General features: G+C 40.0%; 4 protein-coding genes and 1 long non-coding RNA gene across 11 annotated transcripts in view; 1 reads left to right on the plus strand and 4 right to left on the minus strand.

Annotated features, from left to right (window-relative positions):
* Nucleotides 1-1,812: 1,812 nt before the first annotated feature.
* Nucleotides 1,813-52,902, minus strand: MGAT4D (MGAT4 family member D). The gene is made up of 12 exons (XM_005895836.1): nt 52,809-52,902; nt 42,052-42,210; nt 38,253-38,390; nt 31,724-31,857; nt 29,066-29,112; nt 20,190-20,303; nt 18,319-18,394; nt 16,896-17,010; nt 13,987-14,117; nt 11,750-11,857; nt 3,749-3,817; nt 1,813-1,908 (listed from the first exon to the last, which is right to left on the minus strand). Exons 1-12 carry the CDS (start codon nt 52,900-52,902, stop codon nt 1,813-1,815), a joined length of 1,281 nt encoding a protein of 426 aa, XP_005895898.1.
* Nucleotides 52,903-56,161: 3,259 nt separating this feature from the next.
* LOC138991499 (uncharacterized) lies at nt 56,162-63,882 on the minus strand. Its single transcript, XR_011467471.1, has 3 exons — nt 63,774-63,882; nt 61,255-61,457; nt 56,162-56,401 (listed from the first exon to the last, which is right to left on the minus strand). It is a non-coding gene; the product is annotated as an uncharacterized lncRNA (long non-coding RNA).
* Nucleotides 63,883-64,020: 138 nt separating this feature from the next.
* On the plus strand, nt 64,021-93,397 carry ELMOD2 (ELMO domain containing 2). Of its 2 annotated transcripts, none has more exons than XM_005895815.2 (9): nt 64,021-64,153; nt 65,275-65,425; nt 66,702-66,730; nt 72,995-73,092; nt 74,921-75,050; nt 77,457-77,590; nt 79,681-79,749; nt 80,586-80,719; nt 89,839-93,397. In XM_005895815.2, the coding sequence occupies exons 2-9, from the start codon at nt 65,284-65,286 to the stop codon at nt 89,982-89,984; spliced, it is 882 nt and encodes a 293-aa protein (XP_005895877.1). In that variant the 5' UTR covers nt 64,021-64,153; nt 65,275-65,283; the 3' UTR covers nt 89,985-93,397. The 2 variants fall into 2 exon arrangements, with proteins under 2 accessions (XP_005895877.1, XP_070242668.1); XM_070386567.1 differs by lacking the exon at nt 64,021-64,153 and adding an exon at nt 64,165-64,805.
* Nucleotides 93,398-96,772: 3,375 nt separating this feature from the next.
* Nucleotides 96,773-103,321, minus strand: UCP1 (uncoupling protein 1). Of its 5 annotated transcripts, XM_005895814.3 has the most exons (7): nt 103,004-103,321; nt 102,085-102,260; nt 101,690-101,715; nt 99,932-100,126; nt 99,730-99,831; nt 98,624-98,804; nt 96,773-97,275 (listed from the first exon to the last, which is right to left on the minus strand). In XM_005895814.3, exons 1-7 carry the CDS (start codon nt 103,127-103,129, stop codon nt 97,161-97,163), a joined length of 921 nt encoding a protein of 306 aa, XP_005895876.3. In that variant the 5' UTR covers nt 103,130-103,321; the 3' UTR covers nt 96,773-97,160. The 5 variants fall into 5 exon arrangements, with proteins under 5 accessions (XP_005895876.3, XP_005895875.2, XP_005895874.2 ...); XM_005895813.3 differs by lacking the exon at nt 101,690-101,715 and having other exon boundaries at nt 102,062-102,260; XM_005895812.3 differs by lacking the exon at nt 101,690-101,715 and having other exon boundaries at nt 102,062-102,260; nt 102,992-103,321.
* A 22,683-nt stretch (nt 103,322-126,004) lies between these two features.
* Nucleotides 126,005-144,179, minus strand: part of TBC1D9 (TBC1 domain family member 9) — a 129,599-nt gene continuing 111,424 nt past the window's right edge. The window contains exons 16-21 of one of the 2 annotated variants that reach the window (XM_070386568.1): nt 140,365-140,605; nt 132,688-132,753; nt 131,868-131,954; nt 130,348-130,422; nt 130,150-130,253; nt 126,005-128,110 (exon numbers count right to left, since the gene is read on the minus strand). In XM_070386568.1, coding sequence (XP_070242669.1) covers nt 127,385-128,110; nt 130,150-130,253; nt 130,348-130,422; nt 131,868-131,954; nt 132,688-132,753; nt 140,365-140,605 — 1,299 coding nt within the window. In that variant the 3' untranslated portion in view covers nt 126,005-127,384. The remainder of the gene's footprint in view (nt 128,111-130,149; nt 130,254-130,347; nt 130,423-131,867; nt 131,955-132,687; nt 132,754-140,364; nt 140,606-144,179) is intronic. The other variant, XM_070386569.1, reaches the window with a different exon arrangement.

Consider the following 144,179-nt stretch of genomic DNA (forward strand, 5'->3'; position numbering starts at 1 on the left):
AGGGAGAGGGTGGCAAGATTTGGGAGAATGGCATTGAAACATGTGAAATGTCATGTATGAAACGAGATGCCAGTCCAGGTTCAATGCACGATGTTGGACGCTTGGGACTGGTGCACTGGGACGACCCAGAGGGATGGTATGGGGAGGGAGGAGGGAGGAGGGTTCAGGATGGATTATTTTTTTTTTAATTTAGAAAAAAAAAAAAAAAAAAAAAAAAAAAAAGAAAAAGGAAAAAAAAGAAAAAAAAAATACTGTTCCAGTTTATTGTATCAACCCTTCAGGTATTTTGTGCCAATCTTGGATGGTGAACTGAGAAGTCCTAGTGGGTACCTTTACAAGGAATTGTGCCTTCTTTTTGAGAAATGCTCTACCTGGAATTAGTTGTAATTTTTCATATTAACCTGGAATATGATCTGGTAGATTTAATTTTAAAAGCTCAAAACTGAAGTCAAATTTTAAAAATGCATGTCTTTTATTCTTATTTTTCTTCCCAACTTTATTGAGATAATAGTTGACATATAGCTCCTTTCTTTAAAAAAGAAAGTGAAATGGTGCATATGAACAGTTCATCATTCATATTCACTTTGGTATGTGACACGGTTCATATTGATGTAAATGTGTGAAGTTTTTTAGTCAAGGATAATACAGCAGTTTGAATTAAGATTTTCACATTTTATGAAGCATAAGAAAGAAGTAATATCTCATTATTTCTCAAAATAAAGTAAAACTCAATAGAATAACAAGAGGAAAAATAGATTTTAATAGATTCCTATAAGAAACTGATGAATTAATAAAGATTTAAAAGCATTTAACAAATAAATTAAAAAGCCTGATATAAGAGAAACCAGCACCCATTGAATAGGAATATTTAAAGAAGACATTTATAAAGCACAAAACTAACATTTATAAAAACAAATGAAAAAAGGAAATCAACTATACCTCAATAAAAATGCAAATGAGTAATGCATATTTTAAAGGGAGTATGTAAAGACTATACATTCTTCCGTAATTCATATGAAATATAAGAATTCATAACTCTCAAAGTTTATCACACAAAGTTCTCTAACAACAAGGTAATTAAATTTATAAATCAACAATAAGAGATGGCAAAACCAAGATATTAAAAAAACACTCCCAAATAACCCAAGAGTTAAGAATGCAATAAGAAGAGAAAATATGAAATCTTTAGAAACTGAATGACTGTCAGAATACATATACATCAAGATGTTTGTTAGTCAGCTCAAATGGCACTTGGAAGTTTTAGTTTTAAACGCATGTGTTAAAAAGACAGGAAGATACTGTGGCGCCGCCAGCCTCAGAGTTGCTCGGCCTTGTGCTTTCTATTTTTGGTGTCTTAACACAATAGATAACAGCATGTACTGGTTCACACAGGACCTGTCCCGGATGATAGCAAGTTTCTGAAATGTTAGCTACTTAGCTAAAATGTTTAGCTACTTAGATAGCTACTTAACTATCTAATTCAACAAAAGATATTTCTTTATTTTTAAAAACTTCCCTGTCTTATTTTTATAAAAATTTGTAATAAATAGCAAGGATACAAGTTTCATAAACAAATATGCAAATTTTTCTTGACATAGAGGCAGTTAAATATTTCCAAATCTACTAGCTTGTTCATTATTCCTTCCTCTTGTATATAATCATTTGTTTTGAATATTACAATTTCTGAAAGATGCCATTAGAAATCATGGTGATCGAAGATTAAAGTATTACAGAGCTGCTTCTTGTTGGGCTTCATTTTTCATATTTCCTGTAATAAAAATAAGAAATCTGTTAACATCTAGAAATAGTATATTATTCATTCATAAGGATGTAATTATTTTCATGACAGTTTCTTGACAGTACTCTTTCCTTATTCTGTTCTTTTGCTACCACCTCCGTCTGCTCTATCTTTACATAAAAGAGACACATAAAACTTTACATAACAATTTTGAAGAAAATACAAACATGCTGCATGTCATTATTCAACAGTTAATGTATTTTGATGGGAACTATTCTTCTATGCCTTCTTCCATCACCTCCAACCAGGACTAACACAAAACAAATGGGTCATACACACACAAAAAGCCATTGTTTAACTGACATTCAAAGTTATTTGGGCATCCTGTATTTAATCTGGCAACCCTGCCTGCAACACATGGAAACACTCTGCCCTGAGCCCAGTGCACTGCAGTAAAAGGAAGATGACCTTTCGTGTAGGACGAAGCACTAGCAAATTATCAAACACGCTGTTCTCTGGCTTATCAAATAACAGAGACTCGAAGTACTTTGAGTTTTCAGAAGTTATTAGTACTGAGACATTTTGGTTGAAATTCTTTATGTTTATTATAGATGTAGAACATGAAATGACAAAGGACATTTAAATTGAAGACATAGGTAAAATTTTAAAATTTGTCAAACTAAAATTCATCACGAAGGTGAATTTTTATCTTACTAATTATTTTTGAACTATAAGCTAGATGAATAGAGATAACCTAAATTATTTTTCTGCTTAATAAACTATATATAATTTATCTTATAAAAACAATTATATGAGAAGTACAACAAATAACTGGTTAAGGAAAAAATTTTACAATAAGGTTTTTAAAGGATGTAAAAGGAGTAAATATTAAGGAAAACACAGCAATGAAAGTGTTGCTATGGTGGTCTTGATTAAAGAAAAGACAGAGACTTTTACTTCTCTGCGGACACGTATGTAAATCTTATTTTACTTAACAAAACCAAAAGTTGAAAAAAATTGAAATGAAATATCCCACGTCTCTGTTTAAGGTATGGAGAGCTAGACTCCCCTGGAATGAGCGAGCATAAATGAACAGAAAAGGCATTCATACACTCTACAACATTGTTTGCAAACCAACAGATTCTTCCAAATGTACCAAAAACTTCCAGGAAGCCTCATCCTTTTCAGTTTTATAAAGGAATATGAAGATAAATGCAGGGTCAGCCTGAGGGTGAGGGAAAGGAAATAAAATTTATCTATATTGCCACCAGGCAACCAAGAATCACCAAATACTTGAGAAAGTGTGCAACAAGACAGAAAAAGATCAAAATAAACAGGCAGATAGTTTGATTTTATTATAGAAAAAAACCCAGCTCATTCAGAATGCAGAAGAGAACTTCAAAATTGTTTACTGAAAAGATCTAATACTCAGAAATTTGAGGAAAACTGTATCCTCAAAACAAGAAGATGCTAGGAAAAAACAGAAGAACATTTTTAAAAACTTCAATAGAAAAGTTAGTCAAGGAACCCCCCAAGTACATAGGAAAACAAGTACAGGAAATAGTAGATAAAAGCTATGACATATAGAGGATTGGCTAACTAAGTTTAATGTCTGATTATTAAGACTTTCAGAAATGAAAATTAGGAAAAAAAGAGGCAAAATAATCAAAGTAATAATATGCCTTGGACTAAATATCTGTGTCATCCTTTCTTAAATTCGTATGTTTGAAGTGTAAATCCCCAGTGTATTTGAAAGTGAGCTCTTTGGGAGATAATTAGGTCATGAGGGTGGAATACTCATGAATGAAATCAGTGCCTTTATAGTAATAGTGAAGTTGCTCAGTCGTGTCTGACGCTTTGCGACCCCATGGACTGTAGCCTATCAGACTTCTCCGTCCATGGGATTTTTCAGGCAAGAGTACTGGAGTGGGTTGCCCTTTCCTTCTCCAGGGGATCTTCCCAACCCAGGGATAGAACCCAGGTCTCCTGCATTGTAGGCAGATGCTTTACCCTCTGAGCCAGGAAATCAGAGCTTTCTCTGCTCTTGGCCATGTGATGATATAACCAGAAGACAGCTATCTGCAAACCAGAAAGAGGACCCTGACCATAACGTGCCATGTTGCCACCCTGGTCCTGGACTTACCAGCCTCCAAAACTGTCAGAAATAAATTGCTGCTATTTAAGCCACTCCATCAGTGGTACTTTTGGGCATAGCAGCCCAAACTAAGGTGTAATAAAAATGAATAAGAATCTGAGTTAATATTAATCTATCCTGCAGGAAAAATAATTGTGTGGAAAAATAAAAATTAGCAGCACAGGTATATTATTTAGCTGTAGAAAGATAACTACGAGGATTCAAAGTAGTAATGATTAAATGTTGCCTCTGGAAGGCAATGGCACCCCACTCCAGTATTCTTGCCTGGAGAATCCCATGGATGGAGGAGCCTGGTAGGCTACAGTCCATGGGGTCGCTAAGAGTCGGACACGACTGAGCGTCTTCACTTTCACTTTTCACTTTCATGCATTGGAGAAGGAAATGGCAACCCACTCCAGTGTTCTTGCCTGGAGAATCCCAGGGACGGCGGAGCCTGGTGAGCTGCCGTCTATGTGGTCGCACAGAGCTGGACACGACTGAAGTGACTTAGCAGCAGCAGCAGCTGGTGAGTCAGATAGAGCAGGGGAAGTGGAGAGAGGGGACTGATGCCTTTTATTATGTTCTTGTTATTAACTTTTAACTATATGTGTGTATATTACTTGATAAATAGAAACAAAGCTATGAATCTTAAATATAATTGAATTTTATTCCATTTTGAAATGCCGTGTTTGGAAAATGGAAGGGATAATCCATTCTGCAACCTTTCTTCAGTTTGGAAACATCTATTCTTAGGTATTTAAACGTCCTAGGAAATTAACAGTCCATCATTTCCCTGAAGTTGATTTAAAGGATGCTGAAAGCACTTCAGATTCCTAAACTGGGAGGGAAAAAGGAGTGGTGGTGGTCTGCTTGTTGTTCTTGTATGAAAGAAGGGAAACATTCAGAAAGGAGCTGTGAAAGGAGACAGACCTTGACTGATGTGATAATGGATAAAGGTGCCCGGGAAATTCAATACCTGAGCTATTGATACTTTATTTCCACAAAGCAGCTGGGGATCTACCATATTTAGAGCCATAGTATGTTTGGGTATCTTTGAACATTACAATGTTGAAAACTCCACATATGCTTTACCATATCTCATCTTTGCTTCAAGCTTTTCCTGATCTCAGTCCCACTTAAAAGTGAAAAAAAAAAAAAACACCTTTCATCATGATGCAAGTCTAACTGAAAGTCATCAGTGCAGAGTTATACTCATGGAAATGTACCCACATTAAAGTGGTGGTCTGTAGATAAATAAAGCATACTTTTGGTTGTATAATATATAAAGCAAGGAACAGAAAGCCACTTTGAGGAGCTCTGGAAGTGCACGAGTCACGAGGAAGCCATGGAGGATGATCAGAGCAGTAGCAGGCCACGTGGGGAGGAACCCTGGAGGCCAAAGGCCCCAGTGATCTCACTGCCTGGCACCAAGCATGACCTCAATTCCTGATCCTCCACAGGTGACCGCCACCTTCTCAGCTGTCTTCCTTGTCTATGGGAGTATCTCTGCTCTCAGAATCTAACGTGGAACTTTCTGGATGAAGACCTTCTGTGAGCTGTACTTCTCGGTTTTTCCCGAGAACAGAAGAGAATGGAGAGAGGGTGGTGATGATGCAGGATTAATGACAGATGTGAAGTAAAGGAAGCAGGTGAAATAATGAATTACATTTATACTAAGGTACTAATTTGAAGTGTAATTAATTTTCTCGGAGAGATAGGATACTTGTATACATAAAAAGGGAAGCCTGGTGTGCTGCAGTTCACGGCGTTGCCGAGTCTGACACAACTGAGCGACTGAACAACAAACAACAATACATAAAAAGAATGAACTGGAAGTCCTGGAAATTAAAATTTAGTTTTCTGAAGCTTAAAAACAAATGAAGAGACAGAAAAGTAAAAGCTGCAAGAATGAACTAGGAGTCTGCCTAATAAAATGGTGAATCAGACACAGGTACTTTCATTCTTTCTTGAACTCACACTTAAAACGACATTGAAGGCCATTTAGAAAATGCATGATCTTACAGAATGAGAGAGAAGACAAAGGTAACAAAATGAACGATGTCTAAGAAAGCTGTATCTCAAACCTCTGGCAGGAAATGGACAAGCATTCTGCAGGGCAGAACCCGCCATGTACTGCTAGAATAGGAGGTGAAAGTGGGGCAAAACCATGGGGGTGGCTGGCAAGTCTGTCTGAGAGGTGGTTAAAGCTCTAGAGACCATCTCTGGCCACTTGATTTCAGATGACTATCTTTTCTCCACTCTTGAAGGATAATTCTCTAAAAAGGAAAACAGGGTACCTAGACTCAAACCAGCGTAGGGGCAATAATGAAAAACAGGGTAAATAAATGAATTCTGACAAAGTGAACACTGAAAACTCCATCTGTCTTTGCCCACATGGCTCTCATATTCTCTAGCAATTTAAGCAAGACCTAAAGATACTAACATAGGGAGACTTCCCAAAAGAAGGACCTATCCACTCCTTTCAAAGTGAAAGGGACAAATCCAGCCATGTGCTACATCCTCCAATCAGCGCTCTCTGCATTTGAACACACAACCTACCTACTATCACTGGATATATGAGAAAACCCTTTAACGTGAAAACAGGGACTTACTTTAAAAAAAACTGGAGGAAAGAGAAACTATACAGGAAGTACAAAAAAGATTTTATACAAAAAAAAAGATATTATAAAAATTTTTTTAAAAGAAATCTTTTTAAAACTATTAAAATTCTCAGATAGTTGATAGTCACTCAGTGGGGTCCAACTCTTTGTGGCCCATGGACCTTTCCAGGAAAAAATACTAGAGTGGGTTGCCATTCCCTTCTCCACGGGATCTTTATGACCCAGGGATCAAACCTGGGTCTTCTGCATTGCAGGAAGGTTCTTTACTGTCTGAACCACCAGGGAAGCCTCAAGGCTGCCAGGCTCCTCTGTCTGTGGAATTCTTCAGGCAAGAATACTGGAGTTAGTTGCCATTCCCTTCTCCAGGTGGATCTTTCGGACACAGGGATTGAATCCCAGTCTCCTGCATTGCAGGCAGATTCTTTACCACCTGGGTCACCAGGGAAGCCCTCAGAGGATTAGGTTGAACTACTAAAATTTCAATCACAAAATAACAACCAAATGTTATAAAAAGAGGCAGTGACATTAGGAGAATAAAAGGGGTTCTTAGAGATTAAAAGTGTATTAGCAAAACAAACAAAAAAACCAACCAAATCAACCAGCCAATTAAAACTGCCCTCCCCTGCAAAAAAATAAAAGACGCTCTAATACAAAGAATGAAAAATAAAATTTAGAAACATTCCCAGAAATAAATGCAAATAGAGAGAAAATAGGAAACACGTTCCTTAAAAAGATCATGGAAAGGGGAAAATTCATAAACAGAGTAATCTGTGAATATTTTCCAAGAATCAAAGCCTGAGTTTTCAGATTAAAAAGCCCAACCAGATTTAAATACAAGAACATTTTTAAAGGTTTAGAGATGGGGAAATTGACCTTATATAAAGAAACAGAAATTAAAATGGCTTTAATCACTTTTCAATAGCTATACCCTTGAACACCTTCAAAAATGGGGGGAATCATTTCCAACTCAGAATTTGTTTGCCCAGCTAATTTAACATCTAAGTTTAACAGACTGAAGTCATTTAAAGATATTTTATTTCTCCAAGACTTTACATCTCACACAATCTTTTTCAAGAAATTACTGGTGGGTATGCTTCAATGGCACCCCACTCCAGTACTGTTGCCTGGAAAATCCCATGGATGGAGAAGCCTGGTGGGCTGCAGTCCATGGAGTCTCTAAGAGTCAGATACGACTGAGCGACTTCCCTTTCACTTTTCACTTTCATGCACTGGAGAAGGAAATGGCAACCCACTCCAGTGTTCTTGCCTGGAGAATCCCAGGGACGGGGGAGCCTGATGGGCTGCGGTCTGTGGGGTCACACAGAGTCAGACACGACTGAAGCCGCTTAGCAGCAGCCACAGCATGCTTCACAAAAGCAAATAAGTAAATGAAGAATGATGTAGATCAGAATCCAGAAAATAGGGGAATCAACTCAAGAGACAAAGAGGAGGATCCTGAGATAACTTCCAGAGCCGGTCAGAAGGCCCCAGGAGAGAAAATCTGTCAAGTGAAAGTGACATAAATGCAGAAAAGCATTTGGCAATATTCAACACTCATTCATGATTTTTTGAAATGTTCAAATATATCAAGAAAAGATTTAGATAATTCACAGAGAATCTGAGGTTTATAAGTACACTGAAATAAAGCAAACTTAAAACCCCAAAGAAAAAAAGTTGTGTATAAAGGATGAGTAGAAAGATTACACAATGTAGTTTTAGTGTAAATAACATACATATCTTCATAATTATAAAATCATTGAATACTGAGCTAACGAATGATACAACTATACTGAGAGAGTAAAGGTTTGAATGGAGAGAATTCTATCAAAATTAAAATTATTCCTTGAGAGCTACTGTATACATGGAGCACAGGGAACTCAATGTTGTGTCCAGCCTGGATGGGAGAGGAGTCAGGGGGAGAGTGGATACATGTATACTTATGGCTGTGTCCCTTCACTGTTCACCTGAAACTATCACATCACTGTGAACTGGCTATACCATAATATAAATAAAGAGTTAACAAAAATTGTTCCTTGAAATTTTGTTCACTGAAAGACGCTGTTAAGAAAATGAGAGAACAAAGCAAAGCTGAGACTTGTGGTCAGACTATAAAGAGAATTATTACAATTCACAACTAGAAAGACAAACAACCAAATTTTTTAAATGGGCAAATATTTGAATAGATTTTTTATAAAATACATATAATGAAATATACTTAGGATATATCCTAAGTATATTTCATTATACATAATTATATGTATCTAAATATATACAATTACATAAAGCACATGAAAAGATGCTCAACATCACTGGTCATTAAAGATATATAAATTAAAATCATAATGAGATAGCTGGGTTTGCTTGCTTTAGAATTTTATATAAATAGAATCCTACAATATGTAGTCTTCTGCACCTGGCTTTTTTCAGTTAGTATAGTATTTTAGTGATTTATCCATATTGGTGCATCTACTGAAAAGAATGTGGTTTCAAACTCAGATCTATTTTCTCAAAATTCATTGTACATCCACAGTACATGATAAAAAGGGAAGAGGAAATTCCTCTTTTACAGTACATGATATTATATTCCCTTTTACAGTACATGATAAAAAGGGAAAGGAAATTGATCCTTCTGAAACAAAGTATTAGTGAATGTTAGAAAATTACATGCATAAAATTTAAAAACATTCCAAACATAAGGATATAAAATAACACATTGATGACTGACAATTTTCTATATATTTATATCAATTTTTATACTTACCCTTATTATTGATGGTTTAACTTTCTGTAATATGATGTAATCTCTTACCCACTATGAAGAAAGTTGAGAAATAGTCTAATCCTTGTTATGCCATTTTTTCCAAACAATGATTCTGATCATTTTTAAAGAAGGTGTTAAATTTTGAAATTCCTAATAATAGATATCCTGTTGGAAATTTTTTAAATAATTTAATACAATCGTATTTTACACATCATTAAATTGCTATTTCTTTCTGTTTTATGCAGTATGAAGAATAAAAAAAAAGCTAAGATTATAACATCAAACTATGAGTGATTAGATGTACATTCTCCTTAATCTGTCACGAATTTATAAAGATAGGGTAAAATATCTTATCTTGTAAAATAGATATACAAAGGAAAAAAAGAATCCCTTTATAATAGCATCAACAAGTAAAAAGGCATAGACTAATTTCTGTCTGCATCACCTGTGACTATGTTTTATGTATTTTGATGATATTACTTTCTGTATAAAGATTCATAAAAGTTTTCACTATTCCAGACACTTGTTTACCAAACCCTTTAAATCTTGAATTCCACCTTGCCTGATGGCTAACAGCTAATGTATACTGAGTTCACACTCTAAGGTACTGTTTCAAAGGGTACAGTACAATAAATACACGGACCACAGCCTTGTCTAACTCAGTGAAACTAAGCCACGCTGTGTGGGGCCACCCAAGACAGACGGGTCATGGTGGAGAGGTCTGACGGAATGTGGTCCACTGGAGAAGGGAATGGCAAACCACTTCAGTATTCCTGCCTTGAGAACCCCATGAACAGTATGAACAGGCAAAATGATAGAAAAGGTGGAAAGAGGGCAGACGAATAATGAATGAAATGATGAGAGGGTGTACATGTGCATTTGTCTCATTTCAACTGAGAGTATTAAAGCAATCATTAGCTTTGTTGTGTGAGGAAGCTAAGAAGGATAGCAATGTCAACAGCATTGCAGAGGTGAAAGAAATCTTAAGGCTCATTCATGTCAACCTCATTCTCTAGACAAAGAAAGCTCAGAAGAGTGGTAGGGCTTGCCCAGTCTCAGGTACACAGGTCAGTTAAGTTCAGTTCAGTCGCTCAGTCGTGTCCGACTCTTTGAGACCCCATGAATCGCAGCACGCCAGGCCTCCCTGTCCATCACCAACTCCTGGAGTTCACTCAGACTCACGTCCATCGAGTCAGTGATGCCATCCAGCCATCTCATCCTCTGTCATCCCCTTCTCCTCCTGCCCCCAATCCCTCCCAGCATCAGAGTCTTTTCCAATGAGTCAACTCTTCGCATGAGGTGGCCAAAGTACTGGAGTTTCAGCTTTAGCATCATTCCTTCCAAAGAAATCCCAGGGCTGGTCTCCTTCAGAATGGACTGGTTGGATCTCCTTGCAGTCCAAGGGACTCTCAAGAGTCTTCTCCAACACCACAGTTCAAAAGCATCAATTCTTCAGCGCTCAGCCTTCTTCACAGTCCAACTCTCACATCCATACATGACCACAGGAAAAACCATAGCCTTGACTAGACGGACCTTTGTTGGCAAAGTAATGTCTCTGCTTTTGAATATGCTATCTAGGTTGGTCATAACTTTCCTTCCAAGGAGTAAGCGTCTTTTAATTTCATGGCTGCAGTCACCATCTGCAGTGATTTTGGAGCCCAGAAAAATAAAGTCTGACACTGTTTCCACTGTTTCCCCATCTATTTCCCATGAAGTGATGGGACTAGATGCCATGATCTTCGTTTTCTGAATGTTGAGCTTTAAGCCAACTTTTTCACTCTCGACTTTCACTTTCATCAAGAGGCTTTTTAGATCCTCTTCACTTTCTGCCATAAGGGTGATGTCATCTGCACATCTGAGGTTATTGATATTTCTCCCAGCAATCTTGATTCCAGCTTGTGCTTCTTCCAGTCCAGCGTTTCTCATGATGTACTCTGCATATAAGTTAAGTCATCACAACTAAAAATTGATTGTTTTGACTCTGAAGTCTTTGCTCTTTCTACCCCACCAAGATGCGAAGTCAATTATAAATAACATTGTTTTTGAAAATGATGAAAAACTTAGGAATGATTAAAAATCAAATGATGCTAAAGATTTGTTCATTTGGTAAACAGTGATCTGAAAAAGAATGCTGCTACATTTAAATTCAATAATAGAGGCATTTTATTTTTGAAATATTCTTTTATAATTCTGAATATTAAACTAAAATACTGAATTTTACTATAATTTTCAAAACACCTTTTTAAGTTTCATTATTTAAATTATACAGCTGAGCAGAGTAAGGCATAGGAGTTTACATAGGCTGGATTTTTCTAACCATGATAGATAACCTGGATCTTGTAAAGTTGATTGCTGTTCATAACAAATACTTCTGTCATAAGATGAATTGTGTTTAGACAATTTTGATAGCCTCTCATGTTCTCATCATTCCTTTTCTAAATAATATAAGCTCATGAAGCCTTGTGTATTACACAACTACATTTCAAAACACTTACTTTGGAATATTGTTCTCTTCCAGGGTATGATGACTGTATACCCACATGCTGGAAAAGAGAAGGTTTATATCGAATACGAATATGCTTATTTCGTTCTATACATTTTTCCTGTAAGAGAAACAACAATCTTGTGTAAAAATCCAAATACTCATTTTTATTGCATTTACTGGTGGCAGAACCTTTTATTAGTTTTTGCCTGGATTCTATATTACTATTTTAAAATTTAAACAAAACATTTAAATTCTTAGCTTTTTCTTTGTAAGAATAATGGAACAAAGAAATCGAGATACAAAAGCATGTATTTTCTTTCATGAACTCTATTAGTTCACTAGAAAATCAGGCTTGCTTGCTCATTCTTGTCCAACTCTTTGTGATCCCGCAGACTATAGCCTGCCAGGCTCCTCTGTCCATGAAATTTTCCAGGCAAGAATAGTGGAGTGGATTGCCATTTCCTACTCCAGGGGATCTCCCCAACCCAGGAATGGAACCAAAGTCTCCTGTGCGTCGCCTACGTTATAGGCAGATTCTTTACCACTGAGTCATCTGGAAAGCTCAGAAAATCAGGGTTCTATTGTGCGAACTATAATTTTCCTCTCCTCTCTATTCCAGTAATATAAACTTTCCAATATTTTCCCATTTATCCATTTCTCTTGGTCTACATTATTCTCTCCCCGTTTTTTAATTTCAAAACTAAATTACTCCCTTTTCAATTTCTCCTTAAAATGTATATGATTAAAAAAAACAGTATTACACTTCATGGAAAAAGATTTGGATAATCTTCTCAAAAATAAAAATAAGAAAGATGGCCTGTGACATTATCACCCCTATTAAAAACAAGCATTTGAGAAGATGTGGTACACATATACAATGGAATATGACTCAGGCATAAAAAATGAAATAAAGCCATTTGCAACAACATGGATGGACCTAGAGATTATCACACCAAGGAAGAAAGTCAGACAGAGAAAGAAGAACGTCATATGCGATTACTTATATCTGGAATCTAAAATATGCCACAAATGAACGTATCTACAAACAGAAACAAACTCAGTAGACATGGATAACAGACCTGTGGTTGCCAAGAGGGAGACGGGGTGGGGAAGGGATGCGCTGGGAGTTTGGGGTTAGCAGATGCAAACTATTATATATTTAATGGATAAGCAACAAGGTCCCACTGTATATAGTACATGGAACTATATTCAACATCCTTTAAGAAACCATAATGAAAAAAGAATATGAAAAAGAATGTATATATATATATATGTATAACTGAATCATTCTGCTGTACAGTAGAAATTAACACAGCATTGTAAATCAACTATACATCAATAAAATAGTTTAAAAATTATTATGATTGCTATCATTATTTATGTAATGTATACATATAAAATTCATTAAAATACATCTCAAATTTATGTGCATAATAATGTTAAACAGCAGGCTTAAATTCATTTCTACTGATGTTAACATGTAGGAAAATACTGTATTAAAATTGTTTTTAAAACTGTAAAGTCATTAAATAATGTACAGTTAATTTGAAACTAAAGTTCAGATAAAGTTAGTTGAGGGCTTAAAATATAGGAAATATAGTAATACCTTTAATCTATTAATAAAAGTTTCAGTAGGATGGTATTATCAAATTCTTGCTTGCCCAAAATAACCACTCAAATAACTTGTTGATGAAGCAAAGCTGAGTTCATTGCTTACTGCAGTAAGGGAGAAAATACCTTGATAAGAGTCCGTTCAAGTCTTGTGCCTATTTTTCAACTGGATTATTTTCCTGTTGTTGAGTTTTGAAAATTCTCTATATAGTCTGAATACAAGTCTTTGTTAGATATGGAATTTACAAATATCTTTTCCTATCCTGTGGTGCCTTCTCTTAACAGTAAATTTTGCAACACAAAAGGTTTTAATTTTAACGAAGTCCAATTTATCAACTTTTAAAAATGGATCAAGCATTCTATGTCATGTCTAAGAATTCTTCACCTAATCCTGGGTCCTAAAGATTTTTTTCCCATGTTTTCTTCTAAAAATTTTGTAGTCTTATCTTTTATACTTAGGTGATATACTTTGACATAATATTTGTAACAGGTATATGTTTACGTCAATTCTTTTTTAAAATATATATAAATATCCAGTTAAAAAAAATCGATGCACTAAAATTTGTAAACAAAATTTAGGTAATTACATCAGGGAGATAGTATTTTCCTAAAAATACAAAGTAAAGAAATACTCACAAGAGCTTCTCCTGGGGTACACATCTTTACCAGAAAAATGTCCCCCAAGAGCAAATCTATGGGTTTATCTTTGTAGAACATTAAAAAAAAACGTACAAAGTCAGTTAAATCTTCAGATTTAAATAGCTTTCCTATGGAGAAAAAATAAACAAAGCCCAATAACTCTTCAGTGTTTATACCACATATCAAAACATAACCCTTATATATAGTTATTCATTCCATTAACATGGGAAAGAGTACAAAAATATTAAAAATTAAATACATCTATTCCTTGCAAAGCTTAAAGCATTAATGAAGTTGGAGGATGATGAAGCAAAATCATACATCTGCTTCAGTATTAAGAATTACCACTTTTGGTGGGACAAGTAAGAAGCAAGTTTAGAATCGTGAATACTCTCAGGAAATTAACTTTGATAACTAAGGAGGCTCAACTGTTTAAACCACTTGCAAGATATATAAATAAAATGGAAAGTTTAGGACCTGTAACATTTCACTTAGTTTTTCAGATATATAGAACTTTATCAACATACTACATTTTTTACTTTTGGTGCTTAATTTTGAATAAAATAGAGTATTATTTCAATATTTGAACATTATTTTATAAGACTGTTATTTTTTTTTGTATTTATGATTTTTAAAGATTTACTGTATTTTAAAGTATGATTTCACTACATCTAATTATATATTTCTAACATATTGCATCTTTAACTTGAAAATAAAGCTGAAGGTATAAGATTCAGGTAAATTTTGACCTTAAACAGTATAAAACACATCTAGCCACCTAATAAATATGATAGTAGGATGTAGGCATTTCACTTTTCACTAGGACTTGAGTCTATATGGGTCATTTGATCAAGTATATGGTTGTATTTGAATTTTAGGCACCTATGTATATAGTAATCAAAACAAGTGATTTAATGATAGAAATAGTTGATTTAATATGTTTTCTTTATCTGCTGCCAGATTCTGAAAATTCTATTTAGCAAGCTCATATTTTTAGAAAATACTGAAAAACAGAATTGTTATTATGATAAAGAAAATGAAGCCTTTATAGATTTAAGCTTAAATAAGAATTCAGTACCATATATACAGTGTTTCTTGCTCAATGTGTTCTTGTGAATACTCTCTATCCTTCTACTACCTGACTTTTCTGAGAAAAGCAAAAAGAATTTAAAATCCTCAAAGTAATAACCAACAAAATTCTCTCTTCAAGCTTTCAGTGGGTATTACTGTCACCTACAATTTTTCTTTTTATTGTAACCAAAGCTGAGGAAAAAAACAAACTTTCAGAGTTTTAAAACTGGATTCCACACCACTTTACAGAAAGTTTGGGTCAGTATATGAAGTGGTATATAAGGAAGGATAGATGGATTTTACTAGCAATCAGAGAAATGCTTTATTCTCCTCCCGATGGCAAACACAAATTTTGATGGATAAAATCAAATGTTATCAAGTATATGGGGAAGCAGGAACTCAGATGCACTGCATATGAGAGTATATTCTACACAGTCAACCTGCAGAGCAATCTGGCAGTACTTGTGAGACCTGGCTATGTTTACCCCAGTGATCCCATCCCAGGGTGCATATGTATCACTCCATTTCTTTGTGGCAGCAGACAGCTGGGGCAGTCAAGGTCCACCACTCTGGGAATGGACAAGTCAAATAGATTATTATGCAACAGTAAAGAAAATGAACATAAAGCAACATACTGCTGCTGCTGCTGCTAAGTCGCTTCAGTCGTGTCCGACTTTGTGCGACCCCATAGACGGCAGCCCACCAGGCTCCCTCGTCCCTGGGATTCTCCAGGCAAGAACACTGGAGTGGGTTGCCATTTCCTTCTCCAATGCATGAAAGTGAAACGTGAAAGTGAAGTCGCTCAGTCGTGTCCAACTCTTAGCAACCCCATGGACTGCAGCCCACCAGGCTCCTCCATCCATGGGATTTTCCAGGCAAGAGTACTGGAGTGGGGTGCCATTGAAGCATACCCACCAGTAATTGCCTTCTCCAAAAGCAACATATAGACAGCTATAAAATCTAGTTTTGTCGACAAAAACATAAGGAACAGAAATATGTTTATCAAATCACCATTTATGTAAATTTTAAACAAGTACGAACACAATGAACACCAAATCTTGCATGGTATCTGGTATTTATATGCATAATCTGACTGAAATATATTGAGTGCAAACCTATCATGAGAGTGGGTAGAAGTAGGGGGGTGGGTTTTAAACAAAAGAATAAAAAAGGGCTCCTGCTTGTAAACAAAGATGATATGCAATATGAAGCAAGTTAGGTAACTTGGCCTTCTGCAGTGAAGGTTAAATAAAAGAAAACAGGATAGAAGGATGGAAGGAAAAAATGGAAGGAAGCAAAAGGAAGGTCTATAAAAGAATTATAAAAACGATACATCATGGGCACAATTTTAGGAACTTTTCTGTGCTAGGTATAATTCATATGTTTTTACATTTTTTAAGCATGTTAGCTTCAGCATACTAGAAATTGAAAGGACTTCAGAGTACAATAGTCCTGTTAAAATTCCTTCCTCTATAACTTTAATTTTTTGAGTTTCAATATTTTTCTATGTAAAACAGAAGTACATCTTAGTCACTGTGCTAATATGTGTCAGACTCAGAGCTAGCATTAATAAGTAGTAGCTGCCTTATGTTTTTATAACATGTGAATATATGTCAATCTGCTTATTTATACTGTTTATCTAGAAAAAATTTGGCTTAAAAACACATTTTCTGAAATTCGGATCTTTGATCTAATTTTTCTGCTAAACTAATAGTATCTTTACAGAAATTATTCCATTCCTTTTCATTGAGTAACAATCTCTTTGATAAGTTCTTAAAAACTTTTAAGATTATTATGTACTAAATTGACCCCACAAAAATAGATCCACTGCTTACCTATAAATCCAAGAACTGAAAACTCAATATAAAGCCAATTATTTGAAGTGATGTTATGTACAAAATCTGTGATTTTTGTAAGGTACATCTTGTTAGCTAAGATATCATCTTCCAGCTTAAAAAAAAAAACAGGCGTTAGTAACCTTTGATGCTTCCCTGGAACAAATTAGCTTGAAAATTGAAAATACAATAGAATACACTGAAAAAAAATTTTTTATGATGTAGTAGATTGATTTTTAGCTCAATTCATGTTGAGGTTATTTCCTGTTAGTCAATTTTCATTTTCTAATTCTGAGACCAGAGATAATCAGTTTCTTTCCTAAATACTAGTAAGTAACATTCGATCTAAATCCTCTTCAGAAGAGGCTATTCATCTGGGTTCATTTTCACTCTCACAACTAATTAGTTTCTTGGTTAAGACTAACTGGTTTTATGCTTAGTTGATAAGTGCCCTGTTCTAGTGCCAAATACTGTGTTTGGCAAAGCAGTGACAAAAGGGAGGGGGCACTCTTGGCCCCACTAGCTGGTTAGAAGTATGGTGCCAATAAGCATAGATCTCCATGAGGGGGTGGGGCGGAAAGGAACTTAGAATTTCCTTTTTAAGTTTAATGTGTATTATGTGGAATCTATAGATGAAGAGGGGTTCCTAAATGATTTGGGAAGATGCGCAAGTCCTCAGGCACAACACCAGGACACACAATAGAATCGTGCTCTTCCAAAAGGGGATGAGTACATTGGCTGCATCTCATGTCTCTATTACATTGCCTCTAACTAGGAATCGAAAGGGATTTTGGTTTTTTACAGTAAAAAGAGAAGATCTGGCTTCAGGCCTTTTTCAAATTCCCTCTCCATTCTCCAGTGATAGTCTGCAAACTCCTGTCGCAACTGTGCACCCTCTCATGTGTGGTATATGCTTACTGTTGGGAAATGTGATATTATTATTTAACACCATGCAGGAATTTAGGAGGTACAGATTATATATAGTTGATTTATTTCACAAACACATAAGGCACTGTAGAGCTGTGTTACTCATAAAATGGGGCAACAAAGAATAGCAATGATAAGTGTGTGTATATATATATATATATATAATGTCTAACATAAGTGCCCAAAATATGTGTGCTTAATCTTATATACTTGTGAGTAGAAAAAATGTAAGTCATATAATTTATTTTTTTGCTAATTTGAGATTTTTTTCAGTTTGTTTCATGTAATTATAATTTCCTCTGTTAACAGTGACCCAGAAAGAAGACTGACACAGAATCAATGTTAAGCTTCCTTCTGGCATTTTAATATAATGGATATTTTCCACTTTTAAAGTACAGAGTCAAGTGGAAGGCTACAATGAGGAAGGAAGTAACTGAAGGAGAGAAGCAGGATATAATACTTCCACTTTCAATTATGTATCTAAATAAGGTCTTACCTGTAAATAATACATAGCTTTGGGCTGGGCATACAGCATCAAAAAACAAAAATCTAATACTTGTTTGATTCTCCAACTAGAGATAAATAATAAAATTTGTTAACATTTTTCAATTTAATTTTTATTTATAAGCATATCTCAGTAATTAAAAACAAACTTTTTTTTACACTTTACTCACAGAAAATACTATCTACGTTAAGTAAAACTGAATATCTTGTACTAAAGTTATACTAAAAGGTTTCCCAACTTTATTCAGGGGACAGTGTCTGCCATTGCTAAGCCAGGATAAGCATAATCTACTTATTTTATGTTTTGGTTAGTCAAATTACCATCTCTATAATAAAGTTAATATTCTTCCTGATCTTAGGTCTTGTTTAAATAGAAGTATGAAGAACCATTATACTAATTTAATACTAAACCACATACTAGCTGGGCTTCCCTAGTCGCTCAGCAGTAAAGAATCTGCCTGCGAGTGCAGGAGATGCAGGTTCAATCCTTGGGCTGAGAAGATCCCCTTGGAGGAGGAAATGACAAAACACTCTGATATTCCTGCCAGAAAAATCCCAGGAACAGAGGACCCTCATGGGCTACAGTCCATGGGGTCGCAGAGTCGGACATGACTTAGCGACTAAACAACAGATACTAGGCCAGGTCCTGAAGCTCCGGAGAGCAATACACAGCGTGGTTCTTGCCCTTCTGGGTCTCATAATCTAGCATGAAAGATAGAAAAATCATAAACCGAGAGCCATTAGACAAGTACTACATAAAGATATTGACAATGATGACTTATAATAAGATGGGTGGGCAGAGCAGCAGGAAGTAGAACATTCACTGTGGAGGAGCAGTCCTGCAAAGGCATGGATTGTGAAGGAGCATGCCGCCTCCGAGAACACTGTGAGCTGATGGAAAGGAAGTGGAGGATAGTGAGATCAGCGAGGACCTGCTCATGAAGGGTCTTTCATGACATGCAGGAAACTTTATATATCTTGTATGAAAAAGGATTCTTCTGGCTACAATATGGAGAATGAACTGGAGGCAAGGCTAGGCTAGGATTAGTGAAGTGAAGTTGCTCAGTCGTGTCCGACTTTTTGCCACCCAATGGACTGTAGCCTAACAGGCTCCTCTGTCCATGGGATTTTCCAGGCTAGGATTAAGGGAAGCCAATAGATCTCCAGTGGTCTGAACTAAGCCCAAGGCAGAGGACTGGGGATGAGAGGGATAATGTAGAGAGAGAATCTAAAAATGAAATGATGATGGAGTCACAAAGGGCAGAAGGAAAACAAGGATCTAGAATGTCTCCCAGTTTTAAGACTCTAAGAACTGAGTAAAATGTGGGTCATTAAAAGCAAAACAAAATCCTTAAAAGATACCTAGATTTGGACATACCATTTATTACTTAAAAAAAGAACCCAGTGACAATAAGCTTCCTGGATAAGACCTTTTTCTGAATCTTAATGTCTTTTGCTCTACTGAGTTTTGAGGAACCAAATTATTATACTTCTTGTAAAACATACCACATTTATAATTGAACAGTAGCAAACCTTTGTATGTGTATAGAGCTTTTTATTTTTTTAGAATTCTTTCATAAACACGACTATTTTATTTTCACAATGACTTTCCCATATACATAATGTGGATTTTATTATACATACTAGAAAGTTGAGGAAGTTAAGGAAAAAAGGCTAAATTACCTGCCTTGGATAATCAGCAAATAGAAAAGCTGGGGGTATTAATAGAATCTAGGTGCCAGCCAACAGAAGCTGGCTCCAGCATACCGCTGGAGCATCAAATACTAACTACTATATGCTAAGTCTAACATTTTATCAGATGAAGCCAGTTATTTAAGGATACTACTTTTCAATATATCATACCTCTCTAATTTTTCTGAGTCGTCAGTTGATCGGGCAGCATGTGATATGTTTGGATAAAAATAAGCAGGTATTGAAATGACTTCTAAGGATCCAGATGTCACCTGCCTTTTGAATCTATAAACAGAAGTGGAGGAGTATAATTGAATTTGATTTACCAAAATCACACAATTAAAAATAAGTTCCTTATGTATATCCATATAGTATTTTGATCTTAATTACTTCATGATATACCTTATAGTGACATCATAAAATGAATACTTTTTTAAGCCAAAATATTTCTTTTCTAAGTCAATGACACATGTAAAAAATTACAATGTACAATGTAAAATTAATTTCCTCTTATAAAAATTATAAGTATGTTGAATTTTTCAAGTTTTCAATCAGATATGCACTCTAACAGATGCAAGTTAATTGACTAGTTAGCACAGTATAGTAACTGAAAAATAGCAAAAACGTTAGAAGATTTAAATTCATAATTTTAGTTTAATAAGGGTCCTACCAAATAGCAATGTGGCTCCTGAAATCAGACTGTCATAGAAAGGATTCAGTGTGACTCTTGTCCACAATTCTTTGGAGGAGTATTTTTTAGACTCTTTATTTTTAAAAGTTAATATTTATAGACCAACAAGGACATCATTAAAATGCATAAAATACTGCTCCAAAAGCTGTACTATAAATCTTGTACCATCAAGGTAAATAATGAGAGACCAGGTAGAGCATTTTAAATGGTTTTCCATAAGAGAAAAATTATGTGACTTTAAATGAGATTTAAATCTAGGCATGACATTATTTATTAAAATGGAAGCAGGACAGAGTTTATATGCATGATTTGAATTCAGTGCAAAATAGGCAGTCCTTGCTTTGAATTTCAGTTACTACATTTTAATTAAATAATGTACATTTTCCCCAACACTTTTCAAATGTGAGTCTTCATGGAATATTAGCTGAATATAGTATAAAGTAGAAACTTCACTTCCCGACTCCTCAGTTCATAAATCACTACATAAATAAGAGATGCACGTCATCTCGTCACTTCTTTCCAAGTCTGCCGGTGACTGGTCACCATGCATCTGTTTTTCAGGTCACTGATAGCCAGCAAAACATGCGATTGTGTTGCTTCCTTGTCTCCCAGTAATAAACAAACCCAGGGGACACTGAAGAAAATAACCAAAAGAGGGGACTGGCTAATAGATGAAAGTGCAGACAGTGATAACGCTGGAACTTTCTCTGGATGCAACTAAAAGACCACAGACACTGGGAATGTTGACACCTTCGCTCTCCAGAGACACCTGGGATGTGTTCCCACAACTGCTTAGTGAAGGTGAACTTGCCTGACATAAATAAGGAAAATGCTTGTAGCAGAAAGGATATCCTGTAGGATATGATGCTGGCAAAAAACTTCACATTAAAGGAACCCTCAGAGATGGTTCATGACATTGAAAATGTAAGTGATAAAATGTAGGTGCCTGATCCAAACTCAGAAGTATGACAATTTGTCAGGGCATAAAAAAATGTTCACTCTGAATTTTAAGTTATAGGACAGGAAAAAGGCAAACAATGCTTAAACTACTTTTAATAAATTTTCTAAATGAAATACTTTATTCTCAATGATTGCCATGTTTTATTTATTTTTTAATTGAAGTACAGTTGGTTTACAATATTATATTAGTTTCTGGTGTACAACACAGTGATTCAACATTTTTATAGATTATAGTCCATTTAAAATTATTACAAAATAATGGCTATATTTCCCTGTGCTGTACAGCATTTCCTTGTTGCTTATTTATTTTATACACAGCTGTTTGTGGCTCCATCTCCCTCCTCCCCTGTCTTTCCCCCAGTGTATCTGTGCATCTGTTTTGTTATGTGTGTGTTTATTTTTTAGATTCCACATGTAAGTGGTGGTAACAGGATATTGTCTTTCTCTGACTTATTTCATTAAGTGTAATACTCTCTAATCCATCCATATTGTTGCAAATGGCAGAATTTCATTCTTTTTTATGGCTGAGTAATATTCCATTTGTTGTGTTGTGTGCTCAGCCTTGTCCAACTCTTTGTGACCCCACGGACTGTAGCTCAACCAGCCTCCTCTGTCTATGGGATTTTCCAGGCAAGAATACTGGAGTGGGTTGCCATTTCCCACTCCAGAGAGATCTTCTCGACCCAGGGATCAAACCTGCATCTCCTGCATTGGCAGGCAGATTCTTTATCCCTGAGCCACCTGGGAAGCCCGGTATTCCATTATATACATGTATCTCCCATCTTCTTCATCCATTCATCTCTTGATGGGCACATAGGCTGCTTTCATATCTTGGCTTTTACAAACAAAGCTATGAACACTGGGATGCATGTTTCTCTTCGAATTAGTGTTACCATTTTCTTCAGATATATACCCAGCAGTGGAACTGCTGGATCATACAGCAGTTCTATTTTTAGTTTTGGGGGGACTTTCCATAGTTAGTGGCTGCATGAATTTACATTCCCACCAACAGTGCACAAGCATTCCCTTTTCTCTACATCCTTCAAAAATATTATCTGTAGACTTTTTGATGATAGCCATTTTGACAGTCATGAGGTGATATTTCATTGTGATTTTGATTTGCATTTCTCTGATATTAGTGATGTTTAGCATTTTTCATGTCTCCACGTTTTAAATTACAGTGTACTAGATGAATATTAGCTTTACTATATTTTTCATTTTTCTATACATTTATAGCTATCAGAAAGTATTAAACATTTTGACCAATGTTTAAAGGTCATGAAACAATTGCTTGCGACTATGTAGTCATATCCACAGGAAATGTTTGTAAACCTGTGTATTCTTTCTAGCTGATTCTGTTAAGAATCGCTTATGAGGATATCAAACTAGCATGGATTAACGTCATTTTAGGATAACGTGTTTTCTCCGAACAGTGGTTTATTATTCAGAATAAAGCAACTGAGAGGATAGCATGGGATATGAGGACATTTTACGGATTTGAGTATAACTCAACATTCTCCTGGGAAATCTTCTTTGGGGAAAACTAGACATCCATGGTGTTTTATTTAATCTTGCTCAACTCTGTCTCCTTTTACACACATCAGCTCTTTCAAGCCTTCCATACTGTTCTCAAGTTTATATGCTGCCAGTTAACTCCTCATTCTCAACGTATGATCTTTACCTCTCTCATAGAGAAATGACAGACCTACCTTTAAGGAGGGGACTGTTTCACTTCACCTTCCCTGTCCAAACTAGTTTTGTCTTACTCTTTCACCCATTCTGACCTTTTTTTACTTAGTCCTGCCTATATCTCCATGTGTGCCTTGCACGAATCCCCTGCAGTGCTTGCTCTATCAGCTTCCTCCCTCTTCACCTGAGCACACAGAAAAACACTCAAGTTGCTCCCGTCTCAAAACTCCCCAAACATGTCTCCCTCGAGCTAGTTTTAACTTTTCTCCCCATCAGTTAAGCTCATTTAGAAGAAACTAATTTTTGACAATTTTATTATGAAAATTACCCAAAACATGCAAATCCCAAATCACCTAATTTCAACAACCATTAATTTTTTAACTTGTTCATCTATGCAGTCCACATTCTTTGCTTAAGAATTTTAAAACAAATCATAGATATCATATTTTACCCTTAAATTCTTCAGTGTAAAATTGTAAAAGGACATTTATTTATTTATTTTTTTAAGCGTAAGTCTTTCTATTTTAATCAAATACCTTTATAGTGCAAATATAATATATTCACATGCATTTGTAGTTTTACATACTCGTAACAAGATAATGACATAGACTAAAGCTGCACCAGTTTTTCAAGTGAATCTTTAGTTTAACCAAACATACAAAGCGTTTATTGAAATTAACATTTCTAGCAAAGCCACAGGCTTGAATCAAGCAGCGTCAATGCTGTAGTATAAAAAATAAAAAGGAAATTAAAAAAAAGGACATTTATTTATGTAATGACATGACAGTATCACATCTCACAAAACTAAGAGTAATTACTTAACATCACATAATACTCGGTGGATATTCACAAATCCCTAGCAGTTTAAGTACAGGGTCTAAAGGTGGGGGGTGGGGATGAGATCCTCTCATTATAATTGGTTATCTGATTATATTCTTTGCAGCCAAAGATGGAGAAGCTCTATACAGTCAACAAAAACAAGACCAGGAGCTGACTGTGGCTCAGATCATGAACTCCTCATTGCCAAATTCAGACTTAAATTGAAGAAAGTAGGGAAAACCACTAGACCATTCAGGTATGACCTAAATCAAATCCCTTACGATTATACAGTGGAAGTGACAAATAGATTTAAGGGCCTAGATCTGATAGATAGAGTGCCTGATGAACTATGGAATGAGGTTGGTCACATTGTACAGGAGACAGGGATCAAGACCATCCCCATGGAAAAGAAATTCAAAAAAGCAAAACGGCTGTCTGGGGAGGCCTTACAAATAGCTGTGAAAAGAAGAGAAGTGAAAACCAAAGGAGAAAAGGAAAGATATAAGCATCTGAATGCAGAGTTCCAAAGAATAGCAAGAAGAGATAAGAAAGCCTTCGTCAGCGATCAATGCAAAGAAATAGAGGAAAACAACAGAGTGGGAAAGACTAGAGATCTCTTCAAGAAAATTAGAGATACCAAAGCAACATTTCATGCAAAGATGGGCTCGATAAAGGACAGAAATGGTATGGACCTAACAGAAGCAGAAGATATTAAGAAGAGGTGGCAAGAATACACAGAAGAACTGTACAAAAAAGAGCTTCACGACCCAGATAATCATGATGGTGTGATCACTCACCTAGAGCCAGACATCCTGGAATGTGAAGTCAAGTGGGCCTTAGAAAGCATCACTATGAAGAAAGCTAGTGGAGATGATGGAATTCCAGTTGAGCTATTTCAAATCCTGAAAGACGATACTGTGAAAGTGCTGCACACAGTATGCCAGCAAATTTGGAAAACTCAGCAGTGGCCACAGAACTGGAAAAGGTCCATTTTCATTCCAATCCCAAAGAAAGGCAATGCCAAAGAATGCTCAAACTACCACACAATTGCACTCATCTCACACACTAGTAAAGTAATGCTCAAAATTCTCCAAGCCAGGCTTCAGCAATATGTGAACCGTGAACTTCCTGATGTTCAAGCTGGTTTCAGAAAAGGCAGAGGAACCAGAGATCAAATTGCCAACATCCGCTGGATCATGGAAAAAGCAAGAGAGTTCCAGAAAAACATCTATTTCTGCTTTATTGACTATGCCAAAGCCTTTGACTGTGTGGCTCACAATAAACTGTGGAAAATTCTGAAAGAGATGGGAATACCAGACCACCTGACCTGCCTCGTGAGAAATTTGTATGCAGGTCAAGAAGCAACAGTTAGAACTGGACATGGAACAATAGACTGGTTCCAAATAGGAAAAGGAGCATGTCAAGGCTGTATATTGTCACCCTGCTTATTTAACTTATATTCAGAGTACATCATGAGAAACACTGGGCTGGAAGAAACACAAGCTGGAGTCAAGGTTGCTGGGAGAAATATCAATCACCTCAGATATGCAGATGACACCACGCTTATGGCAGAAAGTGAAGAGGAACTAAAAAGCCTCTTGATGAAAGTGAAAGTGGAGAGTGAAAAAGTTGGCTTAAAGCTCAACATTCAGAAATGAAGATCATGGTATCTGGTCCCACCACTTCATGGGAAATAGATGGGGAAACAGTGGAAACAGTGTCACACTTTATTTTTTTGGGCTCCAAAATCACTGCAGATGGTGACTGCAGCCATGAAATTAAAAGATGCTTACTCCTTGGAAGGAAAGTTATGACCAACCTAGATAGCATATTCAAAAGCAGAGACATTACTTTGCCAACAAAGGTCCGTCTAGTCAAGGCTATGGTTTTTCCTGTGGTCGTGTATGGATGTTAGAGTTGAACTGTGAAGAAGGCTGAGCGCTGAAGAATTGATGCTTTTGAACTGTGGTGTTGGAGAAGCTCTTGAGAGTCCCTTGGACTGCAAGGAGATCCAACCAGTCCATTCTGAAGGAGATCAGCCCTGGGATTTCTTTGGAAGGAATGATGTTGAAGCTGAAACTCCAGTACTTTGGCCACCTCATGCGAAGAGTTGACTCATTGGAAAAGACTCTGATGCTGGGAGGATTGGGGGCAGGAGGAGAAGGGGATGACAGAGGATGATATGGCTGGATGGCATCACCGACTCAATGGACATGAGTTTGAGTTGGTGATGGACAGGGAGGCCTGGCATGCTGCGATTCATGGGGTCGCAAAGAGTCGGACACGAATGAGCAACTGAACTGAACTGAACTATTTCTTTTTTAAGCTTATTACCTAGACCAGTCACTTTAGTTTTTCTTTCTTTCTTTTCCCCCAGGCAACTGTCATTTTGAAGGAAATGGGTCAGCTGTCCTAAAGAAGGTCCCACATCCTGAGGGTTTGCTCCAGATTACTTTCACCTCTCACTGTGTATACTCTAAACTGGAGCTTAGCTCCATAGGCTTGATTAAATTTGATGAGATAAAATTTATATTTTAAGGCAGGACAAGAAAATTTAAGCATAAAATTCTTTGTCCCAACCCTCTCCCCGAGTGCACCACGTGCCTCTGCATTCCGTACACATTAACCAGACTGCCTCAAAGATGGGAGTGCCAGCTAATCCATAAAGATCCATTTTTCCTCCCTTTCTTCTGGCGTAAATTTCTTAGAAGATTAGTATCCTTTCTCAACTCTGTAAGGGTTTGTAGTGACTTACTGCTCACTTTGTATGTGCTTACCTGGACTACGTATCTTTGGGGAACTTTAGGTAGATCATCACTCTGTCATTTTGATGTATGATCCTCTGTCTCAAAAATGTAACTGACTGTGCTTTTGACTTCTACCAGGGGGAAGAAACAGTCCTCAGAGCTTCTGAGAGTCTGTCTCCAGGGTTTTAATCCTAATTTGGCTCTACTAAAATTATCTTTTTCCTTAACTTGTTAATTGAATTTTCATTGACAGATTCAAGGTCATTTTGTTTTGTTTTGAGGTTGGTGACCAAGTACACCCTACAGTTATTTCTTGGCGCATTTCCTTTGCATCATAACAGAAGGCAAAATTGTCTGACTCTGTATCTTGCAGTGACACTGCCGCCAATTAGAGGGTCAGGGAGGGGAACTTGAGCCCTTCCTGCTATTGATAATTATTCCTCTGTTCTCAGCCCCCATTTCCCCACTCCCACTGTGCCAGATATTGTAGGGTGGGGGTCTGCAAGCCACCATTCCAACACCCCTTGCCTGCTCTTTCCAGGTAGTCCTACGGGAGGCAGTAAGGAAAGAGATTCTCCATATGACTGGTTTCTGGAGAAGTCTCCAGCAGCAGCCTGGAGCGCAGGGCCATGGCAGCGCTGGCAGGAGCAACAGAGCTGCGTCCCAGCGTTGAGCACAGCACAGCAGCCCGCGCACACAACTGCAGACCTCGGGGTGCAACCCCATCTTCCTTTACGTTTCTCCTGCCTCCTTCCTTCTTCTTTTTCTTCTCTCAGCTCTTGTAAACCTTTTTGGCTAATTTTATGATTTTATTTTTTATATTTATTAATTTGGCTGCACTGGGTCTTAGTCCCATCAGGGCATGTAGGATCTATTAACAGTTCCCTGAACAGGGATTGAACCTGGACCCCCTGCATTGGGAGCAAGGAGTCTTAGCCACTGGACCACCAGGGGAGTCCCTTGGCCAATTTTTTTGTATTAAATTGTCTCTATTTCCTCTCTCTGAACCACCAAGAGTTTCCCATTTGGCTGCTGACTGATACATCTTCCTTGAAAGCTTCCCCTCCACCTGTCACTTCATGATATGCCTGAATTGCTTACGTTTCAAAATGGTGAGCTGCTAATTCTATTCATTCCCCAGTCACTGGCTGGAATTCTTTTAACTAGAATAAGTTGGCTTCATCCGCTAGAGCTATTTGGTGAGGGAAAAACAAAACAGAGCAAAGCGCTGCTGGCTGAAACAAACATGTCTGTTAGCCAGATTCAGCCTGAAGGCAACCCTAGCTTGTCACGCAAACAGCACACAGCCATAGCACCGATCATAAGGCTTTTCATGATCTCATTACGACCTGCCTCATCTCCATCAATCTTTCCTCCTTAATTCCAAACATCTACTACATTCAGGAGATATCGGTACTTACAGTCCTTCCCCCACATGTATCATGCTCCCTCTTTGGCCCTTCTGCCTTCCCAAGCAATTCTATTTGCCAGGCATTCTCTTCTCCTTCTGTCTGCCCAAAACATGTCTGATTACACTTGGACTCAGTCCAGTTATTAAGTTCTCCAGGAAGTCCTTCTTGGTACCTGAACTTAGAGTTAAATCCTTCCTACCTGGTGTGCTCTCACATTGCCCTTCCCATTCCACTAGCTTCCTTGCTGGGACTTGCTTTTTTTTTTCCTCACCAGTTGTACGGCCCACTTAAGCATAAGGATTTGGAAGGCTGGGTCCATTCCACAGCACCTTGCTTGATAACAAATTTCATATTGGTTCATAGCATGTGCTTGCATCTCCTGGGGTGCACGCAGCAGGAGATTCTAAGCAGAAGCTGTGAAAGTAACCTCATACAGTAAGGAACACAAGAACGCTTTAAAAATAATCCAGCAGGCTTCTCTCAGAGGCCATGGATTTCATGACGAATAGATACTATAAAAATAATATCATGACAAATATGGACTTTAATGGGTAGATGATGTACAGAATTGGGGGGAAATTATAAGCTACATTTCATCACAGCATTGATAGAACTACACGTTTTTTCTGCACAGTTACACTCACTGAATAGAATAAGACACTAATAAAAACATGTAATTGGACAGAAAAATGAAAGAAGTTATTTTTAAATTTATCACATAGTACTTACTTTTTTGTAATCATGTCAACCACAGATTTTACATAATTTTCGTTACTCTAAAAATGAGAGAAATATTTTACTGAAATGAAGAAGCATGCCTCATAGTTCTACTAATGCATGTAAATCTAGTTTATGTGTGGAATGTTACTATGTCTTAATATTTCTAGTGTTTTTACTTTCTATGAAAGAATTAAAATATTCATGCATCTAAAAGATCGGACTGGAATACTGAAGACACTTTATTCTCCCTTTGTCATAATATGAAATATCACTATACACCAATCACAATTAGAAATTAGTACACAAAAACTTATGTATCTAAAACAGCTTTGTCCTAAAAATGGGATGGCTTATTTCAAAGAACTGCCTTTTTTTGAAAGTGTCTTCATTTTATCAGTATTGCACTACAAGAAGCTTACTTCAAAATCACACCACATTTTTCTAGATGGTATTTGTTGGCTTGATTCCCAAATTTTCTTCCATCAGCAAACTGTATCTACTCTGCTATGTTAGGTGACAGATTCATTTGTAAGTAGCTTTTGATGGCTTATACTTTCAGGTAATTTTTTTAAACATAACCTATGGCATTTATAAGATGTAGCCTCAGGGCCCACAAGCATTCCCAACACAAAATTGTGAGAATATTTGAATACTTATAGTTCTACTACTGTCAAATCTGAGTAGTCTGAAAGGCAACTTTGTATACAGTTAAACTGCTTGTTTAAAAATATCAGCCGTGATACAGACCACTCTATTATAGTACTTCGGTTTCTTAAGATAGCCAAAAATATAATCACCAGCTATTTCTTACCCACTGAAACATATGTTAAATGTACTACTAAAGTTATACCTCTTAAGCATTCTATAGTCCATTTTAAAATTTGTTCCCTGATATTTTATTATTGGTCTAAACATTTTAGGCAGATGTGCCAACAGTAAAGAAATAAAGATTGTAATATGTAACACATGGTAATGTGATAAAACATTTTGAAGATTATATAAATGCTTCCAATATTAAAAAATTAAACTTGGACAGAATGGTTATTTAATCTTTTATTTCTATGTTCCTATTAATTCTTCTGCTTGTTTTGCGTTTTTCTGCACCACAATGAGAGAGTAGCCCCTATCTCTGAAACTAGAGAAAAGCCCGAGCAGCAATGACTAAGACATGTTTTTCATAGAAAATTCAAACAACAGAAAAAAAAACTTAAAGGACAGCAGAGATCCTTTTAACTCCCAATATCCAGAGATAACCATTATTAATATTTTGAAGATCATCATTCCGAGGTTTGTTCATTGTCTTTTTTTATGTATTCTATCATTTTATGTATTCTATCTATTTTTCCTTTCTTTCCTTGATTCCTCTATCACAGTTTCCATAGATAATATAATGTTAAACGCGATACTTTACAACTTTTTTCAGTCAACAATATGATATGGACATCTTCTATATCACTGAATATGGATATTCATTCTTTCAATGGTTACAAATTATTGCAATGTAGACAAAAGTACTTACCCTCTCACTGATACCTATTTTGGCTGTATCTAATATGCTATCATAAAACAACAGTGCACTGAAAATCTTTGAAATTGCCACTTACTGAACACTTGCTACGTGACATACATCACTGTAAGTACTCCCCATATATTAGCTAATTTAATGGCCAAAACATCCATATACTACAGGCAATATCATCACTGTTTCACAAAGAAAGAAAGTGAAGCATGGAGAAGTTAAGTAACTTGTTCAAGTTCACGAGGCAGGAAGTGGAGGAGCTGGCATTGGAACCTTGGCAATCTAGATCCAGAGTCTGTTCTCAATCACATTGGCACATTTTGCACTATATTATGTACTACAAACATATCATCACTGTCTACTGTCACATTTTGATTATTTTGAAATTCTTGCTTGATTATCTCTTTAGGATAACTCCAAAGACTTGAGATTTCTGATTCAAAGGATAGACACATTTAAAATCTGATATCTTCTGCCAAATTCTTCTCTGAAACACCTTTTATGGTGTTAATATTTATACCACACTTTACAATTTTACATGGCATCAGAGGCAAGACAGAAAACTTTGGGCTGCTAGACAGATGCAGATTTGAATCTGCTCTATTAAGTGCTGGGAAAACTATTTACTTTCTTTAAGACCCAGGTTTTTCATCTGGATACCTACTTTACAGGGTTATATGCAGGTTATAAATAATGTATATAAAAATTGTCCACAATCCTTCAGACATAGAAAGGAGTCCCTCAATTAATAATAGTTACTGTGACTTAATATAAATTATCTCTTGATTCATATACTAACCTTTTCTTGGTCTGGGCAGGTTTTGTTACTATAGCATCCATTTACATGTCCTGTTTTTAAATATAATTTCTGTACCATATAGTATACAGGGTTCCTGATAGCATATTTAACAATATAATCATATTTCTCCACACAGAACTGTTTCATTTCCCTTAAACTGATGGTGGCATCAAACAAGTATTAAATACATTGTTATTCAAAAAAGGCATCTAGGAGATGCTTTTTAAAATTTAAGATAAAATTCAAAATGATGCAGTGATAACCACAGAGGAAATTACCACTGTGATTACCACAGTGTTTAGAGACTACGGGTCAGGAGTGAGGCGACCTGTTTATTTTTCATACATACATCTGCGATAGAGACGATCACCACAGAGTCCTTCTCTTCTGGAAGAGTCATCCTGGAGAGGATAGAGGTCAGTGTTTGCTTCAGGTAACTATAATTTCCTCTGTTGACAGTGGAAATACCCAGTGCAAAGGTAACTGCAGGCACAGGAATATGGTATCATTTCAAAGCACAGAGAAAAACGTAATTTAGCACGAATATGTATGCTCATTACTATGTTTGGGTTAGTTGTGTCGTCATCAAAAAAGTATTTGCAACTCTATTGCAAAAATAATCCAAACTGCTGTTAAGTTTTATCACATATTTTCTTTTTGAGGAAATTCCGATTTGCAGGGAATTGTTAGCAAACGCATTAAATAGACTCTATGATGCTCTCATGTGAAGAGTTTCAATGTACTGAAAAATAAAACTAGCCATTCTCCATTTATTACAGCTGTCATCTAACTGGGTACAAAACATCATACACTGGCTGATTTTCTATTCTTCTTCCCAAGGAGATGCTGGAACCTAAAATAGGAAAAATACTTTGAAATATTTTCACCTGTGAAAAAATTGTATGAAGTAATTTCTAAATGACTGATGGAATCTATCAGGCATGGATCCATGACTTTAAGTGACTTTTATTGCATGTTAATGACTGAAGCACTAGGAGAAGAGACCCCATTTCCAATAGATGTTAAGATACTATCAGCGAAGTCTACCCAAACTCAATCTTTGCTGTACCAGTGCTCAGCTATTTGAGTTGGGTCAAGATATACAGTCAGTCAGTTCAGTCGCTCAGTTATGTCTGACTCTTTGTGACCCCATGGACTGCAGCATGCCAGGCCTCCCTGTCCATCACCAACTTCCGGAGCCTATTCAAACTCATGTCCATCGTGTTGGTGATGCCATCCAATCACCTCATCCTCTGTTGTCCCCTTCTCCTCCCACCTTCAATCTTTCCCAGCATCAGGGTCTTTCCCAATGAGTCAGTTCTTTGCATCAGGTGGCCAAAGCACTGGAGTTTCAGCTTCAGCATCAATCCTTCCAATGAATATTCAGGACTGATTTCCTTTAGGATGGACTTGTTGAATTTCCTTGCAGTACACCACAGTTAAAAAGCATCAATTCATCCACGCTTAGCTTTCTTTATAGTCCAACTCTCACACCCATACATGACTACTGGAAAAACCATAGCTTTGACTAGATGAACCTTTGTTGGCAAGGTAATGTCTCTGCTTTTTAATATGCTGTCTAGGTTGGTTATAGCTTTTCTTCCAAGGAGAAAGTGTCTTCTAATTTCATGGCTGCGGTTACCATCTGTAGTGATTTTGGAGTCCAAAAAAATAAAGTCAGCCACTGTTGCCCCATCTATTTGACATGAAGTGATGGGACCGGATGCCATGATCTTAGTTTTCTGAATGTTGAGTTTTAAGCCAACTTTTCCATTCTCCTCTTTCACTTTCATCAAGAGGCTCTTTAGTTCTTCTTTACTTTCTGCCATAAGCGTGGTGTCACCTGCATATCTGAGGTTATTGATATTTCTCCCGGCAATCTTGATTCCAGCTTGTGCTTCAGCCAGCCCACCGTTTCTCATGATGTACTCTGCATATAAGTTAAATAAGCAGGGTGACAATATACAGCTTTGACATACTCCTTTCCCAATTTGGAACCAGTCTGTTGTTCCATGTCCAGTTCTAACTGTTGCTTCTTGACCTGCATACAGATTTCTCAGGAAGCAGGTCAGGTGGTTTGGTATTCCCATCTCTTGAAGAATTTTCCACAGTTTATTGTGATCCACACAGTCAAAGGCTTTGGCATAGTCAATAAAGCAAAAGTAGATGTTTTTCTGTCCTGTCCTGCCTTAATTTCCACACCTTTATAATGGAGATAAGTACTTCGAGAATGGCTCAGTGAGGAACTCAGAAAAATCCTCTCCCTAAAAAGCAATAATCAAGCTGTAAAACAAAGTTGTCAAAACCATCAGAGCCCTGGTATACAAAACACTGAGAGGTGTTTACTTAAGAAAAATTATTGAACTTCAGTGACAGCAGTAAGAATCAGTATTTCCCTGATTACTATTGTGTTTGAGCATATTTTCATATGTTTGTTGACCTTTGGATATTCTTTTGTGAAGTCCCTGTTCAAGATTTGTCCATTTCTCTATTAAGCTGTCTGTATTTTCCTTACTGATTTACTGATGCTCTTCATAGATTCTGAATATGAACCCTTTGTCAGTTATGTGTATTATAAATATCATCTTCCATCACGGGTTTCCTTTTCAATGTTTTACCTCTTAAAATTAAGAAAAGATGCTCTTAACTTTAGCACTGTGCAATTTATCAATCATTTCCTTTATGGCCAGTGCTTTGTGATTCCTGCTGAGAAATGTTTGCTTATCTTCAAGTCCATAAAGATGTTTTCCAGATCATCTTCTAGCTGATTTATTATCTGCCTGTTATATTTAGATCTACAATCCACCTGGAATTGATTTTTATGAATGGTGTGAAGCAGGAGTCAAGTTTCAAATTTTGGGATCTACTCTCGAAAGGAATTTCTTGAACAGCTTCCCATGTCTTAGGATATGGAATACATTTACAAAAATCTGCAAGACCCTTAGTGACCCAGTCCCAACCTACATCTTCTGTTTCAAATACCCTCTCTCAAAACCAGTCTTCCTTGGTGTCTTTCAGCTTCCCAGACTGATCATTCAGTCCTTGTTCCTCTCCAGGCATCTGCATGCACCATTCCTTGGTGCCCAGAACACTCTTTTTCGGGCGCCTGTGCTAGTTCTACTCACTCTTTCTAAATGGATTCTGACCTCGTCTCTCATACAACTTGTCCTTTTTGTTGCTACCCATTTGTCTTCCTACCTAGACTGCACACTGAGTGAGGGTTGACTCTGCTTCTCTTGTTCACTGTTATTATGAATCCAGCATTAACATAATGACTGCCACATAACAATGTCCAAAAATCTGGGATGGATAAACACATGGCCAAACTCCTCTATTATTTGGCCTCTGCCTCATATTTTACTGCCGACAGACACCAGCCCCAGTTGTGCACACAAACCACATCTTTTTTTCCAAGTCCTCTTGCTGTTAGACCTTTCACATTCTTTCTTCTCCTTTTCTGCTATCCACCATCTGTCTTTTCTCTACTTGCATGCATGCATGTGTGCTGAATTGTTTCAGTTGTGTCCAACTCTTTGCGACTCTATGGACTATAGCCCACCAGGCTCCTCTGTCCATGGGATTCTCCAGGCAAGAATATTAGAGTGGGTTGCCATGCCCTCCTCCAGGGGTTCTTCCTACCCCATGAATCAAACCCATGCAGGAGAACCTGCATCTCCTGCATTGGCAGGCAGGTTCTTTATCACTAGCACCACCTGGGAAGCCCTTTTCCTTACTCATCCCATTGCAATTCTTTTTATTCTTTATGTCTCACTTTAGATGTCACCTCCTCCAGGAAGCCTTCCCTAATTCCCCAAGTACAGATTCAGTTCAGTTCAGTTCAGTCGCTCAATCATGTGGGACTCTTTGCGACCCCATGAATCGCAGCACGCCAGGCCTCCCTGTCCATCACCAACTCCCGGAGTTCACCCAAACTCATGTGCATCGAGTCGGTGATGCCATCCAGCCATCTCATCCTCTGTCATCCCCTTCTCCTCCTGTCCCTAATCCCTCCCAGCATCAGGGTGTTTTCAAATGAGTCAGCTCTTCCCATGAGGTGGCCAAAGTACTGGAGTTTCAGCTTTAGCATCAGTCCTTCCAATGAACACCCAGGACTGGTCTCCTTTAGGATGGACTGGTTGGATCTCCTTTCAGTCCAAGGGACTCTCAAGAGTCTTCTCCAACACCACAGTTCAAAAGCATCAATTCTTCGGCGCTCAGATTTCTTCATAGTCCAACTCTCACATCCATACATGACCACTGGAAAAACCATAGCCTTGACTAGATGGACCTTTGTTGGCAAAGTAATGTCTCTGCTTTTTAATATGCTATCTGGGTTGGTCACAAAGATTGGCCTTCCCTAAATCCCCAAGTAGATTTGGCTCTACCCTTGCATATCCTTGTCAGAGCACTGATTAATTTCTATTGTAATTGTTTCCTCATTTGTCTCTAAGAGGATAAGTTCCGAGTCTGTTCATCACTATCTCACTAGAGCCTAGTAAGTGTTTGGTGCTGGGCAGAAGCTTGTTAAAGCAGGAAACGTGGAAGACTTCACAAAGAAGTTGTCAGTTAAGCTGAAAAGTCATATTGGATAAGAGATATGACAAGTTAGTTGTGTGTTGACAGGAGGTGATATGTTCCTTATAGGCAATTATCAACTGATAATTATCAACTTGTAGGAAATGTCTAGGGTTGCTGCAAAAAAAGGAAGTGGCAGAAAATGAGATTTGAAAGATATAGCCTTTAAAAGACTTTGAAAGATACAGACTACTGTGCACATACCCAGGACTTCCCTTGTGGCTCAGACGGTAAAGTGTCTGCCTACAATGCAGGAGACCCGGGTTCGATCCCTGGGTCAGGAAGATCCTCTGAAGAAGGAAATGGCAACCCACTCCAGTACTCTTGCCTGGAAAATCCCATGGATGGAGGAGCATGGTAGGCTACAGTCCATGGGGTCGCAAAGAGTTGGACACGACTGAGCGACTTCACTTGGTCTTGGTGCATATACCATATCAGGGAGTTAATGTCATTCTATACGCACTGAGCATCTACTGAAGGATTTTAAGGAACAGTTGTGCATGATGAGTTATGCACTTAAGTATGTCTCTCTGAGGAAAGTATTAGGAATGAATTGACTTTGACAATACTAAAGCCAAGAGAAAAATGACAAGTCTATTTCAACAGACCAGGCAAGAAAAGAAGGCTGAATGAAAAATAGTTACAGAGGGGCTATAGAGAGTAGAAATTATCTGAGATATATCAGAATAGAGAGGATACAAGCCTGATGACAGGTTCCCCAGGAGGCCATGCTACAGACTTCAGTACTCTTGCAAATGTTTTATGTCATCTTTAAGGTAGCTAAAATCTCCCTTTAAATTACTTCTGAGGATGAAGGTTTATATGCAAGCCTCTCCTTCCAAGGAAGGAGGAAATCCACAAAAGGAGTCTCAAAAGAAGGATGAATATATTCAGCAATGGTTGTAAAGAAGGAAACAGTTGGGGGATTAGACAATTATTCAGGATTTAATGCAGCACTGATAACCGGTTTATTTCAACACCCCGAGCTCCCACGCAAGGAATTCCATTGCTCTTCCCAGTTACCAACCTCTCTCTCTCTCCTTCCTTTCACTCTATATCATGGGCTTTAGTTTATCTTTTCTGATGCTTATCAAGGCTGGGCTTCTCCTTGGTATCCAGTATCTTAGAGTTACTGGGTACTGATTTTACCTTCGCTGTGTCTTTCAACTCCTCCTCTTTCTGTAAGATGTAGTTTTGTCTGGTGTGTACTCTCTCATACATTCACGCATGTGTATGTGCATATTTATAGGCCACGATTAAAATACTTCTAGGAAGGAATATGATGCAAGTGAAGACCTTTACAAGTGTGATCTCAGACAGTTCCATCATCTCTCTAGGCCTCAGGTAAGAAATAAAGATAATCACAGGCCCTCCTGCATTGGATTGTGAGAATGAAATGAGATAATGAAAGAAAACATCTAACTTGGTATATGGGACACAGAATTCGGGAGATGGAAAACAATGTCACCTGGCTCCTCCATCCCAACACAACAGGTTTCTTAGAGGCATGTGACACAGACCAACGCTGTTTATTCCCAAGGAACTGCCAAGAGCAGAGGTCAGCTCACTTTTTCTATTGAAGGGCCAGACAGTACAATTTTCAGCTCTTGGGCCATATCATCTCTGCTGACGCTACTTATCTCTGCTGCTGAAGCACAAAAGCAGTCGTAGACAATAAGTGAACAACGAGCATGACTATGGTCCAATAAAGCTTCTTAAAGACAGGCAAATCTGGCCTGCAGGCGCTGGTTTGCTGACCTCTGACCTGGAATGACTCGCTCATTGGAATGAACAAGGTTGGTGGCAATGGCAGGTGTTCTGAGATTTAACCTAATATCCTTGCTTCCAATGCAAATACTTTTTCTCTTCTCCTATACGTGGTGAAATTGAACTTATTCTTCAAGGCTTAACTCAAGCATTATCTCTTCTGTAAGGCTTTTATTGACTTTGCTCCCCAGAAAGATGAGGAAATAGGAAGACAACCAGATAAGAAATAGATTTATCAAAACCAAAGGAGAAAAGAGTTGCCAAGCATGTAACAGATGCTTAATGATGTCTGGCTTATATTGACTTATTTTCAAAGCATGTTCATTAAACTTGGATTTAAATTCAAGTCTCCAAATATTTATTGAACAATTTTTTTCTGAAAGACAATACACTGATTTCCAGTAATACAAATGAATGCCAGATAGGCTTGGGGTCTGTCTGAATATCATATGAGTTGATTACATTTTAAAATTTAAAAGGATGTTTCCAAACATCAAAATGTCTGTATTTGATCTTCCAATGCTAAGTTTTCTTACCGCCTGTTTTCTCTCTGCCCATGATTACATCAGGGTAAAGTCTATCTACTTTCCTTAGATGAGGGAAAAAGAACTTTAAGACTTCAAATGCATCAGATACTGTTTCATTTGTATCCGAGGCATTCACTTTCTTCTCAACTGAAAAAGAGAAAAGATAGGGTTTTTGAGTTCACAACTATAGGGATTCTTCTCTTTCCAGTACAATTTTTTAACATAGTAGTTAATAAGTTAATTCACGATTAATTAAGTATTCAATATATAGGATACACACTATTAACTGTGAATTAACAACATCGTAAGGCTATAAAATACAGCTCAAAGATTATTGATTCATGTTTATTTTAAAGTGAAAGTGTTAGTCACTCAGTCATGTCTGACTCTTTGTGACCCCATGGACTGTAGCTCACCAGGCTCCTCTATCCATGGAATTCTCCAGGCAAGAATACTGGAGTGGGTTGCCATCCCCTTCTCCAGGGGATCTTCCCAACCCAGAAATCAAACCCAGTCTCCTGCATTACAGGAGGATTCTTTACCATCTGAGCCACCAGGGAAGCCCATTTATTTTCAAGGTATTTAATGAAAATCTAACACTATGAGTGACACAACCAGAGGCTAACAGAACAGACGGTTCCAAACGAAGGAAGTAGAACTGAAACATGCTCTAACTGGCCTGCTCTACCACTTTAACATCACATCATCAAAGCCTGTATTTTTATAACTTTATTTTCAAGCCTCTCAACATTTAATGACTCCACTCATTCAAATTTGCCCCATCATTCTGAAAAAGAAGAACAAAGTTGAAGGACGTACAGTACCCAATTTAATTCATAATACATACTACAGTAATCAAGGCAGTGGAGTACTACAGAACAAACAGATACACAGACCTATGGAACAACAGAGATACAGACATAGATCCACACAAATATGGCCAACTGATTTTTGAAGAAGATGTACAGGTAATTGCAGAAAGAAAAACCTTTTTGATATATGATTCTAAAACACTTAGACATTCACATGAAAAAGACTGAACCTTGCATTTCTCTAATAATTAGTGATGTTGAGCATCTTTTCATGTGCTTCTTGGACATGTACATCTCCTTTGGAGAGATGTCTATTTGGTCTTCCACTCATGTGTAAAATAGATACCTAGGGGGAGGCTGCGGTATAGCACAGGAAGCTCAGCTCGGTGCTCCGTGATGACCTCAGTGGGTGGGAGGAGGGGAGGGAGAGAGGTCCAAGGGGAAGGGGATACATGTATACATATAGCTGATACATTTCATTATACAACTGAAACGAACACAACTTTGTAAAGCAATTATACTCTAATAATAAAAACTGTGGTGTTTGAATGTGGTGTTGGAGAAGACTCTTAAGAGTCCCTTGGGCTGCAAGGAGATCCAACCAGTCTATCTGAAAAGAAATCAGTCCTGAATATTTATTGGAAGGACTGCCGTTGAAGCTGGAACTCCAATACTTTGGCCACCTGATGCGAAGAGCTGACTCATTTGAAAAGACCCTGATGCTGGGAAAGATTGAAGGCAGGAGGAGAAGGGGACAACAGAGGATGAGATGGTTGGATGGCATCACCAACTCAAGGGACATGAATTTGAATAAACTCCAGGAGTTGGTGATGGACAGGGAGGCCTGGTGTGTTGCATTCCGTGGAGTCGCAAAGAGTCGGAAACGACTGAGCGAATGAACTGAACTGACTAAAAACTGAAACTTTACCTATACTTCATGCCATTTATAGAAATAAACTCAAAACTTTCATAGACCTAAATGTAAAATCTAAAATGATAAATTAAAAAAAAAAGAAAATCTTTATGACCCTGAGTTAGATAAAGAGTTCTTAGATACAACATCAAAGGCATAATACATAAAAAGGAAAACTCAACTTTATCAAAATTAAAAATGTTTGCTTTCTGAAGGACACCACAAAGAAAATAAGACAAATCACAGCCTGGGAGAAAATATTTCCAAATCACACATTCATGAGATATGTATCCAGGATATCTACAACTCTCAGAACTCAACAGTTCAGTTCAGTCACTCAGTTGTATCCTATTCTTTGTGACCCCATGAACTGCAGCACGCCAGGCTTCCCTGTCCATCACCAACTCCCAGAGCTTGCTCAAACTCATGTTCATCAAGTGGGTGATGCCATCCAACCACCTCATTCTCTGTCATCCCCTTCTCCTCCTGACTTCAATCTCTCCCAGCATCAGGGTCTTTTCCAACGAGTCAGTTCTTTGCATCAGGTGGCCAAAGTTTCGGAGCTTCAGCTTCAACATCAGTCCTTACAATGAATATTCAGGACTGATTTCCTCTAGGATTGACTGTTTTGATCTTCTTGCTGTCCAAGGGACTCTCAAGAGTCTTCTCCAACACCACACAGTTCAAAATATCAACTTTCTTGATGCTTTCTTTGTAGTCCAACTCTCACATCCATACATAACTACTGGAAAAACCATAGCTTTGACTATATGGACCTTTATTGGCAAAGTAACGTTTCTGCTTTTTAATATGCTTTTTAATATTCAAAACTCAACAACAAGAAAAAACTACTCAATTAGAAATGTGTAAAAATCTGAATAGGAATCTCATCAAAGAAGATACATGGAGGGCCAAGGAGCACATAAAAAAGTTCAACATCATTAGTCACCAGAGAAATACACCTTAAAACTATGAGAGGCCATGACACCAGAAAGGCTATAATTAACTGGAGTGACTGTGACTCTCATACATTGATCCAAAATGACACAACCACTCTGATAAACATCTTGGCAGTTTCTTATAATGTTAAACATCCACCTATCATATGCCCATCAATCCTAGATATTTATCTTAAAGAAAGGAAAATTATCTTCATACAAAAAAATCTGTACACGAATGCTTATGACAACAGGTAGTTGCAATCACCAAAAAACAAAGAAACGTGAAAAACAATCCAAATGTCTCTTAATTGGTGAAACAAACTCTCCACTGCACATCCATACAGTGGAATATTACTAAGTAACTAAAAGGCAACAAACAATCGGTCGCATAACAACTTGGATGAATCTATGCTAAGTCAAAGAGTCCATAAAGGTTATACACTGTGTGATTCCATTTGTATGGCATTCTGGAAAATGGAAAACTATGAAGAATTGATCAGCGGCTGCCAGGGGCTGAGTTCAGGGGAGGTACTGGATTACAGAAGGGGAAGCAGGAGGCAGAACTTTTCATCCTGAAGAAATGGAGAGCCAAGGAAAGTTGATTTGCAGGACAGTGTAGCCTTCACTTTGGCTAACGTGAGCATAAACAGGTGGGGACAAGAATGGAGAGAGAAAAGGGGAAAAAAGATGTTAGCAGTCATTCAGATGAAGCATGAAAGGAGCCTGATTCGGGTAGTAGAGATGGTGACAGAAAAATGTGGATAGATTTGTGAGATATACAGGATTATGAATCAATAGGACTGCTCACTGACAGTCATGGGAGAAGTATGCTAGAGGAAGAGGAAGGATTCAGAGAGGATGTGCAGGTTTCTGGCTGCTTCTGTCAGATGGATCACGGATGGCGGCACCGTTCACAGAGACAGAAACTAGAAGAGGACCATTTTCGAGGTACAGGTGAGAGGAAATTTATCAGTGAGGTCTCTCACCGTACTTTTGCATATTTCATAGTAAAAGAATGAGTACTGATTTAGTTATATCTACTGGAAACAAATGCCCTAAAATCAGAAAGCATAAAATCTAAATTTCCAAACACAAAACATTACACAACAAACCACCATACACAAAACAAAAACAATGCAAACCTGCGTTTTGTGCATCATGTTCTTTCTCTGAAATGTCAAGTTTCATTTCCTTGAAGGCATTAAGCAACTCTTGGCGATTTCTTTCTGTTTTGTTTTTTAAGCGTAGTATACTTTCCTTAAACTCCGAAATATGGTTTCTACAATTAGTTAATTGATTACCTACAAAGAAAACATGTAGATATTTATACATGTAGCAATATCATATAATTTTCTATAATATATGGGCTTCCTAGGAGGTGCCAGTGGTAAAGAACCCACCTGCCAACGCAGGAGACATAAGAGACGCAGTTTCGATCCTAGGCAATATCATACAATTTTCTATAACAAAATGTAAAGTATATACTTCAATACAGTTATATATAACACTACATTTATATGTATGTGTATATGTATATAGTCCCTGGAGAAAGAAATGACAACCCACCCCAGTGTTCTTGTCTGGAGAACTCATGGACAGAGGAGCCTGGCAGGCTTCATGGAATCACAAAAGAGCCAAACACGACTTAACTACTGAACAGTAACAACATATATAGTGCTGTGCTGTGCTTAGTCGCTCAATCGTGTCTGACTCTTGTGACCCCATGAACTGTAGCCCGCCAGGCTCCTCTGTCCATGGGGTTCTCCAGACAAGAATACTAGAGTGGCTTGCCATGCCCTCCTGCAGGGGATCTTCCCAACCCAGGGATCAAACCCAGGTCTCCTGCAATGCAGGCGGATTCTTTACCAGCTGAGTTACCAGAGAAGCTCATATAGTGCTATATACATATAATATGTATGTACATGTATACATAAAAAGAATGAAGTGTTAAAAATGGTAATATCTAGAAGGGGAGATTATCAATAGTTTTTGCTTTATTATTTTGTGCTTTTCTGTATTTTCCAAATTTTCCATTTTGTGCATGTATTAGATTTGAACTTAGAGGGAAAAGCAAGTAAAGGCAAAAAATTCACTTCTAGGAATTTTTCTGAAGAAAATGACCAGAAATATGTACACAGATTTGGCTCTAAGGATATTCAACATAAGCAGCATTATTTATCACCGTGAGAAAACTGAAAACAACCATAATGCCCAGGGATGGAAGTATCCTAAATAAATTACAGAATACCTTTTAAGAGTTCTGGTGGCTCTCATGGCCCAATATTTGTGTGACACTGGGCAAGCTACTTAATTTCTGTTAGCCTTTGTTCCTTCAGGTGCAAATGATTATTTCCGTTTAGCAAAGAAAGTACATTAATATAGTAAAAAAAAGTGTACAAGTTTATATTTTGTTAATATACAACCTTTGGTTTGTTGAATCACTTTTTATTTCTTATTTTCACAAAATTTTTTGTTCCTAAAATCATTTTCATTATGTCTATAATCACACAAAAAAATTAAGAAATAAAAAATTAAACACCTTTTATTTGTCAAGTACTCCTTGTCCATGGAAATATAAAATAGAGATGGTCAGTTCTGGCTTTCAGGAAGTTTATAGGCTGATTGATAGAACTAAATTAGTGACTGAAATTTCTGATATTATAGACTCTCTTCTCCTTAGGTTTTAACTAACTAAGCACACACGTTGATAATATCAGTTCCAAACAGGGACTGTGAGCTTTATTCGCGGCTCTGACAATGGGATACTGCACAATGCGCTGGGATGTCCTATTTGCCCACCCAAGTTACCCCTGCTCTCGCCTCACTCCTGAAACAGGAGGTGGACAACAGTCAGGCCACATCCACAGAGCGGATGACTTGCCACGTGTGCCTACTACTCAGGAGCAAAGAGTAGACAGGAAGCCCATTCCTTCTTTCAGACAGTTACTATAAGAGGACAAGCCAGAGATGGCCCAAGTTGGCTTTTTAAGGAAGCAATTCTGCCACGTTGTTAATCTGGCCCACTGATGCTAGGTCTGAACAATCTCACTATTCAGGAGAATCCTCAGTATTCTGAGAAATGTAATGAGCTGCTGGGTGAAGTTCCAAGGGTTCCCTTTCAAATGCCCTCTCTAGGAGGGTGAAATGAAAGATACCCCCTTAAGGAAATATGGGCGGAGAACAAGTCCAACCCCTGGCATGCAATGCCAATAGTATGCACAGAGAGCAGTGAGACGGTTAGGGATGGGAGGGGAGAGCAGGCTGGGGAAGGATTCTGAAGGATGAGATCGCTCACTGACTCTTGAAGGAGCTCGAGTTATTAGACAGTCAAGGAAACAGGGAAAGGTACTCTGTTGGAAAGCAGTGTGAAAAGGCAACGAGGCATTCAAAAATACAGTCTCTACAAACCCAGAAGCTGTTCATTATTTCAGGACAAGACAGGGAAAATTCATAGTGAAGGTAAAAAAGGATCTCATTATACTGGTCTTTTTGACAAGCTATGATAAGGAGCTTGAACTTTTTCATATGAACCAGTGTTTCTCAAACCTTTCTTCTATAAAACCTCTAGAGGACTTCCCTGGTGGTCCAGTGGTTAAGACTCCAAACTTCTAATACAAGGGGCATGGGTTTGATCCCCAGTAGAGAACTAAGATCCCACATGCCATGCAACTTAGCCAAAAAATATATATTAAAAAAAAATAAAACACCTCTAATGGCAGTGAATTTGAAGAAAAGGGACACAGGGGGTTGTATAACTTGAAATGCCCACAACATTCATGGAATTTCTGTAACATTTCTTTAAAATGTGGGCAAATTTTGTAGCCCATTCCACAGCACATATTTGTTTTAATATAAAGATAATGGAATCACTCGTTTTTCTTTGGGTAACTTTATACATCTTAGAACACCACTACAGACTATCATAGGAACAACTATCTCAATTGTGAAGCATCACTGAAGACTATTAGGTAATCACTACCTAATAGTTTTAGAAAGATCATTCTGATGACCCCATTGAAGATTGTTTCAGGAAAGCAAAACTAATGCCAGAGAAACTATCAGTTAGGAACCTATAGTGATATTAGTTTCAAGTGAGAGATGATAAAGAATAAACCAGGGCACAAAGGGAGAAGGCGATGGCAACCCACTCCAGTACTCTTGCCTGGAAAATCCCATGGACAGAGGAGCCTGGTAGGCTGCAGTCCATGGGGTCGCTAAGAGTCGGGCACGACTGAGCGACTTCACTTTCACTTTTCACTTTCATGCATTGGAGAAGGAAATGGCAACCCACTCCAGTGTTCTTGCCTGGAGAATCCCAGGGACGGGGGAGCTTGGTGGGCTGCCGTCTATGGGGTCGCACAGAGTCGGACACGACTGAAGTGACTTAGCAGCAGCAGCAGCAAAGCACAAAGGATTAGGAAGTAGGAGATGGATATGATAAATATCTGAGAACTTTTATTGCAAAGACTTAACTGATAGAGGGGCTTCCCTGATAGCTCAGTTGGTAAAGAATCGCCTGCAATACAGGAGACCCTGGTTCAATTTCTGGATCAGGAAGATCCATTGGAAAAGGGAAAGGCTATCCATTCCAGTATTCTTGGGCTTCCCTTGTGGCTCAGCTGGTAAAGAATCTGCCCGCAATTTGGAAGACCTGGGTTTGATCCCTGAGTTGGGAAGATCCCCTGGAGAAGGGAAAGGCTACTCACTCCAGTATTCTGGCCTAGAGAATTCCATGGACTGTACAGTCCATGGGGTTGCAATGAGTGGGACATGACTGAGCGCCTTTCACTTTCACTTTCAACTGATAGAGAAGAGAATGCTGCTGTTGCTAAGTCGCTTAAGTCGTGTCCGACTCTGTGCGACCCCACAGATGGCAGCCCACCAGGTTCCCCCATCCCTGGGATTCTCCAGGCAAGAACACTGGAGTGGGTTGCCATTTCCTTCTCCAGTGCATGAAAGTGAAAAGTGAAAGTGAAGTTGCTCAGTCGTGTCCGACTCCTAGCGACCCCATGGACTGCAGCCTACCAGGCTCCTCCATCCATGGGATTTTCCAGGCAAGAGTACTGGAGTGGGGGGCCATTGCCTGCTCCGAGAGAAGAGAACAGAATCCCTCTCAGGATTCCAACCTGACCCTAGATTTCTAACCTGGTATTCAATCTGCATTGGGAAATGGGAAAAGTAGTGGGGCAGAAGTAGTCGTGATGCTCCTGAGGCATCCAAATGTGTGGCAAACACACGGCACAGAGAGCATGAGGGCACCAAGTGGTCTCCAGTCTTGGCCACTTTGCTGAAATATGGAAACATCTTCGCAGAGGAGCAATACATAGGTTTGCATTTTAGAAAAAGGCACAGAAAAGGAAAAAATCCATTGTAATTTCACTGCTTAAAGAGAACCACCCTACGTGTTTAGCTTTACATAGCTCTAGACTTGTGCTTACTTTTTTCCCTTTGCTTCAGTATAAAATGTCAAAAACAATCACACAGGGGAAAATGCAGTAAGTTAAAGTGGCTCGTTTTACACTGAAAAAGGCTTATGTGTTCATCATAATCTATGATACAAACAAATTCTTTATGTTACATAGTCAAATATCAAAATACATAAGAAAACTATTAGAAACACAAGAATATGGGGAAATTTTATATTTTAATTAGCAAGGAAAGCGTAGAAATTGGCTGTCAGTTGAGGTGGAATAAAAGAGAATTCACCCCATGGAAGACAATAAATTCCAGAGGAATTTTTTTTTAAATTAAGGTAAAATACAAAGGTATAAAAGTAATGGTGATATATCTGGACAGAAACATTTAATATTTTTTCACTTGTCTGCCTTTTATAAACAAGAATATACATATATGTAGCCTGTGGCAAAGGTTGGGTAATGCCATTTGCCTGCTCCAAACCCGTCAGAGATTTCTCATCACACTCAGACAAAGAGCCAAATCTTCACCAGGTCGGAGCCCTGCATGTCGGCCTTGGCTCCCTCTCTGGCCTCATCCCCGTCCCTCCCACCTGATTCTGGGGAGCAGCTCCAGACACACTGGCCTCCATGCTGTTACTCATGCAAACCACTCTCCCCACCTTACACTTTGACTCCTGCAAATTTTCTCAGCTCATCTGCAGATACTGAGTGGCCAGAGCTCCCTAATTTCATTCAGTTTTCTGCTAAAATGCTGCCTCCTCTGAGCAGCTTACCCTAACATCCTTCATGAAATAGCACATCCCTTTCTCCCCTTGTCCTTTTTTTTTCCCCCTCAAATCACTTATCATTGACTTCCTACTCCTGTTTATTATTCCTATTAACTGTTATTATTCACTGTTTTTATGTCTCTCTCTAGAGCTCCATAGAATGAAAGCTTGAGAAGTGCAAGAACTTTGGATTTTTTAAGTATTAAATTCTCTATGCCTGAAACAGTGACTGCCACATAGCACTTCCACAAATACATGCTGAATGAATGAATGAACAAATTAATGTATAAATGGACTGGCCAGCATAGGAACTAATTTGAGTGACTCTAAAAGTGAATTATGCTTTGATCAAAAGAACTGCCACTATCCAGATAAATCTTGAATATTCACAGAGTGGATACTATTTGAGGATGCTTAAACTGTTTACAATGGATGTGGGTTTAACCAAGATAATCCCGTCATTGGGATTCCCAGGGTAATATACTCTTTGCAAAATGGATACTGTGTTTGGAGTCATGGATGATGCAACATATCTATACTTCCACAATGTAAGTCAGTCCTTGAGGGATTAATTTGGTAAATTAAAGAGTTTTCTCCAGAGGAAAGAGTAGTTTTAGAAACAACCATACAGAAATATTAAAGGATATAATATCTACTCTTGGATCTGCTCCTTGTATATTCTTACCTGATAATTCTTCTATTTAAAACATTTATGTTACTGCATATTCAGTTACATATTTAGAGGAAGAGCCATTACAAAATTACTTTGCAAAAGTTTGAATAATTTGATGTTTTGAGTTAACTGAGGTGAAATTGTGAAAACAAATATCACTCCCTGCGTACACTAGGCAAAAGTGACTTCACCCATAAGAAGAGTCCAGGTAAAATCCTTAGTACCACTGACTTTGCTCCTCACAGCAGAGGTACAGCAGAGGTCCAAGGCACTGCTCCCCAGGAACAGTAAGATGCAAGTCACATTTGTAATTTAAAACTTTCTAGTAGCCACATTGAAAAAAATTAAAAAGAAAAAAGTTTTATAAATAGCATAGAAAATTTAATCCAATACATCTAAAATATTTCTCAACATGTAATCAACACAAAAGTATTGACAATTAATGGAATAGTTTGCATTCTTTTGTGCTCAGTATTCTAAATCCTGTGCATATTTTATACTTTTACAATACACCTTAAAGAAAGTGAAAGAAAGTGAAGTCGCTCAGTTGTGTCCCCATGGACACCAGGCTCCTCCATCCATGGGATTTTCTAGGCAAGAGTACTAGAGTGGGTTGCCATTTCCTTCTCCAGGGAACTTCCAGACCCAGGGATCAAACCCAGGTCTCCCACATTGTAGATAGACACTTTACTGTCTGAGCCACCAGGGAAGACATTCAGATGCTAAATTTTGATAGTTACAGTAAATGCAGTCTTAACGACAAAATTTGCTTAATTGAGAAAGAATTTGCACTGTTTCTGTTACTAAATTTAAATTGTTGTTGTTCAGTCACTAAGTCATGTCTGACTCTTTGCCACCCCATGAACTGCAGCATGCCAGGCTCCTCTGCCCTCCACTGTCTCCTGAAATTTTTGCTCAAACTCATGTCCCTTGAGTCAGTGATGCTATCTAACTTTCTCATCTTCTGCTACTCCCTTCTCTTTTCACCTTCAATCTTTCCCAACATCAGAGGCTCTTCACATTAGGTGGCCAAAGTGTTGGAGCTTCAGCTTCAGCATCAGTCCTTCCAATGGATATTCAGCGTTGATTTCCTATAGGATTGACTGGTTTGATCTCGTTGCAGTCCAAGGGACTCTCAAGAGTATTCTTCAGCACAATTCAAAAGCATCAATTCTTTGGTGCTATACAGTCCAAGGAATTCTCCAGGCCAAAATACTGGAGTGGGTAGCCTTTCCATTCTCCAGGGGATTTTCTCAACCCAGGGATCAAACTGGGGTCTCCTGCATTGCAGGCAGATTCTTTATCAGCTGAGCCACCAGGGAGCCCTATCTAATATAGGAAGTCTGATACGATATAGCCACAATCTGACTTTTCCATCTTATTTCACTCACCAAACATTTCCAGTAATGAGAAGCAAGCTGATATAGTCATACTTTCTTCCATTTAATATTTACCATGTACCATTCACTGTGCTATGTGATAGGTAAATAAACACAAATAAAGCCAGGTTCCTGCCCTAAATAACTGACAATCAGGGTGCTCTGGTTGGGGAAAAGAGCATATATTTAAACAACTAATTATAAATTAATTGTTAAAATGGAATTATCATTGAGTGCTACAGGGAAAGGAAGGCAAGAATGATTCTTTTTTTTTTTTTAATGACTAATTCTTAAGGAGGACTGAAGAGTCGGGGAGGGAAGTGGAAAAAGTTTCAGAGAAGAGGGAATATTAGAAAATTTGAAGAATGTGTTTAATTTTGCATATAGCAAAGAGAGGGAAGGGTATTCTAGACTAAGAAAACAACAACATAAATACATAAGTATAAAATAGTATGAATAGTGAGGGAAAAGCAAGTGATTCAGTCAGTAAGGAAAAGAAGGAGAAACAGCATTAAGTTTAAGTATTGGTCCATTTTAAACTTATTATTCACTTATTTGTATACCCATTGTGGTTTCAAAGAAAGAATATTTGAGGTAGTTAAAATGGTGAATACATTTCAGATTACACCCCTCCATGTATGCTTTGCAATAATCAAATTATACTATGTACCATGCTCTTTAAACTCCCTATGAGTGGTTCCTCTATGCCCTAGTTTTATGGGGAAATATTTTAACATTACAAAGAGTATTGATGACCTAAAACAAATAGATCACTGGTTATTTCTCCAGAAAAAAAAAAAAATGAGTTTATTCGGTATCAGCAGAGAATTGCAATTCAGAGTCCACAACCATGGTGAGCCATATGCTAAGTCCCTGCACAGCAAAGGAAGAAGTACTCTTTAATAGAGAGGAAAAGGAAGTAGGGAGGGCCACGGTAAACAAAGAGTCTGTGGCTTTTCACTGGCTGAGTCCTTGATGTTAAAGAAGAGGAGTCTTGGGGACTTCCCTGGTGGCTCAATGGTGAAGAATCCACCTACCAGTGCAGGAGACATGGGTTCAGGCCCAAGTAAGGCAAATAAGCAATTCCAGATTCTCTTTCATGAAAGTGTTTATTGGGTGATGCAGCCTCCGCAGGGGCCCCTGGCCATCTGCTAGCTACCTCCCATGCCTGTCATCCCTGACAATACTGGATCTGCTGCTGCTGCCTGAACCCCTACACTCCAGTGAGGGCTAGTAGTTTGGCAGAGGAACCACGAAAAGCAAAGTGACTACCACCTTCGTGCACCCTCTGGCACAAATGCCTCCCACCGGCAAGATGGAATGAGAACACAGCTGGCCAGGGCATCTAACAGACTACTGGTTTTGGTCATGACAAAGAATGTAGAAGGGCCTATAAAGACTGTCAGCAGATTTGAGTTTTAGAAAGCTCAGGAACAAAGCAAACTAAACAGCATAGTATAGGGGACATGTATAAATTGATGAAAACTATATTCTAAAAAGCAAAGAAAAAATAAGCACATAATTCAGGAGAGCAGTTAACATCAATGAGATGAAAGCCCCTATACCTATTATATGCAGACATTTTTCAAGATTTTGAGGATATAGCAGTGAAGCAAAAAGGCAAAAACAGGGAAAAAATTCCTCTCCTCATGGAACGTACATATTTATTGAACAAACCAATGAATTAGTAATGCTAGGAGTTTTCAAAAAGAAACTAAAAGGTTATCTACACATAAAAATTAATTTTAAGAAGGGAAGAATAAAGCACTAGGTAGTCACTATTTTTCTAATAAGTATTCCCAAAGTTTCATTGATAAGAATTATAACCATAAATCATGGTTTAAAGACAGAGGGACCATTTTTGGTGTTCTATAAAAACCACTATTTCAAATACTAAGTGAAGTCTGTGTTTTCTTCTGTTGATGTAAGAACATCTTATTATAGTGCTACAATTGACTTCCTAATTATTTTAGAGCTAGGTTCCATAGAGACACATACTTAGAAAATGAAAAACCTGTTTCATCTGCTCTTAAGAGTAGTGCATTCTCAAGAACAATATCTCATTTTCTGAACTTGAACATACAAATGATGGGAATATTTATTAATAGACGTTTTGAGGAATCAAACTTCATTTTCCTGGACAAAACTGGAAAAAAAAAACATCCAAATGATTGTATGTATGTCAAAGTCTACCATTTCATTATAAGAATACTAACTGTATTAAAATGCTTTCTGAGGTTACTAATTTAAATTATCTTCCAAAATTACTACAAAACAAAGTTTCTATTTTGCTTTCTAATTACCAGTAACTATTTTTTTGTTATGAAAGTGCTCATTGTTAACTGTTCTAAAATAAATAAAAACACATTTGGATAATGTGTTTTACAGGCAATGAAGAAGGAAAAAATGTATAAAATGACTGAAGATCAGTATAAATCAAATTAATATACATTTCTGATTTTTCAAACAAATGGGGTAAAATGTTGATATTGCATGTACATGACAAAATTTACCGTTAGGAAACAAACAAAATTTTAACTTTAGTGAGATTACATCAACATTAATTATAGGACTAAAGCCACTTCCAAACTTGAACCAGCATCTTACTACCAAAATTACTTAGTGTGCACCCTGAGTCATACATAAATGTGTTTAATAAGAAGAATTAAAATTTAACCAAAAACAACCTTGGAAGGTGGAGTTAATATATAAGAATAATCTTGGAAGGCTGAGTTAATATATTTGCAGTTTTCCTGAGTCTTAAATTCAAAATTCATATATATATATATATATATATATATATGCTCACTATGGATTAAAGTTGAAAGAAAAAAATACTGGAAACCTAGTTAACTTTTAATTTCAGACAAATTATAATATTTTCTGTATAAATATATCCCATGCAGTTTTTGTACTTCAAATTAATGCATTCATTGTTCATCTGAGATTCAACTTTAACAGGACAACCTCCATTTTCACTTGCTAAATCGGCAACCCTACAGACAACCGTAAACTAAAAACCTTGGTGCATTTCAAAGCGGTAACACACATGGTTCATTTGAGAAAGATCAGGTGCTAAACCAGTACTCTAAATTCATAGTGTCTCTCTCCCCGTCACCTCATCCCTAAGCAAAACAAAACCAAAAACGCTTGGGAGCCCTGAAGTGTGACTCAAAACTGACATTTTGATAGAATACGAAAGAGGAAAGAGGCTGGCTGTGTAAAAGGAGTTCCTAAAGTCAGATATTCACATTAAAAAAAAAAAAAAAAAAAAAAAAAACAAAACGATGGGGAAAAGAACGACGAACTGTGTGGAATGCAGGGCACTTCGGAAGGGGCCCTTGAACCTCTGTGGGGAAAACAGCCCGCAGAGGCGAGGGGACCAGGGAACCCCGCTGACCTGCCATTAGCGCGCGCGCCCCGCAGGGGTCACGACCACCCGGTGAGCCAGGGGCGCTCTTTACAGTTTAACCGCTGGCCGTTTAAGGGCGTGGTGGTGGCGGGGTGTGGGGGTCACATCTGAAAGACCCTAATATGAGAGCGAGAGACAGCCATCATGTTCCCACATCTTCCCACTTTTCTCCAACACGGCTGCTCCAGTCATCTTGGAGCCCTGAAACCCCAGAACCGAAAAAAAGGCGGGAGAAGCCAGGCGCCGCTTACTGGTTTGAGTCATCCTGGAAATGCAGAAGCAGGAGAAGCTGAAGAGCACGACAGCGATGAGCGTGATGAGCAAGTTCACGTGCCTGGTCCTCATGGTGCTGATTCGACGGCGGCGGCCCCCCACACCTTGGCTAGAACAGCAGTGCACACAGCAACCACCCCGCCACCGGCTAAGGATGGGCACGCACTGTGCCTGCCCCCCGGGGCGCGCGCCGCTGCGCCCCTCCCCGGCGTCGCAAGGAACCTAGCTCCCCCAACCCCCACCCACCCACCACACACGCACCCAGCTCCCTTCCCCCAGCAGCAGTTTTGGCCTTCTATCCTGAACCGCTTGCCAGGGCTGCTGATTTTTAAATGAAATAAGCTATGCGAAAGCTCCCACTCCAGGTGAGTGCTTAATAACTTTATTGTCCTGTAAGATGTCGCTTTAGCCAGACTCTGGGCTAAACAGTTTGCATACATGACCTCATTAAGTCCTCACAAAATCTCAGTCTTTTTTTAAAAGTATAAAATGAAAATAACATCATCTTCCTAATATGCTGAGCAACTTGCTTCAAGTTGCACTGCTGGAAGCGGTTCCTTTTTTCTCATACAAACTTTGTACATGGACAAGAATTTCCTAAAGAAAATATGTCTTTACTTGGAATTTGCTAGCCTTAAATGGACTTTCCTGGTGACTCAGGTGGTACAGAATCTGCCTGCAATGTGGGAGGCAAGGGTTAGATCCTGGGTTGGGAAGATCACCTGCAGAAGGGCACACCAACCCCCTCCAGTATTCTTGCCTGGAGAATCCCATGGACAGAGGACTGAGCAGCTTAGCACATACACAGCACAGCCTTAAATAGTAACTGTCAAGTGCCCAAGTGACTTGGGAGGCTTAGATTTTTGTGTGGGGAGTGACCAAGACTAGACATTCAGTTTAATCCCCTTACCTTTATTTTAAAATATTTTGGTACCCCGTCCCCCCAAAGAAAGGAGCAGAGAGTCAAGTTTTGTGGGGAAAAAACAAAACAAAACAAAAAAGTTGTAAATACAATGAGCAACAGCCCAAGAGAGATTGGCTGGGCTCAGCCAAGTTTAAGGTATCAGCTTCTCAGATTTTTACCCCAAACTGGGAAACACTAGGAGAACATCAGTAGGGTTATACTCTCTGGGCAGGTTAAATGTGGTTTGTTTTTTGGGTTCTCTGCTCTGATCTCTCTTCTTATTTGGGATTCCCTGGCAGTGTCTGGTAGCAATCATTCTACTACTACTTCAAATCAGCACTGCACCACTGATTGGGCTAATTTCTGGCCCCATGACAGGAGAAAGATTAGAACACAAGCCAGCGTGAGGATGCTATTTAAGGTGCGTTTACTCATGAGTGAAAGGCTAGAAGTTGTGGCCTTCAGTTAAGCAGTGATCTACCCAGGTGCCAAAAGAGGAAGCTCAGAGGAATAAATACCTCTACTTTCTTCTCCTCCATCCCTTCAGTCTCTTGCCAGTGCTTCCTACTGGCTAAGTTCTACTGGGAACCAAAAGAAAAGGAACTTCAGCTTGATGTACTATATGCTATATTATACGACCCTTCCTCCCGACATACGAAGCAGGGTGGGAAAAGATATAGAGTAGACTGAAGTGGGAGAACCCACCTATCCAGCACAAAGGAATTTCCAAATCAGTGTTTCATTGTTCTCTTACCTGAGCTCCAGTGTCTCATTAACTGTCTTCTCAGCACTTCTTGGATGTCCCGAAAGATGATGTTCAAACTTCTTCCCCAAGCTAGCTATCTTCCCACAGTCATTTGACTTTTGTCAAGGTCACCATAGTTTTCCTGATCAATTTACTCTTTTTCATTATGCCCCATAATTTATAAATCTTTACAGTCCTCCTTTGAAATGTCTCATCTTCCAGACCTGCACTTCTGTTGCTCTAACACTACCCCAATAGCCATATTCTTACGATGATACTCAGGCTGGCCACGCTGTAGTATCTACACTCTGCAGTCCACTTTTTACTCCAGTAGATTTCCAGTTCTCTAGTGTCAATTGTCTCATTTAAGTAGCTCCATTCTTCCTTAGTGATAAAGTTCAACCCATCAGGCTGTTCTCTGCTTTCTCAAGAGTATTTCCTGATATTCCCTTACATGCCTTAAGGACCTGCCAGACTCAATTCTATCCTGAACATGTCATGTTCACGCTTCTGTTTCTGTGCCTTTTCTCTTGATATTTACCCACAGTCCAGGATGCCCAGTCTCCTCCCTGACCGTTCAACTGCTTTCCACCTCTCAAGGTCTCAAGTTTGCTGTGCTTCATGAATCAAAATGTGACTACAGCAGACCACTTCTCTGAATGCTTTTAGTGTATCAGGTATCTGCCTTTCATTTTGCTATAGGGGCAGAGATCCCCAAGATGAGCCTGAGTTATATCCACGGTTAAGGGAGAAATTTATTTAAAGCAGATTGAATAATTGATGATTTTCCTAAGAAATGTACTTCCAGACATTCATGTCAGTGGTTAAGAAGGTTAATGGTATAGAGAATACTTGTGCATGGACGTCTGGGAAAAGAGGGCTTCCTGCTTCTTTACCATACCATGTAGATGAGCTCTGGGAGAAAAAGAGCTGGCTGTGGGAAGAAGCTGGAGGCCTGTTTCCAAGGAGACCATGGGACTCACAGGAGGAAAAACTGCTTCAGAGCCTAATTTCCCCAAATAAACAATAAATATACTGAAACAACCCTGTACACATAAACCTCATGGGTAAGGGTACAATGAGAGCCCAACAAAATTTTGGTAGGCATAGTTACGTTGATAACTTACAAGGCCTTATATATAAAGAAAAACCTCACTGTAAACAGGCCTAATTGAACAAGTCCATTTGCCCAGAAAAAAGTCCTAGGATTATTTTCCATCCTGCTAAACTGAAGGAAAGCGATTTAATAGCCAAGAGTTTCTAATTGTTGAATCTTTCTAAATTTGGCTCTTAACTGCTTCTGAATGTCACTAGATTTTTGTTGGTATTGGAAGGAGCAAATCAGGATATCCAATGGAAAAAGAGCTGGTGCTTTAATTTATCCACATAGTTCATCTCTGTTGGAAAACCCAAGGAGGCCATGATGCTAGGCTCAAAAGGATGATGGATTTATTCAAAACACCCAGGCTCTGTGTGATACAATTGACGTTTGTAGAAACACTTTGTATTTGCATCAAGACTCTTAGATCCAAATGGTGAAAAGGCAAGCTTACTGCTTATTTCTGTACATTTTACTATAAATTGTATGCTATTATAATTCAAATATGTATATACAGTCTAAGTCATAAATCCAAACACATTATCTTCATATTCACTATTTATTTACTTCATAGTGATGATTTAAACATATTAACAACCAATTAAAGTACAACCAGCTCCAGGAACACATGAACTTCGAAACCTCTATGGATTAATACAGTAGACGTTTTGTTCTTGTTCAAGTAATGACCAATTGACCAGCAATTTTCTATGTGATCGCTTGGGATTCCAGGCCCTTCCATGGTGTGGCTCCCTTTTCCTCTCAGGTTTTGGAATTCTTTCCATTTCACTGGGGGATTGGGGGCAACTGTGTGGAGAAGAAACTGGGACCAGAATAAACACTTTTATTTTCATTGATACAAAGTTGATGTACAGTATTATATAACTTACAGGTAGTAACCAATGGGTGCATCACCCAGATTCGCTTACTGGTTACTGCCTATAACTCTTTTTAACATGTCCAAACATTGCCTGAGGCAAAGAACTAAGTTCTCCCTCCACCATCTTCTATGCTCTCAATTGGCCCATTGCTTGAACTTACCTTGACATCATCTGACTGTTTTTACTGTCTATAGAACAAATGGTAGCTGTTTTTTATATTCTGGTTTGTACTATGCAGGGTCTCTTATGGATAAACCAAGAAAGTTGTCTCATTTTAGTGCAAAGAGTCATGAGGTTTAGACAGTTTAGCCACAGAAGTGAACTTCGAATTAGTCCAAAAGCAGAGATGCCGCCTGCTGTGTGTTATAACTCCACAGAGACAGTTCTCAGGATAGGAATTTCATTTTATTTGAGAATTTTGTTGTGCAGCTTCTTGCTGATATCACCCATATTATATCACAGGTAGTTCAGACCTTAATATAATTCGCCACTCTTAAGTTATGGGGACTGTTTATGTGTGCTAAGCTGCTTCAGTAATGTCTAACTCTCAATCCTATGGACTATAGCCCACCAGACTCCTCTGTCCATGGGATTCTCCAGGCAAGAATACTGGAGTGGGTTGCTATGCCCTTCTCCAGGGGATCTTCTCAACACAAGGATCAAACCCATGTCTCTTCCATCTCCTGCACTGGCAAGCAGGTTCTTTACCACCAGCGCCATGGGGACTGTTTATACCAGACCACAAACAGCATGCTGGCAAACTGGCTCTCTTAGTGCCATCATCAGGAACTTTTTGAGCCCCAAATCCCAGTGGCCACCACAAGGTGGCAGTATTATATTTAATTCAAAGTTTCCAATTTGAATATATTGTAGTATCAGAAACTTATGTATGAATTATGTAAAATTATGTATGAGTGTGTTAGAACTGCGGGTTGCAGCAGCAGCCTTGGGCCAGTACCTAGTATATATTTTTCATAGTTTGTCAAATATTCCTTTAAGGCGTGGTGCCTCCTTTTTATTGATAGAGTCCTCGAGGGGGAGTAATGTATTGTTTATTTATATAACACCTCTAGAGGCCCTAAGTTACCTTTAGAAATTTCACTGATTTAGCTAAGCTCTTAATCTAAACTGGATTGATTCTGTGCATCATATGTACCAGTAACAGCTCTCATATCTCCTGAGTGTCTCCTTCCAGGGTGGGGAATGATCATGATGTAATCAGTATAATGAATTAATTTCATTTTGATAGTGATCATCTCTAAATACAGTCTCACCAAATTTTAGCAGTGAGTTGGAGTCCCTAAGGTCAGATGTCGTTGAAGAAGAACCATAAACATATTATACATTTCTTTTCCTGTACAAGGAAACTGATCTTACTCTGAGAGTGAGATCAAGAAGATACCATAGCTGTGAAGGGAACCCTCCTATACTGTTGATGGGAATGTCAGTTGGTGCACCCACTATGCAAAACAGTCTGGAGGTTCCTAAAAAGACTACCACTCCTGGGCATACATTTGGAAGAATGGAAAACAAAAAGTTACATACACACCAATGTTCATAGCAGCACTATTTATAGCAGCCAACACATGGAAGCAGCCTAATGTCCACTGACAGATGAATGGGTAAAGAAGATGTGGTACATATACACAATGGAATATTACTCAGCCATAAAAAATAACAAACTAATGTCATCCACAAAAACATGGATGGGCCTGGAGATTATCACACTATGTAAAGTGAGTCAGACAAAGACAAATATCACATGATATCACTTATATGTGGAATCTTAAAAAAAAGTACAAATCAACTCACTTGCAAAACAAAAACAGACTCAGATATAGAAAACAAATTTATGGTTACCAAAGGGAAAAGGAGAATGGTAATAAATTAGGAGTATGTGATTAATAGATACACACCACTAAATATAATAAACAACAAGGATTTACCATCTAGCACATGAAACCATATTCAGTATCTTGTAATAACCTATATGGAAAACAATCTGAAGCTGTATACCTGAAACTAACACAATATTGTAAATCAACTGTAGTCAAATAAATGTTAAAAAAAAGAAGACAGCATAGATGTCACAAAAAATATTGCAGTCAAAGTTTGTTGAACCTCTTATATAGTTTTTTAAAATACTTGGTACAACGGACACTTAATTTAAATCATGGTAACTACCTTGGTTATTTTGATTTTTTAAGATTTTTTAAATGTGGGCCATTTTTAAAGTCTTTATTGAATTTGTTAAAATATTGCTTCTGTTGTTTATGTTCTGGTTTTTTGACCCTGAAAGCTTACGGGATCTTAGCTCCTCGACCAGGAATCAAACCCACGCCCCCTGAATTGGAAAGTGAAGTCTTAACCAATGGATCATCAGGGAAGTCCCAGCTGCTGCTGCTGCTGCTGCTGCTAAGTCGCTTCAGTCGTGTCCGACTCTGTGCGACCCCATAGAGGGCAGCCTACCAGGCTCCCCCGTCCCTGGGATTCTCCAGCTCCCTTGTTTAAATCATGATCACTAACAGTTATTTCCAAGGGTCTTTTCTTATGGACCACAGAGGATTAATAAAAAGCATTGGTGGAGATTAGCACTGCTGCTTGCATTATTTTCTAACGAGAGATGAGATTTCCTATGTCTTTCCTGAACCTGACACTGCCTGGTATTAACTACAAACGGAGGTCTGAGCAGTCCTCGGGGCTTTCCTTTTGTATGTTTAATTGAAAACACATAAAAGGGCAAATTTCTGTCTCTTAAAAGACAGAAATGGCTTTAAGCTAGTAGTGACAAGGCACTTCATCACACCTACTCTAATTAGAGATTCGGGCAATGGCAAGCACTGGATAGTTCCTACTTTATTTCTCCAGCTTCAGCCTCACTGTGATTCTGGTGCTGCCTACCGTAACACTTGGGCTTCCCAGGTGGGGCTAGTGGTAAAGAACCTGCCAATGCAGAAGACATAAGAGACATGGGTTCAATCCCTGGGTCAGGAAGATCCCCTGGAGGAGGGCATGGCAACCCACTCCAGTATTCTTGCCTGGAGAATCCCATGGACAGAGGAGCCCGGCGGGCTACAGTCCATGGGGTTGCAAAGAGTCAGACACAACTGATGTGACTGAGCATGTGCGCACACACCATAACATTTTCATTTGTCCCAAATTTCGATTTCGTACCTTAATATTGTCCTTCCATTCTCCTGATGATAATACAATACATTTTGCACCACAGTTAGATGATCCCCCAAAGATTTTCCACTATCCTCTGCCACTCAACATCAACTGTATCATACAATCTTGGACCTCCTACCAGGGGTCAACTGAAGACTTCCTGACCCTCAAGTTAGTTGTGCTTTCCCCCCACAATCCTAATAGATGAAATAAAATAACCTCTGTGCTAAACACACCTTATTTCCCTCTTATCTTCAGCATCCTTAGCCCTAAACTCATCTAGGCTGGGATAACTGGAACAGACTTAGGTTAACTTAGGTGAGGTGGACACAGGAGCTAGAGTAGGTTTCCCTGCTCCCAATCATTGTTAATGTGCCACCAAACTCTCTGTAGGGTCCCTGTCAAAATTCTTGCTTCTTTACTCCCCTTCATTCTCACCCTCTGTTTGTTTGGTTTTTGTTTTGTTTTATTTTTGGGTTTTTTTGGATCAAATAAATAGTTCTACCCAATTCAGTGTTTATTTGCTTTGTTCTGGTTACTATCTTTACCCCAGCCCACTACCTTAATTCTGCATAGCTTACATTTTCTTTTCATTGGTAAAGCCCATTACTAGAAGCTGTACACATTTACCTTGTAATTCTGTGTATTGCCTTGGGCTTCCATTAAAAGAATTATATGGGGAATTCACACACAGGGGGTCCCCTAAGCACAGTGTCTAACATAGTTTCAGGGAAGTGCAACACAAATCAGCATAAAACCAATCAAGGTTGTCACTGAACATAACATTTTAAAAAAAATTTTTATTGGAGGATATGGCAACCCACTCCAGTATTCTTGCCTGGAGAATCCCATGAACGGAGGAGCCTGGTGGGCTACAGTCCATGGGGTCGCAAAGAGTCGGACACGACTGAGCGACTTCACTTTCACTTTCACTTTCAGCTGCTTTACAGTGTTGTGCTAGTTTCTGCTGTACAACATCACATATGAGTCATAACTATGTGTGTGTATATATATGTATCCCTTCCCTCTTGAGCCCCCATCCCACCCCTCTAGGTCATCACAGAGCACCAGGCTGGGCCCCTGTGTTATACAGTGCCTTCCCTCTAGCTGTCTATTTTATACATGGTAGTGTATATATGTCAATGCTACTTTCTCAGTTCGTCCCACCCTCTCCTTTCCCTGCTGTGTCCCGAGTCCATTTTTTGTGTCTGTGTCTCCATTCCTTCCCTGTAAATAGGTTCATCAGTACTGTTTTTCTAGATTCTATATATAGGCTTTAATATACAAAATTTGTTTTTCTGACTTACTTCACCCTGAATAACAGGCTCTAGGTTCATCCACCTCATTACAATTAACTCAAATTCATTCCTTTTTATGGCTGAGTAACATTCCATTGTGTATATGTACCACAACTTCTTTATCCATTCATCTGTCGATTGTCCTTAACATTTTTAATGCGTCTAAGGAAGTAATCCATTTCACTGTTAGTGGAAGGAGAATATAGTTTTCCTTCTCAGTATAAACTTGCTGCATTCCAGAGTTCACACACTTCAAAAGACTTGATGTTTTATTTGTGTCATCTATGGATCGGGGGCTTCCCTGGTGGCGCTAGTGGTAAAGAACCCACCTGCCAATGCAGGAAACATAAGAGACATGTGTTCAATCCCTGAGTCAGGAAGATTCCCTGGAGGAGGGCATGGCAACCCACTCCAGTGTTCTTGCCTGGAGAATCCCATGGACAGAGGAGGCTGGAGGGTTGCAGTCCATAGGGTTGCAAAGAGTGGGACACGACTGAAGTGACTTAGCACACACGGATGCACATGAATCAAACTGAAAACCATAACAAATTGTTGATTAACAGTCATACCAAACAACTCTTCCCATTAAGCAGCTTCTAAATCAACAGTGCCTTGGCTGTTTAGTCTGAGAATCCAAGAAAGCAGAGATTCCTCAGTACTACTCAGAAATACAACCAAACTCCATTACACTATAGCCTTTGTTTTCCATGTAGGCATATCTAGTAAGACCTGGTCGAAATTTAGAAGTTAGTTCAGAGACCTAAGTAGGTCCTATCTTTTTGAAGACAGAATTCTAATCTTAGGATTTAACCATCATTTACCAGCCACATAGAAAAAGAAAGCCAAATAGAATAGGAGAGAGAGAAAGCCAGTCTTCCTTGAGGCACAGGACTGGTTTAATGTATCTGCTGCTGCTGCTAAGTCACTTCAGTCGTGTCTGACTCTGTGCGACCCCACAGACGGCAGCCCACCAGGCTCTGCCGTCCCTGGGATTCTCCAGGCAAGAACACTGGAGTGGGTTGCTATTTCCTTCTCCAATGCATGAAAGTGAAAAGTGAAAATGAAGTCACTCAGTCGTGTCCGACTCTTCAAGACCCCATGGACTGCAGCCTACCAGGCTCCTCTGTCCATGGGATTTTCCAGGCAAGAGTACTGGAGTGGGGTGCCATTGCCTTCTCCAATGTATCTGCTGCTGCTGCTGCTGCTAAGTCACTTCAGTCGTGTCCGGCTCTGTGCGACCCCATAGACGGCAGCCCACCAGGCTCCTCCATCCATGGGATTTTCCAGGCAAGAGTACTGGAGTGGGTTGCCATTGCCTTCTTACAAGCAAATGAATTTGTGGCAGACAAGGAAATCATATGCACAAGGCTTATAATGGACAGTGATCCTACTTCCAATAAATCAGTTCAATCAACTTCCTGAGTTCTGACCAAACGGGTGAGCATTCTCCTCTCCCGGAGAAAAACCTGGATAGACATGGGCTAACAGGCAGCATGGAGACAATAAGAACAGTTCCTTTCTTGCCCCTCCCCCACTCAGTGTAGCACCTTGAAAAGGTAAAAGAATTACATAATTGTACTACAGAATTATCTCACTCTCTATTATATGAAGGTATTATGTAATACTAGACCCCTAAAATAGAGTTTGTTTCTAGATCTTAAATTTGCCAGACTAGCTGTGTAACTTTGCCTTTTGAATATTTTTTATGTACAATAAAAAAATATTCATTGAGATGATCTTTAAGTTCCTTTCAAGATCTGAGTCTATTTTTTATCATTATAGTATACGTCCAGATTTCATTGCCAAGTTGGTTGCTTCTATGGGTCAGGGATGAGGACTTACGCACCCTTCACATGTCTACTGTTTTACAATTAGCGCCTTTTTGAAAAATGTGGTTGAGGTGTGGAAGAGTGTGTACCGCTGCTTCAATCTGTGTTAACAATGAGATGGAGGGAGGGAATATTATATATACCTGTCTCTCTCTCTCTCTCTCTCTCTCTCTATATATATATGTATACACACACACACACATTTTCATAGAATACCCCTGAAAGTATAAACTGGTTGCTTTTGAGCAAGGGGTTGAGGGGCCAGGAGTTGTGCATGGGTGGGTAAAAGTCATTTTTCAATATAGGTTGTCCTTTGTACTTATATTTTACTCTCCCCCTGGTCTTTCTTCTCCAACCATACTGTCCTTTTGCTAGTCCTCCAACTTACAAAGTATGCTCCTGATTCAAGCCCTTCGCATTTGCTATTCTAGTGTCTAGAATACTCTTCCTTCAGATTCTCTCCCTGTCTTACTTCACTCAGATCACTACTCAAGTGGCACTGTAACACGGAGACTGCCCTGACTATACTGTATGTAAATACACTCCTTCCTTTCCCTAATACCCTTTTACTTTAGTACCACCTGACATACTAAATATTTGCATTTATTTGGTGTATGACTCCCTTTTGGAACACTGCCTGGTGCATAACAGCCAATCAACAGATTACTTGACTTAATGAATACATTGTCTGAGGTTGGGTTTAAAAAAAAATAATCATGTACATAAATTACTTTTTCAAGAAAAAACAAACACCAGTTACGGGATAAATGTCCTATTAATTGACGATTAGATATATATTATGAAAGGACAAGGTCTAAACTTCTTTACTCAGCATACAGGGCTCTCCTTATCTTCCTGCTAGTGGCCATGGGCAAGTCATTCAACATAAATTCCGTTTCCTCATCCATAAAGTGCTAATTACTTCACAGAGTTAAGACTAATGTAGGTGAAAGTGCTTTTGTAACCTTGGCGCTATGAAAGTCACACAAAGCACATCGCTTCTCCAGTGCGCAACTGACCTGAAGTTGAAGGAGAGCGAAATCTTCAGAGCCCCTCCGACAAAGACCTATCTTTGACGCGGGACACGCCGCGAGGTAGCCGTTGTCAGGGCAACTGTCGGGCGTCTCCAGCCTCCGAGCACGCGCGACGGGGCCCCTCGGCGCGTCATTCTTTCAGAGGTCGCGATTGGTGGATTTCGGGCCAATCGGAGAAGCCGGTGGGGCGGGGCGGGGACGAGCAGAGTCCCGGGGAAGGCGTTCCCACCGTCTCGCTCCCCGACTTCCGGGTCGCGGTGCTTGCAGGGAGCGCACGGCTAGTAGCGTCGTTTCCGTTGCCGGCAGTTTGCAGTAGGGGAAACCGAGGCAGCTCCAGCTCCTCCTAGTTCTTCCGCTCCCTTGAGGTGGCTGCTGTTTGTTTTCCTCTCGCCCGGTGCTGCTTGGGTGCGGCTTCGCTGGAGGCGCGCGAGCCCCGTGGCGCCCTGCGGAAAGTCCACTGGGCGTCCGGGCCGGCGGGGCTTTGTGCGAGCCGTTCCCTCCCACTCGCGGGAAGGGCGCGAGCTGGATTCGGCCAGACTCCGGGAGGGGGGCTCGGCGGCGCAGCGACACCCCAAGGGCTGGGGAGCTCTGGCGCCTCGAGGCTGGCGTTCCCTCTGCTTGGCAGTTCGGCTTCTTTTGTTCTGATGAGCGCGGACCAGATGGATTCTTTTTAAAGTCACAGTTCAGCCCGTCTCTGATTGCACAGATTCTGCGCTGACTTGAGGGGATTTCGAATTTGACAATCCCTCGGGAGACTATGTATCGGTGGGAATATTTAAGCCAGGACGGAGATGAGCTTTTTCTTTAGTTTTTAAGTAACTCCTCCTGACTTGCATTTCCCCCACCCCGCTCCATGTTAAGAACCGAAGATTTTTTTTCTTAGGGCATAAAGATTAAGTTTTATCGAGGGTGTAGTTTATCACTCTTTTTAGTATTTCTGCCCTTCACCTGTTGAATGGAAAATCAGCAGTTAGCCAGGGTGTGATCTACTCCGTGTTCAACTTTGTGCTTCAATTTGTAAGCTATATGTAGTGTTTTTGTTTGCTGGGATCACCTGACTGGGACACATGTAACTGGGTTATCCACGGGGTTAAGAAGAGTTGTTCCTTATACAAACAATTCTCATGTATACTGTATTTGATTTAATAGTTGCTTAGCTGGGATTCTTTCGTTCTTGGCCTGTTGATCCCTATTCTCAAAGAATAAGAAATTAAATAGTGAACCGAGAGCTTGAATCTAGGTAAATAGTTTGATTTTTACAGTTGTTTAGAAGAGGTAAATAGACCTTTTGACCAGCATCATTTAATTAATATAAATGGCGTATATTACACCTGCCATTGTTTTCTTAGATGCCTAACACTACTATAAAACAGACATGATGGATTAACAATGTAATTTGGGATTCAATGAGTTGGATAAACTAATTTTTCCCTTTAAAAAAATCCAATTTAGGGTCATTAAACCTGTCATATATTTCCTTCTGCAGGGAAAAAAAATGTTTATTGCTTTGTGGGAGTTCTTCTATGGGCACTTTTTTCGATTTTGGATGAAATGGCTGTTACGACAGATGACTGGAAAATGTGAATTGCAGCGAATTTTTGATACCTATGTAGGGGCACAAAGGACGCACAGGATAGGTAATGTTTTTCAAAAAAGAATGATTAAAAATGAACAAGATTCTGTTTTTCTCAGTACTGATTGTGACAGATGCTCTTGCATATCGTGATCAAATCACTTAATCTGTTTCATGATCTTTGAATCCTTCTCACTCTAAAACTGATTTTATGGAAAAAGAAACAATTATTTAATTCATCAGTGTATTTTAGATTATACTTGCAACCTACTTTCTAGAAAAAAAAATCTCTCTACTGCTATCACCCCTTTGAAATTTTCACTTAAGTAAAGGGGATCCATTTTTACATTCAGCATCCTTCAGTCTTAATTTCTCAATGCAGTTCATGAAAGAACAATCTGGTAATCCCTGAGAAAGATCATTAGACTGGAAATCTGCTCTGTCACACTGTGTAGCCAATAGCCACATGTGGTTGTTGAACACTTGAAATGTGATTGGTTTGAATTGAGATGTGCAGAGGTATGAAATATATGCTGGATTTCAAAGACTGTGTGAACAAAGAATGTGAAGGTGTCTCACTAATAATTGTTTATATTCATTGTATGTTGAAGTGATAATATTTTGGATCTTTGGGTTAAAATATATTAATGTTACTTTTATCAGTGTCTGTTACTCTTATATGGCTACTAGAAAATGTTAAGATGTAAATGTTAAATGTGAACATACATGGTTCACATTTGGGCTTGCATTATATTTCTTTTGAACAGTGCTGCTCTTTAACCTTCTAAAATTGATCAGCTTTCCATGCTAAATTGAAAATATTACTTTAAATTAGAACACAGATGAGTGAGAAGTGTGACTGAGGTCATTTCTCCTTGACCAGAGTAAGGCAGACCAGGGATGAACTGCACTTCATGCTCATGGTGTTAAATGGGAAAATCATGACTTAACCAAAACCTCTTTTGTGTTGAACAAGTGCGCTTCAACTAAGAAATCCACCCCTGTTAGATGTGAGCAGTGGGTGTTGGTAGCCAAGACAACAGGCAAAGAATGGCAGACGGTCAGGGAGGGAACCTCAGGGCATCTGGATAACTGAAGTTTAATTACTTCCTAAGATTTTTCACAAATTTCTGACTGACTTAAATTCTTGCTTGATCTTAAGAGTTGCCCTTTTGACTACTCTGAAGAGAGCAAAGTACCTCTTGATAAGAAAAAAATGTAAAAATTATTGTATCATCTAGAGCTATTAAAATAATTTGTTATTTTCTCAGTATTTATAATATTTGTTTATAGAGTAATTCACAAACAGTAAGTAATAATATTCTTTTGCTTCTTTTCAGAAAATTCCTTGACATACTCCAAGAATAAGGTAGGATCATATCAAGGTAATAATTCTAGAAAATTAACTTGGAGATACTTTTTCTTTAAAAGAATGTCTTAGTTTTAGAGTTAATTATTTTTAGTGTGCTACTAGAAGAGTCTTTGCTGTAAAGAGTATTGTGTGAAGTTTTCCCACTTAAGAAGTAGTATTCTATTTTTTAAAACACTTTTTTCTCTTTGTGTGTGTGAGGAGGGGGGGAGCGTACAATACTTGTCACAAAGAAGTATTTGAATAATTTGTTCTGTTTTGAGGTTTTGCTTGTTTATTTTACCTCAAAACTTGATAACTTGTGGGAAAGCAAAGTGTTTAGGGGGAAAGCCTTCTCATAGATTGTGTCCTTAGGATAGGTTTGGATAGTTATTTGGGTTTTCAATAGAAAACCTTTTGATCCAAAATAAGCCACTTTTTATTACTCATGCTATTGATTAGTCAGCTACTGCTGTATTGCTGTGGTTTAGTCTCTAAGTTGTGTCCAGCTCTTTGTGACCTCATGGACTGTAGCACACCAGGCTCCTCAGTCTTCCACTATCTCCACAGTTTGCTCAAATTCATGTCCATCAAGTCAGTGATGCTATCCAACCATCATCCTCTGCCACCCACTTCTCATTTTGTCTTCACTCTTTCCCAGCATCAGAGTATTTTCCAGTGAGTTGGCTCTTCGCATCAGGTGGCCAAAGTATTTGAACTTCAGCATCAGTCCTTCCAATGAGTATTCAGGGTTGATTTCCTTTAGGATTAACTGCCTTGATCTCCTTGCATTCCAAGGGACTCTTGTAAGAGTCTTCTGTGTAACAGACTTATAAAATCTCAGTGACATATACCAAAGTTAGTTATTTCTTATTCATATATCTGTGGGCCGACTGGACAGGCTCTTCCTCAAGCTGGTGCCAAGTTCAGGTCTGTTCCAGTTATCTCATTCTGGGATCCAGATTGAAAAAAATCCACATTGATTCATAGTAAATCATTGGAGCTCCAACCACACAAATATATTTTAAGTTTTCTTGTGTCATGTGTCATTAACATGCCTAGAATAAGTTACATGGCCAAGCCCAAGTCAAGGGATGGAGAAATACATTCTGCTCACCATAAACCCATGTTAGACATGTGGGTATATAATTCAGTTACATGGGAATGAAAAATAGGGGCCGATTATTCGGTCTAACACATGCTATACTTCCCTAGGGTAGTTCACAGTTTTTTTCCTCTGTGTATAGATTAGTTGGTGTGGCAGAGGTAGAGTGTGGGTCATCTAGATTCTTGTTTGAGTAACATCAGATCAGATCAGATCAGATCAGTTGCTCAGTCGTGTCCGACTCTTTGCAACCCCATGAATCGCAGCACGCCAGGCCTCCCTGTCCATCACCAACTCCCGGAGTTCACTGAGACTCACGTCCATCGAGTCAGTGATGCCATCCAGCCATCTCATCCTTTGTCGTCCCCTTCTCCTCCTGCCCTCAATCCCTCCCAGCATCAGAGTCTTTTCCAATGAGTCAACTCTTCGCATGCGGTGGCCAAAGTACTGGAGTTTCAGCTTCAACATCATTCCTTCCAAAGAAATCCCAGGGCTGATCTCCTTCAGAATGGACCGGTTGGATCTCCTTGCAGTCCAAGGGACTCTCAAGAGTCTTCTCCAACACCACACAGTTCAAAAGCATCAATTCTTCGGCGCTCAGCCTTCTTCACAGTCCAACTCTCACATCCATACATGACCACAGGAAGAACCATAGCCTTGACTAGACGGACCTTAGTTGGCAAAATAATGTCTCTACTTTTGAATATGCCATCTAGGTTGGTCATAACTTTCCTTCCAAGGAGTAAGCATCTTTTAATTTCATGGCTGCAGTCACCATCTGCAGTGATTTTGGAGCCCAGAAAAATAAAGTCTGACACTGTTTCCACTGTTTCCCCATCTGTTTCCCATGAAGTGGTGGGACTGGATGCCATGATCTTCGTTTTCTGAGTGTTGAGCTTTAAGCCAACTTTTTCACTCTCCACTTTCACTTTCATCAAGAGGCTTTTGAGTTCCTCCTCACTTTCTGCCATAAGGGTGGTGTCATCTGCATACCTGAGGTTATTGATATTTCTCCCAGCAATCTTGATTCCAGTTTGTGTTTCTTCCAGTCCAGCGTTTCTCATGATGTACTCTGCATATAAGTTAAATAAACAGGATGACAATATACAGCCTTGACGAACTCCTTTTCCTATTTGGAACGAGTCTGTTGTTCCATGTCCAGTTCTAACTGTTGCTTCCTGACCTGCATACAAATTTCTCAAGAGGCAGATCAGGTGGTCTGGTATTCCCATCTCTTGAAGAATTTTCCACAGTTTATTGTGATCCACACAGTCAAAGGCTTTGGCATAGTCAGTAAAGCAGAAATAGATGTTTTTCTGGAACTCTCTTGCTTTTTCCATGATCCAGCAGATGTTGGCAATTTGTAAGTGGATCACAACAAACTGTGGAAAATTCTGAAGGAGATGGGAATACGAGACCACCTGACCTGCCTCCTAAGAAATCTATATGCAGGTCAAGAAGCAACAGTTAGAACTGGACATGGAACAATAGATTGGTTCCATATCGGGAAAGGAGTATGTCAAGGCTGTATATTGTCACTCTGCTTATTTAACTTATGTGCAGAGTATATCATGCGAAATGCAGGGCTGGAGGAAGCACAAGCTGGAATCAAGATTGCCTGGAGAAATACCAATAACCTCAGATATGCAGATGATATCACCCTTATGGCTGAAAGCGAAGAAGAATTAAATAGCCTCTTGATGAAAGTGAAAGAGGAGAGTGAAAAGTTGGCTTAAAACTCAACATTCAGAAAACTAAGATCATGGCATCTGGTTCTATCACTTCATGGCAAATAGATGGGGAAACAGTGGAAACAGTGGGAGACTATTTTTTGGGGCTCCAAAATCACTGCAGATGGTGACCACAGCCATGAAATTAAAAGATGCTTGCTCCTTGGAAGAAAAGCTATGATGAACCTAGACAGCATATTAGAAAGCAGAGACATTATTTTGCCAACAAAGGTTCTAGTCAAAGCTATGGTTTTTCCAGTAGTCATGTATGGATGTTAGAGTTGGACTATAAAGAAAGCTGAGCACCGAAGAATTGATGCTTTTGAATTGTGGTGTTGGAGAAGACTCTTGAGAGTCCCTTGGACTGCAAGGAGATCCAACCAGTCAATCCTGAAGGAAATCAGTCCTGGGTGTTCATTGGAAGGACTGATACTGAAGCTGAAGCTCCAATACTTTGGCCACCTGATGTGAAGAACTGACTCATTTGAAAAGATCCTGATGCTGCGAAAGTTTGAAGGTGGGAGGACAAGAGGATGACAGAGGATGAGATGGTTGGATGCCATCACCGATTCAATGGACATGAGTTTGAGTAAGCTTCAGGAGTTGGTGATGGACAGGGAAGCCTGGTGTGTTACAGTCCATGGGGTCGCAGAGTCAGACACGACTGAGCAACTTCACTGTCACTATACGTCTCTAACTTTTTTAGATATTCATATATGTTTGTATTTGGTCGTGATGTACAGTGTGGATCTAGAGTTTAGGGTCAAACAATGTTGACTTTCTACTAGTGTCTAATGATACTGATATGAGTACCTGATTCATGCCAGAAAGAAAATGGACACTGTTGAATGTTGCAAACTTATCAGTTAAGTTCTGGAGAGTGACCTGTAAAATAGGTGCTTTACTGATATAGTCTTTTATTTATAAATGGTCAGTATAACTCATACATGAATGAATATTGTGGGGAGCAGTGCAGAGTCCTACCTTTTTGTTCAGAATCTTACAGAATCTTATTTTGTTCAGAATCTTTTTCTCTCCTTCTTTAATAAGACTGTAGGGATCTAGAGTGTTACCAAATTGCTGATTCTAAAAATTTGTTTATACCTATCTACCCATATAGTTCCTTTAATAACTTGGAACACAATTTTATGAAGTAATAACATCATAAATTGTAGATGAACATCTGGAGAGATTCTGGAACTGGGAACTCTATTTCACAGATCTGTCTCTGTAACTATTATTACTAAAATTGATTTTAACATTTTCAGTCATGGAATTTGCTAGTGGAATTTCATGTGTTGTAAAATTATGCCCGAATTAAGTGAGACTGTATATAAGATGTTACTTTTTAAGAACTCTAGAGCCTTAGTCAAGTCCTTGAGCAAAGATTTGAGTGATTGCTATATGTTCAACATTCCATCAGGGTCTTTGGGGTACGAAACAGTAAGTAAAAAACAAAATCTAATGTAATTATAAACAGGCATCTGGAGATGTAAGAGGTAAGGTGGGCTGAGGTGAAGTGTCTGGAGGCTTTAAGGTAGTAGTTGCAAGTTTAAAGAAAATAAGATGTTCATTATCTTTTATCTCCTTTACTGGCTACTAAAGTTCACTAGAGAACTACACATTAAAATTGTATTCTTATGATTTTATTATTTGAAAATTGCTAATTGTGTTTTCAAGAGCATACTAAAAAGAAATGGTCAACAAGTGGGTGCTTAAATTAAATCACAGGAGCTTTGTTTTCTTGAAGTTTTAAATCCAGCGTAACTTGTCAATAAGCTAATGGGCGAAGTCTCATCAGTTTAGACATACAATTTATGGTGTGTGTTGTATCTCATTTGTTTACTTCATTTACCCATACTTTGTAGAGTAAAATTGACTTCTGATTTTGTGATATTTCCATTAACTTGCTCTACTTTTTTATTTCTATGAAAAAAGTCTAAGTTCAGATTCTGTCACTTCCTTTGACTTTGTGCAAGTTACTCATTGTAAAAGGAAGGTATTAATATCCACATGGTTGTTTTAAGACTAGAGATGTTAATATGGAAGCAGTAATATCTAAAAATAATAATGTTTTCAAAGTCAGTGAATGTAACTTGCCACATTAACAAAGTAAATCAGAAAAATATGGTCATTTCAGTAGATATTAAAAAAACTGTTTTGACAGAACTTAATACCCATTCATGATCAAAAACAGTCAACTAACTAGGAATAAAAGGAACTTTATCGTCATATTAAAGGCTGGCATGGTATGCAACACTGAAATATTGAATGCTCTGCACGTTCAGTTGGGAAAAAATGAGGATGTTTACTCTCCTTTTATCCAGCATTTGCTGGAAGACCTAAGCAGTGCAGTAAGGCAAAGAAAATAAATCTAAGACATAATGAGTGAAAAGAAATAAACTGTCTTTATTAACAGATGGCATAGTTTATCAGTATAGAAAATCCTAAGAAATCTAAAAATTACTGGCATTATTAGTAAATGAATTTAGCAATGTCCTAGGACATAGTATGTTTCTGTATGTTAACATAAACTTCTTAGAAACAAAAAAGAGAATAATTCCACTTACAGTAGCATATACTCAGGGATAAATTTAATGAAACCTGTGTAAGACTTCCACATTACAACTCCTTTTCCTGAGAAAACTTAAAATGGAAAGATATACTGTATTCATCAATTAGAAGAGTCAATATTGTTATGATGCCAATCCCCAAACTGACCTGTGGATTCAATGCAATTCCAGTCAAAATCCCAGCAAGTTATTTTTGAAGGGAGTGACAAGCTCATTTAAAGTTGATACAGAGTTTTAAGGGACCTGGTATAGCCCAAATAGTCTTCTCAAAGAACAAAGTTAAAGGACATATACTGTCTGACTTCCAAGACTTTCTAGGCAAAGAGATAAATATAACAGGTGAGACAACAGAAATAGGCCATATGTAACTTTTAAAAAGAATACTAAAGCAATTCAGTGAGATCAGGAAAGTATTAGAAAACCAGTAAAGTGCAGGAACAACTGGAACCAAATTGGGAGGGTCAGGGGTGGGGAGGCTCCTATCACTCTCTTCTTGTGAAAATTAATTTGATATGGACTTTAGACCTATATTTAAAATATTAAGCCTTCTCAAAGAAACCATAGGAGAATATACATCTTCTACCATGGGTTAAGCAGAAGTTTCTTTTAGAGAAGACATAGCATTACCATTTAAGAAAAAAATCAAAAAATTAGACTTCATCAGAATAAAAACTACTTATCAAAAACGCCTTTAAGAAATGAATTGGCAAGCCACACAGAAAACATTTACAGCACATATATCTGATTAAGGACTTATATCCAGTAAAGAACTTTTTAGAACTCAGTAATAAAAAGCACAATTGCCCTTTTGAAAATGCTCCTTGTTTTCCCCAGCTATAAGAGATTTTTCTCATACAGCTTTCTTTCACACAAATAGGTTTTACAGAAAGCTACACTTGTTGTTCAGAGTGAAGTGGACAGATGTGTAGAAGATATAATGAAGGAAAAGAATATTAACCCTGAGAAGGATGCCAGGTGTGTGTTTTTACAGTATTCTCATTTATCGTGTGCTTACATCCTGTGAGGTTAAAGATCACACAAAGTTGTGAAACATGAGAGGTGAAAGGTTTGTGAAAATCATCCAATTCAGTCCTTACACTTCACTCAATGAGGAAGTGAGGTCGGGAGAGGTGAGTAGTAGGAGATCTGAAACCTGTATCTCTGGGTCCCAGGACTTCCCTGGTGGCTTAGACGGTAAAGTGTCTGCCTTCAATGTGGGAGACCCGGGTTCCATCTCTGGGTCGGGAAGATCTCCTGGAGGAGGAAATGGCAGCCCACTCCAGTACTCTTGCCTGGAAAATCCCATGGACGGAGGAGTCTGGTAGGCTACAGTCCATGGGGTGGCAAAGAGTCAGGCGTGACTGAGCGACGTCACTCCCTCACTCACTGGGTCCCAGTGCAGCAGTATTGTCAATTTACGTCTGCCTTCCCTGAAATAGCTTACCATCACTTTCCCAAACTGAAATGTGACTTCAGCACCTGTGTCCTTCTTTGTCTTCCAAAATTCAGTTCCTCCACCCTCCTCCAGGAAGGTCGTCTGTTACACAATTAACCCATTGTCCTATAGTAACTGATCTGCTCTTGCTCCTCCCCAAATGAATTCTGAGTTCCGTAAGAGAAGGACTTGACTTATTCCAGTTTTGTGTTCTCAGCACTAGTTTATTGAGATAGTAAATATTTAGCAATTTTTTCTTCATTTGGTATTTTCTATGTGGATATTGAGGAAGGAGTCATTTGTTTAGGCTGAAACAGGGAAAGGTACAGGAGAGAACTGTGACGATAATTCCACAGAAGAGGGAATGTTTGAGCTGTACCTCATTGAGTGGGTTGGGGAGGACATTTCATGCAGAGAAGGAGGCTACAAGGCACAGAGCCCTTGAGGATCTGGAAATGGTAGGGAGTCCTTTGCGGCCTGAGCGTTGGATAGACACAGAGCAGAGGCTGGAGAAGTGGGTGGGGTGCGAGGTCAGAGACACACGCAAGAAGGCTCACACGTCACACTGAAAAACTTGGATTTGTCCTCTGTTTTTTGTTTTTGTTTTTTTTTTTAAGCGAACAAGCTGCATGATCAGATATGTATTTTAGGAAGATGGAGGGTAAATTTGAGGGTATAGGAGGCTGGTAGAAGGGATAAAGACAAAACAAGAAACTGAGTCATTTGGACAAGAGACGATGAAGCCATAAATATACCAGGTTAAACAGATATATGATGGGGGCTTTAAAGGACATTTCAGAGCCAGAAAGGATAAGGGCTCGGGGACCTTTTGATGTGTTTTTGATGGAGAGGAGGGTCAGAACTCGGAGCATTCTAGCTTGGAGAACTAGCTTAGTGATTCCATGAACAGATTGAGAGACTGAGTTGAGAAGGAGCATGCTTCTTCAGGGAAGATAAGCTGTTGTGTTCGGGAGAACTGGGAGAACCTGTCATGGCGATGTGTGTTGTTTCATCCTTGGAAAACCAGGTCTGCTGTTAATATTGGGCAATAAAAATAGGGAAATGTGTGAGATTGCACAAAGAAAATGTGAAAAGAAGTGAACAAATGAAGGATTTGCACACTTTACGGTTTGCGGAGTTTGCTTTTCCTATGCAGCTTGCTCTCTTTCTAGGCCTTGTTCTATCTTACCGTACGTGATACTTTGTATAATGCTTTGTGTTTTCAGAGGCTCTTGATGCTTATTGTATGCAACTGAAAACTAGAAAGTGCTTTCTAAATAGACATATGAACCACAAGCTATGGGAGGTGTTACTTTATTGTGGTAGGAAGGTATGTTTTTAAAAAATGATAATTTTTATCATTTTCAGTTTTAAAATCTGCATGAAGGCATGCTTACTACAGATATCTGGTTACAAACAGCTCTATTTGGATGTAGAAAGTGTGAGAAAAAAGCCGTATGATTCTGATAACCTGCAACATGAAAAGCTGCTTATCAAGGTAAGTTTTTGGCATTTTGTATTTTGAGTGACACTGGAAAATAAATCAGGCTTAAGATAGTAAGGCCTGTGTGCAATGTCTAGAGGCTTACACAGCTATCTGATTTCTTTGCCTCTTAGAAAATGTAATCATCCTGGTGAAAGATTTTTCATTAACTATTTTTGTAATTTTCTGATAAGAATCAATAAGATATTCAAATTTAATTTTTTTTAATTCTGAAATATATAATAAACTTAAAAAGGGAGATCTTTTCAACTGAGAAGTGAGTCCACAAGCTTCAGACTTTTTTCCCCCTTAAGTTTTATAGAATTCCTTATAAAAATTAGGCATTTTTTCAGCTTCCTCTCAAACTGTGAACACGGAGGTCCCTTTTCAGATCATTATGTCAGATCTTTGGGGATTTATGAAACGTGCTGAATATTGCCACAATAGATTTCAAAATTAAGGGAGTAAAGAAATTTACTTCGAACCTTCCTATTATTTCTGGAGTAGAAGTATATAAGGCCGGTGTGGTGCCAAAATGAGAGATTAGACCTGGAGCAAGCTTTCCAAATCATCTGCTTTAGTACCTTTGTTTGAGGGATGAGTTTAATTCTGGGGCCTAGAGAAGATGAAGTCATTTGCTTCGGGAAGGTCTTAGAATGATGAGTTCTGAAACAGAAATGAGTCACCTGCCTGTCCACTTCACCTATTCTGATTGTATTTTTTAATGTTTAAAGTTAGGGAAGACAGCACAGAGCACCTGGTGTTTGGTTATAAACTAAAGTGCTGTGGAAAGAGACGTCATTCCAGTAAGCGGGTATCTAAGTAACAGTGAGAGACAAGTCTAAAAACAACAACACTTTTCCCTTGTTTTCAGAAAGAGTATAAATATGCACTTCACCGAACTTTAAAAATAAAACTTGGTTTTGGCAGAGCATAATAAAACTACTCAAAGGACTTTTGCTGCGGGTTGAGTTTCTATATTTCAGGTGTTAGCATACTTAGTGCCTGGTACTCACTGAGGCTGGACTGCTCTTTATAACCTTCTCATCATCATTATTCCCGTAACCTCAGACCCTCTCTACACTGTATCTTCTCTTTAGAGGAGTAAGACCCAAGTCCTAGCATTTTAGTCAGGGGAATATTCATCTTGGTGATTCATCATGAAACTTACCGAAAGGTGAAGAGCCAGTGGCTGGCAGTGAATCACCCGGCCTCACACAAACTCAGCAGGGTCAGGGGCTGAGGAGATCCATGCCTCTAAGTGCAATCTAAGGGCCACCTTCACTAAAGGTAACCAGTGTTTTAACGTTTGGAATCCAGAGTTCCACGTTGGCCTATGAAATCACAATCTCCAGGGGTGAAACCCAGAAATTTGATATTTACACAGAGTAAGTGTTGAGTATTAGCGGTCTTACCTTGTCTCTCACCGCATCGTTGTGGGCCTCACTCTTGGCATAATCAAATGCTTGCTGAGCTCACGGAGAGACGCTAAGGTGAGCAGATGCATGTGTTAGTGATGAGAGGAGGGACCAGAGAAAACCCAGTCTGATGACTGTATTAGCTTCAGGGCCAGAGTCCTGACCCTGTCTTACAGTAAGGTCACAAAGTCTTCACATTTCATTCTAGGTAACAGGATACTCCTTTCATTAGGAGTCCTTTACTCAACAATGCCTGAAATGATAGTGAAATGGAAAAAAAAATGCAAGTATTTCTGTTTTGCAAGTTTTCACAAACTTTCTTATCAACTTTTGTAAGTCTGTTTTGTTTGATGACTTGTGGTGTTGAATTTGGAAAATGACTGATTTTTTTTTTTTTAACTTTAGTTTGCATTGATTAGTTTGTTGCTATCCAATAGTTGATAGCTGTTCTTAAATCCTCAGTCTTGAGGAATATATTTACTTACAAACAAGTCATACTTTTTTCTTTTAAAATTATGAAAATTTGTAAAAATAATGTTATTGGTATTGTTTCTCCATGATCCCCTCCCTATCTCAGACTTGTATTCCTTCTGACTAGGGACTAATCACCCGCCATTAGAATAAAGCTTACTTAAGAATATAGTGTTTGAGGGAAGGGCCAAGTGCCTAGGACTGTGTTCTTCTCAAGGAAGCAGTTTACCAAGTCTAGTGTATATGTATTACTTAGTAAGTAAAGCCATCTTATTGTTTCAGATTTCTGTGTATTTGTTACCTTTTCAAAATCTGTCGTTCTTTATATCAGTCTTTTACATTGGAATAAATGTGCTACATTTTTTAGGATAACTGAAATGTTCTCTAAAGTCTTTGTTGAGCCTGTGATTTGTCTACAAAAGTAGTTTAATTGAAAGCATTCAGTTTACCAGTATGTCAGCTGCGAGAAGGAAAATGTCTTGGTAATTAAGAGCATCACTATTGTTTGTAATATGGAAGCATGTTTATACAGCTTTGGAATCTACTAATGCCCACGAAAAAGTTGAAGGCTAGAATCTCCAAGCAGTGGGCTGACATTGGTTTCCAGGGTGACGATCCCAAAACAGACTTCAGAGGCATGGGCATACTTGGATTAATCAATCTTGTGTAAGTGAAAATAAACTTTCTTTTCTTCTCTAAATGAAATTCCATGTAATCTCCAATCTTGTTAAGATTTAGTAAGAATTAATCTGGTTGTTTCATACTATCTCTGAATTTTAGTAGCTGCTGTGCTATTAGTATTTACTAATATGCTGGCAAAAATTTGAATATGTTGGCCATATGCTTTGTCTGTGTGTGTGTGTGTGTGTGTGTGTGTGTGTGTGTGTGTGTGTATGATTTCTTTACTTACCAACTTTTCCTCTTTCTCTTCCTACCTTTCTGATACCGTTTAAGGAATTGTATGTACTCTTTTCCTACTCTTTTTATCCTTTTGCCTCTTCCTTCTTGGCTCTCTGATTCCATTTTAGGAAATATAAGCACACAAGATGAAAATAAAGTCTCTTCACACTTACTCTTCACCATCTGTGACAAGTGATCTAAATCCCTGACCTTGCAGAGCCTATATGAATTCTCTCTTGTTTTTCTTTTTTAATATTTATGCTTGGGCATATATGTGAAATCTCAAAATATGTAACTAAAGTCAGAATTGATAACCAACTCTACTTTAGAAATTAACCTGGAAGATTAATATGTATATGAATGTGCAGATGGAGATATTTTAGTGTTTGGGCCTGTCCTTGAGTAGTGATTTATAGGCTTATAAAATGCCTAGGGTGAGAACCCTAACCATAACAAAGTTCATATAATTGTTACTGTGAAAGAATTATTCCCCAAACTGGGCTAATTTATGTTAATATTGAGAAAAAATATCTAGATCAATATGGATAAGGCTATTTGGGAGGAAAATAGAAGATATAGTAGGGCTTTGATATTTACAGGTTTTTTTCCAGTAACAAAAGTATTTAATTTTCTGTAATACCTAAATTTATGAGTAGGAAAGTTACCTATATGTCTACTTTTCAAAAATAAAGCACAAAAGTCTGAAAAATAATGATAATAATTACAAAAAATGAGATTGCCAATTTTTCACTTTGATAAACAGAAACTTGAATTTAAGTAGAATAAATGCAGTTTGTTTTCACTTGGGAAAATTCTAAAATATTTTAAAATTTATTATTGTTCAGAACATGTAGATCTTTTGTTTTTAGCCTTTAAAGTCCATCTTTTTTTCTTGGTACTTGTAAACTACACAGATAATTGGAGTTCAGTTAGATACACATTCTTCTGATGTTTCCTTTCTTAACTTTTGCTGAATAACCTTGCTTTTGGCTCATTTCCTCAGAAATCAAGATTTTCAACGCTTTTCAGAAGATAATTTAGCTTAAAACTTAAATAATTTAATAGGATTTGATTCAGTTCTGTGGTAAGGGATTCTGATAGATCTTTAAATAATTTGCAGATATTTTTACTCTATTTAGAGCTAATAGCTACTAATTTGAAAAATGACCAAGATCCAGATATATTGTTTGATGGCCATTGATGTACTAGAAATGGTTGAAAATATAAAATTAGCTCTGACTTCTCTATAAGGTTTGGTCTATAAGAACTCAAAAGAGGTTGCATTGGTACTCACCAACAGGATGTATGAGCCTTTATATATTTCTCTTCTGTATCTGCTAATACTTCTGTTTTATGGCCGGTATTTTAGTTATACCACTCATCAAGCAGGGTTTTGTTTTTGTTTGGTTTTTAAGCAAAAGGAAGGCTATTGACTTTCTTCTGATTGCATTGACAATGGCATTAAGCAGTACAGACTTAAGTCACAAGAGAAGGAATGAACTCAGGTGAAAGGAAGTGTCCCAAGAGGTAGACAGTGACTATTTTGTAAGAAATGTGGAACAGACAGAACTCTAGATTTTCCTTAAGGTAGATTTAAAAAATCTCTTGTTGGATCATTTTTTTGTCAAATACTTCAAAATCTAGCAAAGGACCCATATCCTATACTAGATAGGCCTGATGGCTCAGAATTAAGTTTTGATTGAGAAGCATCTCAGAGTCACTAAAGGATTTGAGATGGAGATTGGGGTACTTTTGGCAATAGGACTGTCATTTTGACAGTAGCTTTTAAAATTGCTTCTGGGTATCTTCAGTTTGAATGGCATGTTAATTTTGTTATTTTTCTTAAACCTTTTCAGGTATTTCAGTGAAAATTACACCAGTGAAGCTCATCAGATTCTTTCCCGTTCAAATCATCCAAAATTAGGGTAAGCTGGATATATTAAAGAAACTGTAAACTCTTGAATTCAAGTTAATTAGAAGATCTGAATTTGAAAGTATTTCAGGGTATTTTTCTAAATTATTTTAGTTAATAAGAACTTTATAAATAATACTGCATGACATTATTTTAATATATGTGATCATAAACTGATTTTGTATGTATTTCAGTTATTTTTATCACAAGATATAGTTTATCTATAAAATGAAAATAAGGACCTTTTAAAATTTTTCTGAGGAAGAATTGAAAATGGGAATGGGAAATGGCTTTGAAAAAGAAATAGGAAAATGAGAAATAACTTTGAAACTTGTGAAGTGAAATGTAAATTGACATTATTAGCTTTGTTGTTGTTCGGTTGCTAAGTTGTGTCTGATTCTTTGCAGTTATTAGCTTTATCATTATTTATTTTTATATTTCAATGATACCTATCTTTGAAAAAGCATTAGATTGATAACAGTATTACATCATAAAAATAAATACCCTGATAATGGAGAAACTGTCAGATTACCCAGTGTATTTTAGAAATCAATGAGAGTGTATGTAGTACTCTCTTCGATTTTTTAAAAAGGATTTTGGTTTTAGATATTCATGTGACCAGAGCTTTATTTTCATGTTTTAGATTAGATCCAGAAAATCAATAGGCTCTGAAGAACAAAAATGTTTAATCAATTCTGGTTTACTTTCTTAATATGTAGAACTTATTTTAAAATCAATACTGTGTTAGAAATTAATCAGAGTAACATTTTACTAATTCCTTGCATAGTTTAAAATTTACTGTATGAACTATTTGGCTAGCTGGGATAACTGGTAATGTTTCTGACATAGGTATTCTTATGCAATAGTTGGAATCAATCTTACAGAGATGGCTTACAGCTTACTGAAGAGTGAAGCTTTGAAGTTTCACCTCTACAACTTTGTTCCTGGTATACCAACAATGGAACACTTTCACCAGTTTTATTGTGAGTATTGAAATGACTTAAAAGTGGATATTTCTAAGAAAAATTTTAAATCCTTAGTAAAGTGTATATATATATACATATATGTACACACTTAGTACATAATATTAAATATGTAATATATACTACCTTGATCAAATATATAATGTGTATTTGTCATTTTACTATTTAATATCTCTGAAAAACAAGATAATGGAATATGGGTTTCTAAGAGTATTTTGTACTTCAGTTTATATATTTGCTGATGTAAAAAATTCACTGAGGCGGTTTTTTGACATGTATGCAAATTTAGTATTTATGCAGTTTCTCTGTAGACATTCATTTTCCAGTCAACTATAGATGAATTTTTCTTCTTATGTAGTGGTTAATGAATGCTGTTGCATCAAGGACAGATATCATTTGGTTACTCTTGTAAGGAAGTTTAAAGGAATGTTTCACATGCACACACTCCTTATTTCAAGACCAGGTTTTTTTTTGTGTTAGGTTGGGGCTATCTAGTAACTCTTCCTAAAGCAGTTATGTAACAGTCATGTAACAGTTGTAACTGTTCCTTTAACTTTTATTTTAATGATATTTGAATCTTGAAGGTTTAATGTGAATAAACGCATCTTCTGAAGATACTGCTCAGAAGCAAAGAATTCAGATTTAGCCTGGCTTCATACTCTCCTTTTTCTTGACCTTTTTGTATCTTTAGATAGGATATAGGTTATAGGAAACTACTTAGATACTAAGGGCTCAGATCGTAACATCTTCATCCATTCTCAAAGGAGTCATCCAGGTCTCCATTGCCGTACCCTCCCCTGCCTTTACTAATCCCTAATTTCCAGGTTTGTCTCCTTCCTGAATTTCTCTTGAATTTGTCCACCTATTTCTGTCCCATTGGAACTGTAATGTTACTTTGTTACTAGGTTACTGTCATAGCCTTTTCCCTAGTCTTTCAGTCATGACCCTCTTCTAGATGTCCACATTTGAAAATACAGTTATTTAAAATGAAAATATAGTTGTTTTCTTTCATCTTGTTACTGAAAAACTGTTTTTCCCTCCTCTAGTCTTGTTTAGTTTCTTCTCCTAAATCTCTCATTGACTTTATGCAAAGGGCTGGAACTCCTGGGACTTGGCCAGCTGTTTCCAGATTACTTGTCTTCTCTATGAATATATGCTTGTGTAATGCTGCTTGTTGAACACAAAAACAAGTAGCAAAATAAACAACCGAAAAACTACCCCCCTCAGCATTTTACCATATTTAAATAAATGTGTTAGAGTGACAAGTGGGAATGCAGTACAAAATGAACTCTGTCCAGTATTCCCCCACAGAGGGGTAACTGGAGCATCTTCAGATAGCGTTGCTTACAGTGCTTTCAGTACCAGCATCTTCTTTGGCTCCTGACTAGGAAGATCATCAAAGTAATACGTGAGGTGGCAAAGTTGTTACAGGACCTTCTCAGTTGTTTTGTTTCTATCAGTCAGATCCATAAGACCTGTGGATCATCCAGGAAGCAGAGAAGCTAATGTTTTTCAAATTTCTTGAAACATTTAAAGCAAACACACACACATAAAGACACACATATACTCATCTTTTACACAGAAGTTTCCCCCTCAGAATTAACTGTAATGTCTTAGTTAAGGTTCTGCTCTTATTCAGTTCAGTTCAGTCGCTCAGTCGTGACCCCATGAACCGCAGCACGCCAGGCTTCCCTGTTCATCACCAACTCCCGGAGTTTACTCAAACTCATGTCCATTGAGTTGGTGATGCCATCCAGCCATCTCATCCTCTGTCATCCCCTTCTCTTCCTGCCTTCAATCTGTCCCAGCATCAGGGTCTTTTCTAATGAGTCAGCTCTTCACATCAGGTGGGAAAGTATTGGAGTTTCAGCTTCAGCATCAGTCCTTCTAGTGAACTCCCAGGACTGATTTACTTTAGAATGAACTGGTTGGATCTCCTTGCAGTCCAAGGGACTCTCAAAGAGTCTTCTCCAACACCACAGTTCAAAAGCATCAGTTCTTCGGAACTCAACTTTCTTTATAGTCCAGCTCTCATCCATACATGACTACTAAAAAAACCATAGCTTTGACTAGAAGGACCTTTGTTGGCAAAGTAATGTCTCTGCTTTTTAATATGCTGTCTAGGGTGGTCATAGCTTTTCTTCCAAGGAGCAAGCATCTTCTAATTTCATGGCTGCAGTCACCATCTGCAGTGATTTTGGAGCCCAAAAATAAAAAGTCTGTCACTGTTTCCACTGTTTCCCCATCTATTTGCCATGAAGTGATGGGACCAGATGCCAGGATCTTAGTTTTCTGAATGTTGAGTTTTAAGCCAACTTTTTCACTTTCGCTTTCATCAAGAGGCTCTTTAGTTCTTCTTCACTTTCTGCCATAAGGGTGGTGTCATTTTCCTATCTGAGGTTATTGATATTTCTCCAGGAAATCTTGATTCCAGCTTGTGCTTAATCCAGTCCAGAATTTCTCATGATGTACTCTGCATATAAGTTAAATAAGCAGGGTGACAATATACAGCCTTGATGTACTCCTTTCCCGATCTGGAACGAGTCTGTTGTTCCATGTCCAGTTCTAACTATTGCTTCCTGACCTGCATACAGATTTCTCAAGAGGCAGGTCAGGTGGTCTGATATTCCCATCTCTTTAAGAATTTTCCACAGTTTGTTTTGATCCACAGAGTCAAAGGCTTTGGCATACTCAATAAAGCAGAAATAGATGTTTTTCTGGAACTCTCTTGCTTTTTCAGTGACCCGGCAGATGTTGGCAATTTGATCTCTGGCTCCTCTGCCTTTTCTAAATCCAGCCTGAACATTTGGAAGTTCACAGTTCACATACTGTTAAAGTCTGGCTTGGAGAATTTTGAGCATTACTTTGCTAGCGTGTGAGATGAGTGTAATTGTGCAGTAGTTTCAGCATTCTTTGGCATTGCCTTTCTTTGGGATTGGAATGAAAACTGACCTTGTCCATTCCTATGGGCACTGCTGAGTTTTCCACATTTGCTGGCATACTGAATGCAGCGCTTTCACAGCATCATCTTTTAGGATTTGAAATAGCTCAACTGGAATTCCATCACTTCCACTAGCTTTGTTCGTAGTGATGCTTCCTAAGGCCCACTTGACTTCACATTCCACAGTGTCTGGCTCTAGGTAAGTGATCACATGGGTTATCTGGTCATGAAGATCTTTTTTGTATAGTTCTGTGTATTCTTGCCACCTCTTCTTAATATCTTCTGCTAGGTCCATACCATTTCTGTCCTTTATTGTGCCCATCTCTGCATGAAATGTTCTCTTGATATCTCTAATTTTCTTAAGCAATCTCTAGTCTTTCCCATTCTAGTGGGAAAGATCTCTAGGCTTTGTATTTCTTTCCACTGTTCACTGAGGAAGGCTTTCTTATCTCTTCTTGCTATTCTTTGGAACTCTGCATTCAAATGGTTATATCTTTCCTTTTCTCCTTTACCTTTCTCTTCTCTTCTTTTCATAGCTATTTGTAAGGCCTCCTAACACAACCATTTTGCATTTTTGCATTTGTTTTTCTTGGGGATGGTCTTGATCCCTGCCTCCTGTACAATGTCACAAACCTCCGTCCATAGTTCTTCAGGCACTCTATCAGATCTAATCCCTTGACTCTATTTTTCACTTTCACTGTATAAGCATAAGGGATTTGATTTAGGTCATACCTGAATGGTCTAGTGGTTTTCCATACTTTCTTCAATTTAAGTATGAATTTGGCAATAAGGAGTTCATGATCTGAGCCACAGTCAGCTTCCGGTCTTGTTTTTGCCGACTGTATAGAGCTTCTCTATCTTTGGCTGCAAAGAATATAATCAGTCTGATTTCAGTACTGGCCATCTGGTGATGTCCATGTGTAGAGTCTTCTCTTGTGTTGTTGGAAGAGGGTGTTTGCTATGCCCAGTGTGTTCTCTTGGCAAAACACTGTTAGCCTTTGCTCTGCTTCATTCTGTACTCCAAGGCCAAATTTGCCTGTTACTCCAGGTATCTCTTGACATCCTACTTTTGCATTCCAGTCCCCTATAATGCAAAAGAACATCTTTTTGGGGTGTTAGTTCTAGAAGGTCTTATAGGTCTTCATAGAACCATTCAACTTCAGCTTCTTCTGCATTAGTGGTTGGTGCATAGACTTCGACTAATGTGATATTGAATGGTTTGCCTTGGAAACAAACAGAGATGATTCTGTTGTTTTTTAGATTGCATCCAAGTACTGCATTTCGGACTATGCATGGCTACTCCATTTCTTCTAAGGGATTCTTGCCCACAATAGTAGATATAATGGTCATCTGAATTAAATTCACCCATTTGAGTCCATTTTAGTTCACTGATTCCTAGAATGTCTATGTTCACTCTTGCCAACGCCTGTTTCCCACTTCCAATTTGCCTTGATTCATTCCAGCAACATGCAGTATTGCTGATTACGCATTAGACTTTACTTCCATCACCAGTCACATCCACAACTCGTGTTGTTTTTGCTTTGGCTCTGTCTCTTCATTCTTTCTGGAGTTTTTTCTCCACTGATCTCCAGTAGCATTTTGGGCACCTACCAACCTGGGGAGTTCATCTTTCAGTGTCCTATATTTTTGCCTTTTCATACTGTTCATGGGGTTAAAGGGAACATTTCATGCAAAGATGGGCACAATAAAGGACAGAGATGGTATGGACCTAAGAGAAGCAGAAGATATTAAGAAGTGGCAAGAATACACAGAAGAACTGTACAAGAAAGATCTTCACAACCTAGATATTCACGATGGTGTGATCACTCACCGAGAGGCAGATATCCTGGAATGTGAAGTCAAGTGGGCCTTAGGAAGCATCACTACGAACAAAGCTAGTGGAGGTGATGGAATTCCAGTTGAGCTATTTCAAATCCTAAAAGATGATGCTGTGGAAGCGCTACATTCAATATGTCAGCAAATTTGGAAAACTCAGCAGTGCCCACAGGACTGGACAAGGTCAGTTTTCATTCCAATCCCAAAGAAAGGCAATGCCAAAGCATGCTGAAACTACCACACAATTGCACTCATCTCACATGCTAGCAAAGTAATGCTCAAAATTCTCCAAGCCAGGCTTCAGCAATACGTGAACTGTGAACTTCCAGATGTTCAGGCTGGATTTAGAAAAGGCAGAGGAGCCAGAGATCAAATTGCCAACATCTGCTGGGTCATTAAAAAGCAAGAGAGTTCCAGAAAAACATCTATTTCTGCTTTATTGAGTATGCCAAAGCCTTTGACTCTGTGGATCAAAACAAACTGTGGAAAATTCTTAAAGAGATGGGAATATCAGACCACCTGACCTGCCTCTTGAGAAATCTGTATGCAGGTCAGGAAGCAATAGTTAGAACTGGACATGGAACAACAGACTCGTTCCAGATCGGGAAAGGAGTACATCAAGGCTGTATATTGTCACCCTGCTTATTTAACTTATATGCAGAGTACATCATGAGAAATTCTGGACTGGATTAAGCACAAGCTGGAATCAAGATTTCCTGGAGAAATATCAATAACCTCAGATAGGAAAATGACACCACCCTTATGGCAGAAAGTGAAGAAGAACTAAAGAGCCTCTTGATGAAAGTGAAACTTAAAACTCAACATTTAAAAAACTAAGATCCTGGCATCTGGTCCCATCACTTCATGGCAAATAGCTGGGGAAACAGTGGCTGACTTTATTTTTTTGGGCTCCAGAATCCCTGCAGATGGTGACTGCAGCCATGAAATTAAAAGATGCTTGGAAAGAAAGCTATGACCACCCTAGACAGCATATTAAAAAGCAGAGACATTACTTTGCCAACAAAGGTCCTTCTAGCCAAGGGTATTGTTTTTCCAGTAGTCATGTATAGATGTCAGATTTGGACTATAAAGAAAACTGAGTATCAAAGAATTGATGCTTTTGAACTGTGGTATTGGAGAAGACTCTTGAGAGTCCCTTGGACTGTAGGGAGATCCAGCCAGTCCATCCTAAAGGAGATCAGTCCTGGTGTCATTGGAAGTACTGATGCTTAAGCTGAAACTCCAATACTTTGGCCACCTGATGCGAAGAGCTGACTCATTTGAAAAGACCCTGATGCTGGGAAAGATTTAAGGCGGGAGGAGAAGGGGACGACAGAGGATGAGATGGCTGGATGGCATCACCAATTCGATGGATATGAGTTTGAGTAAACTCTGGGAGTTGGTGATGGACAGGGAGGCCTGGCGTGGTGTGGTCCATGGGGTCACAAAGAGTCAGACACGACTGAGTGACTGAACTGAACTGATGGGGTTCTCAAGGCAAGAATACTGAAGTGGTTTACCTTTCTGCTTTCCAGTGAACCACATTTTGTCAGAACTCTCCCACCATGACCCGTCTGTCTTGGGTGAACCTACAGGACATGGGTCATAGTTTCATTGAGCTAGACAAGGCTGTGGTCCATGTGATCAGTGTGGTTAGTTTTCTGTGATTGTGGTTTTCATTCTATCTGCCATCTGATGGAAAAGGATAAGAGGCTTATGGAAGCTTCCTGATGGGAGAGACTGACTGAGGGGGAAGCTGGGTCTTGTTCTGGTGGGTGGGGCCATGCTCAGTAAATCTTTAATCCAATTTTTCTGCTCTTACTAGAAGAAGCATATTCTAACTGGAAGATAGTTTGAAACCTTATCTTTTGAACATACATACTTTTCTTTGTTGGGAGATTGAGCCCAATTCATTTGCACAAGTCAGTTCCAGGGTCATAGTTTCTATCTAAAAGAAAGAACTATATAAAAAGATGAGCTTTCACATTGTTTATTTCCCTGTGATCTGTGTCTGTCTCTGCAGTCCTCCTTGTCCCTCCTCCCATTTTATTGTTATCATCTTTCATGGACAAGACTAGAAGCAGCAAGTGGTGATTAGCTTCTTAGTTCTGTTGTTGCTGTTTGTATATCTAACATGTAAGCACATAGTCACTGTCATCCTGGGAAGTCACCAACCAATGGTTTGGAGGTTCCAAAAAGTTAACTCTTAAATTTGTATAATAAAAAGGTTATGACTTTTAATGGCTGTATTGAGGTGTAATTTATATACCATAAAATTCACCTGTTTTAAGTGTACAGTTCAGTGAGTTTTAGTAAATTTACTCAGTTGTACAACTGTCCCCATAATCCAGTTTTAGAACATTTGTATCACCCCAGTGAAAGGAAAAGGAAAGTGAAGTCGCTCAGTCGTGGCCGACTCTTTGCGACCCCATGGACTGTAGCCTATCAGGCTCCTCCATCCATGGGATTTTCCAGGCAAGAGTGCTGGAGTGGATTTCCATTTTTTTCTCCAGGGGATCTTCCCGACCCAGGAATCGAACCCGGGTCTCCCGCATTGCAGGCAGACGCTTTACCGTCTGAAAGGGAAGCCTCTGTAACATCCTTCACCCCAGTAACATCCTTCGTACCAGTTAATTCCTGTTTCTGTGGTTCTATTTTTAATCCCTGTGGGAAAACCTCAAGTGCCCCTGCAGCTTTGGTTAGGGACAGTAGAAGCATACAGGGAATTTTAAGTTTAGAAATTTTGTATGGTATTTCCATCAAGTCTGGTGTTTTAAACTCCTGGAGTCAAAGGACAATAGACTGGGTATGTTGCTTTATAGAAACAACTCTTTTCTATCACTTTAAAGTCGTTTGAATAGGTAATGAAAAGCAATTTAAAGGTATGGTAAATAGCTAAAACCCAATAGCCAGAAATACTAAAACAAGCTGTGTTCTATAAAATTTAGTTGGATGCTTGACTTACAATACTACGAAGAGCATTAAATCTCCAAAGTTTCTGATTGCACATCCCCTTTATGATATTGGGGGTAGGGTGCGGGAGAACAGAGACTCAATTTATATATGGATGAGTAGATGTACTATTGTGCTCATGTATACACAGAATAAATTTTGAATGAAAGATGTAAAATATTAGTTACAAGATCACCTGTCTCAGCTTGTCTCTTGGGAACAGGAAGCAGATGGCGTCTCTCTGCTTAAAGAGGCCTTATTCTTTGGTAGTGTCACATAACCCCGGTTGACAAAGATCTGTTATTAAGGGATTAGTCTGAAATCTTTCTTCAGTTGACCTTCTTATGACATGATATTTCACTGTTGAAGTGTCGTGGTTCTTATCTGTTATTGTTTGCTTTATGACTAATGGTTTAAAGTGGAATTTACAGTCATTTCATACTATGCAATTTGTGATCGTGTAGCCACTCTTTTATGTAAAGTCACTGGCTGTATTCCCCCACCTATCTGAAATAGGTTCCTTCTTGAACAGCCTTTCAGAAGGGGGAGTGAGATGCTGGTGGAAACCAAGTCTGGTTTATAAAATACTAGAGGCCACTTGCACACTGTGGTTCGGGCGAGTCGTTTAACTTCCCTGCACCTCTGTTTCCTCTGCAGAAAAATGAGAATAGACAACACTGGCTCGTAGCATTGCTATGAGAGTGAATGAGCACATGGCCACGGCTGCAGTAGCATTTGCTAAGTAATTGAATAAATGGCATCTGGTTGAATCCAAATAGGGTTTAGGAGCAGTTTTAAATTCACATATTTTGCTGTTGTAAATATGTCTATTTACACGTTCATCTTCATTAAGTGTTTTTAACATTTTGAGTGTTAATTTGGCTATTGTAATGAGGATATTGAAAAACAAAAATATTAAGCCTATTTAGCGCTCATGTATTCTTTTCAAAAAGAGAAGGTGCTGGATAGTTCTTTGAAAAAAGCAAAAGTAACTCATTTTAAAATCTAGTAGAAAACAGCTTTTTTTGTACTTTATCCACGCCTGACATTTTCTTGTACTTTCATTTTTCTGTTTCACGGGTCTCTGGAGATAATTTCTCCCCCTATTCTCAGAGTATCTTTTGATAATTTCTAAATTTGAAGACTTTTGTTGATTTTTTTTGAGACAAAGAATAAATGTACTCTAAATATCTTGAAGTTGATATTTATTTTGAACATACAAAAATATTTCTTATAAAGTTCCTCAGGTTTCTCTTAAAGATGGTTTCTGATCATTGAATCCTAATATGGAATTTAAGGAATGGTTATACACTTTTAAAATGAGATGGTTGGGTGTGATTTCATTATTGAGCACTATATTTATGTGTGTGTTTTTTTTTTTTAACTGCAGGTTATCTCGTATATGAATTTGACAAGTTTTGGTTTGAGGAAAAGCCAGAAAGCATTATGTATTTCAACGTGTACAGAGAGAAGTTTCATGAAAAGATTAAAGGACTCTTACTGGATTGTAATGTATCACTTACTTTAAAAATATGACTCATCCGTAGTATCTTCTATTTTTACCACATTTTGCACACACGACAGAATTTATATGTTGTAACAGAAATTATCTGATCAATTACACACCTTATATATAATTTCCTACAAAAATATTTCAGAAATTCTATTTAAGAAAGCTAGTGGACAATCAGTGTATGTTTACACTTGGTAATACACTGTCCTCCAAAGGTACCTTATCTTCCAAAGATCCCCTCTGTAGAGTCGCATGAACTGCTACAGTTTGGAGCTTGGGACTTAACCCATTCAGTGTAAAAGTACAAATCAGGTACAAATCAATTTTTGTTAAATTGATTGATTAAAATGTGTAAAAGTCAGTTTTCATTTTTATGTGTTGTAACTATCAAGTTGGTATCTTTTCAAAGCTCTGTTAAGAGTTTTTGGTTTTTAGTCTGGAAATGGTCTTTTTTTCCTTTGCCTTATTTTATTTGTAGGTTAATTAACAGAATAGTTCGTCATGGTTCTCTTTGTTTGCATCTCAATCACACGTCACAATGTTGTCTCATAGGAGCAACAGGAGCGTATAGAGAGACACTCTTTGTCAGAGAAGACAGAACTATGGGCTTCTTTTTGGTGTTTCTGATTATTTCATGTAATAGGTAATGAGAAAATGAAGTATTGGTGATTAGCTCTTTTGTTTTTAAATAACACACTTTGAAATATCACAGTGTAATTCTAAAGCTTTAAAGACTTTCTCATCTTCAGTATTTGCTTTTTTATCAGCTACGGAGAAGAAATTTTAGTGCTTGATGTGAGGGCTTTTATGAGGCCTCTCTGTCAGTGTACGTTTATGAAAAGAGATGCTCTGCTAGGAAAATCTTGATTATACTCAAAGAACAGGTGCTATTTTAATAAAGCTGTCTTCAAATTTTAGCAAGAGAAAAACCAAGCTTTTTAAAGATCTCAGTTAAGCGATGTTGGTTGATTTTACTCACTGTTGAGTCTCGCTTCCCTTTGCTTCGACACCACCACGTTTCTAGATAATTGTGTGTGACCTTGTGGGTTTTCTGTAACAGTCTGGGACTCTAAAGTAGCCTGAGGATGACGGCTGTGCATTTTGTATAGCTTTATTCTCTGAAAATCTCAGGAGAGCAGCAACTGCTGTCAAGGATTATAAAGTGATGAGATTCTAACAGGAACAGTTTCTTCTTTGTGTGTTTGACATTTGTACTCATAGCAAAACTAAAAGAGTGTAAAGATAGGTCCATCTGATTACCAAATCCTCCTTAAATCCTACAGAAAGCAGCCTGTTAAAGACATAATTTAAAATGTGATGATAGTTAATACATCTTTAAAGTGGTACATATCAAGCATTTAAGGACTGGCTTTTATATGATATATCAAGACCTGAAACTTTCAAATATTTGTTTATGTCTACTGACAGACTTCTCTCTTTAAACTTGCCACAGAGAAGAGTGGTATAAAGTATTCAGCTGGAAAATAACAGGTGCAGTGTTGTAGAGCACACACATTAACAGTGCGTGCCAAAAGAAAGTACATGCGTTGAAGTTCTTCTTTTCTCAACAAGATAAAATGTTATAATTGGCTCAGTTTTACTATAATGGTGGTTTAGATTTTCCGTATTATTGGACTTTTAAAACAGGTTTCTTGTGGGAGACTTCTCAATCCTAGGAGTACCTTGACTTCATCTCTTTAAATGCTTTCCATACTTTATCATCCATCCAGAGTTCTGTGAGATAAAAATCAGGTATTAGCCATTAAAGTTCATTTTATCAGGATGTTTACCATTACATGGAAAGCGATTGTTAGTCTTTTAGTTTTTGCTTAGAAAATACTTACCTTTGTATTTAATCTTTTAACAGATGAGGTCTTGAACTGATATAAACCTTTGTCAGTATGCTTTTAAAGAATGATTGAAGTATAGAATGGGAAACTTTTCAAGTATTAAGTTTCTCCTAGGGGGAAGAAAAACCCTTTTAATAATTCTTTAATAATAATGTTTTTTAAATGTCATTTGAAATTTTGTTCAATAATATATTATTTAAGTCCACCTTTGTTTGTATAATATATTGCTCTGTTTTTAAGATGATCCATAACCATTTCAGACAATTCTGTGGTAAGTTGGTTGAAAGCCACCAGTAGATTCTAAGATTTGATAGTTTGAAAGCCAAGCTAAATATCACCATTTGTAAATTAGAATGTAACATGAGCCTTCTGATTTTTATGTGATAGTGACATACATGAAAAGAGAAATATGATAATTGTGTCTGCCATCCTGCTTTTCCTTGCTTTCAACATATGTATGTTAGAATTTTAGGTAGTCTAAAAATCCATAGTTAGAATCTTACCTGTTTCTATAGTAGTACAATACCAAAGTAGTGATAGAATTGAAGTAGAAGGAAAATTGTTTGCTTTAGCATCAAAAAAGTTAATCAGTGTTGAAATGAATTTTTGTGTGTGCCAGACTGAAGAGTGAATCAGTGACAAAAGTAGTCTAAAAATATAATTACAAGTTGCAGTTTAAATACATTCTGAAAGACAATCTTTAAAGAATTGAGAGAAATCAGGGGATATCAGTGAACTTAGACCCACCCCTCTTTATATATATAAATATGGTGATATAGTTAGATATAAAAATCAGTGTCTTACTGGTACCATTTATAATTGAGAAAGGAAAATCTTTTTCTTAAAAATGCCTGTCCTGATTTTTTTTCCTAAAATGAGCTACTTGGATTTGTATGTATTTTTCTATGTGAAATATATGTGCTCTTCACTTTTATTCCAGTGTCCGTAGTTGTTATGTGCTCTCTCTCCCCTTTGCATTCAGTGAAATAGAACTTGGTCAAAGATTTGCTAAAAGGAGAAACAGTAGAGGAATGTGAAGGAGGAGTGTTCATTGCCAGAGCAGGAAAGATTACATGTTATCTTAGCACAAAGAGAAGACATTTGGCTTGAAGGGCAATAATGTTTATTATCCTTTTGAATTAGTGATTGGGGACCAGCAGCTATTTTCTCAGGATAAATGGTCCACCCAACTTCTGGGGAGGCTTAATTTCGATTTCATATTTATGAACCTCTCCGATATTTTTAAATGAGGATTCCTGGAGTTGATAAAAATCTGAGAAAAATCATGAGTGAGCCTTTTTTCCCCTAGCTTCAGCTTTGAATAAGAAAAATGTTAAAATGTAGTGCAGGTAAGACCCAACTACTACCTTACTATTATAGGGCAAGGCTATGTTTCTGTTAAACAATGTATTCAAAAAATATTTAAGCAGTAGCTTTCCCTAGGGGAAAGAGTGCTGGTTGGCAACGTAAAGAAATAGATTTCTGTCTACTTTGGATAAAGCAATTAACTTCCTATGTAAAAGCAATAGTTGAAATGTAATGTTGTTTTGTTTGGAATGTTGTGAGCGAATAAAAACATGTTGAAATTGTCATAAGCCTCTCTATTAATATTTCTGCTCCCTTCCCATCTTCCTCATCCCTTATTTATATCATTTATGTTCATGAAATAATACTTTTTTCATTTAATCCTTTAATCGTGTTCCTGTAGGGTAAAATCAGAATATACAGAAAATTTTCTTATTTTTATGACTTTAACTCATCTACTGATTACCTATTTAAAAGGTTATTGGAAAAGAACAATTGGTTATGACGCCAGAAAAGAAACTACCATCACTCCCCGTTCTTAGAAAGGCTAGGAATAAATCATACTATCCTGCAACGTGTTTTCACAGTTGCTCACGGATCTATTTGTATGTTAATGCATAGCTTCCATACTTTTTTTAAAGCTGCAAAGCATTCCTCTGTGTGTGTGCGTGTGTGTGTGTGTGTGTGTGTGTATAGCTTATCTTGAACTAAATATGGAACTGGTTTGATACAGCAAATGCAGTCCTTATTAAAGTTAGTACTAATTATAGCTTTAAATGTATATGTTAGGGAAAAAGTGCTTTAAAGACAAAGCAATCATCTCAAGGAGTTTGATGAAGTAGTACCAAATAAACCTGAAGAAAATAGAGAAGAAAATATCAAAGACAAGAGCTTGGATGCATAGAAAAGAAAAAATGCATATAATAGGATCAACAAAGTGTTTGAGAAGACTGACAGTATTGGTAAACTTTAGTGAGACAAATTAACAATAAAAAAGCAAGTAATAAATACTGTCAAGAATGAAATATGAAAAATCACTAGAGATACTGTAGATATTAAAAATAATATATTGAGTAATATCAAAATTAGGAAAATTAGATGAAATAATTTCTAGAAAAATACATTTTTTCAAACCTATCCGAGAAGAAATAGAGAAGCAAAAAAGTCCTGGAGCTATTAAATGGATTCAGCAATTAAAAACCTTTCCACTAAAAAACCTGCAGTTTCATATGGGTTTCACCAGTGAGTTAGCACATTTAAAAATAAAATAATGTTAGTTTTCACAAAACTTTCCAAATAACTTAATGTGTACATTCTGCAATTCATAAGACTGTTATGATCTACTTTTTAAATTGGGGTATAGTTGCTCTACAATGTTTGTGAGCTTCTGCTGTACAATGAAGTGAATCAGCTCTATGTATACATATATACCTTCCCTCTTGGACTGTTGGTGGGAATATAAATTGGTACAGCCACTATAGAGAACAGTACAGAGGTTCCTTAAACAAATAAAAATAGAACTACCATATGACCCAGCAAACCTACCACTGGGCATATGATGATCTTTAATAGATACAGAAAAAGCATTCAATAAAAATTCAATATCCATTCGTGTTAAAAACTTGGCAAATGAGAAATATAAAGGGATTACCTTAATTTTACAAAATATATCTTTATAAAATGAACTATAGCAAATATACTTAATTATAAAATATTGGGATCAGAATTAAGAAAGGATGTCTTTTCTCATCTCTTGTATCAGTCAGTCATTGCCACAACACAATGTACAATAACCAACCACAAAAATATCTCAGTGACCTACAAAACAGTTTTACTCCTCACACATGGGTAGGCTAGCCAGACAGTTTGGGTAGTCTCAGCTGGATTCAGCTAGCCTTAAATTGAAGTCATGATTTCAGTTCCAGTCATCTCCATGTGACTAGTTCATCTGAGGTCAGTGGGTTACCTGAGCCATGTTCTTCATGGTGTGGCAGAAACACAAGAATAAACTCAGTTGCTCAAACACATTCAAGCCCTTGCTCACATCATGCCTACTAATGTGATCTCTTGGTCATGGCAAATCACATGGCTAAGCCCAGCATCAATAAAGTAGGGAAACGTACTCTAAGAAGGGATGAGGAGTGAATCATTCAAATTGTTACCGAAAATAAATTCAAAATTGTACTAGAGATCCCACCAACTGGAATGAAACAAGTGGATGGAAAGAAAAGTTACTGCTTACGAATGATAGGCACGTGTACACAGAACATCTGAAAGAAGTGATCAGGTATCCAGGACAAGGATGAGGAATTTGATATCAATAGTGATCATGTTGAAGGTGAGAGATTCTGGCTAAGCCAATTAAAGCAGGATTCTTGCTAAAACGGCTCTCGAGGACACCCAAAGACAGAACCAGGTGGGAAAAGGCAGCTTGGAGGAGCCTGACTAAAGTTTGGTCAAGGATGGCAACCTGTCACTACTGCCCATTGCCTGACCAGGTTCCCAGCAAACAAAGTTTTATATTTTCCTTCTTCTTGAAAGAAATATGCTACTCTGAGATGGTGGTTTGTCTTAGTTTGGAATCTCCCAGAGTCAGGCCTCAAGACAAGGATTTGGAATTCTTTCGGGAAGTGATCCCAGGAGACACCAGTAAGGGGATGGAGGATGGAGAACGGGACTTGAAGTCTTCCCATAAACAGTTTTAGAGGTAAGCAAAATACCACTGAGTGTAACTGGATTCTGATCCCCCGGAGGCATTCCACCCGACCACGAGGGACATGAGATATTCACACGCCAGCTCCCATCGGTTATGGGTCCAGGGCTGCTCACAGGGCTGTGTTATTTTTCCTGTCCTTCTAGTGTGCCATGCCCAGGTGGGCAAAGGTGTCTCTGGTGACCGGAAGAAGGCCCTAAACAGTACAGGTGCTGACATGACAAAGGGCAGTCCGGGCAGCATCACTAACGGTCAGAGCAGAGTGATCCGTGCAGGATACGAGGGCATCTGCGACAAGATGCTTTACAGTTAACAACTAAGGGAAAGAAATGGGAGGGAAGCCTCAGAGTCAACGGAGGAGAAAGGTAATAGTAAATGTAATGTGGAGCTCACAGCGCCTGGCAGCCTGGGGACTACCTGGCCATTTAGTGGCCACTCCTTGTTTTTGTCTGAACAATTCTTTTAATCTCCTGTTTATTCTTTCCCTATTCCTTCTGCACTCAGCTGGTAGATGAAAAGGTTACTACAGATGCAAATGATGAAGTTGGCTTTGCTGGAGGGATGCAATGTAGATTAATTTTCATCTCAATCTGTTCCTCTATCTAACCAAAGGTACCTTCTAGCTCTAAAATTCTGTGATTCTAGGATAGATACTATGATTCTAATAACAGCAGTGCCCCAATGAACACAGTGTCTTAGAAGTTGTTATAGATGCCATAAAATGTGGACTCTAAAAATCAAAAGCCTGTACTAATAGCATTAAAAGTAAGTTTTTGCCCATCGATTCTAAAGACCTTTCCTTGTTATTTGGGAAGTTTTGTAACCCAGTGAACCTCAACTCTTACATTAGATACAGATCCAAAAAAGGCAAACTTTAAGAGATATTAGCAATATTTTATTGAATATATTAACTGATAACAGGGTTAATAAATAAAAAGGAAACTTAGTTTTTAAGTATTGATAAAGTGTATTTCACTCAGTTTTCCTTTTCCATCAATTAATAATTGAATTAATAATTAAAACATGTTAAAGGTCTTCATATTCAATCATAAAATCCCTCCCCCCATTAAATAGTCAATTAGGTACAGTAGCTTATCTGGATATTACATTTGCCAGGGTATACACTGAATGTTTTGCTTTCCCTTCCTTAAAATACTGAGAATAAAAGTCATAGGAAATAGTAGTTTTCCCTTGGAAAAAAAATAGTCCAGAACTCTCTATCAGAATTTCCTTATCTGGGTGAAATAAAGTGAATAGTTTCGCTTGCTTTTTAAAATTATCTGGTTAGCAAAGATCCCCACTGGTCTGTTCCATCTTCTTCCCGAGGATGACTAGGTCGCACAGTCCATGGTGTGCCTCAACTTCATCAATTCTCGCTTCAGCTGTTCGAAGCACACAAACATGATGATGTTCCAGGATCCCAGTCGCAAGAAGGAAGGTACAAATCTAGAAAAGTGATGTCACCATTCTATTAGTTTGCTTAAAATTCTGATAGCTATTACAGTGTGTGCCTTCATCGACTCAATGGACATGAGTTGGAGCAAACTCCGGGAGATGGTGAAGGACAGGGAAGCCTGGCGTGCTGTAGTCCATGGGTTCCAAAGAGTTGGACACAACTGAGCGACTGAACAACAGCAAATCATAGTCTAGGCAGTGCATGCTTCTCCTGTGCCACGCATCTCCAGCGCAGGCGCTTGAGAGTGCCTACTCTCCATGTTTCCTTCCTCGGCCTCAAGTTTCATCCAGGTGCCCTACCCTGCTTCTGAACAACGAAATCCAGAGGATCACAGCTACACAACGGTCCCACCAAACTAAACCAAAGCTGGTCTCCTGCTTCTCCATCATCTTCTCCTTTTTGAGGGGATAGGAAATCTTGTTTCCCTTTGCTTTCTGAATGGAGTGTAGGAAACTTTAATCGTTTAAAAGAGGAAGTAAGTGGAGAAAGCCAAGTGATGAGTAATTAGACCATTTTCCAGGGTCAAGAAATCAGTGCTGTCTAGGTCTTGGTAATTCCGGCCCTAAGGGGGTGGTCAGAGACTAAATTGCGTTTTGTTGTTTCTGTTGCTCTTGCTCTTTTGAAGAATTCTGCCACGCTGTACACACCAGATGATTTATTTTGAAAATCCTGTCTACAGCAATGAAATATTCCCAGAGAAAATGATGTAAAACCTGTTAAATTTGCCTTGGATAGGTATGTTAGAGATCTTGCCTATAAAGATCACCCCCCAATATTTTGGGGGATCTCTTAACATATATCTTCTGACTCCTGAATGTGTGTGTGTGTGTTTTATGGTAAAATATACATAACATCAATTTATAATTTTAGCCAGCCATTTATACACATACATATGTGTATGTGTGTGTATATATATATATATATTTCATATATATATATTCAATAGTATAATTCAGTAGCATTAAATATGTTCTCATTGTGAGCAATCATTACCACTCCCCATCTCCATCCCAAGCTGAATCTCTGTACCCATTAAAAAATAACTCCCCACTCCCCTCTCCCCTCAGCCAATAGATTGAGACCAAGGGACAAGCTGCCAGTTTCGAATGAGCCACTGATCAAGCTTGAGAAGATTTTACTATCACAACTTTAAATTTCCTGACACAGTGGAATTGGTGTATTGGAGAGATTTATGGCAAAGAAAAGTAGACATTAAGTACACTGCACATTCTAAGGCTGCTCAGCTGTCAGTTGTTCAGATGAGATGCCCCCCGCCCCACACCGTAGCACACAGAATCCCTGAATACAACATTGTAGATACCGAAGAACACATCCTACCCTTTGAAAAAAGCTGACGGTCCTTCCCTAGTGAGCATCATCATTGCGCAGTTGGGCACACTTGTGTACTGTCCTGGTGAAGAATTAACAAATCGGGTTTTCACCACATCCACGGGAGAGGATAGAACCGTTGTGCAGAATCCAGCAACAACAGCGGACACGAAGTGGCAGGGCACATCGTCTGAAACGGATCGATGAGGCAGGTCAACACTGGATTCTTGGGAGGGGCTTCTAGTTTTTAGTTATCTATCAGATCTTCAAAAGCCTGTTGACAATAGGTCAACGTAGTTGTCTTATAAATAAATAACATACAGTAAGTGAGTGTTAGTCACTCAGTCGTGCCCGACTCTTTGCGACCCCATGGACTACAGCCCACCAGGCTCCTCTTTCCGGGGATTTTCCAGGCAAGGATACTGGAGTGGGTTGCCATTTCCTTCTCCAGGGGATCTTCCCGACCCAGGGATCGAACCTGGGGGTCTCCTGCACCGCAGGCAGATTCTTTACCAACTGATCTACAAGGGAAGCTTGTACATACAGTAAGGAATGTTATAATTTTAGAAAAAGTTGGCAAATGGTACATGGCATAGTGGATTATAAGTGCTTTAGGAAAATAACCAGTTACTTACCTCTGTCCTTAGGGCATGACGTAATACTCAACACATAGGCATCTATACTTTTTTTAAAAAAATTAAAGTCATTGTCCAAGGAGAATTTCAATGTTTCCAGAACCTATTAGAATAAAATTTTTAGGAACCTATCCAATGGTTCTACTTTTGGGATGAAACCACCAAGAAGCTCCTTATTTAACTAGCTCATCTGGATATAGTGCAGGATGACTCATTTCCTGAATTCTGCTTTATAAAGAATAAGAGAGATGCTAACAAAAATCTGATATATTAGTATTAAATGAGAATGATGCTGATATAAAAATACAGGTACATCTTAGTTTTGTTGCAAAAGAAAAAAACTTGCAACAGAACTTCTTTATATCTATTATTCAAGAGTATTACTTTTTTAAAAGATAAAATTATTACAATTAAGGGATTCAGTATAATAAAAGATGAAATTATAAATGTGCAGACCTGCCATGTGAGAAAGAAAGTTACCTGCTAATAGTTTGTTTTTCACAAGGGCCTCCTTCATTAGGTCATATGTTACTAGCTCTGTACAGTTGATGATGACATTCCTTGTCAGATTGGGAGTAGTCCCTGGAGGGAAAGAAAGTGTTGAATAGCTCCATCATACGATAAGATGCTAATTGGATATGTGTGTTTTAACGATTATAGAATCCATGTTGAAGACAGTCACCTTTCCAAAGCCCCGTCAAGCCTTCTGTTGTTGCTATAATTCTGTAAGCATTGTAAGTCCCAGTGTATCGAGGTTTGGGACCGTGGAGATGGCTCTGAGCTTGCAGTCTGACCTTGACCACCTCTGTGGGTTGCCCAATGAACACGGCCACGCCTCCAGTCGTTAGGCCTGCTGAGATCTTGCTTCCTAAACTAGCTGTTGTTATCCAGAGAGAAAAAAATGATGTGTCAAGCAAAAGAGAAAAAAGTCAAGACCCAGAATGCATGGATATGTCTTTTTAATTTTTAGTGGTTAATACTACTGTGTCATTCTATCTTTAGTACTTCCCTAATGCTTGTGCACGTGTTAATCATGTACTGTGCTGTGCTGTGCTTAGTCGCTGAGTTGCGTCCAACTCCTTGTCACCCCATGGACTGTACTAAGAATGTATAAGTCATAGGAGGGCTAGAAGACTTCAAAGTTGACTGAATTTTTTTTTTTAATAAAGACTTTCAAGGAGAAAGAAAAACCCAATGCTTGTTTAAACAATGGCTTAGTTCTTTCCTATATTTGGCTTAGTTCTTTCTTTATATTTGCTCTATTTTTCAGTATTTCCCAATTGGGGGGAGGCACCAGTCACCAGTGAAGCTTAGTCTTCTAACCATCAATGAGACTGTTAATTATTGGACTTAGGGATCTTAGGAAAAGTCCTAAAGGACAAACTGCCCGAGTTTGGGACGTCAAGTGGTCTCAGGCTTCAACAGGCTCCTAAAGGGACAAAAATAAGAAGAAAGAAGTGATCACATGATTTTTAATTGCAAATTTTGAAAAATTAACATGGGTTACTCAAGATGGATATCATTTAATAAAATGACAAATAGTCTTGGAGCCTCATTGTTGTTATTTAGTCGCTAAGATATGTCCTACTCTTTTGTGACCCCATGAAGCCTCATACCTATTCCCATAATTAAAGTATAGATCAATCACATTTACTCATCAAGGACTTTCTCAGTCTCTAATTCTATTTCCTGAGCTGTATAAAATGGAGGTAATAATATCTACCTCACAGAGTCACTGTGTGAGTTAATAACAACATAGCACTTAGCATAGTGTCCTGCGTATGGGAAATTCAGCAAGTCTTTTCATGACTGTGTGGTTGCTTTCCTTTCTCAATACACTTGGCCAGGAGCTGAGCACTGAATAATACCCATCTTTTAAGTGGCAAGATGCTACTTAAATAATTCCCTTCATTTTGGCCCCTATTTACAGTCTTATTTGGTTGCACTCATCCTGTGTTCCAATCCCCTTTTCATTTCCCAAGCTCCTTGGGAGCAGGGCCATATTCTTTGTCTTCCCTTCTCACGGCCCATCTTCTCCTCAGTCCTCTGCAATATAGCTGCCACTTCTACTACTCGGCTCAACATGCTTTTGCCAAGGAAACCCATGAGTTGCTGCTGTTAGGTACATTGTTCCTCTTTTCCTCACTAGATATCTCTGCTGTTTGGCCCTAATGATAATTCCTCCCATGATTGGGAAATCTATCCCAGGTGTTTCTCCTAAGTTCTTATGCAGACCAGACATTACCTATCCTCGACACATTCTATGAATGGGATAGAGTGAATGGGATATTTAACCGGAAACTTGTAAGTCATCTTAACATTCCTACCTTTTCTTTACACCTCACTTCCAACTCTCCACCAAGTTTAGTCAATTACATTTCCAAAGTCTTTACTGCCATTGCTTTAGCTTATCCTGATGATTTCTTCCTTTCTAAATTACCCTTTTCTTCCCCTTTTTCTGTATAGCTTTTACAGTGCTGCCAAAGGGACCTTCTGAAAATATAAATTATTTATGTTATTCCTTTGTTTATTATTTTTCAATGACTTCCCATCATTTTAAGGATAAAACCTGAACTCCTTAGCATGGCCTGCAAGCTCTCCTGTGATCTGATGCATTTCTGCCTTTCTGGTGTCACTTCTTCCTACTCACCAGCATGTCTTCCCTCCATGCTCTGTGTGTTCAAATATTGATGTTGGCTTGCCAGTTTGTTATGAAGACCACTACCCTGTGTGTAACTGTTTCCTGGGTCACAGCTGAGCCTAGGACATGTCTCTCTGACTTCTCCCCCTCCCAGGAACACTGCCTGCTTACCTTCTTTCCCTGTGGTGAAGAACTCCTGGACAGTATCATAGAGGCCGATCCTAAGAGAGGCGAAGCTTATTTGTCTCTGGAGACCAGCAGGCAGCCCGCTGTAGAGTTTCACTGGCCCTTCTGTTTTTGCCAGAGTGATGATTGTTCCCAGGACACCTTTATACCTAATGGCACTGGAGGTCAGGCATTCGCCCTGGATCTGGAAGTGAAAATTGAGAAAGGGAGTCCTACCTAGTGAGGAAAAAACAAAGGTTGGCATCAAGCTGTCCTCAATGGAGAAAGCTTGAGCCAAGATATTTTTTCCATTGTGTTCCTATTTTCAGTCCTTTTCGCCTTCTCAGCAACATCTCCCCTTATCTATCTATCTAAATCCCTGGGTCAGGAAGATCCCCTAGAAAAGGAAATGGCAACCCACTCCAGTATTCTTGCCTGGAGAATCCCATGGACAGAGGAGCCTGGGGGGCTGCAGTCCATAGCATCGCAAAGAGTTGCATAGGACTGAAGCGACTTAGCACACATCTAGAGCTAGATATCTAGGTATCTATCTATTGAAAGGGGGAAGGGAGAGAATTTGGCTACTAGGCATACTTTGAAGGTCCTCCCCATCTCGCACCTCACTGTCCCACCCCCAGGAACTCTCCAGAACCCTTAGGCAGTAGGATAGGAAGATGTGCCTGTCTGATCAAGTACAGGAGAGGTTGGCAACAGTCACAGTCAACCCCTCCTCCTTGACCCTCCCACTTCTTTAGTTAATTCCTCCAATGTTCCAGTTTCCCACCCTAAGGCATCCATCCAGTGACAGGCAAACTTTTTTTAACGTGGCCACCTGCTCTACCTAAGGTGAGAAAGGATGGTAAAACCGAAGCCAGAGTCAAAGGGGCGCACACAGTAGAGGTCCCCTTTCTGTCCGAGGCACCTCCCCTTGCCCACAGCGCTCCCTACCTGTAGCCGGACTTTGGCGGTGTCCAGCGGGAAGGTGATTATGTCAGCCACGCAGGCCGCCACCCCAGCCGAGAAGATCTTGACCGCCATGGTAGGGGGCACGTCTGACGCTGTGTGTCCCACCATCCTGACTCAACGCGGACTCCGGCGCAAGGGGATCAGGGCTTCAGTCCCAAAGGTGGATGTTCTGCCTGGCTTCTCACTCCTGCGCGGCCGGGCAGCAGACCCGTCCTCTCCGACTTCTGCCCAGTGGGGGCGGCAGGCAGGGGGCTGCAGCGGCCCAGGTGGCAGGTGGCGGGGTCGATGCAGCGGCGCCTGCCTGCCCTCCCTCGAGTCCGGGCTGGCCACGCCGTGCCCTCTGCCTCCGCGGATGACTTATATCGCCGGAGATCGCGATCGGGGCTGAGCCGATCCAGGTCTCTGGGGAATGGCAGGGCGTGTCCTGGGGCGCAGGTCCCTCCCACCTCCCCATCCTGGTTCGGCACCTGGGCAGCCGCCGTCTACGCTCTACCCTCGATGCGCAGGGAAGGGCGCACAGCAACGCGCATCCCGAGCCTGGCAAGCTGGGCATCTCTTCAGGCTTCTAGAGTCTTCAGCTGCGCACCCTTGGAGGGCGGGGAGGGGGAGTCTCTGAAACAAGAGCGAGCTCAGTGATCCTGGCAGAAGTCCCTGCCCAGCCGGAGAGCTCCAAGGCAAGAGTGGACTCCTCTTATTCCTCTGACTCCCCAGGAGCCTTGCAGACACCTTCTCTGCTTGGCTTCCCTTTGCTCTCTTTCTGATTTCTTATCCTCTCACCCTCCCAGCCACATGCAGCCAAATGCGATTCCAAAAACTACCAAGCCGAATCCGAGAACATTCTGAACTTTCAAAGGTTTTCATTTGAACACTTTTTGTAGGAGGGTGTCAAATGAAATGATGAACATTCTAGAAAGCACACCCAGAGTAAATTGCTAGAGCAATAAAGTGCTCCTTTTAATTTCATTCTGGGTGCAGGGGCCATGTGGTGAAAAGGACAAAGACAAGGGCAGGTCACCAGGCTCCAGATGCAGCTCTTACCTTTGCAAGTCATTTATGACCCTTGACCCTTGACCCCTTTCCTAGTCCCATTATACTCACCCCCATGTAAAGTGTGGATATTTGAGAGTCAGCAATATGAATGCAAGAAAAGAAGGTCCACACTTTACATGGGAATGAGTATAATGGGACTAGGAAAAGGGGTCAAGGGTCAAGCTATAGGGATCCTCAAAGTTATAGTCTAGGAAAAATGACCTTATCAAAGGTCAAATTAGGAAAGAAACAGTGTCCTCAGCCATAGAACTATGGCATTTGAGAATATAATTAATGAAGGGTTGGGTCTGTCAAGTAGTCATACTGTAATGTTCAGAAAAAACGTCAAGAGAATAAAAACAAAGGAAAGTATTGGATTTGGCTCTAACATAATTGATCACCTTAGGGAGTACAGCTGTGGTAGAGTTATTAGGTTGTGAGGATGATGGCTAAGCAGATTGGGAATGTTTGTTATAATGCATAAAAGGTGAACCGCTGTCAACTGGATAATCCCCAACCCACAACCCAACCCACCGACCCTATGCATTGTCTTTCACAGTGGTTCCATCTGACGTGGTTTTAAAGCATAATCGCAAATTGCTCTCATCAAAAGACAAAGGTGCATAGCTCTTCCCCTTGCATCTAGGAAGGCTGGTACATGCCTTACTAACAGAATAAGACAGCACTGCTGGTTTCTGATGCTGGACTATAACGTCCTTTCCTAAGGAAACATTAGGAACCCTGGGTTATTATGTAAGAAATCCAACCTCCCCGAGGCTGTCATGCTGGAGAGGCCCACCCTAGGTAGGCAATTCCAGCCTTGCCTATCAAGGCAGGAGACATGAGAGTGCAGCTGCCTTGGACTCTTCAGATAAACCCGCCTGCCAGCTGAAAACACCACGTGATCTCCATCGCTGGAGTAGGACAGAAGGGTCATCCAGCTGTTGTTCAGTCACTCAGTCGAGTCTGACTCTCTGCGCCCTCATGGACAGCAGCACACCTGGCTTCCCTGTCCTCCACTATCTCCCAGTGCGCAAATTCATGTCCATTGAGTTGGTAATGTTATCTAACCATCTCATCCTCTGCGTCCCCCTTCTCCTTTTGCCTTCAGTCTTTCGCAGCATCAAAGGCTCTTTGCACCAGGTAGCCAAAGTATTGGCGCTTCAACTTCAGCATCAGTCCTCCCAATGAATATTCATGGTTTATTTCCTTTAGGATTGACTAGTTTGATCTCCTTGCAGTCCAAGGGACTCTCAAAAGTCTTCTTCAGCACCACAATTCGAAAGCATGAATTCTTCAGAGCTCAGTCTTCTTTATGGTCCAGCTCTCACATCCATATATGACTACTGGAAAAACCATAGCTTTAACTGTATGGACCTTTGTTGGCAAAGTGATGTTTCTGCTTTATGATACACTGTCTAGGTTTGTCATAGCTTTCCTTCCCTTGTGGCTCAGCTGGTAAAGAATCCATCTGCAATGCAGGAGACCTGGCTTCGATCCCTGGGTTGGGAAGATCCCCTGGAGAAGGGAATGGCTACCCACTCCAGTATTCTGGCCTGGAGAATTCCACGGACTATATAGTCCATGGGGTCGCAAAGAGTCGGACTCGACTGAGCGACTTTCACTTTCACTTTTCCTTCCAAGGAGCAAGTGTCTTTTAATTTCATGGTTACAATCACTGTCCACAGTGATTTTTTAGCCCAAGAAAATAAAATCTGTCACTGTTTCCACTTTTTCCCCATCTGTCTGCCATGAAGTGATGGAACCATACCATACCATATCAGTTGAGTTCTGCCCAAATTCCTGACCCATGAAATTGTGAGACATAACGCAGTGGTTGTGGTTTTAAGCTGGAACCACCTTTTCTTTTCTGAGAAGTTAGGACTGGCATCCACTCTCTTTACACTTTCCTCCAACACTACCTTCATAATGAGTTGGATGCAGTGCATGGTGTGGAATTTTGGAATTATAATTATAAAGGGAAGTCACGGTACATTTCTGAAGAAGCAGGGTAAACGGAAAGTCATTTTGTTTCCTTTAGGCTCTTGTTTTTAAAAGGCAGGGTATGACAGGCTAGAGGAGAGGGTGAAATGAAAGCTATTAGAAAAGAAGGGAATGTGAGAAAGGGTCTGTTAGAAATGAGGAAAGGTTGTGGTCCCAACCAGCTAAGGACAGATAGGGAGAGGAGATTTGTGACCGGAGAACTGCGATTGCTCTGAGACTATGAGAGGGACAGCTCGAGCTCTGGAATGTTAATGTCTGGCTGGGTGAGTGTGGTCAGTTAAGAGACTTCTTCAGGAGGTAGATTTGGTTTATTCAGTGACGAGTGAGCATCTGAGGTGTGCTGGCCAGAAAGCCAATACTAAGGGTCCAGAAGAAGCAGAAGTCACAGCCTCCATGGCCTTCCCTGGCAGTCCAGTGGTTAAGACTCTGCAGTTCCAATGCAGGGGGTGTGGGTTCGGTCCCTGGTCAGGGAACTAAGCTCCTCTGTGCCACGTGGTATGGTTAAAAAGAGAAAAAAAGTTAAAGCCTCCTGTGGGGCACCCATCAGAGGTCACAGGAGTTCCAGATTCGGAAATGGTTCTGGATTCCAAGGACCAGGCTCCTTTACCCCTTCGGGAGGCTCTGGGAAGTAGGGGAAAGTTTGCCTCAGGTTGGAGAGAACAGTAGGGGAGAGGGCGGTATCCCCAGAGGCTCAGCCGTCTGCTCCTCTGGCACAAAGAAGTAGAGAGGTAAAGAACAGGGCAGTGTGAGCAAAGGCAGCAGAGCTTTCGTGACGTAGCTACGGGATGGTGGCGAGTTCCCACTGTGCTAAACGCCTACTTCCCTCTTAAAATTTAGAACAACACTGAGGGGGAAGGGGGCTGGGATGAATTGGGAGCTTGGGACTGACATATATACACTATCGATACTGTGAAGAAAATAGGTAACCAGTGAGAACCTACTGTGTAGCCCAGGGGACTCTCCTTGGTGCTCTGTGGGGACCTGAATGGGAAGGAAATCCAACAAGAGGGGCTATATATAAACATACAGCTAATCCACTTTGCCGTATAGCAGAAACTAGCACATTGTAAAGCAACTATATGCCAACAAAAATTAATAAAAAATAAAATTTAGAACAACAAACTGTGGTCGACCAGGAACCTCTGAACAAAATGTCTTTTTGTACTGATATTAAATAAGCATAACAATGCTGTACATTTGAAAAATGTTCTGCACTTTCCCATAATTCTCTCATTAACCACCAGTAGGAAATATCATATTGTAGTTATAGGTAATAACTATAGAGATAAATGTGCAAATGACAGAAGAGACAATTTATAAAAGAAGAAATACAACCTTTAAAATAGACTGATATATTTACCATCACTAATAAAAAAATGTACTTCACCTAATAAATTAATACAGTGTCTTTACAAAAAGCATAATTATTTTAACATTTACATGTACATTTTAAATTTACTATCATAAATATAAATTGTGAGTGGTGTAAATTATGCACATTTAAAATGTGGTAATTATCTTGTCAGCATTATATCAGTGATGGCAGTATAAATTTACATGATTCTTTTAGAAAACAGTTTGGTGGCATGTCCTGAGCCAAGAAATGTCCATATCCTTTCCTCTAACGATTCTGTTTCTGGATAGCTATCTTAAAATCATTAGCCAATATATGAAAAAGTCAATATGTAGGAAGATTATGACAGTTAAATATTTAAAGCAGCAAACTAGAGGTCGTGCCAGCCTCAGGTGAGATCTAGCTCTGCACGTCTGCGTGTGTCTGCAGGGCTGGGCATGTTCTGTCCACAGGTGTCTGCTCTGCGCACTGATGCGTGAAGAGGGACAGAGCCTGCCCTTAGGAACAGGGCAACGGTACGGAGAGGACAGGATGGGGTCCAGTCCAGCCCAAAGAGAAGGAGTGTATCGAGGTCCACATTAAGGAGAAAATATTCCATTTTCATCCCGATTAACATGGTATAGCCTAGTGATTAAGAGAACGACAAGTAGCCCATGTTCAATTCTAAGATGCTTTCAACTGGGTGAGTGTGGACAGATTACCTAACTTCTCTGAGCCTCGAATGCTTCACTTTTGTGATAGGTATGAATCACTAGGTTATTCTTACTAATCGATCACTCCTTATGCTTAGCACTGAATGAACATAATCCTTATAACCCTACGAAAGATCATCCACTTCATGCACTTAATGAAAAGTTGACAGAAGCTTCTCTAAGCACTTGACAAAATTTAACACAACTAGTCCTCATGGCTCTCTCAGAGGGAGCAGTGGTAAAGAATCCGCCTGCCAATGCAGGAGACGCAAGAGACACAGGTTCAATCCCTGAGTGGAGAGGATCCCCTGGAGGAGGCAATGGCAACCCACTCCAGTATTCTTGCCTGGGAAAAATCCCATGGACAGAGGAGCCTTGTGGGCTACAGTCAACGGAGTCACAAAGAGTTGGACACGACTAAGCACATCTCACGCTACCCATTGCTGCCCCCTGAGGTATGGATTGACGTACTACCATTACCCACTTCACGGGAGGCGGAAACGCGGAGGTTCAGAGGAGTTAAGTAACATCTAGGTCACATAACCACTTCATGGTACACTTGGAATCTGTCTGACCCCCAGACTCTCAATCTCTAAATGATGCCCAAAATGCTTTCCCAATGTATTTATTTATTGTTTTAAAATTTTTATTGAAATATAGTTGATGTAATGTTGTGTTAGTTTCAGGTGTGCAGTATATATATTCTAAATGTATATATAGAATATATATTCTTTTTAGTTTCTTTTACATTATAGGTTATTATAAGATATTGAATATAGTTCCCTGTGCTGTACAGTAGGTCCTTGTTGGTTATATTATATATAGTAGTGTGTATATTTTAATCCCAAATGTATTTGTGACACGATACTTTGCTAAGTTTTGAAGGTGTGTAATGGCTAGATATATCATATTTTTTCTATAAGTCACATCAAATATTACCCCCAAATCACATGAAACAAACATTCTTTTACTCAGTTTATATACATTATTGAAAGTTTTACAAATACAGAAATAAACAACACTTTTGCTTTAAAAATCACTTGATTTCATGTCATTTTCAGTTGAACCTGGTGGAAGAGTTGGGAAGGTAATATATGAGATTTAGAAAAATTAGATTTATAGGGTGTGAGGCCTAGTAAAGGGAGCAGGGATTTCCCTGGTGGCTCAGATGATAAAGAATCTGCTTGCAATTCAGGAGACCTGGGTTCAATTCTTGGGTCTGGAAGACGCCCCGGGAGAAGGAAATGGCTACCCATTCCAGTATTCTTGCCTGGGAAATCCTATGGACAGAGGAGCCAAGCTACAGTCCGTGGAGTTTCAGAGTCGGAGGGAGCAGAGAACACGGAGGTGACTCAGAGAGCAGGACCTTCTTGTCCTCAGATACTTGAAGGCAGTGGACAGGTAGAGTTGTTCTGTATATGATTAAGGAAGAGAATTAATGCTGAGGAGTGGAAAGTACAGGTAGTCAGATTTGGGGTTAAATGTAAAAAATGTTCTACTTGGGGCGATCAGAGATGGACTGTGATATTATTTTGGGTAATAAGTTCTCTGTCACTACACGTATTAAATTTCAGGTAATTTGGTATAAGATTAATTCAGAGCATCACATTTATTCTCAGAAGGACCTGGATTTGAATCTACCATTTGCAATCCGTGTGACCTCAGGCATCTTTTTTCTTAATTTACTTTTTATTTTTTGGCTGCACTGGGTCTTCATTACTGCTCACAGGCTTTCTCAAGTTGGGGTGCTCAGGCTTCTCATCACGGAGGCTTCTCTCTTTGCAGAACGCAGGCTCTAGGCATGCAGACTTCATTGCTTGTGGTGCACAGGTTTAGCTGCTCCATGGCACGTGGGATCTTCCCAGACCAGAGATCAAACCTGTGACCCCTGCATTGGCAGGTGTATTCTCAACCACTGGACCACCAGGGAAGTCCCATATGCATCGTATTTAATCTCTTCATACTTCTGTTTTCCTGTCTATAAAATGGGGACCGTAATCATAATTATAGTGATATTGAGAGGTCACAAGTAAATAATGCCACAAGTAATGATCTTAGTAACTGCAACGTGGCACCTCGAAAGGGCATAAGAAGTGATCAGAACAATTACATTTTTTATGAATGCAGTTTGATGCCCGCTGTGCAGGTCGTCAGGAGCCAAAGCATTGAACTAAAGGTTTTAGTGAAGGATGTGAAAGGTGGCTTCACACTCTGAGTTCCTGAGTCCATGACTCTGTCACCCACCCTAGGATGCAGTTATTACCGAGGAGAAGCAGAGCTGGATCCCAGATCTCTATACTGAGATCAGCCAAGAGTGGCATGAGGGTGAAATGGGGACATTCCGGCTGGGAAAAAGCCTCGATGTTCCTGGTACATGGGGTGGAAGTGCTGGGTCAGTGCTCTGATGGGGACACGGTGGCCTGGTCAGAGGTCACAGCCCAGTTCCAGGATCCTCTCCTTCCCTCATCCCTCCTCTTCCTAATCTCCTGGACAAGGGGAATTGTCCAGACTGGTGTGTCCTGCCTGGCAGAGACAACTTGGCCAAAGGTTAGGGATTGCAGCCTCATGTGACACAGACACTGGGGACAGGAACAAAAACCAACTGAGGTTATGTTGAAAGCATTCTTTAAAAAAAAAAAAGTATTTGTTGTTGAAATCAAATTGAATTACAATGTTGTATCAATTACTGCTATACAGCAAAGTAACTCAGTTATACGTATACATATATATGTTTATATACATATAGATATACACACATACATACATTCTTTTTCATATTCTTTTCCATTATGGTTTATCACTGGATATTGAATATAATTTCTTGTGTTATAAAGTAGGACCTTGTGGTTTGTTAGTTGCTTAGTCGCGTCTGACTCTTTGGATCCCATGGGTGGTAGCCCGCCAGATTCCTATGTCTATGGAATTTTCCAGGCAAGAATACTGGAACGGATTGCCGTTTCCTCACCCAGAGATGGAACCCAGGTCTCCTGCGTTGCAGGCGGATCCGTTATTGTCTGAGACACCAGGGAAGCCCAGTCCATTCTACATATACCAGTTTGCATCTGCTAGCCCCAAGCTCCCACTCCTGTCCTCTGCCTCCATCTCCCCCTTGGCAGCCGCAAGTCTGTTCTCTGTGTCTGTGAGTCTGCTTCTGTTTTGTAGCTATGTTCGTTTGTGTCGTATTCTAGATTCCACGTCTAAGTGATAGCATACGATATTTATCTTTTTCTGTCTGACTTACTTCACTTAGTAAGATGATCTCTAGTTTCATCCATGTTGGAAACTTTCTTTATAATGTCTGAATCTGTTGCTTCAAACATGGTTTGCCTATTTCCAACGACGAGGAAATCACAGACAGGCCAGGAGGCCGCTCAGCCGTGTGCTGCCTGAGAAAGAACCACTGTCGGCCTGTGCAGCGAGCCCCTAATCCCGAGTGTCTGGGACGGGAAACCCTGACACTAGGGAAGCAGTGGATTTTATTTCATCCACAGCGTGATACAACAGGGTGAAATAAAGCACTGCCTCTACGTATTCTCCCCTTGCTGTGTCAGTGTGGAGTGTGAAAGGCTAAGGGGGCAGGGAATGGGAACTCCCCAGGGAAACGCGTCATCTCGCGCCTCTGAAGCTGCCGTGTCTGAAGGGAGAGTTCAGGGTATACGCAGACTTTGTCACGTGCACGCGCATTTGTGTGCTTAAAATTCCGTAAAAGTGTTCTCTTTTATATTTTATTTGTGTGGTTACGGTGATTATTTGGAGACACGTGTGACCGATTTTAAGATGCCAGAATCTCACAGACAAGAGAATAAAGCTTCGTTTGCACCGTTTTCCAGGGATCTCTAGAATGACCTTTGGTTTTGTTTTTAAATTTACTTTTAATTGAAAGATAATTGCTTTACAATATTGTGTTGACTTCTGCCAAACATCAACATGGATCAGCTATAGAGATACATATGTCCCCTCCTTCTTGAACCTGCTTTCCATGTCCCACCCCATCCCACCCCTCTAGGTTGTTACAGAGACCCAGTTTGAGTTTCCTGGATCACACAGCAAATGCTTACTGGCTATCTGTTTCACATGTGACAGTGTATATGTTTCCATGTTACTCTCTCTGTATGTCCCACCCTCTCCTTCATCACCCCACCCATGGCCATAAGTCTGTTCTCCATTGCTGCTAAGTACCTTCAGTCGTGTCCAACTCTGTGTGACCCCATAGACGGCAGCCCACCAGGCTCCCCCGTCCCTGGGATTCTCCAGGCAAGAACACTGGAGTGGGTTGCCATTTCCTTCTCCAATGCATGAAAGTGAAAAGTGAAAGTGAAGTCGCTCAGTCGTGTCCCACTCTTAGCGACCCCATGGACTGCATCGCTGTCCTGCAAATAGTTCCATCAGTACTGTCTTTCCAGATTCCATATATATGTGTTAGTATAAAACATTTGTTTTTCTCTTTCTGACTTACTTCACCCTGTACTATAGGCTCTAGGTTATCCACCTCATTAGACATGACTCAAACACATTCTTTTTTATGGCTGAGTAATATTCCATTGTATATATGTACCACAGCTTCTTTATCCATTCATCTGTCAATGGACATCTAGACTGCTCCTAAGTCTTAGCTATTGTAAATAGTGCTGCAGTGAATATTGGGGTACATGTGTCTTTTTTAATTTTGATTTCCTCAGTGTAATGCCCAGTAGTGGGATTGCTGGGTCATACGGTGGTTTTTTTCCTAGTTTTTTTTTTAAGGAGATTCTTTAGAATGACCTTTTGATGGCTCTCCAGGGGGGCTTTCTTTGCCCTGCTAGATTTCATAATGAAATAGCTTGCGTGGAGGTTTACTTAGAAACTGTCCCTTAACGCTCTGCTCCAGGTTTCTGGGCTATTGCCATTGTGACATGTGCCTTGTTTAGCTTCTTTGCTAAATTCTCTGGTTCAAAATTTCTTTTCTTTAAATTCAAGTATAATTGATTTACACTGTTTCAGGTATACAGCAAAGTGATTCACCTATATATATATAAATCATTTTCAGATATTTTTCCATTATACATTGTTATTACAGGATTGAATACAGCTCTCTGTGCTATATATTAGTCCTTGTTTGTTAGCATCCGTCTCCCCGATTTTCCCATCGAGTAACCATAAGCTAGTTTTCTTCGTCTCAGAGTCTATTTCCGTTTTGTAAATAATTTCGTTTTTATCATTTAAAAGTTTTTAATATTTTAAATTTATTTTTTGGCTGTGCCACGTGGCATGCAGAATCCTAGTTCCTGGACCAGGGATTGAACCCATGCCCCCCTCTCCCCTCCCCACCTCACAGTGGGAGTACAGGTCACAACCACTGTACCATCGGCAAAGTCCCTTTATCATTTTTTATTAATAGATTCAACATGTGAGTGATACGATACTTGTCTTTCTCTGATTTACGTCACCCACATGCTGCTTGGGAATCAGAAGAAACCTCGAAGGCAAAGGAGTAACCAGCATAGAATTTACTTCTCATTGCTCACATCCTCTCCAGGGTCTGGGCTCCTCAAGGCCTTGCTGCCACGTCATTCCTGCACTCCAGTTTTTGTCTCTGCAGCCTGAGAGAGACCACTGAAAACTCTGCTCAGCACTTTCGCCTCTTCGCCACCACTGTTTTTTGCTTGGCTTCTCAGCCTGTTTACCTTGCACCTCTTTACCTTATTCTAAGGAGAAAAGCTAAACATCTCCATGCACATTGGGATCACCTCCATGCACAGTCATTCTTTCCAGGACCTTAGTCCCTGAAGTCCTAGCTGCCTTGATCATTCCCTCATGCCTTCATAGTTTCTTTGTTTTCAGCTTTGGTATTTTATCCAGCTTTTCTAGCTGTTCTTGAATAGAGTCAATCTGACACAGATCATCTATTGTCCCAGAAGTAGAATCATATAGTTAACAACATATCTTTTTAAAGATTAAGAAGGGTGAGCAGATGCTTGATCCTTATAGTATTAGAAGTTATTGTTTAACTATAAAAATTAAAATAGATTCATACCTTTAAACATAAATTAGTTTATCTGGATTGTAAAAATTGATTTGTACTAGAAATCTTTATGAATATCAAATGATCTGAAACAAGTAAAGCATCTTTTGCATACATTTTCTGAATTTTTGGTTTTCGTATATGAGGCATTCTAAATCAAAATCTCTGTGAAACTAATTAGGTTGTACCATATCCTCTAGCCAGAAGCTTATATTTCAATATCATTGGTACAAATTGAGTCACGATTACTGCCAGTTAAAAACAAAATGGCTTCTTCTTATTGTAAATAGTGAGAAGAGGCAGAGAAGTTTAAATTTCCGTTTTTAAATGAACTCTAATGTTTCTTGAGAGAGAGGTGGCCTGTGGTCACAGTGAGGAGAGAGGGGGACACCTGCCCCCATCTGTCTAGTGTGTGATAAGGAGAAATACTCAGACACAAGCAGCCGGGGACGGAAGGCTGCCTGGGGAAATGCTCCCATCTAGGCTGTAGAGAAAAGCACTGTTCAGTTCAGTTCAGTTCAGTCCCTCAGTCGTGTCCGACTCTTTGCGACCCCATGAATTGCAGCACGCCAGGCCTCCCTCTCCATCACCAACTCCCGGAGTTCACTCAAACTCACGTCCATCGAGTCAGTGATGCCATCCAGCCATCTCATCCTCTGTCGTCCCCTTCTCCTCCTGCCCCCAATCCCTCCCAGCATCAGAGTCTTTTCCAGTGAGTCAACTCTTCACATGAGGTGGCCGAAGTACTGGAGTTTCAGCTTTAGCATCATTCCTTCCAAAGAACACCCAGGACTGATCTCCTTTAGAATGGACTGGTTGGATTTCCTTGCAGTCTAAGGGACTCTCAAGAGTCTTCTCCAACACCACTAGCAATTTTCAAATAGAAACCTTGATTCAGTATTTATGCCTAACACATGCCTCAACATACCGCAAAGTATCCAATGGTAAAGAATCTGCCTGAAACACAGGAGACCTGAGTTCAATCCCTGGGTGGGAAAGATCCCCTGGAGAAGGGAATGGCTACCCACTCCAGTATTCTTGCCTGAGAAATCCCATGGACAGAGGAGCCTGGTGGGCTACAGTCAATGGGACATGAATTGGAGATTGAGAACACAACTTATCACCCCCCATTTCTCACAGGAGAGGCGTTGTGCATATGGTGTGACACCTCAGCTTATACATCATAGCTCTGTAAACAGTCTTCCCAACAGCAACTCACAGGCACCTTGGTGCTCTAGGGTGCCCACATCTCAGCAGGATGGGGAAAAAGATTCGGCCGAGAATAACAGGGTCAGATCTGGGGTGTGATGGAGACGGTGAAGGTAATGTAATTCCACACACCAGTCTCCATGGTCCTCCTGGAGCGGTGGGTAGGGAGCTCTAGGACTCACATGGTGGACAAAGCATGGGGCCCAAGACAGGACACTAAATGCTCGTGTCTGGGGACAGGACTGAACCCAAGTGGCTCTCTGATTCGTGACATTTTTCAGGTAGTATTATATTAAATAATATATATTTTTTAATACAGGCAGGGGGAAGGGACAGATGACTGGGGCCAAGTCTGTCCACAAGCTTAGCTTCATCGAGTGGTTTTACTGAATTTCTTAATTCATTCCTCTTAGGAACCTGAAGGGTCTCTAAACTCTCCAGGTTTGCTTTTATTCCCACAGTTTCCATGGCAGCTGCAATCAGAGGGGAGGAGAGAGGGAAGATAGAAAAGGGAGTCAGTAGGAAAGGGCAGAGGTTTGTGTGGCGGGGAGATGCTTCTTCCCATAAGAGGTGGTTCCACTGACCCACCCTCTGCTTCGTCGACTCCTTCTTCTTTTTTACCCCCAAGCGCTCAGGTTAGAGACTTTAAACTGGGAGTGGAGGATCTCCTCCGGTTTCCAAAGGCTCCGTCTGTAAGATGGGGGAGGGAGAGCAGTAGAGAATGTATGAGGGAAGGTAAGCCCGTGGTCATCCCACCTGCTGGTCCTGACTCAGTCAGCGCCACCCCTTCCCTGACCATCACAGCCAGAGGTGCCAATCGGAAATAGGACGTGGACATTTCCAAGGGGACTAGACTCACCGATTTTGAAACCTGGCCTAGCTATTTTACACAGTGAACTTATCCGTCTTTCTTTCCCGTTTCTCTCTCTTCTTTCTGTCCCCCACGCCCGCCCGCCCTTGCCAAACTGAGAAAGAGCATTACCCAGCTTTGTCTGCAGGTGTCGCTGTCTGTGAGCTTTCTTGGTAGAAGGGCCACTTGGCATTGAGCCCTCTGTCAAGGTTAAGGTTTTATTATTTTAGAAGTAGCACTGTTTACTTTTTGAATGACTGTCTCATTGCACGTGGATCGTTTTAACCTTTGTTTCTTCAATCAGACCTTTCATGTTTTTAACGGAGCTTTTACAAGCGTCTCTTTTTCAGAGAAAATACAAAGTGCGGTAGACTGAAGCGCCTTTGGAGAGGGGCAGGACCTTTTGGAGGATGACCGGGACTGAGCTTTGGGACATGATTTTTGTACATAATTTTCCTGAGCTTCTGACTGTCAGGGGAGGCCACCAGAAGTCATCTGTGATTCAGGCCAGCCCAATGGGAGGTGGCAGAGGTGTGCTAGCCAAGGGCACTGAGCCCCTGGGGACCTCCTGGCCCTGGCATGGCTGTGTAAGGGAATATTGCCAGTTTAAGGCCATGAACCCCAGAGGAAACCACATCCTAAGCAGAAAGAAAATCCTCTGGAGATATTTCATGTTAGGTAATGTTTGCCTCATGGAGGACATCATCTCTCCTGCACGTAATCTTTTCTTCCTTTGATCCTTTGGCTTCCTGACATTGTCTCTGCAGAGTGTGACCTGAGCATCTGCTTTCTATCAAGCTTTTCTTGATATGCTTTGAGTTATTACACTTGAATTCACAGCTCTGCCCTCCTTTTCTGCCCTAACTGTATTGAGCAGTTAAGGGCAATGTATCCTTTTCGTTTTTATTAGACATGTAAAACTTTAACCAGAATATGTTGAATGTGGGCCTCAAAGTTAGTCACAGGGATTGGTCTTTAGCCCAACATTACCCTCTAGTGGGATACAGTAGAATAGTTATTAAGTGTGTGGGAAGCAACTAAGCAGAGATTTTGCATCAGGTTTGCTCTGTGGCAAATACAAGTGGCTATTAAGACTAAAGAAGAAGAAGAAGAAAGAAATTAAAAAATACTCCTCTTATTTCGAAGGTCATTGGTCTTCAGAGAGGGTGAAGCAATTCATTACACTTAATAACCTCCTCACTGTCTTTCATTGTATTCTCTCATCGTTGCCATAATGAGTGGCATTTACAACTAGACAAATAAAGAACAGAAGTCAGATAGAAAACGGGTAACAGAATTGGAGCCTAAGAAAATGACACACGATTATAGAATGCATGACACCAAAATGTAGAAGAGAAATACAAAAGAAATTGAGAGAACCAGTAAATACTTCAAAAAATATTCAACTTCCCTACTATGATAGAAATCCAAATTGAGATGAAATATCATCTTTTATCTATCAGATTAGTAAAAATTGGAAGATGGTTAACTTCCAATGTCAGTGAACGTGTGTGAGGAGAGAGCCCTGGTTGTTGATGGGAGTGTGAACAAGTGAATTATTTGGGAAGGAACTTGGCAGGGTTTGTTACAGTGTTCATGGGTATATGCTTCAATCCCATGCTTTTTCTCCTTCAATCCTGTCCAAAATAAATATTCCTACATATGATCCAAATCTCTTTGCAATGATATTCATTGACACAGTGTTTATAATAAAACGAATCTATCATAGTGGAAAGTCCATTAGCTGGGAGGGGGTCAGAGTATGTGGTTAAATAAAATATAGAACACTCTCTTTCTATGGAAACTATCCTGCCATTAAAATAAGTGAATTAAATTTAAACTGATATGGAACAATCTCTCTGACACTTAGAAAAAAATGAAATCAGGGAATACTTTTAGTTTGATCTACTTTTTAAAATGTGTGTATGTAATAAACAACCAACAAAGACCTAATGTATAGCCCAGGGAACTCTGCTTAGTATTCTGTCATAACCTAAATAGGAAAAGAATTTTAAAAAGAAAAAAAAAAAAAAAGTGCGTGTATATACATTCTGCTGCTGCTGCTGCTGCTGCTAAGTCGCTTCAGTTGTGTCCGACTCTGTGCGACCCCATAGATGGCAGCCCACCAGGCTCCCCTGTCCCTGGGATTCTCCAGGCAAGAACACTGGAGTGGGTTGCCATTTCCTTCTCCAATGCAGGAAAGTGAAAAGTGAAAGTGAAGTCGCTCAGTCGTGTCCGACTCTTCGCGGCCCCATGGACTGCAGCCTACCAGGCTCCTCCATCCATGGGATTTTCCAAGCAAGAGTACTGGAGTGGGGTGCCATGGCCTTCTCTGGTGTATATACATAGATGTGTGTAAAACTTTGTAGGACAAATGAGCTTCAATCTCACAATAATATTACCATGAGGGAAATAGAAGTTTGTTAATAAAGGAAAGGGCTTCCCTGGTGGCTCAGTGGTAAAGACCCCGCCCGCCAGTGCAGGAGACCTGGGTTTTATCCCTGGGTTGAGAAGATCCCCTGGAGAAGGAAACGGCAACCCACTCCAGTATTCTTGCCTGAAAAATCCCATGGACAGAGGAACCTGGGGCGTTACAATCCATGGGGTTGCAAGAGTCGAACACTACTTAGTGACTAAACAACAGCAAATTAAACACTAAGACTTTCCCAGTTTTTAAAAAAATATTTAGGTATTTCTTTGGCCACATTGGGTCTTAGTTGTGGCATGAAGGATCTTTCATTTGGCGTGCAGGCTTCTCTCCAGTTGTGGTGTACAAGTTTAGTTGCCCTGAGGCACCATGGGATCTTAGTTCCCCGACCAATCAGGGATCAAATCTATGTCCCCTGCACTGGAAGGTGGATTCTTAACCACCGACCACCAGGGAAGTCCCTAAAAATCATTCTTCTTGCTCTGCCCATTTGGAAAGAAAATGGAATTCGAAAGGAGATTCTGAAACCTCCATGTCAACTTGTGTGTATTTTTAAAGCGACTCCATCTTCTACTTCATTTTCAAAGGCATCTCATGTGTTGCTTAAAGAAGTCAGTATACCTGATTGTTAACTTCACTTAAGCAGGTATCACAAATTCCCTTATTGCATGCTGCATCTTCTTTATGTTACCAGCTCTTGAAGAAATAACCCAGGGTAATGCTGGGTTATTACCAGCATTAATATATTTAATTATTTACGTTAATTAATTATATACATTAATATATAGTGTAAAATATATTACGCTTTTTTTCTCATAGACTCTCTCAAAGGTCTTCTCAGCTTAAATGAACATCTCTTTGATTGATTTCTCCAAGAAGGATCCAGTGAATTCAAATGTCTCTCCCTTATTTTCCCCTTGTTCTGACATACAGGTCTTTCTCATATTGAGAAGAGATATTGTGTTGTATTACGCTGGAAATGGCTGACGTTTCAATACAAATTACAGAGGAAGAATGTCCCAATATGTGATGCTAAACCTTCTTTTTGTCTTTTGATGAAATTTCATAACATATATTGTTTCATATCAAGATGTGCAAAACTTCAAATGTCTATACTATCCTCTATTTCTCATTCTTAGGTCTAAATTTGGGGCAGGAGTTGTTGGAGGGACTGAAATATTGCACATGGTTCATAGATGTTGACAGTATGACAAAGGAAGCTGTAAATCATATACAAAAACCAGCAAATGGGAAAAATAAATTTTATCCCTCATATATTTTACGTTCCATGCCCCTTGGAATATCAATAAGTGCTGAGAAGTTAGTCTATAGAGAAACAAGCAGTAACTTAATTATAAACATTTTTATATACTTTTTTAAAATCAGACATCTCTAGCAGCTGAGTGCTAAAGAATCCATCGGCCAATGCAGGAGACAGGAATTTGATCTCTGGGTCGGGAAGATCCCCTGGAGAAGGAAATGGCAACCCACTCCAGTATTCTTGCCTGGGAAACTCCATGGACAGAGGAGCCTGGTGGGCTACAGCCCACGGGATTGCAAAGAGTCAGATGCAATATGAGCACATATTATGGTGTAGGAAGTTGAAGAGATTTGAAGTCGAAGAAAACGTGATTACACTGAAGGTTTAGAAAGACTGTGTAAGCATCAGCTTAGAAGAGTAACTAGAGGGTATGAAGGGTAGATAGACTGGCTACAATCCAGCAACCTGTACTGTAATCAAATCTTTATCCCACTCAGACTAACCGATAGCCAGAGGTCTACTCTGATGGCTGCCTTCCGACTGGTAAAAGAATATATACAAGCATGCTCAGTCGTGTCCGACTCTTTGCGACCCCATGGGCTATAGCCCTGCCAGGCTCCTCTGTCCATGGGATTTTCCAGGCAAGAACACTGGAGTGGGTAGCCATTTCGTTCTCCAGGGGATCTTCCCAACCCAGGGATTGAATCCGTGTCTCTTGTGCCTTCTGCACTGCAGGTGGATTCTTTACTGCTAAGTCATTGGGGAAATAGACCCCAATTAAGGAGAGTCACCTTGGAGCTGCCAGAGTCAGGGACTATAAATCCACAGATAATCTTCCATCCGGGCTTCCCAGGTGGTGCTAGTGGTAAAGAATCCACCTGCCAATCAATGCAAGACACGCTCAGTCATGTCCAACTCTTTGCAACCCCATGGACTGTAGCCCACCAGGTTCCTCCGTCCATGGAATTCTCCAGCCAAGGATACTGGAGTGGGTAGCCATTCCCTTCTCCAGGGGCTCTTACCAACCCACAGATGGAACCTGGGTCTTCCACACTGCAGTGAGGAGGATAGATCAAATATCAATATGAGTCTAATAAAACCCTCTTGGACATTCAGATGAATACAGAGCTGAACTAAGAAAGTATAACTGAGAATAGATAGAGGAACACAGATTAAAAGGTGCTCAGAAAGAAACAATGGATTGACTTCAGTAACTGGAGGTGGGTCATAGGCAGGCAGGAGGAATCAAAGATGACTCGTCTCTGGCTTCAGGTACTGGATGGATATTGGTATTACCAATTAAACTAAGAAATAACAAAGGCGGACAGGTTATGAGGAGAAAGGAGTCTAGTTTCTGAAGTGTGACAGAATCTGATACACGGTATTCAGTCATAAAATAAGTGAATTCACTAAACAATAGATTATTGTCAACCCGGTCCTGGCATTAGTCTAGCCAATACTTTGCCCTTGAGGAATTCTAAGAACAGCTACAGGATTTTTGTTTACAGATCTTGGTCTCCCTGTGAAGTAGAGGAGGGGAAGCAGTTGTGAATCCAGGAAGTCCAAATAGTCCACAGCTTGGCCCTCAGCCATCTACTCCCAGAGACACTGAGCAGACCCAGATGTCTCCATCTGAGCCAGTCCTAAGCTCACAGGGACAGCTTCCCAGGCCCCACCTCCTCTCCTCACTTTGCGTCTCCTTATAAATTCCTTTGTCTGGCTGTGTAAGCATTTTTTTTTTTTTTAAAGAATTGGACTGTCAAGAATATCTTAAACAAAAGACATAGGGCCTGAAACATTAGGTAAACGAGTCATTTTAAAGCAGAAAACAGCATGAAATGCTTTGTACTCACCACATCAACTGCTATTCTTTTCAGGTTAGAAGTTGATGCTGTAACAAAAGAGCCGTCTTGTAGGATGGGTCATGAAGAACACACAGAGGAGGTATAGAATGAGGCAGTGACCAGGACTCCCCACGAGGTTCACTGGTAGATTCCTGAACTGAGTGAGCTCTGAGTTGAAGTCCTCTTGACAAAGCTTCTGTCAGAAACCAGGACAAGCTGCTCCATGTCTGGGGACAGGGGAGTGAGGAGACGTCTAGCCACCCTCGCTACTGACTAGGACAGGAACGTACTGGGAGTTGCCCTCTGCGTGGCCGCCAGGGTTCCCGGTCTGCATCCTTTGGTGGGGATGAGGATGCTGTTGGCAGTGAACCTTCTCGTTGTCCGTGGCTCCCATGGTGGCATGTGCACACAGCTTACCCACCTCCCACCCAGACTTGAAGTAATGCACGATGGGAGGATATGGCTACATCTGTGGTTTCTCTGGGGGCACTCATTTCCCCAGCATTCAGGCTCCATATGGTCTCTCTCCCTTTCCCCCAGCAGTAAATTTCTCTTTTGAATTTTCATATATGAAAGCTCTGGGCTTCCCAGGTAGCGCCAGTGGTAAAGAACCCACACGCCAATGCAGGAGAGGCAAGAGACATGAGGTTCGATTCCTGGGTTGGGAAGATCCCTTGGAGGAGGAATTGGCAACCCACTCCAGTATTCTTTCCTGGAGAATCCCATGGATAGAGGAGCCTGGAGGGCTATAGTCCACAGGGCCTCAAAGAGTTGGACACAAATGTAATGACTTAGCACACATATGTGAATCTGAAAGCTTCACTAAGGCCGGTGCCCAGTGCTCTGGGGCTGGAAGCCCACTGGGATGGCAGATCAAGTCTATTACCATAGAGACATTGAGCCCATCGTTGGGGATGGTGTGATAGTTATTAGCATCACAGCGGAAGTGACCATTCAAAGAAGATGGTCACTCATAATACACTGAAATCAAAGAGAATAACCCATAGAAATACTAAAAAGACATAACACAACCATTAGAAACTTGAGAGGAAGTTTAATGCTGTTTGAAATGCCCTGTTTGCCTTCTGGAGGCCAGAGAAGGAAGACGCTAACAAGATGGACTCATAGGTTGAACTGGCAATAACCAACTCAAGGGCTCAGGGCTCCTCCACGTGTAGCCTTTAGAAGCAAACAGACTAGAAATTGCCATTGTAAAATATATTGACGCTGGGATAAAACCATTGTGAGCTGTTTGAACAAATAAGGACAGTATTACAACAGAGCATCAAGAGAAACATGTTTTCAGGGTGATGTATTGTTCATTTATAATTCTGTTCTCAATGATAATGGAAAAGTCTGGCTCCTCTCACTTAGTTCAGTTGCTCAGTTGTGTCCGAATCTTTACAACGCCATGGACTGCAGCATGCCAGGCCTCCCTGTCTGTCACCAACTCCCGGAGTTACTCAAACTCATGTCCATTGAGTCGGTGATGCCATCCAGCCATCTCATTCTCTGTCGTCCCCTTCTCCTCTTGCCTTCAATCTTTCCCAGCATCAGGGTCTTTGCAAATGAGTCAGTTCTTCACATCAGGTGGCCAAAGTATTGGAGTTTCAGCTTTAGCATCAGTCCTTCCAATGAATATTCAGGACTGATTTCCTTTAGGATGGGACTAGTTGGATCTCCTTGCAGTCCAAGGGGCCCTCAAGAGTCTTCTCCAACATGACAGTTCAAAAGCATCAATTCTTCGACACTCAGCTTTCTTCACAGTCCAACTCTCACATCCATACATGACTACTGGAAAAACCATAGCTTTGATTAGACGGACCTTTGTTGGCAAAATAATGTTTCTGGCTTTTGAATACGTTGTCTAGGTTGGTCATAACTTTTCTTTCAAGGAGCAAGCGTCTTTTAATTTCATGGCTGCAGTCACCATCTGCAGTGATTTTGGAGCCCAGAAAAATAAAGTCTGCCACTGTTTCCACTGTTTCCCCATCTATTAGCCATGAAGTGAGGGGACCAGATGCCATGATCTTAGTTTTCTGAATGTTGAGCCTCAAGCCAACTTTTTCACTCTCCTCTTTCACTTTCATCAAGAGGCTTTTTAGTTCCTCTTCACTGTCTGCCATAAGGGTGGTGTCATCTGCATATCTGAGGTTGTTGATATTTCTCCCAGCAATCTTGATTCCAGCTTGTGCTTCATCCAGCCCAGCATTTCTCATGATGTACTCTGCATATAAGTTAAATGGGCAGGGTGATAATATACAGCCTTGATGTACTCCTTTCCCGATTTGGAACCAGTCTGTTGTTCCATGTCCAGTTCTAACTGTTGCTTCTTGACCTGCATACAGATTTCTCAAGAGGCAAGTCAGGTGGTCTGGTATTCCCATCTCTTTAAGAATTTGTTGTGATTCACACAGTCAAAGGCTTTGGCATACTCAATAAAGCAGAAATAGATGTTTTTCTGGAACTCTCTTGCTTTTTTGATGATCCAGCAGATGTTGGCAATTTGATCTTTGGTTCCTTTGCCTTTTCTAAAACCAGCTTGAACATCTGGAATTTCACAGTTCACATACTGTTGAAGCCTAGCTTGGAGAATTTTGAGTATTACTTTATTAGCATGTAAGATGAATACAATTGTGTGCTAGTTTGAGCAGTGTTTGGCATTGTCTTTATTGTAAAGTAAAATAAATAAATAAATTAATTAAAAAATAAAATAAAAATTGCCATTCAAACTAAAAAAAAAAAAGTGACCTTTTCCAGTCCTGTGGCCACTGCTGCGTTTTCCAAATTTGCTGGCATATTGAGTGCAGCACTTTCACAGAATTATCTTTTAGGATTTTAAATAATTCAACTGGAATTCCATCACCTCCACTAGCTTTGTTCATAGTGATGCTTCCTAAGGCCCACCTGACTTCGCATTCCAGGATATCTGGCTCTAGGTTGGTGATCACATCATTGTGATTATCTGGGTCATAAAGATCTTTTTTGTATAGTTTTTCTGTGTATTCCTGCCACCTCTTCTTAATATCTACTGCTTCTGTTAGGTCCATACCACTTCTGTCCTTTATTGTGCCCATCTTTGCATGAAATATTCCTTTAGTATCTCTAATTTTCTTGAAGAGATCTCTAGTCTTTCCCATTCTATTGTTTTCCTCTATTTCTTTGCATTGATCACTGAGGAAGGCTTTATCTCTCCTTGCTATTCTTTGGAACTTTGCATTCAAATGGGTATATCTTTCCTTTTCTCCTTTGCCTTTCTCTTCTCTTCTATTCACAGCTATTTGTAAGGCCTCCTGAGACAACTATTTTGCCTTTTTGCATTTCATTTCCTTGGGGATGGTCTTGATCCCTGCCTCCTGTACAGTGTTACGAACCTCTGCCCATAGTTCTTCAGGCACTCTATCAGACCTAATCCCTTGAATCTATTTGTCACTTCCACTGTATAATCGTAAGGGATTTGATTTAGGTCATACCTTGAATGGTCTAGTGGTTTTCCCTACTTTCTTCAATTTAAGTCTGAATTTGGCAATAAGGAGTTCACGGTCTGTGCCACAGTCAGCTCCCGGACTTTTTTTCCCCTGACTGTATAGAACTTCTCCATCTTGGCTGCAAAGAATATAATCGATTTGATTTCAGTATTGACCATCTAGTGAAATCCATGTGTAGAGTCTTCTCTTGTGTTGCTGGAAGAGGGTGTTTGCTATGACCAGTGCATTCTCTTGGCAAAACCCTAGTAAACTCACTTATCTAGGGTTTAAACACATGCTCATTTCCCTCTGATACTCATCTTTGATTTTTGGAGGTAAGAGTATCAGACTTTACAAACGTATTTCCCGAGGCATCTTTAGGTGATAGACAGAATAATGTATAACAACCTAAGAGTCAAATCAAATGACTACTCAGTGAAATACATACCAAATGGTGTTACAGAGGGATTTTCACCCTTTCATCACTTATGTAGGATGAGTTAGAAAGTTAGATGACCAACAGTGATTCTCTTCCTTATTTTACATTCATGTGCACACCACTACACAGTGTATTTCTTTTCTTTCTTTTTTTGGCCATTCTGTGCAGCTTGCAGGATCTTAGTGCCCACACCAGGGATTGAACCTGTGCCCCCACAGGGGGCACCAAGGCTCAACCACTGGACCACCAGGGAATTCCCCAAACTGTATTTCTTATCTCAAAATATTTGCCTATAAAAATTTGTTTCCTTAGCCAAAATGGTTGTCGAACATAATTTCCCCTGCAAAGTGTTCAAAAGAATAATGTTATCACCATAGACAGGAACTGAAGTACTGAGATAAAAGCCACATTTGAGTATCCATGTATTTTATTTGTTCACATTTATCCTATTTGAGGTTAACACTACATCATTGGACAGTTTAAAAAAATCATTCTGTAAACAAAATTAAAAACAGCAGCAACAGCTAAAAATAAGGACACAATGGATTCTAAAATAAGGGAATGTATTGGAAGGAATATTCTGAATATGCAAAGAAAATGTGACCATGATTATGAATTCAACAATAAGAAGAAAAAAACTCCAACATCTGTAAAAGACAAAACCGTAACAGTAATAAAAAAAGAAGCGAAAATACAAAGTGCAGGTGCGACAGTTTTCATTTCCAAGTCCATTCAGTAAATAGAGCATACTATTCTCTTATATAAAGTGTCAAGTTCCGCTTTACACATTCAGTTACGTGATCTTGCAGAGTTTTTTTCATTTTACATTATCTCTACATTGACTTAACTGGAAAAGATGGTCATATGTGATACATGGTATGATTTCTTGAACCTATGGAGAGCACAGAAATAGTAAAGTTTATCGTTTTATTTTTTGCTGTATTTGCAATGAGTAACAAGAAGCTGAAAATTCAGTATAAGAAGCATCAGTACTTTCACTCTGCCCCATCCCCACCCCACCCCCCCAATTCTGAGCCCTCTTATCATTTTTGTTGCCACTTTCAGATTCTCTGTCACAAAAGACTGTTCATTTCCCCCCGAATTCCGGCCAGCTGACTTAAATCATCAATTTTTCAATGCAATTTCGTCTGGTATTTGCCCAAACTGATCAAACAGAGGTGTTATTCTGGCATCACATAAAAATCACATATACTTTCCTAACTGCTTAGAACCTCAAATGGGAATGCCTGCAGAATATGCTTTTTGAATAGAGGACTTTTATGAAATATATTTCAAATCTTAAAAAATAGCTTTAATGCTCCCTTAAAGTGGTACAGAATTTACCCCAGCTGACAATGCCTATGCCATTTAAGAACATTCTCTCTCTCTGTGGCATTTCACTTTCCTTACAGCTCTAATTTTATTCAAAAAGCCCGAATACACAACAGCTGCTGCCTTATTTAGCGTTTAAACAGCACTATGTATACAGCTCAACAGCAAGATTAAGAAGTTATAAATACACACATATCACGGACAGATTCATCTTTTTTTTTTTTTGGAATTCACTGCATTCTGGTAAATCGCCCTCCCCCCAACGAGAGCGGAACTGTACCTACACGGAGGTGTTTAAGTATTTCTCCAACAGCTTTTCATTGTATTATATTATGAAAACACTAGGCTTCAAGCCGGGTACTAATAAATATTTAATTTAAAAGGAAGACTGAAGCCCCAACACAGAACATAAAAAAAGACCCCGCTCCCCGCCCCCCAGAGAAGATGCCGGATTCAGCCAGACAAGGCCGAGATCTCATAGTCACTGATGGAGGTGAGGGGCTTGCCCATCATCCGGATGTTTTTTGCACTGGTGATCCTGGCCATCATGCACACGGGCTTGTCGAAGTACTTCACCAGGGCCGGCTCGGTCAGGAGAGAGGCCAGGAACTGTTCGAAGGTGATGGCCCAGTCCCGGTCCAGGCTGGTGCTTCGGGGCAGCGCCGCGGTGCCTTGGCCGCTGCGCACCAGGACCGTGTCCTCGCCAATGTCTTCGCAGTGCAGCTTGTCCTCCTCGTGGGAGCCGGCACTCAGCACCGAGTAGGAGGACATGGAGCTGTCGTCCTTGGTATCGTCGTCGGAGATGAGCATGGAGGAGCAGGCCCCGTGGTCCCGGGGCGAGGAATCCTCCAGCTTGATGTCCTCCATCTGTCCGCCCAGGGAGTGCTCCTCACTGGCCCCGGCCAAGCTGGCCGGGAGGGGCTCCGTGGCTTCGGGCACGTAAGGCTGGCTCGGCCCCTTCTTGGGGAACAGCACGCTGCCGGGGAGGCTCTGGTGGCCGGCCGGCCCGCTGCCCCCACCCCCGCCCTCCTTGGCAGGCTGGGGAGCGAAGAGCTTGCCCACTTCCCCAATCTCCAGCAGGAGGCTGGTCACCGCGGCTGTGGCGTGGTACAGCTCCTGCTCGTTGGGGTCCTCGCTGAACATGTTGTACATCGTCTTACAAAGCTCGATAAATTGCCCCTGAAAAGTGATCAGGGAAAACACAAGACCATGACCATGTCATAGGGAGTATAGAGCCAGGACCCAAGTGGACTGCAAAGCCATTTAATATCAGGACTCCTGCAAAATCCCAGAAAAGTCCTATTGTGGGGTGGATGGATGTGCAGATTTAAAGAGATGGATGGTGGATTTAGTCTCTTTATTGTGTGTGTGCTAAGTCGCTTCAGTCATGTCTGACTCTTTGCAACCCTATGGACTGTAGCCTGCCAGGCTCCTCCGTCCCATGGGATTCTCCAGGCAAGAATTCTGGAGTGGGTTACCATTTCCTCCTCCAGGAGTTCTTCCTGACCCAGGGATTGAATCTGCAACTCCTGTGTCTCCTGCATTGGCGTGTGGGCTCTTTACCACTAGCTTTATGACTGTAGTCAAGCAGGATTTGAACCTGCAAATGGAGATGCAAATGGATTTCCTCTTGGTCAGGACTACAGGTCTCTTTATTAGTGGTTCCTTTGTTATACAAATGTTTAATTAACTCCTTTATCCTTTCTTGCTGACTTGTAAGTAAATCGTAGACCTCATCTTATTTCATGCCTATACGCTTCAGCATTCGGCCCAGGTTTTCCAAGTTCAGCTCAAATCCTCTCTCCCATGACACATCTGCTGGTTTCTCTGGCCAGAAGTCATGTTTTCTACCTCCACCCAGATAATTTCTCTCTTCTTCTGTTAATAAAAAGCATTCCCATCCTGTATTTTAAATTATTTACATGGTTTTATCTTCCTCATTATATTTCAGCTGTTTAAGGGAAAAAAGTCAGACACCTATTTATAGCTGAGTACAGTGGTTTGAAAACGGCATGAGCTTGTCTTTTGAATATCTAATGGTATTTTAAAATGTTTTTTGGCACACCATGAGGCTTATGGGTCTTAGTTCCCCTACCAGATATTCAATCTGTGTCCTCTGCATAGGAAGCACAGAGTCTTCCTATGTGGACTGTCTGGGAAGTCCCTCTGAGGGTTTTTTCCTTTTTCCTTTTTTTTTTGTTTTTTGGTTTTAGGGTATAGCTGATTAACAGCATTATGATAGTTTCAGGTGAACAGCAAAGGGACTCAACCATACATGTACATGAATCCATTCTCCCCTACCCTCCCACCCAAGCTGTCACAAAACACTGAGCAGAGTTCCATGTGCTATACAGTAGGTCCTTGTCGATAATCAATTTTAAATATAGCAGCGCGTACAAGACCATCCCAAACTCCCTAACTATCCCGCCCACCTCCTGCCCCCGCCACCCCGGCAACCGTAAGTTTGTTTTCTCAGTCTGTGAGTCTCTTTCTGTTCTGTAAGTAAGTACATTTGTGTCGTTTCTTTTTAGAAATGACATATAAGGCATGTCTTATGATATTTCTCCTTCTCTGTCTGACTTTCTTCACTCAGGATGACAACCTCCAGGTCCATCCATGTTGGTGCAAATGGCATTATTTCATTCTTTTTAATGGCTGGGCAATATTCCATCGTATAAAGGTATTACATCTTCTTTACCCATCCCTATGTTGATGGACATTGAGGTGGCTTCCATGTCTTGGCTACTGTAAACAGTGCTGCAATGAACACTGGTGTGGTGCATATATCCTTATGGATAATGTTTTCCTCTGGATATATGCCCAGGAATGGGATTGCAGGGTCGTATGGTAGTTCTATTTTTAATTTTTTTCAGGAACCTTCATACTGTTCTCCCTAGTGGCTGTACCAATTTACATTCTTGCCAACAGTGTAGGAGGGTTCCCTTTCCTCTGAGGGTATTTTTAATGATTGGGATGAGAATGCATGTACTCTCAAAATACCACAATATTTTGTGGTTCCCATTTTCTGAGGTGGTCATGTCCTCATAATAGAGCATACTTTAAATGCACAAAAGCATGGACAAAATACATTCAAACAGGTACTAAATAAGTGCTCCAAGTTACCATTATCTTTGAGGGATACTTATTCTACATTTATCTATGACTGAAAACAGAGCTTCAAGGTTTAAAATGAATGAATTGTGCTGTTGAGCACTCACCTGATTCAATTTTGGTAAATCCTTTGCATTCTTTGCTTTGGATTTATTTTCTGGAGTCCAGAGTCTCAGATAATTACGATTTTCTTGAGAATTCGCCCTCTTCCCTAAAATCCAAATGCCAAGAAATTAGTGTTCAAAGGTCACGAAGCAACTGTTGAACCAGCAGTAAGGCCAACACAAAGAAGAGGAAGTCTGTACCTCTGTCCGGCTTTAAACTCACTGTAACAAAGCCATCATCTGCGCTGTGTTTGTTTCTGCTCTCCAATCCAACCACTGCCAGAAGAGTTAGAAAGAAAAGAAGGAGGATGTTACATGATAAACCCACAAGTTTATTAGCACGTGTAAGAGAAAACAGAAACACCTCTAAGGTGGGGTTGATTGCTAGCAATGTGAAGAATACAGTCGGATAAAACACGATGCTGGAAGGCTTACTACATTATCTCACTAAATCCTTACTGTGCCCAAGGTGACAGCTCTCATCTCCCATGTTCCCACAAGGACCCTGAGGCTCCCAGATACACGAAGCTGCTAGACAGAGCTAGCATCCTGACCAGAGCTCCTGCCTGAAACACGTATGTCAATAAGAAGACTGCGTCTGCCTCTCACTCCTCTCCACTCAATCACTTAGGTGCTCACAGTTCAAAAGCAGGTCTGAGCTGTGCTCACTTAGGGACTGTAAGATTTAAGAGGCAAAAGGACCCAGGAACAACTCACACTGATTTTCGAACAGGTGAAGTCAGGAAGCTGCCATAATGATGAAGTAAATAATGCATGGCAGCAGCAAGTGGAAAGATGCTGCTGAGATTCACACATGGCAAAACAGAGCAAGTTCACATATTAATCTGGAGGTATTCCCAATGAGCCAGATCATGTCTGGGTTGACCTAACAACCACACAGAGCAGGGGTCGGCAAACTTTCTCTGTAAAGGGCCAAATGGCAAATATCTGAAGCAATTCTATCACTGCAGTGTGAGAACAGCCATAAGCAATATATAATTGAATGAGCTTGGCCGTGTTCCTGGCTGTGTTCCAATAAAACTTTATTTATAGGCAGTAACATTTACATTTTCTAGTATTTTAATTTTTTAATATACATTTTATATTATCACAGGCCATACAAAGAGGTGGTGGGCCAGATTTGGTCCAAAGTTTGCTTACATCTGTTACAAAGCAGCATATCTGACTACAGGTCATGCCTTTTCTTTTATTTGTTTATTTGGCTGCAATTGGGTCTTAGTTATAGCATGAAGGATCTTTAGTTGTGGCATATAGGATTGAGTTCCCTGACCGGGGATTGAACCCATGCCCTCTTCTTGGGAGCACAAAGTCTTAGCCACTGGACCACCAGGGGAAGTCCCAGTCATACATGGTCCTTTTGATGGGCTAAAGTACCCACTCTCCAGCAGCTGCATGCATGCTAAGTCACTTCAGTTGTATCTGACTCTTTGCAACGCTATGGATTGTAGCCCACCAGGCTCGTCTGTCCGTGGGGATTCTCCAGGCAAGAATACTGGAGTGGGCTGCCATGCCCTTCTCCAGGGGATCTTCCTGACCCCAGTAGTTACTCAAGTTCAAAAATCTGAAAAGAAAATAGCATATTAGGCAACTGTATTCATATACTTCCTTGGCTGCCTAGCTTTAGGGGCAACTTGGTTTCCAACAACAGAGGGCTCTGTAGAACAAAAACAGAGTGGGCCTGATGAGAAAAAGTCACTTACCATGTGTGCATTCTGGGGTGATGTCTTCAAAGAAGTACTGAGTCGCTTCAAAAGCAGAATCCGGCTCGTCTTGATCAGAGGATGGCTCTGGAGAGAGAGGAGAGACACTTCTCATATTGGCAGGGCCATGACTCAGTGAAAGTGTGCTTTAATTATTAAAGAAGTGACACAGGGGAGTCACAGCATTGAGGGGCCTGGAAAACCGGCAGCCTCAAAAACCTTAGGGGAGAGGGGCTCCCTCCATTTCTAACTCCATCTTCCTTTATAACAACCCCTAACCAAAGGGTCTCTTCACGTTTTCCTTTTTTGGAAACTTTCCTAAATCCTATGGAATGATGCTTTAAGGAACCGAATTTTAGATAATTCCCAAATCTATAGTTTTATTCTATCTCTATCCTTAGAGCTAATCCCCCTTCCTTCCTCCCTCCCTCTCCCTCTACTTTGTCTCTCCCTCTCTTCTTCTTTCTTTCTTTTTTAGTATTTGCTAGATATTTCCAACTGGTGGCCAACCCGGTTTAAACCTGAACTCAAAAACCTCATCAACTAGACTCAGAATTCCAGGAGTTACCAAGTGCTATTTATTCGTTCTCTTGCAAAAGTCTGCTCTATTACTGCAGCTCACACTTTGGACAAATGAATGACCACTGAACCAAGCACCTGCTGATTCAGGAACTCCTGTGAATAATACTGTTCAGTTTGTTCTTAGTGATCAATGAGTGATTTCTGTATATCAAAGAAGAGGCAAACAGGTCACACCAAAAAAGACATCAAGCCAGGCCAGAGTCTCAGGTACACGCGCTACTCTGCGTGGCTCACTTACCAGGTAGGACGTGCATTTTGTACAGGAGTTTGAGCTTCTCTGTGAGGTCCCCATGGCATGCGGCACCTAGAAGTCACATAAGTACCAATAAGAAATGTACTGTGCTCCCAACAGCCCCACCCCACCCCGAGGCTTAGTGTCCCCTTGAAGCATCAACCTTTTACAAGCTGAAACCCAGATATTGTGTGGGATTGGTGTTAAAAGCTCTGGAATGAGGATGTCTGGTTTCAAAGTCTTTGTATGGATACCATGTGCCCTTGGGAGGGTGAACCTCTCCGGATCTCACTTTCCCCTCTAGGAGGCAGGATGACAAATTAGAAGATTCACCAGTGGTCTTGACAACAGGACCCATGAAAGGTGAGAATTAAAGGTTCTTAGATTAGCAGCTCGGAGAAGGCAATGGCACCCCACTCCAGTACTCCTGCCTGGAAAATCCCATGGACGGAGGAGCCTGGAAGGCTACAGTCCATGGGGTCGCTGAGGGTCAGACACAACTGAGCGACTTCACTTTCACTTTTCACTTTCATGCTCTGGAGAAGGAAATGGCAACCCACTCCAGTGTTCTTGCCTGGAGAATCCCAGGGACGGGGGAGCCTGGTGGGCTGCCGTCTATGGGGTCCCACAGAGTCAGACACGACTGAAGTGACTTAGCAGTAGCAGCAGCAGATTAGCAGCTGGCACAAATTAAATGAGTGTTACTGATACAAAGGGCTTCCCTTGTGGCTCAGACAGTAAAGAATCTGCCTGCCAATGTAGGAGATGTGGGTTTGATCCCTGGGTCAAGAAGATCACCTGGAGAAGGGAATAGCAACCCACTCTGGTGTTTTTGCCTGGAAAATTCCATGGACAGAGGAGCTGGGGGGCTACAATGCATGGGGTCGCAGAGTCGGACATGACTGAGCGACTAACACTACTGATAAGAAAAGGCTGGTGACTGGGCCTCAATATCATGATTGCTAGAGTTCAGAAATAATCTTGATACATGTTTTTAAAGCCTATTTTTTAAAAATTTAATTTTATTTGGTGCCATGCCTTGCAGCATGCGGGGTCTTAGTTCCCTGACCAGCTATTGAACCCATGCCCTCTATATTCAGAGCATGGAGTCTTAACCACTGGACCAATACATGTTTGAGCGTGCTTCAAATTATTCATTTTAGAAATCCTTTTTAGTTGCTTCTGGTCTCTTAAATAGTTCTTCAGTTTGATTTAGCCTAACCTAGCTGCCATTACGGGCTTCCCTGGTGGCTCAGCAGTAAAGAATCAGCCTGCAATGCAGGAACCACAGGAGACGTAGATTCAATCCCTGGGTTGGGAAAATCTCTGGGAGGAGGGCATGGCGACCCACTCCAGTATTCTTGCCTGGAGAATCCCATGGACAGAGAAGCCTGGTGGGCTATAGTCCATAGGGTCACAAAGAGTCGGACACGACTAAGTAACTTAGCATGCACACAGCTGCCATTATATCGCCACTGTTTCAATCCAAAGAGAATCTTGTTACTTCCTCCCTTAAAGTCAATAGTTATTTCAGGAATCAGAAAACACTTTGTAAATACATATCCTCAGAGCGCAGAGTTCAAGATGAATGAGATTTGGGGAAAGAAGAATCACAGGATCTGGATTGGTTGACAGGGACAGCAGAGATTATCTCATCCGACCTCCCATGTCCACATCCACATAGGAGAGGATCCAGCACCTGCTTGAACATCCTCAGAGTCAGAGATGGGGAGCTCATCCCAGCCAGAGGCATCTCATCCCACCAGGGAATTCCAGAAACACTGAAAGTGCTCCTGTTGTTTTTACTTCAGTCAGGACCCTTAACCTGCAGACCCAGGTTCATCAAGTTCATGAACTGCATACAACATAAAATGTGTTCACAAGCCGATGTCATTTTGGGGGAAGAAAATTTCCACAGTTCTTATCAGATCTCAGAGATTATGACTCAACAAAAGACGTAGGACTATTCCTCTTCCTGACTCTTGAAAGTCAATAGAATAGGTCTACTGCATCTTCATTGCAACAATCCCTTAGATTTTAAGGACAGCTGTCCTGTTTCCCACCATCTTACCTTTTCAAGGCAAATTCATATTCCCCAGGCTACACCTCTCTAAGTCTTTTTCAACTTTCTCATATGACATGGTTTGTACACTCTTTTTTATTTTTACTCACATCTACCTTACGTGTTAATGCGTCCATCAGTCTGCCTCTGGACAGAGAGTTCCAGATGGCTTTTGTCCACTGTGGAAAAGAGTGGAACTGTTCCTGACTCTTCCCCTAATACAGCCTAAGTCTGCATTCAGCTGTTTATACTCCTCAGTCTGGAGTTGGACTACACAGTCAACTAAACCTCAAGACATCTGCACACTGACTCATACTAATCATGAAAATAACGACAGACATTCGTGAACCATTCACTTTGTGAAGGACAGGAAAGCCTGACGTGCTGCAGGCACTGAGCAATGGAACAACAAACCCTCTGTTCACTTCTTTCCATGTGCATTTCACTTTCTCTCCCAAGAATTCTATGAGATGGGCACCCTTATTATCCCAACTTTACAGATGAAAAAGGCCAGGCTTACCCAAGTAATGTGTTCAAGGCCATAAGCTATTAACAGCAAGTGGCAGGCCCAGGATTTGAACTCAGATTTGTCTGACTCTAGAAAGCATAGCTGCAACCACTGTGTGCATGTATATGCAGACATACAGTCCTTTTACAATCATTTCTTAAAATGTAAGACTTTTGGAGATTTTCCCGGTGGTCCACTGGTTAAGCATCCGCTTGCCAATGCAGGGGAAAGGGGTTTGACCCCTGGTCAGGGAAGATTCCACATGCCTCTGGGCAACTAAGTCCCTGAGCCACAAGTACTGAGCCCACAGGCCCTAGAGCCCACGCTCTGAAACAGGAGAGTAGCCCCTGCTTTTCCCAACTACGGAAGGCCCCCGTGCAGCAAAAGACCCAGCACAGCCAAAAATAAGCAAATAAATAAATAAACAATTTTGAAAAATGTTAGGCTTCTGATTTATCCCTATCAATTTATATTACCAATCATTCCCTCCTCTAATATTATTTTTTTCCATCTTGTTTTTGTCCTCCAACATGCTGACCGTCTCTTCCAGCTTTGTGTAACTGACACATTTAGTGTGCCTCTCTACCTTGATAGTATAAATCGCTGCCTGAGTCAGGTAGAGGGCTTCCTAATCATTGTAGAGACAACAATAACTAACACTTTCTGAGCCAGGCACTGCTGTAGGAACTTAACTTGAATTATTTCTTTCAGTTCTGACAATCATTACTTTGTAAATGAGGAAACAACCACAGAGGTCAAACATCAAGCCCAGTGTACAGAGAACTCTCTGTTGGCTGTCATGCTTTGGGTGCAGGGTTCAGTCAGTCATGGAATCAGCAGCTTCCATTTCCCTCCAACTCTCCAACGTCCAATGACCAGCTGCTTTGTGACCTATGCAGCTTGTTTAGAAAAGCTGCCTTCCAGCAATACCACTGAAAAAGGAGATCCAGCTACTTTGCGCCTTCAGATAGTAATCTCTTATCTCTAACTCCATAGAGACTCATCTGGTCACTCATTTCAGGGGGGATCTTTCTGGGGATGGACACTGAAATTACTGACCCATCTTTTCCAGAATTCTTTCTTTAGTTTCTAAAGACTTGAACAGAACTTCTCTTTCCTAGTTGACTTGTCCATCTCCATAGCTGTAATCGACCTGCATGACTGACTACAGCTCTGAGCCTCCTCCCAGAAATCTAGGTGAAGTTTATTTTGCTCAAATAACTCAACTGCATTTTAAGAAGCCTAAGTACTCTTCTCCACTATTTTCACTATCATGGACTGCAAGCCTCTCTTTCCTTTTCCCAAGATTTTGAAGAGTATTTGCCTTGTTGGGGTTTGCCTAAGCTTAAATAAATTATATATTTATATTGATTCCTGTCACTTCCTACACATAGGTATTTTCATCCTGAACATGTTTGCCAGAAGCAGATTTACCCCACAACGAATTGACCATAAGGTCATTTTGCCATAAAAGACAAAAATAATTACTGGTTGATGGTTACATTACACTGGAAAACCAGATATCAATTTTTGCAAATCCTTTAGCAAGCTAACCTAAGCCAGACTATGTTTTCACCATTTTCAAGAAACTTATATACCCATCAGGGATCACATAATCATTTCCTTTTCAGGGGGCAGGAGGAGCTTGATTCTCCTTTTGCCATCAATATCTAATACTGTGTGATAAATTTGGTAAAGACAGCCTGAGAGGAGAAGCTGTCGTACCCAAATTAGTTAAGAATCAATTATTAGTGCTCTTGAAGGTCACTGTGAATTAGCAGACACTTCTTTTATATCTGCCATAGCTTGGTAAACTTCTAGTTTTGATGAGTGAGACGGATGACTATGCTCATCAAGTTCAGTTCAGTTTAGTTGCTCAGTCACGTCTGACTCTTAGTGACCCCAGGGACTGCAGCACGCCAGGCCTCCCTGTCCATCACCAACTCCTGGAGGCTACTCAGACTCGTGTCCATCAAGTTGGTGATGCCATCCAACCATCTCATCCTCTGTCATCCCCTTCTCCTCCTGCCTGCAATCTTTCCCAGCATCAGGGTCTTTTCCAATGAGTCCTTCGCATCAGGTGGCCAAAGTATTGGAGTTTCAGCTTCAGCATCAGTCCTTCCAATTAATATTCAGAGTTCATTTCCTTTAGGATTGACTGGTTGGATCTCCTTGCAGTCCAAGGGACTTTCAAGAGTCTTCTCCAACACGACAGTTCAAAAGCCTCAATTCTTCAGCACTCAGCTTTCTTTATGGTCCAACTTTTACATCCACACATGACCACCGGAAAAACCATAGCCTTGACAAGATGGACCTTTGTTGGCAAAGTGATGTCTCTGCTTTTTAGTATGCTGTCTAGGTTGATCATAGCTTGTTTTCCCAAGGAGCAAGTGTTCTTTAATTTCATGGCTGCAGTCACTATCTGCAGTGATTTTGGAGCCCAAGAAAATAAAACCTGTCACTGTTTCCACTGTTTCCCCATCTATTTGCCATGAAGTGAAGGGACCAGATGCCATGCTCATCAAAGGATTTACAAGCACTGACTTGTTATCCTTTTCTAGTGTCATGACTGTCAACTAAGTATTTTTATCTCTCATGTTAAAACAGCCTTATGGCCACTTAGTTGTACAGTGAAACTGGCTGCAGCAAAGATGTTTACAGCAAAAATTCCTTGACCCCTTTCTACATGTAGAATCTGTCTTTTTTTTTTTTTTTCTTCTCCTTATTTTGTCCAAAGGTCATTAAAAAAAAATCTCCCTTTTGATAGATACCAATGATACTAAGTAGTTACTTTGGAACAGAAAAGATTAGGAGAGGGTCGAAATGTCTCTAGTCTTGTGTGGATTGTTTCACTTTTTTATTTTATTTTGCTTACTTTTAAAAAATATTATCCGTGGCGGATTCATGTTGATGTATGGCAAAACTAATACAATATTGTAAAGTAATTAGTCTCGATTAAAATAAATAAATTTATATTAAAAAAACCAAAAAATTAAAAATAAAAAATTTTATTGCTTTTATATATTTATTTTTTTGGCCATGTTGCATGGCATATGGGATTTTAGTTCCCTGCCCAGGGATTGAACCTGCACCCCCTGCAATGGAGGCTTGGAGTCTCAACCACTGGACCACCATGCAAGTTTCTTTGTTCACTTTTTTAAAACGCAGGATGTATTTATGTATTATTTGTGTAATTAAAAATCAACACCTCCTTCTTCCCTAAAAAAAAAAAAAATCTGTTTGCTATCCTTAAGCACAGAATAATGAAAAAGGATGTGCTTCTGAGACAAACTTTATCTGAATCCTGGGCCCAGCATGGATAAACTGCCTTTCAGTTGAATAACAGATATATTCTGACTTGCTAAAAATGAATATTCCAGCATGTTGCTTAACTTTTCTGAGCCACCATCTCTTTAACTGAAAATGAGGGTATTAATAGTAAGCACACAGATAATAAAGCATCATAGTAACTTCACACTCTTGCTTCCAGGGTGCTTGAGTTCAAACTCCAACTTTGCCGCTGTGTGCCTTAGGTAAATTAAATGCACATAAAGTCTGAGAGTGAAGCCTGGCTGAGTAGTGCTGTATAAATGTTAGTTATCAACACTATTGTGTGCTTCTGTGCTCCTGCTCAGTCGTGTCTGACTCTTTGTGACCCCATGGACTGTAACCCGCCAGGCTCCTCTGTCCATGGAATTCTCCAGGCAAGAACACTGGAGTAGGTTGCCATGCCCTCCTCCAGGGGATCTTCCTGACCCAGGGATCAAACCCATGTCTCCTGTGTCCCCTGCATTGGCAGGCAGATTCTTTACCACTGAGCCACCGGGGAAGTACAGATCAATATTATTATTATCTCAAAGGTCTGTTTGGATTCAGTGATAATGTACAAGTTCTAAAGCATCACAATGGTGCCTACGCTTAATAAAGGCTAGTTTCCTCCATGCAGCCCTTTTGAATGATGTGTCTGAGTGCTTTCTACAAATAGTTTTTACTTATCTAAGGCTGCCTCACCTACTCCCCTTTGTTTTTTTAACAACCATCAGTTTCCTCTGGCCTTTAAGCCTTCCAAGCCATTATTCTTTATGATTTAGGGTGCTTTCTGGAATCATTGTTGGCTCAATACCTGATGCCTTCATCTTTCCTTGGGCACATGTCACTTTCAAGTGCATGGACCAGGCCACAGAGTGTAGCACAATTAGAATTAAAATTTTTTTCCTATTTAATTCTGGCAGCCCGACATAATGCCTGCTACATCCATAACCTCATGTCAGGTGAAGCTCGACCACCACATAGCTTTTCTGCTCAAATATTAATGCAACAAGCCCAGTGGAATATAGGGCAGTAAACAGGTCAGAAAGCGAGGCTGACAGGCAGAAACCTGTGATGCTTGTCGGGTGTGGGTGTGCATTCTCAGGAATGGACACATTTCCTCCCCACAAAATGGAGAGAAAAGACTTCCACTAGACTGCAGAGCTGTTCACTTTTTTTAGTCTTTTATTAAATTATGAAATGTTTCATAAAATTTTATGAAATATATCATATGTAGTATAAATATATGTTGGGACAAGTAAAAGCTATCCATATCCAAACATTTCTTCTTCCCTCATAAAGTTATTGTGGTCTGTGAATTTAGGGTTTAAGGTGGTATTCTTGCAAATTCCGTGATAAAGTATATTAACTAGTGCTGAAGACTATCTGTGGGCTGGTGGCTCAGATGGTAAAGAATTCACCAGCCAGGTGGGAGACCCAGGTTTGATCCCTGGATTGGGAAGATCCCCTGAAGAAGGGCATGACAACCCGCTCCAGTATTCTTGCCTGGGAAATGCTTTGGACAGAGGAACCTGCGGGCTACAGTCCATGGGGTAACAAAAGAGCTGGACACGACTGAGAGACTAACTAATGTAGAAGGTAATGATTTAATCATATGATATATCCATTAACTAAAAACAAATTTACAATCAGCTTGCAGACCTTAAAACGTGCTCCTCTGTCCTGTAAGCCCTGTGTTCCGAGGAAAGCAAGGTCCTGAGGGCAGCAAGGAGGATTATGGTGCTCCCCCATCTCCCCCGATTTCCCCACCCCGACCCCCAAACTCATGCAATCATGTCCTTACTCAGCCCCGAGACAAACTCTCGGAAGTTGATCAGAGAGTCTCCATTCTCATCTAATAACTGGAATAAGCGGGAGGCCAGCACGTCAGAGTGAGTTCCACAGGCCCAGGGAAAGAGCAGAGCAAACATGCCCTTGAACTGCTCCAAGTCGATGCGATACTGCTCGAGGTAAGGCAGGCTGGGGTCATGCCGGTCCAGCGCATTGCTGTTCCCGCCCCAGTAGCAGCTGGTTAGGTGTTCCGCCTGCAGAATTGAAGGACAGAATGACATCGCAGGCTGCATCTCACAGCAAATACAGGCAAGAAAGGCCTTCCTCAAATCTGGGAAAAAACTTTAGGTCTGCATCTCCTGGGGCAGTGGTCTGGACCCAGGGCACCCTCGGCTTCTCTTTTACATTTATCTCCACCTGACCACCTCCCACCAATTCCGTGGCAACCATCTCTGTGTTTATATCTGGTACGAAAAACCCGTTTCAATTACTGGAGTAGGTGAAGAAAGAAAGAACTTCCCCTTCACCATTTTCTGCCCCCGCTACTCCCACACTCACAAGCATTTTAAGGAGTAACTCCCATAAAGACAAACAAATATTCTGTTTTAAAATAAATACCATAAAGACAAATACTCTGTTTTAAAAGAAATACATTGAGTGTTAACCTGAAGAGGATCTGTAATTCAGGCAGTCTGATCACCTCCTGTCCCCTGTGAGGATGGTATACAGCCCAGAGGGTAAGTGGCTTCCACGAGTCAGCTAACCAGAATCATAGTCAAAGCAGAATCATAATGTGATTCTGGGTTTCCAAACTTCTAGTTTAGTGTCCTGTAAACCTCTGCCTTCTGGTCATCAAGTTCACCAAGATTACCCTGCATATGTGCTAAGTCGCTTCAGTCATGTCAGACTCTTTGCGACCCTATAGACCATAGCCCGCCGGGCTCCTCTGTGCATGGAATTCTCCAGGCAAGAATACTGCAGTGGGTTGCCACGCCCTCCTCCGGGGAATCTTCCCAATACAAGGATCGAACCCGTGTCTCTTTCATCTGCTGCATTAGCAAGCTGGTTCTTTACCACTAGCACCACCTGGGAAGCCCAAAGATTATCCTAGTCATCCAGTACTGAGGCGACAAGTATGCAGTCCCTCCTGTTTTGTGCATCTGAAAATAGCGCCAGGAAAATTATGAGCAGGAACCACTAGGGTGGAGGAGGACAGAGATCCAGCTAAAGGCTTCCTGTTTCTGTCCTTGGAAACAAGGCAGCCTTTTTATTCAGGAGGTCATATTGATTCTGGCAGAAACACATGCCCATTCTAGGAAGACCGCAAAGACGAAGCATCTAACAGAAAGGCCAGTAAGAAGCCTCCGGTCCCCCTAGGTAGAGGTTTACAGTTAGTGATGAATGGTAGGCTGGGGAGACAGAGGGGCATCCAAAGGGAGACTTTATTTTTACTTTATTTCCTGCTGTACTATTTCATTATACACATGTATAAACATTGCAGTAGCAAAAAGCACTCTCACGCCAGATCGTTCCCCCTTGCCTAGGGGTTCTGAGAGGGAGTCAGTGGTGAGAGTGCAGTACTTCAGTGTTGTTCTTACTTAGAAAAGAGCAAAGAAGACCAGTGTCTTTGTCCTGTTTACTGGGAATTGTAGCTAATAATCCAGCAGAGAGAGGAGTGGGAGCAGGCAAGAAAGGAGGAAGGCGAGGTTTCTCAGGGCAGCTTCGGGAGAATAAAGGCAGTGTGTCAGGCCCACTAGGCTTGGGGGCTGCACTCACGTGCTGCTGGATGGTGGGGGGCTGGGTGGGGTGGAGTGGAGGAGCATGGTGATGGCGGTGGGGTTGGGGGAGGGAGGCAGAGGCTGAGGTTCGAGGGGTGCTCTGGGTGGAGCTGTACTCCGACGTGACGCCCAGCAGCCCCGTGGGTGGGAACGAGTTAGTGATATGGCCCCACAGGAAGGGTCCCCTTTTACCGGAGCTCCATCAGTGGATAAAAGTTATCCAAAGCACTGCCTCCTAACTGAAGCACCCATGTTCCTCTGGAACCGGCCCCGGGTGTGGAGCAGGCACATTCATGGTGCTCACAGCCATCAGGAAACAAGTCAAAGAGACCATGTCCCTCTCCTTTGATGAGACCCCCTACTCCATCACCTGGGCACTACGGACCCAAGACTGAAAAAGGACTAATTTAGAAAGAGTTCAAATAAGGCCCAGGGGCCGTGAATCACATTTTCTCCCAAATCTGCCTCAGGGTGGCACTCTTTCACCTTTTTCTATCAAGTTTAGCCCAAAGCCCAGGGAGAAAACTGGGAAACAAATGTCGCTTTCCTTTGTATCTGAAGGAAATCCCCCAGAAATTGACTTTATAAAAGACTGAAGAGTCTGGCAGTGTGTCTGACACGGCAATTCCTCAATAAATGTTTGTTCAGGTGAACTGAAGCCAATGAAAAGTCTTCAAAAAACTCAAGAAAGAGTCCTTTTCTGAAGTCTTTGTCTTGGGTTGGCACCACCAACTCAGTGGACATGAGTTTGAGCAAACTTCGGGAGATAGTGAAGGACAGGGAAGCCTGGCATCCTGCAGTCCATGGGATTGCAAAGAGTTGGACACATCTGAGTAGCTGAACCGAACTGAGTACCCGAGAATCCTTCCCATCCCTGACACCAACCGAGGACATCAGGTTCTCTCTTCGGCACTCAGAAGACTTGGGGAACTCCTGTTTGTCAACACACCTGAGGGCAGGGTTTTGGAATGTAAGGAGAGCTTTCTTCAGGCAATATCCTTGGTGTACAAACGACACACCTGGAACCTGGAGGTGCTCAGGCCGCAGAGGGCAGGGGCACTGAAGAAGATACAGCTTCAGTGATCTCAGGAGCTTGGGCTTCTGCACAGCCCGCCCTGGTCTTGCTCTTCTGGTGTGCCCCACGTCAGCCTCCTCCTTTGAATGTCATAGCCCTCCCCATTGCCTCCAGCTGCCACTCCCCACTTCTGTGTAGTTGCCCTAAATCCTGGCCCTACCCGTCCCCCACCCCGACTCTGTGAAGCAGATTTCTTCCAGTCCTCAGTATCCTTTTAAAATCTGATCTCAGTTGGATCATTGTATTTTTTTCTTTCAATCCAAGTTGGATCATTGTATTTTTCCCTCTATGAAATGAAGAGGGACTCTTCTCTCCTTATGGAAAACCATAACATGGAGCAATTAGGCACAGTGCTTTACATACCTGAATAAAGCATGAATCAGATGGCACACGCTTAAGGCTGCACCGTTACATGCTGAACGCAGCCTGCTGGGGGCGCTGTTGCCCAAGCTGCTGGACTGCACAAAGCCATCAACCTCTCTGTGCCTGCCTCCGAAGCAGGCAAAATTGAACTAGACTGAAAACGGATCACTGAATCACCTATGTATTCAACACACATGTTTGGAACACCTATTAGGCAGGGACACGAAACTAGATACTAGAGAAACAGAAATAAAACGGTGGTGCCTCCAGTAGCTAACAGGTTAAGTAGGAATATTAGCAGAAATATTCCCAGCTCTCACATTCTCTATTTGATCCTAAGATCTACTAGTGTCCAACTCAGATCTTTATGTCTGCCCTCTTCTGTTCGTTTCTATACTATCTTTGCCATCCTCAATTATCTTTAGTTCTGGAAATAAAAGGCTCTATAACAAACAAAAAACTAGCCAATTAGAGATTGTGATAAAATTGGTACCTGCTTAAAAGGCATCCTTTAAAAATTTTTCCTGGCAATTATCACATTTTTATCTATGATGTTGGTAATGATAGTTAAAACAAAAATGCTTTTTTTTTCCTAGAAGAAAAACAATTCTA

This window comes from Bos mutus, chromosome 17, assembly GCF_027580195.1.
Source record: "Bos mutus isolate GX-2022 chromosome 17, NWIPB_WYAK_1.1, whole genome shotgun sequence".
NCBI lineage: Eukaryota > Metazoa > Chordata > Mammalia > Artiodactyla > Bovidae > Bos > Bos mutus.

What these genes read in the sequence shown, in the direction of transcription:
- ELMOD2 (XM_005895815.2), top strand. Translation starts at nt 65,284, where the DNA reads ATGTTTATTGCTTTGTGGGAGTTCTTCTATGGGCACTTTTTTCGATTT. An exon ending in ACAAAGGACGCACAGGATAG is followed by an intron (nt 65,426 to 66,701) that starts GTAATGTTTTTC and finishes GCTTCTTTTCAG; the next exon opens with AAAATTCCTTGACATACTCC. An exon ending in AACCCTGAGAAGGATGCCAG is followed by an intron (nt 73,093 to 74,920) that starts GTGTGTGTTTTT and finishes TATCATTTTCAG; the next exon opens with TTTTAAAATCTGCATGAAGG.
- MGAT4D (XM_005895836.1), bottom strand. Translation starts at nt 52,902, where the DNA reads ATGAGGACCAGGCACGTGAACTTGCTCATCACGCTCATCGCTGTCGTG. An exon ending in GAAGAGAACAATATTCCAAA is followed by an intron (nt 3,818 to 11,749) that starts GTAAGTGTTTTG and finishes TCTGGTTTGCAG; the next exon opens with ATAGCTGTCTTCTGGTTATA. An exon ending in CTGATTTCCTGGCTCAGAGG is followed by an intron (nt 1,909 to 3,748) that starts GTAAAGCATCTG and finishes TTTTATGTAAAG; the next exon opens with ATAGAGCAGACGGAGGTGGT.
- UCP1 (XM_005895812.3), bottom strand. Translation starts at nt 103,129, where the DNA reads ATGGTGGGACACACAGCGTCAGACGTGCCCCCTACCATGGCGGTCAAG. An exon ending in CTTGACGGGGCTTTGGAAAG is followed by an intron (nt 99,832 to 99,931) that starts GTGACTGTCTTC and finishes CTTTCCCTCCAG; the next exon opens with GGACTACTCCCAATCTGACA. An exon ending in GAAAAACAAACTATTAGCAG is followed by an intron (nt 98,805 to 99,729) that starts GTAACTTTCTTT and finishes GATCCGTTTCAG; the next exon opens with ACGATGTGCCCTGCCACTTC.